Source organism: Desmodus rotundus, chromosome 1 (genome assembly GCF_022682495.2).
Source record: "Desmodus rotundus isolate HL8 chromosome 1, HLdesRot8A.1, whole genome shotgun sequence".
NCBI lineage: Eukaryota > Metazoa > Chordata > Mammalia > Chiroptera > Phyllostomidae > Desmodus > Desmodus rotundus.
Window position 1 is genome coordinate 106,610,654 of NC_071387.1, and position 129,235 is coordinate 106,739,888.

The 129,235-nt window shown below is 38.5% G+C and overlaps 1 protein-coding gene and 1 non-coding gene across 2 annotated transcripts; both read left to right on the forward strand.

The window, feature by feature from the left end:
- The first annotated feature begins 6,430 nt into the window (after positions 1–6,430).
- On the forward strand, positions 6,431–102,640 carry ATF7IP2 (activating transcription factor 7 interacting protein 2). The gene is made up of 12 exons (XM_053922020.1): positions 6,431–6,501; positions 56,103–56,941; positions 58,106–58,230; positions 61,900–62,034; positions 63,031–63,129; positions 69,403–69,563; positions 80,735–80,737; positions 89,606–89,676; positions 91,764–91,819; positions 92,266–92,335; positions 100,918–101,003; positions 102,170–102,640. Exons 2-12 carry the CDS (start codon positions 56,113–56,115, stop codon positions 102,581–102,583), a joined length of 2,049 nt encoding a protein of 682 aa, XP_053777995.1. The 5' UTR covers positions 6,431–6,501; positions 56,103–56,112; the 3' UTR covers positions 102,584–102,640.
- LOC112315080 (U6 spliceosomal RNA) lies at positions 21,031–21,137 on the forward strand. Its single transcript, XR_002975847.2, has one exon. It is a non-coding gene; the product is annotated as a U6 spliceosomal RNA (small nuclear RNA).
- Positions 102,641–129,235: the final 26,595 nt, after the last annotated feature.

Consider the following 129,235-nt stretch of genomic DNA (forward strand, 5'->3'; position numbering starts at 1 on the left):
ACTCCACTGACTTTCATTTTTTGGACTTTTATTGAGCACCTATTTTATATCAGGTAATGGAAATGAGAATATATAATGATAATGAGAGGGTGGCAGTGATGATTTTATTAAAAATAGTACTTATAAACTCTTACTAAGCAATTACTCTGAATCAGGGACACCTTATTTCACATAATATAGAAAAGATAAGTCACTGCTCTCAAGATGTTCATAATCAGTGGGAAGAGACAAATGAGAAAAAAATAACATGGTATAATATAATAAGCGTTATGCTATGGGTAAAGGTGAAACCACTTGACTTAAAATGTGAATAAACATTAGCCAGGTGAAAAAGAGGGGAAAAGGCTTTTCCACATAGTTGGAGCAACAAATGCAAATACCAAAATTTTGATATAATGTCAATAATAATATAGCCTCTGGAGAGGTTGGAGATGGAGGGGCTACAAGGGAGAGTGGTAAGCTAGGCAGCGGTTACTTTTCCAGAAAGTTATCAAAAAAGTGTTTTTGTTCTCTATATTTGCTGTATTTCCAAATTTCTCATATGACTTCTGAAAAAGACCCAGTAACAAATGGTATGAAATAAACATATTAAATTGAATTCTTATGTGTAATACAGGAGGTTGAGCCTGGGAATCTCAACTGCTCATTCAGATAAACTGAGAAAACCACAAGGAAGACCTGATGGAGCAGACATAGCCTTTATTACTCACATTATAGGGAGCATCAATTGTGGCAGATTGGCAAAGCAGGAACACATCACCTCCAGTCCGAGGTTCCTTGTAAGGAGTCCCAGATGAAGGTGGCATGAGTCCAAGTTACACAAACTTACATGTGGCCCGAAGCTATATCACATCAGTGTGTATGTGCAAAAGGAAAGAGTCAAGAAGCAGTCACCAGACAAGAAACGGATCCCCAGGGGAAACAAGGAGGGAACCATATTTCATTCCCAGGACAATACACATTCTTTCTGGCCAGTGGCCATTTGGCCAGCCTTCTGGCATGGGTGGTAGAAGGGCCATGTCCAGCATTAACCCCACATTGTGTTATAAAACACTCTGTGGCTGCTAAAATTCCCCAATTAACAGTGACAATGTGTACATTTTCCTTTTTTAAAAAAATTATTTTACTGTTGTTCAAATGTGTACATTTTCAAGGTACAACAAATGTTGATTATAGGTTAGGGTAAGGCAGCATAAAATGGCCTTTTGGTAATCGTATGAATAGCTCTATAGAAAAAAACAGTAACAAACATTTATTGACCACTTACTGTATGTTACTTAGTCTACAATGCACTTTACATAGATTTTACCCCTATAATTTAATCCACGCAATAATTCGAAGAGATTACTTTTTACTATATGTTATACCAAACTAAATTTGAAAAAGTCACTAAATGTTCTGTTAACTGCTCTGTCAGCATATTTTTCAGTAAAAAATTGGGCCCCTAGACAACCCCTGCAGAAACCACTAAAGGAAGCCAAAAAGAAAACTGGCTCAAACTGGTTGAGGCAGCCATTATGAACTTAAGGTGGCTGAGAGTTCATTATAATAGTAAAATCCTTGCCTCTGGGAAAAATGTGGATGCTATTTGCTGAACATGTGACACATGAAGAAGCATGACTTTCTTCTGAACCTGCACCAACTCAGCACCACCCCTTACATACTATACATGCTTTGACAAAAATTTCCATTATGAATATGTATTAATTTGACAGGATAAAAGCACAGAGGCATCCCAGTTTGGGAGATCCATGGCTTTGGAAATTATTACCCGTGGGCTCCTTATTTGCTTCAAACAAATCTTACTTTGTGTGGTGTAGACCCTGAGAAAGAAGATACCTACCAAAAAAGGCCCCTGGTGGCTAACTGGCCTCAAATTGAAAAAGAGACCCTAGCAGCCATTTCTAACCAGGGGCCTCTCACCCAAGCTGTGCTTCAGGGAGAAGTGTGCACTAAGCTGCCTGGTCCTGCACTGTGTTTCTGCCATCTGAGCCAGCCCTTATAAAGGAGTTCCTGGAATTGTATTTCAACCAATAGAACTGAGGCTTTCTCCATCCAATTGGAGCTGTGCAGCTATATCCCCCATCAGCATCTCACCAACCGATCAGAGTAACTATACAGAAATGTGAGGGTGTGGAGTCCTCAATTGCATGAAGACCGACCAATCAGGGACTAGGGGCAGGGACTTCTGTCTATATACATGGCAGTTTCCCCCTGGTTTGTAGAATGTGCTTTTCCACTGAAGGATGCCTGACTGGAACTGAAAAACCCAAAGGTGTCTTGCAAGAGCAGAGCAGTCTAGCATGCTGCACTGCTTATTCTTAAGATTTTATTTATTTGAGAAACATTGGTTGCCTCTTCCCCATCCCCAACCAGGAACCTGGCCCACAACCCAGGCATGTGTTCTGACCAAGAATCAAACCAGTGACATTTTGGTTCCCAAGCCAGCACTCAATTCCCTGAGCCACACCAGCCAGGGCTGTGCTGCTTCTTGATTGAGCTGTAACACTATTGAGTTGTTCTGCAGCTGTGTTGTATTACAATTGAGCTGTTTGCACTGAATAAAGTTTCCTTCTTGACTGCACCCAAAATTGAGAATTCCTACTGATGTTGGATTGGCACCAATGATCTCTCTTGACAGTAGTAACTACCTTTGGTGTACCCTCCAATTCTTTTTTTTTTTAAGTTTTTATTGTATTAATTGAGAGAGAGGAAGAGAGGGAGAAAGAGAGGGAGAGAAACATTGATAGGTTGCCTCTGTCATGCCCCCAAACTGGGACTGGACCCACACCCCAGGCACATGCCCCGAACTGGGAATCGAACCAGCAACCTTCTGCTTTGCTGGACAACACTCCACCAACTGAGCCATGCCTGTGAAGGCTATACTGTCCCATTCTTGACTCAACAAGAGGTTAACCCATTCTAGGTTCGGTAACATGTATCACTCATTATTGGTAATTTTACTTTACAAATGGGGAAACTGAAACACAGACATCTACCACTTAGGGTGCAATCATGAAAATAGAAACCACTCCAGATATTTCAAGCATTAATATTTAGTACAGAGAATTGGGTGTTTAAAAGTCTTAGGAAAAACTGGAGGAGCTACTATCACATTACTTTTCATTTGTACCACTGCTTCTGTGCTCCAGAGAATAAGAAATTGCTGTTGCTGCTGCTACTACTGACATTCAGAGGCTAGAAAAGTTCAGAAATCCACTGATGATTGTCACAGCTGTCTTATACTACTGAGGCAGAGACTAGTAGGAAAGCGAGCCAAAACTCAAACAAAAACAAAACAAAACAGAACAAAACACAGAACAATAATTAATGTCTTTCTTCCACTTTTCAAATCTTAGGATATACATCCCATTTGGTAAAATGTAAATGAATCCAGAACACTGGCCATAAAGGCCTCTGGGAAATGTAGTTCCCTGGATTCCAGCACTGCCTTAGGGGGAGCTAAGAGTATGAGAAGAATGCTTGTATTAGTTTTCTATTGTTGCAGTAAACACTTACCAACAAAATGACCTAAAACAACACCCACTATTATCTAACAGTAATTCTATTAATCAGAAGCACAGTGGACTCAGCTGGGTCTCACAAAGCTGGAATTAAGGTGTTGGCCAGCAAAAACACTGGGTAAGAATCTGCTTCCAGGCTTGCTCAGGTTGTGGGCTGAATTCATTTCACTGGGTGGTTTCTATGTTGGTACTTCTGTCCTTAAGCCAGCACCCATGGGTTGAGTCTTTCTCATGCTTCAAATCTCTATGAAGTTCCTTTCTGCTGCATCTCTATGACTTATATTTTACCTTTAGGGGTTCATGTGATTATATTGAATTCACCTGGAAAATCCAGACTAATCCCTCTATCTTAAAGTCAGCTACTTAGTGACCTTAATTACATCTGCGAAGTCTTTTTGCCATGTAATGCAACATAGCAGTAAGAGGAATACCAGGGGACAAATCATGGGAGTCAAAATTCTACCTAGCATAATCCTCATTTGAAGAAAACAATAAACAAGAAATATTCTAGCATAAAAGACTAGATTTGCTCAAGATCATTCATGTTATTTAGCTTTATCAATTTTAATAATAATAGTGTCTACTATAAGCTTGAAAACATGTATATAAGATATTATCTCTGTTAGCCATGTATGTCTTTAAGAAAAATCAAATAGCAAATTGACTTTGTGGTACTTCGTGTAGTGTGTTACAAAATTCCTTTAAATGAAGTGCGTAGTGCAATGCTAAGAACTCAATAAATCACATATTGTTGTTATTCCCATTTTCAAGATAAGGCACTGTGGCTCTCAGGGGTGACCTAATTTGCCCAAGACTACATGGCTTAGTGACCTAGCATGGCTTCCATAAATATTGTTCAACTTCAAATGTAGGAATAAATTAAAAATATTGCATGCAATGAACTTGGTTAACACAATGCCTGGTAAATTTTAATTATTATTATTATTAAAACAACACACAAGATATCCTATTACCCTAAATAGACATGAGATTTCTAAAAGCTACTTACTATTGAATTAATTTAGTTCAAATTCCTGACTCCAATTTACAGTTGACCCTTGAACAACTCAGGGTTTGGGGCACCTACCTCATGTGCAGTAGAAAATATGCATATAACTATAATTAGCCCTCAGCACATGTGGATTCTCAACAAGGGAGTTTACCCTTGAACAACTCCAGTTTGAACTGTGTGGGTCAAATGAACTATAGTCAATTGAAAACCCCTGTTGCTCAAGGGTCAAATTGTAGTAGGGAATAAAAACTTTATACTACTCTTAAATGGAAGACTTACCATAAAATAGAATTAAAATAAGATGTACTAACAAACTGATAAAAAAGAACTCACATACTGACAGTTTCTTTGTAAGCATATTGCAAACGCCAGCAATTCCAGTTCTTGCCTGTACAAGAAATGGCCCTGACCACAACTTCAGGTGACACAGATTGCCCAACTGCAGGAATTTGGCTGACACTAACCAGTTCCAGGATGCTGACATTAAAGATCCATGTCCAGACCACCAAGGACACTGCCAGCATGTCCACAGCTTCTCCCCCTGAACTCTTTGTTCTCCTTGTTCCTCTCCCTTCTTATAAAACCCCTGCCTGCACTGAGATGTTAAGATGGGCTTTGAGATGAGAGTCCCTCATCTTCCATGTGACCAGCACCTGTATAAAACCACTTTCCTTTACATCAGCATCTGCCTCTCCAGTATTCGCTTTCAAAGCGGCAAGTAACAGGACCTTGGTTTCTGTTAAAAAACTTAGTTGCCTCCTTCTTCCTCCCACAACGCCCTTCTCTCTCAGCAACCCTATGTATCCTCTTCAAATATATTCAAGATTGTTATTTTTCTAAACAAACAAAAAAAATTGTGTGAAGACTGGCATTGTCTTACATTTTCGCCAATTTCCTCAGTGTTTGATTATGAAACACCTAGGTTCTCACATTCTGGAAAGTTCTATTGAACAAGCCTGAGACTCTGAGAATGAAAAAGGCAAGTATCTTCCTACATTTATGAAAATAGTATTGAGCTTGCAGACCCCCAGACCATATTTTGGCAACCCATTGGGTTAGAGTATGTTATTTTCTTCATGATCAAGACTTCTAGATTGCCTGGTCCTATCTCATTTTTCTCTAGCCAGCAATTACTAGTTCAATGCCGGTAGCTCTACCTTCCAAAAGGGCTTTATCCAACTAGTTGACAGTTATAATTCCTGTACCTACTTGGAGCGCAATAACCACCAAGAGAGTGATGAACCTGGCAGCGGGGTGGGTCTCACAAAATCTGATGCGGCCTAGGGTGCCCGGGGGCAACCGAGGACACTGAAGAAAACACAAGTAGGCCAGGACCACTCGACTGAGTCGCAAAGTTTAATACGTTATCTAAAAACTCTTCAGTCAAGATAAATGATATTCAAAGGCGATACTTTAAAAATTTGAAAATTCGAATTGGTAAGATTCAGCCTGCTGGCGGTTTTGTAAATAAAATTTTACGAATGACTTTCGGAAAACTACAAATCGTCGCTCAAATCACTCAAAGGGCTGGCTGTAGCACTGGCTCGCGCTACCCGGCAGTTACGACCGAAGACTGACGGGAAAAATCGCTCAGGTACCAGAACCCTCCTAAGCCCTCAGCCAACTTTCACCTTGCAGTAGCCATTCTCTCCACCCACTCCACCCGGTCGTCTCTGATTGGCGGAGCTGTCTCACGTTCTTGCTGCCATTGGCCTTGAGCCCATAGGGGTGGAGTCAGGGAGACTTCCCTCGGCCCAGCCCCCTCGGGAGCTTTACAGTGCGCGGCGTTGGAACTTCTGAGTAGTTTTGAGGAGGCGTCTGGCGCGGTGTGGCACCGCTGTAGGTACGTTGGGGGCGGACGCGAGCCCTGCGGGAGCGGCGTTTAGACGGCTCAGCTGTTTCTCCGGGGCCGGGAGCATCGCTGAGGCCCCGCCAAGGACCCCTTGGCGCGCCGCGCCAGCTGAGGTAGTTTGTGGCGGGGCTGGCTGAAAGGCGTCTGTGGAGGTGCTGGGGCTACGAGCTGGTCGGGAAGACGCCCGCGAAAGGCGAAAGGATGCGTCTATCTAGCTTTCCGGGAGGGTCGCGGGTTATGTGGTAGTGGTACGTGTCTCCGGTGTGTGTAGCGGTCCGTCGTGGGAGTGGGGGCCGCGTAGGAACATCGCCCTAGGTTTTTCTACTCGCCGAGTCAGTGAAGCTGCGGGCTGCACCGGCATATTACCGGACTACACCGGACTACTTTCTCGCGCTAATGGATGAAATGTAGTCCCCAGCCCCAGTTTTTGTAATCGCTTACCCAATTTACTTGAAGTGTTTTAAGCAGTCAACTGAATGATCTGTTGCCGGAACAGTTGAGTGGACTTCATCAGGTAGCAAGGAGGCATTCCTTGATATGTGTTGTTAGGAACTAGGGAGTAGAATATCAGGAGTAATATAAAACTATGAGCAATATGCCAAAATGCCTTTGTTAATGAAGGAACTTGGAGCACAACCATGTAATGTGCACCTGTTGAGTCGCCTAGTGTAGGGATGCTATAATTTAACGATGAAAGCTGAGTACAAAGATGATCTTTATCATAGAAGTTCATATTTGTAAATTAGGGGGGGGGGAAATCAGAGACTGTTTCCTTAGCGTCCCTTCCCCACCTACTTTCCCCAATTTTGGCAAGTTCAAGAATGTGTCCAGTACAAAGGAAGCCATTCTTTTGCTTTGTCGAAAACCTTGCTATACGTGGAAAACCGACTTCCACTTTCTTACGTTAGTATGTTGAGGATGAAGTTTCTAATGTAAGCCCGCACAGTTGGCTTGTTTTAGAACAAGCTAGTTTTTTGTTACTGTTGTTTGGTTGGGTTTCTTTTTGGGGGGTGAGGGGAGCTTATACACAACAAATCTCTCCTCATTCTGGAGGCTGCCAAGTCCAAGGTAAGGCACCAGCAGATTGGGTGCCTGGTGAGAGCCTGTATTCTATCTAGTTCCTGACCAGCTAGTTTTCACTGCTGAAAATTAGATGTGATCAAGATACAGAAAAAGATCATTGTACTGAAAGATTCGTAGAAGATTTACATCATATGCACATAAACAGACTGATTTTTCTATATTGGGATTTAATACTCTTCGTTGTGATTCTGCATATATTCACTTGTAGCCAATAAATGACCTGCAGTGTAACTATTTGCAAAACAAATGGGGAAGAACATTCAAAATAGATAATTTATATCACAGGAAAGCTATTGAAATGCAAAAATTAAGCATGTGAATGAAGGACCGATTACACTGAATTCAGCTTTTTGTGATTTATGCTGCCTTAGTTTATCCTTCAATTCATTTTTTACAAATGCTGAATCCGACCCTAATCAAACTACTTAACACTCAGTCTTACCTTATTGATCGCTGTACTAAACCTCAGCCTTCAATTCCACTGTACTTCCCTGCTATTTAATATGTTTAATTCTGGTATGAAAATATTGCACCATCCCTGCACCTTTGCCTGTTCATATCAGGGGGTTCTCTTACAGTGGGTATGTACAGATGTATTTCATTTGATGTAAACAAATTTTATGTAATATATTGGATAGTTGTTAAAAATAAAAATAAATTTTGTAACTTTAAATGCACAAGAGTATTAGTTCTTATTAAATTGAGATTATATTGGGTTGGCCAAAATTCGTTACGTTTTCTCTGTACAATGGCTGTAGTAGTGCTTAGTTGTCTTTAGCTTCATTTGGAGCAATTTTGTTAGATTGTATAGTGACAGCTGTACATTATCATATCAGTGTACATTTAAAAAAAAATCAAAATTGGTGAATTTTTGTACAATCATTTTAATATTGAAGATGGAAGAAAATACACAATATTTTTGGTGTATTTATTATTTTAAGAAAGGTAAAAATGCAACTGAAATGCAAAAAAGATTTGTGCAGTGTATGGAGGTGGTGCTATGACTTATCAACCGTGTCAAAAATTGTTTGTTAATTTTCTTGGTACTATTGACATTTTGGCCAAATAATTCTTTGCTGTGGGGCTGTCTTATACATTGGAAGATGTTTAGCAGCATACCTAGACTCTACCCACTAGAAGCCAATGACAGGAGAGAGCTGACCTACTCAAAACATCCAAATCAATAAAGCTACTGGTGAAAATGAAAAATGTGTCTTTATTTTATGGAAAAAAACCGTAACGGACTTTTGACCAACCCAAAATTAAATATAAAATACAAAGCCCATGTCCTGGCTGCTGTGGCTCAGTTGGTTGGAGCATCATCCTGTCACAGGTTTGATTCCTGGACAAGGCACATGCCCAGGTTGCAGGCAGCCAACAGTCTCACTCTCTCTTCCCCTCTCTCTAAAATCGGTGAAAAAATGTCCTCAGGTGAGGAGGAAAAAAATACAAAGGGCTATGTAGTTCTAATTCTGTCTCACATTCTTAAATCATTTAAATACTTATTCTGTTCTCTTTTTAAAGAAAGATTTATTTATTTATTTATTTATTTATTTGAGAGGTCGAGGGGGGGAGATGGGGAGAGAAATATCAGTGTGTGATCGCCTTTTGCATACCCCCAACACCTGGCCCCTGACTGGCCCACAACCCAGGCATGTGCCCTAACTGGGAATCGAACTGGTGACCCTTTGGTTCACAGGCCAGCACTCAATCCACTGAGCCACACCAACCAGGGCTGTTCTTGAGTCTCTATTAAACTTTAACTCCTACCTTTAAAATACATCACTGTAGACTCAGGTAACTTCTTATTCCTCTTTAGCTTTACCAATTTGAGTAGGACAGAAAGATTGTAGCCAGGCAATAGTTAGGAGTAATAACCAGCATTCTCTGGGTAGGGCAGATAATTGCATATAATTTGAATTTTTGAAACATTTTGAAATTTGAATTTTTAAATTTGTAAGGATTATGGGATGCTTATATGCAGATCTTTTTAAACTTAATAATTAATTATGAGGTATGTCCAGAAAAAGCCCAGCCATTGTTAATATGACAACAGTTGGTATGACATCGATGTAACCTGGCAGCCAAGGACAGTGCCCTGGAATGTGTATGCATGAACAATGACAACTTCATTGTACTAGTTGATGGGGGTGGTAGACACCATTGAGGGAGCATGTGTACTGTGTGGCTGTTTCAGTCAAAATAACTGAGCAAGTAGAGCAACGAATCTGCATCAAACTTTGTGTTAAGCTTGAACATGCCTCCATGGAAACTATTTGGATGATTCAGAAGCCTTCCGGGGATGATGCAATGAGTGCAGCATAAATAAAAGTGTGGCTCAAATTCTTCAAAGATGGTCAAGAAGCTGTTGAAAGTGATCCACATTCTGGAAGGTCTGCAACAAGCAAAACACCTGAGAATGTTGAAAGTGTACAGGCTGCAATCAACAAAGATTGGCAATTAACAGTACGATAACTAGAAACTGGGCTGGGGATTCCAAAAACTATTGTGTCCTAGATTTTGATGCAGTTCTTGGCATGAAACATGTCATGGCAAAGTTCGTTCAGTGTCTTCTGCTACCAGAGCAGAAGGAACATCGTGCTGCAGTTGCTAATGATGCTGGAAGAATTGTGTGAGGTCCCAAGGTGCCTACTTTGAAGGGGACTGAGGCATCAGCCTATGCACAGCGTTTCTTATATCTTCTTTAAAATGTCTCTCTTTTTCATATTATAGGGCTGGATGCTTTATGGGTAGACTTCATATGTAGAGACACTATATGTATCTACTAAATGTGGTATAAGTATACCTTTGAGTTTCTACTGTGTATAGTGCAGCTGATATCAAATAGCTTATGGGAGGGCTACAGCAAAAGTTGCTGAGACCTTTTTTTGGTACTCTTTAATAAGGAAAGAATAACCCTTGGATGGCTTTCCAGAGGTTCATTTTTTATGTTGAGCATTGGTTTAAGCAACATTCAATAAAGTTATAGGAAAGGCATTTCACTTAGTATGTAAAAGTAAGCACATTTCTTTTTTCAAAGCTCATGACTAAAATATATATATATATACTTGTGATGGGAAATTCAGAGAAGGAAGTAGTTCTCTTGGATGAAGCCTTTCTTGAAGAAATGATCTTTAAACCTGATGTTGAAGGTTGGGGAAAATGGGCAGATGTTGATATATGGCAGTTCTGATGAATTTGAAAAAAAGTGAATAGATTTGTAGGAAATTAGGAGATAAATGTTGATAGCTTCAAGACAAAGTATCTTTTTAGGAAAGATAATGCAATCATGATAATTTGGTTATATACAGAATTTTTGCCAATAACAACTTAAGTATTTATTTAACTACACAAATGTGAAAAGGAGCACAGGGTGTAGAAAAGAGATAACGTATTTTTCGGACTATAAGATGCATCAGACCATAAGACGCATCTAGGTTTTAGAGAAGGAAATAGGAAAAAAAACCCAACCCCGCTCCACTGCCCCGCCCCGGGAGCCAGGTAAGCTACATTCAGACTATAAGACATACCCCCGTTTTCCTCCCAAATTTTGGGTGGAAAGTGCATCTTACAGTCTGAAAAATATGGTAAATCCTCAGCTCTGTAGGAATTTGATAATAGCTAAAATTTCTAACTCAAATATTAAGTATGAAGATAATTAAAACAAATTATTTTAATTATTTAAATGTGATTGCAACTAGGCATTAAGGAGTGCTGACATGCAACTACTTTATTTCATTATGAGCATTTTATACTGCTTTATTTTATGCTATTGATAAAAAATTTTAAAGGCAATAGTCCACTGCTTTATAGACCACTCTAAGGATAAGACTGTGTTCATTATGAGATTGTCTACTGGCTCAAATTGGTCAAGTTTTGTCACTTTGTTGACCACTATATACCCCTTAAGGTAAACCTTTTCTCAGTACCTTATCTGATTTGAACTTGTGTTAGGAGATTTGAAAGTTAAGATCATGGGTTCAAATACTGGCTCTGAGCTATTTCCTTGAAGATGTTAATATAATCTACCTTAGATTCAAGATTTCTTCTGTTAAGTTTTTACTTTTTAGAAAAAGTAATGGTAAAAAAATGGGTTCAGTGGATTTTTTTAAAAATCTAACAAGAATTGCCCTTTATTGTGTTTATAATTAGAGATACAGACATTTCATAATGAGGGAAACCCATCCACCACCAATCATGTATCAATAATAAGAAAAAAATCTTCAAAAGTCTGTTATTCTCCAAAAAGTACTTATTCCATTTTGCTGGCATAGCAGTTTTACAATTCAGTGGGGCATCTTGCAAGAGGAGCTGGGTCACCCATAACTTCTTACTGCTCCTGTCACACCCTGGCAGTATGTGCTTACTGATAGCCCAAAGGCCTGGGATTCTCACTGCAGTGCATAAAGGGTTTAAATTTATAGCATGCATCATTGCCCACAGGCAAAACTATTTTTCTGGTCCTTAAAAGCCTTGAAATTTGACATTGAGTTGGCCTCCTTATGGATGACAATCTTTTCAGGCATCCATTTCCAGAATAGGGAGATTTCATCTATATTGAATATTTGCTGTGGCAAGTAATTTTCCTTCATAATCAGCTTATCTAAAGTTTCCAAATTTTTTCAGCTGCATTCACATCAGCATTTACAAACTTGGTACTCACTTACACATAATGTAATGAATAATGATTCTTCAATTGCTTAAACCACACAGAGATAGCAGTAAATTCAGCATCATAGATGAGTCCAGCCTTTTCTCGCAACATTGCAGACTTTTTGCTTTAGCCATGATTGTCGTGGCACTAAGAGTGGTGTACTCCTGTGTCTCATCTTCAATTCAGGTCACTAGAAGTTTCTCCATGTCTTACATAGGCCCTTCTGAAATTTTTGTTTCATTGCCTTCAATGAAGCAGATCCTTTAATAGCTTCCATCACTGTTCTTATTGTTCAAGATCATATCTTTGGTGGAATGGGACCTACCTGAAGGACAAGCAATAACCATGACTGATTTTTCCACCTTGTTAGTCCTTACTTTAAATTTTGTTTCCAGGCCAGACACTGGATGTAGCTTCCTACTGGCAACCTTAGGAGCGGATTTTGTATGCTTTTAGGGATGAACGAAACAACATAAGATTAAATCAAGCACAAGAGAAATGATGCAATGAAGAGATGCAGTAACCACTAGATACATGAGGCTTCTGCCAGTGTAGCACACCATACTATTTTATATCAAACCTTTTTTTTAATAAGTAGAAAGAGAAAACTCTAAAATAATGTTTAAAAGTATAGTATAGTAAACACATAAAGTGCTAACATAGTCATTTAGTAGCATTATCAAGTACTATATGTTGTACATAATTGTATGTGTTATACTTTTATATGACTGGCAGCACAGAAGGGTTGTTTACATCAGCATCACCACAGACACGAGTAATGTCTGGTGCTTTCAGGTTATGACGACTACATTTTCATTAAGTGATAGAAATTTTTCAGCTCCATTATAATCTTATGGGACCAGCATCATAGTTGCAGTCTGCTATCCAAAACGTCATTACGCAGAGCATAACTACATATGATAGTCAAAATATATGAGGTCTGCCCTGAAAAAGTCCAGCCATTGTTAATATGAGAACAATTTGTGCCATATCGATGTAACCTGATAGCCAAGGAGAGTGAACTGGAATGTGTGTGCATGAACAATGATGACTTAACTGTACTAGTCAGTGAGAGTAGTAGACACCATTGAGTGAGCCTGTGTACTATGTGGCCATCACATTTCAAATGACTGAACGAGTACAGCAACAGATCTGCATCAAATTTTGTGTTAAGCTTGTACATTCCTCCATGGGAACTATTTGGATGATTCAGAAGGCCATAGCTATGGGCAACTGACAATTGGCAGCTTCATCACGACAACTCAGGCATCACATCTCGTGCAGTTTTTTTGTGAAGCATCAAATCACCCAGGTGACTCAGCACCCCTGTAGCCCAGATTTGGCGCCCTGAAACTTTTGGCCTTTCCCAAAACTAAAATCACCTTTGAAAGGAAAGAGATTTCAGACCATCAGTGAGATTCAGGAAAACACAGTGGGGCAACTGATGACTGGGAGAACTGTGTGAGGTCCCAAAGTACCTACTTTGAAAGGGACTGAGACATCATTGTCCTATGCACAATGTTTCTTAACCTTGTATCTTCTTCAATAAATATCTGTATATTTTATATTATGTGGCTGGGTACCTTTTGGACAGACCTTGTATATGAAAAGGTATTTGATAAAATTGAAAACAGATTCATGATAAAATCTTAGCTAGGAGTAGAAGAGTATTAATTCAATAAAGAGTACTATTTATTTTTTAGAGAGAGGGGAAGAAAGGGAGAAAGAAAGATAAACATCAATGTGAGAGAGAAACATTAATTGTCTGCCTTCTAAACACACCGTGACTGAGAATCAAACCTGTAACTCAGGCATGTGCCTCAATCAGGAATTGAACCAGCCATCTTTTGGTTTGTGGGACAATGCCCAACCAACTGAGCCACACCAGCTGGGCCAAGAGTGTCTATTTAAAAAGTGTATCAAAATCATATTTAGTGGCGGAGCAGTGAAACTCCACACCCTACCCAGGATTGGTGGTGAGAGAAGGATTCCCACTAACAGCATACCTATGTATATCAACTGGAGGTTCTAACCAATGCAATAAGACAAGAAAAAGGAATAAGGATTAGTGAGAGAAAAAATCATGGCATCTATATAGAAAGATCAAAAGAATCTGTATTTGATTTAATAAGTGAATTTAATGAAGTGGTTTAGATGTGATCAATAAAAAAGCACTGACCATATACCTATATGATAGAAAAACCCTAAATTTTAAAATGATAGAATTTACAAAGCATTCAAAGAAACAAATAGAGAACGAAGATGGCAGCGTAGGTAGACACACTGCGCCTCCTCACACAACAGGAACTGACAGGAAATCAAATGGCAAGGAAGTCCGACACCAAGGAAATAAAAAAATGAACGTTCATCCAGACCGGTAGGAGGGGTGGAGATGGGCAGCCGGGGCAGAGAGGACTTGCGATGCCGTGGCGGGACCGAGACTGGCGGAGTGTAGGACAAACGGGGCAGGCAGTCTGACCACTGGCGGCCCCTGCGGCCCCACATTTGCGCAGATAGGCTGAGAGGGCCGGACTCAGAGTGGCGAGAGCAGGGCGGGCAGAGCAGCGGGCAGCACCCTGCGGCCCCACATTCGCGCACAGATAAACGGGGACGAATGGCGGGGAGTGAAGCAGACCACGCAACCCAGGGCTCCAGTGCAGGGGAAATAAAGCCTCAAACCTCTGATTGAAAGCGCCCCTGGGGGTTGGGGCGGCAGCAGGAGAGACTCCCAGCCTCACAGGAGAGGTCGTTGGAGAGACCCACAGGGGCCTAGGGCGTGCACAAGCCCACCCACTCGGGAACCAGCACCAGAGGGGCCCAGTTTGATTGTGGGTAGCGGAGTGAAAGGTTGGAGTCTGGCGGAGAGTGGAGCAGGCGTCATTGCTCCCTCTTGGCCCCTCCCCCACATACAGTCTCACAGCACAGCGACCAGTGTTACCCTGCCCCGGTGAACACCTAAGGCTCTGCCCCTTAAAGTAACAGACCCGCCAAGACAAAAAAAAAAAAAAAAAAAATGGCCCAAATGACAGAACACTTCAAAGCTCCAGAAAAAATACAACTAAGCGACGAAGAGATAGCCAACCTATTGGATGCACAGTTCAAAACACTGGTTATCAAGACGCTCACGGAATTGGTTGAATCTGTTCGAAAAACAGATGAAAAAATGAAGCCTATGCTAAGAGAAACAAAGGAAAATGTACAGGGAACCAATAATGATGCGAAGGAAACTGGGACTCAAATCAATGGTGTGGACCAGAAGGAAGAAAGAAACATCCAACCAGAAAAGAATGAAGAAACAAGAACTCGGAAAAATGAGGAGAGGCTTAGGAACCTCCAGGACAACTTTAAACGTTCCAACATCCGAATTATAGGGGTGCCAGAAGGAGAAGAGGAAGAACACAAAATTGAAAACTTCTTTGAACAAATAATGAAGGAGAACTTCCCTAATCTGGCAAAGGAAATAGACTTCCGGGAAGTCCAGGAAGCTCAGAGAGTCCCAAAGAAGCTGGACCCAAGGAGTAACACACCAAGGCACATCATAGTTACATTACCCAAGATTAAGCAGAAGGAGAGAATCTTAGAAGCAGCAAGAGAAAAGGAGACAGTTACCTACAAAGGACTTCCCATAATACTGTCAGCTGATTTCTCCAAAGAGACCTTACAGGCAAGAAGGACTGGCAAGAAGTATTCCAAGTTGCGAAAGGCAAGGGCCTACACCCAAGATTACTGTATCCAGCAAAGCTATCATTCGGAATGGAAGGGAAGATAAAGTGCTTCTCAGATAAGGTCAAGTTAAAGAAGTTCATCATCACCAAGCCCTTATTATATGAAATACTAAAGGGAGTTACCTAAGAAAAAGAAGATCAAAAATAGGAACAGTAAAAATGACAGCAAACTCACAGTTATTAACGACCACACATAAAACAAAAACAAGAGCAAACTAGGCAAACAACTAGAACAGGAACAGAACCATAGAGATGGAGATCACATGGAGGGTTGTCAATAGGGGAGTGGGAGGGGGAGAGGGGGGAAAGGTACAGAGAATAAGTAGCATAGATGATAGGTGGAAAATAGACAGGAGGAGGGTAAGAATAGTGTAGGAAATGTAGAAGCCAAAGAACTTATGAGTATGACCCATGGACATGAACTATAGGGCGGGGAATGTGGGAGGAAGGGGGTGGGCAGGATGGAGTGTGGGGGGGGGAATGGGACAGCTGTAATACCATAATCAATAAATATATTAAAAAAGAAACTAATACATAAGGCAAGAACGGAATAGTGGTGCAAAAGACGTGAGACATAAAACAAAAACTGAAAGCCCAACAATTACACTGTGTCGATATGAATGTCAAATGTGAGCGGAATAAACAATCTAGTCACATAGGAGACATTGTCAGACTAGAAGTAAAACAACCTCCAAATATATGCTGTCTACAGGAGCTATACATTAGCTTGAAAGATATAAATATGTTGAAAGTAAAAGGATTGAAAAAGATATATCATGAAAATAACAATCATATGAAGCTAGGGTGGCTTTACTGATTTCAAGCAAAATAAGCAAAACAAAAATATTCCAAGAAGTAAGAGGGATGTTTCATAATAAAAGGGTCAGTTCTTTGGTAAGTTATAACAATTATAAACATAGTTTCACCTATTGACAGTACCAGTATATATGAAGCAAATTGTATTGACAAAAATTGAAGGGAGAACTAGAAATGTCAAAAATAATAGTTGGAGACTTCAATACAGCTTCACTCATTTACAAAAATTTTATATTCTTACATGTTTTTACACTTCAGTCCCCTTCAAAGTAATTGCCATTTGATGCTATACACCTATCAAGACATTTTTCCACTGCTCAAAAGGATTTTGAACTGGCCAATTTTTATACCTTTTAGTGTCTCTGCTGTTTTTTTGTTTGCCTGTTTGTTTCACCTTTTCCACATCAGCAAAACTTTTCCCTTTGAGGACTTTTTTCATTTGGAGGGAAAAAAAGTCACTCAGGTCAAGATTAGGTGAATATAATGAGGGTGGAGCATAAGAGTCATACTAATTTTAGTCAAAAACTGCTGAACACGCAGCATGGTCTGGGCAGGTGTGTTCATAAATCACCAATCATGAAAGGGGCAAATGCATTGAGAGAATGTTAAAAAAATCACTGAACCCAACACAGCCTCTCACAACACCAGCTCATACATTGATCCAGATGGGTTCCTAGAACAATCACCTAGCAGGGTAAGCCTTTACTACAAGGGGCCCGCTCTCCAGAAGATAATTCTGGGGTTTTGGGGGTCCCCCCTTGTAGATAGCAAATTAGGCAAAAGATCACTAAGAAAAGACTTGAGTAACACTATTAACAACATAGACCTAAGAAAACAAACAGCACAATACAATGTTCTTTTCAAATGTACCTAGAACGCTCTGTAATATAGACCTTGTGCTAAGCTGTAAAACAAACCAACATATCTAAAAGGATTGAAATCATAACAGAGTACATTCTTTGGCTACAATGGAATGAAATTAGAATTCAATACCAGGATAAATTGGAGAAACTCACAGCTATGTGGAAATTAACATGATCTTAACCAATCATTCAAAGAAGAAATCAAAAGGGAAGTTACAGAATACTTTCAGATGAACGAAAATAGGGTGTAACAAAATTTCATGATGCATTAAACAGTTTTTAGAAGGAAATTGTAGCCATCAGTCCTATATTTAAAAATATCTCAAATCAATAACCAAGCTTTTAACCTTATACAAAAAGAAGAAAAAGCTAAACCAAAGTCAGAATTGCGGAAATAATAAAGGTTAGAGTGGAAATTAATAAAATTAAGAAAGAAAAAATAGTCAAACTAAAATGTTTTTTAAAAGGATAAACAAAATTGAGAAACCTTTACTTAGACTGACCATTAAAACACTGGTATTAGTCAGATCAGGAATGAAGGAGGGGGCATTACTACTGACCTTCCAGAAGTTAAAAAGATTGTGAGCGAATACTGTAGAACAACTGTAGAACAGTTCACTTGTATAATAAGTTAAATAGAGGATATAAACAAATCCCTAAAGACCCAAATGCAGAAAAGTGAACAAGAAACAAAATCTGAAGTCCCATGACAAGTAAAGAGACTGGATTAGAACACAAAGAAAAGCCCCATATCAGATGACTTTATTGTTGAATGCTACCATACATTTAACAGTATCAGCTCCACAAATTCTCCCAAGAAAATGAAGAATAGGAAGGAGTACTTCTCTAATCATTTTGAGGCCAGTATTACAATGATAAAATCAGGCAATGACATAACAAGGAAAGAAGACTAGAGAATAATACCTAATCAAAGTAGATAAAAAATCATCAACAAAATATTAGCAAATCCAATCCAGCAACATAAAGAATTATACATTATGACCAAGTGGGATTTATCCCAGGAATGCAAGGTTGGTTTTACATCCCAAAATACTTTACTATAATGTACCATATCAATACAACAGAGAACAAAGCCATATGGTCATGTTAGTAGATGGTGAAAAAGCATTTTCTGTTAAAATTCGGTGTTCCTTCATAATACAAACATTCAAGAAAGCACGTATAATTTGGAAATTTATTAAGCTGGTAAAGGGCATTTGTAAAAATTTCACAGCTAATACCATACATAATAGTTTAAGACTGAAAATCCCTAAACCAAGAATAAGACAAGGATGAACTACTCTTACCATTTAAATTCTACATTGAAAAAGACAATTATTTCAAGCATTTCAAATAGCACACCAAGATTGGAAAGGAAACAATAAGACTATTGACAGATGACATGATTTTGTATGTAGAAAATCCTAGGGAATCTACAAAAAAACCCTATTTACAGGTTAGAAACAAGGTTAACAATGTTGCAGGACACAAGATCAATATTCAGCATCCTACTGTATTTTCATATAGTTGTGATGAACAGGCCAAAAGATGAAATTAACAAAGTTTTATTTACAAAATCATCAAAGTTCAGAATTTAAATTCTAAAAACTACAAAATATTATTAAAAGAACATAAAGATCTCAATAAATGGAAAGACATCCCATATTCATGGATCAGAATGCTTGGTTCAATTAAGGTAGCAATGTTCCTTAAATTGATTTACAAATTCAGCACAATCCCTTTCAAAGTTCCATCTGGCTTTTTTGAAGAAATTGTTAATCTGATCTTAAAGTTTACATAGATATTCAAGAAACTCAGAATAGCAAAACAGTCCTCAAAAAGAACAAAGCTGGAGAATTTATACATCCTGAGTTCAAAACTTACCAGAAAGCTACAGTAATCAAGAATGTGGTACTGTAACCAGGCAGCATGGGGTCCAGTTGCTTATTGCCACGTATATGCATAACATGAAGATTTTTGCAGAAGGAAAATGGTTTTTATTAATAGGGTTTTTAATTTGAGGCATCTGAGAGTATTTCTGCTTCATGTCAACTGAGCTGACCTTTTTTGCAAAAGCACAGGAAAAAAGTTATCCCCAGGAAGATTAATGTCCAAATCCATGTTTAGAAGTTTCCCGTTATTTATGTGTAGTCCAAGGTTGTTATTTAAATGGGTCTACATTTCTTTAGCTTTAGGCCCTCTCTCTCTCTGGTGTCAGAGTTGCCATTGCCTCACAGCAGTTCTTACTCTATCAGGGTCTGGGGTGTGCTGCCAGATCACTACTATGGTCATGTAAGGGGAGCTTCATTTGTGAGGAACTTCTCAGCTAATGTCTTCGTGTGCTATTTTTAGGGCAAGAGAGTGGAAGTCATCTCTGACCCATGTGCCGGGCTGCAGTGGGTTGTAGTGTTCTGAGGTCTGGAGCCTGTCGGGGCACACATCCCAGCGTGGGACCCTGCCTCTGGGGTTTGGCTTTAAACCATGCAGGGCCTAAGACCCAAGCATTCCCTGCCATCTGCCACTCCCGCCCATGCAAAGCAATATAAGAAAAAACCCAAGAAACCAAAAGGCCAAGAGTCCAAGAGAGTGAGCTCTATCTTGTTTAAAAGTCCTCTCCCAGAATCCCATGTGCTCCAGAAGCCAATGGGAATGTCTAGCATTTAACTGAGGGCTAGTGTTGGCCATGTTTGCCCTTGCCTCTTCTGTTCATCCTGTTCTATAAGGAGGCAAAGTCTCCAGTCATGCATGCTTTGTACAAGCTCCCTTCTGCAGAGTCACAAGCTTCCCTGCTGCCCTGGGCAATTTCTCTCCTTTGGTGGCTCCTCCCTTCATAGGGAGGGCAAGCCGCTTTTAATTTTCAACTCCACCTTGGGGTTTTCTCCCTGCTCCCTACCTTAAAGCAATTTGGCCTGACCACTCTGTTACAGTACTGGTGTAAGAACAGACCTATGTATCAGTGGGATGAAATTGAGAGCACAGAAATAAACCTTCACGTTTATAGTGGTTTTTAACAAGGTTTCCAAAAACAGTGGGAGGGAAGGAATGTCCTTTTTAAATGGTGCTGGGAAAACTGAATGTCCACATGCAAAATAGTACCATCAAGAAATCGAAAGACACCCACCAAATTGGATTAAAAATGTACAAATTATACCAGATTAGGGACTTAAATCCAGAATATACTCTAATCTTGGCTCTCAAACATCTCAGTTCCGGAATGATTCAATTTTCAACCAAGTGCTTATGGAAAAAATGTCTTGGTTGTCTAACAAAACTTCAGTTTTTGATTCTCCACCCAACGCTCCTTTCATGTTGAAACTTGTGTAACCAGGCACACTTCTCTCAGGTGACAAAGGAAATTAGGTTTTTGAACAAATTGCTCCTCCAACAATTTTTTTTAGAAAACTTAAGTTAGAAAACTGAGGTCCCACTGTATATATATACTTTTAAAACCCTTACAAATCAATTTTTAAAAAACAACCCAATTTTAAACTGGGCAAATGAGTGCTCACTTAGGCAGCACATACACTAAAATTGGAATGGTACAGAGAAGATTAGCACGGCCCCTATGCAAGGTTGACACGAAAATTCATGAAGTGTTCCATATTTAAATAAGTGAGTAAATAAATAAAATGGGAAAATGATTTGTGTAGACGTTTCTCCAAAGAAGATATACAAGTGGCCAATAAGCACATGTAAAGATACTCAACATTGTTAGCCATGAGGTACCACATTACTTGCACCAAGATGGTGATACTAAAGAAGATAATGAGTGTTGATGAAGAGGTGTTAAGAATGGATTCCTTATATACTCCTAGTGTGAGTGTAAATTGGTGACCCTTCAGAAAACAATCTGTTCCTCCAAAGGTTAAATATTGGGTTACCATATGACTCAGCAATTCCACACTTGGTCATATACTCAAGGGAAATGAAAACATAGGTCCACTTGAAAATATATAGATAGATGTTAATAGCATTATTCATAGTAGCTATATTTGGTTTTATAGCAGAGTATATTATAAATACCCAAAGTTGTTCTTGAAAGTAAATATAATGTAAAAGTAAGCTAAAATGTGGGATACAAAATTCGAAATTCAGTGAAAAAATACACTAAAACGGGTAATGATGAGAGGAAGGAAAATTTTTTTAGATAAGGAATACTCATATACTCATAATATTTTCACTCTTGACCTTAATGGTTAATGAAATGTTGGCTGCAGAATGCTTTTAGGAAATCTTTAAAACACTAGAATCCATGGAATTGTAAAGCATATGTAGACCTTATAAAATAAAAGGATGTTTTAATATTAAAGTAATTATGAGATAACATAAGTAACAAAAAATAAAGCAAAAAGCAACAAGTTGTAAAAGTTAGAAGGCATAAAACCAAATGTAAATTAAAGCTTTAATATGCCATTCACAATAAATGTAATTGGCTTGAATTCTGTTAAAAGACAGACTCCTTAAGTTGTTTTCAAGAAGTTTTAAAAGAGACATCAAACAAAATTTTGGGATGGACAGTAATATATTCAGCAAGAGTTATATCATCAAACAAAATACAATGAAAAGGACAAATTAGATTATACTTTAATATTAACAGGATACTATCAATTATACATCTGAGGGAAAATGAAATTAGATTCCTTTCAGTATATGGTAAAATCATTTCTAGATGAATTAAGTACTTCAATTATAAATGGCAAATCTTTAAACTTTGAGAAAATATAGATAGCTTATCCTTCCAACCTTGTGTTACAGGACAGTACTATGATTTATACAATTTCTGTGAAATATGGTTTACTTGACAGCAAAGGATTCATGCTGGTTGAAGAGGAGTTCTGATGATGCCAAGGATCCCACAATAGACTAAGTTGTTGCTTTGTTTTCCTCCTACTAACTAATTACATTTTACTTAGTCTCTCTCCAACATGTAAACTATTCCTTTATCTTTTAGGCAGTTACCAATAACTTCTGAGAGACTTTCACTGGTAATTTTACTTGTTTTCCCCAAATATTTTAATACAGAGATTTTCCAGGTGAAGTGCCTCTCCTCAGCATGCTTTTATCAACGAGAAAGTTGTAAACTGTTCTGACCAATTACCTCATGCTGTTTATAACCTTTAGGAATAATTCACTCTGAGCAAGTATTCCTAATACAGGCATTCCTCAATTCGTTGTGCTGCTTTGTTGTGAAGGTTTGTAGAAATCCTCATCAAAGAATTCTATCAGCACCATTTTCCAACAACATTTGCTTACTTTGTGTTTGTCATATTTTGGTAATTCTCATCATATTTCAAACTTTTTCATTATTATATTTGTTATAGTGATCTGTGACCTTTGATGTTGCTATTATAATTGTTTTGGGCACCATGAAATGCACCCATGTAAGATGGCAAACTTAATTAATAAATGTGTGTCCTTACAGTGAGTAATTGCAATCCATCCCACCATTCTTCTGACATTGTTTCTCTAAATACTGACTCTGACTAATGTAGTTTGTAGATAAACAGCATGTTTGAAAGAATCCTGGCAACTAACTTAAAAAGATACAGACTCTGACCTTCAGTCATCCCAGCTCTGGAAGATTAGCTGACCTTCAACCATAAAACCAGGATGACAAAAACCGCACCATTGCTTGACCAATTTTGAGATCCTTATCAAAATGGACTGTGCTAATCTGCATGTGGAGAAGTTTTCAACCCCTCCCCTTTGATCTCTTTGTTCTGCTTCCCCACCCCCTTCTTATAAAAATCTCTGCTTATACTGAGATGTTGAGATGTACTTTGAGACATGAATCCCCCCCAGATTCTCAGATTGCTTGTATCTGAAAAATGACTTTCCTTTTCACCAGCACCTGTCTCATGAATTCGGCTTTCATTCTGGCAGGCAGTTGGACCTGTGTTCAGTTACATTATGATTTCTCCACTGACTAGCTATTCTCCTGTCTCTCTCCCTCTGTTCAGTCTTCCCTATTTCCTGAGACACAACAATACTGAAATTGGGCCAGTTAACAACACGGCAAAGGCCTCAACATGCTCTAGTGAAAGAAAAGTTGTGTGACTCTCACTTTAAATCAAAACCTAGAAATGATTAAGCTTAGTGAAGAAGGCATATCAAAAGCCGAGATATGCTGAAAGCCAGGTCTTTGCTTGAAGGAAAATAAGTGCTACTCCAGTGAACACATGAAGATAAGAAAGCAGAACAGTATTATTGGTGATACAGAGAAAGTTTTAGTGGTCTGGATAGAAGATTGAACCAGCCACAACATTCCCTCAAGCCAAAGAGAAATTTAGAGCAAGACTCTTAACTCTCTGCAATTCTGTGAAAGCTGAGAGAGGTGAGGAGGCTGCAGAAGAAAAGTTTGAAGCTAGCAGAGGGTTGTTTTGAAGTATAAGGAAAGAAGCCATCTCCATAACATAAAAGTACAAGGTGGAACAGCAGGTACTGATGTTGAAGGGTACAGCAAGCTATCCAGAAGATCTACCTATGATAATTAAGGAAAGTCAGTACACTAAACAACAGATTTTCAGTGTAGGTGTAACTGTGTTATATTGGAAGAAGATGCCGTCTGAGACTTTCATAGCTAGAGAAAAGTCAATGCCTGGATTTCAAGGCTGTAAAGGACAAGTTTACTCTCTTGTTAGGGGCTAATGCTGCTGGTGAATTTTAAGTTGAAGGCAATGCTTACTTACCATTTTGAAAATCCTAGGGCCCTTATGAATTATGCTAAATATACCTTGCCTCTGCTTTATATGTGGAACAACAAAGCCTGGATGACAACATATCTGATTACAACATGGTTTATTATGTATTTTAAGCCCACTGTTGAGACCCACTAAGAAAAAAAGATTCCTTTAAAAATATTACTGCTTATTGATAATGCACTCGGTCAGCCAAGAGCTCTGATAGACATGTTCAGCAAGATTAATGTTGTTTTCATGCTGCCAGTACAGTATTCTTTAGCCCACAGATTAAGAATAATTTAAATTTTCAGGCCTTGTTATTTAAGAAACATATTTCATAAGACTGTAACTGCCATAGGTAATGATTCCTCTAATGGATCTGGACAAAGTAAATTGAAAACCTTCTGGGAAGTATTTACCATTTAGGATGCCATTATGAACATTTATAATTCATGGGAAGATATCAAATTATAAACATTAACAGGAGTTTGGAAGAGTTTATTCTAACCCTCATGGATGACTTTGAGGGGCTCAAGACTTCAGTTGAAGAAGTAACTATAGATGTGGTGGAAATAGAAGGGAACTAGGATTACAAATGGAGCAGCCTGAACATATGACTGGATTGCTACAATCTCATGATAAAATCTTAATGGATAAGGAGTTGTTTATTTTGGATTAGCAAAGAAAGTGGTTTCTTGAGATAGAATCTATTCCTTATAACTATACTGTGAAGATTGTTGAAGTCACAATAAAGGATTTAGAATAGTACATAAACTTAGTTAATAAAGCAGCAGTGGGGTTTCAGAGGATTGACTCCAGTTTTGAAAGAACTACTGTGGGTAAAATGCTATGAAACAGCATCACATAGAACAGAGACATAAGAAAGGAAGAGTCAATCAAGGCAGCATACTCAATTGTCCTATTTTAAGAAATTGGTATGGTCATGTCACCCTTCAGCAACCACCACCCTGGTAATTCTGCAGCCATCAATATTGAGGCAAGATCCTCAATGCAAAAGGATATGACTTGCTGAAGGCTCAAAGGATGGTTAGCATTTTTCCATAACAAAGTGTTTGTTAATTAAGATACATACTTTTTAAAAGATGATAATGCTATCACACACTTAATAGATTGCATTATAGAGTAAACATAACTTTTATATGCACTAGGAAACCAAAGAATTCATGTCACTCACTTTATTGTGATACTCGCTTTATTGTGGGTGTCCAGAACCAAACCTTAAGTATCTCCACGGTAAGCCTACATATATTCTCTCTGGGATCTGCATTCCTATTAGACATTTTTATCACTGTGCTGCTGTGGTACAGCTCTATGACCTCAGAGAGCCTGGACCAGAAGGTTTCTTTACCACTAGTAGGCCTCACTATTTCAGACCTTACTATGGGGTTGGGAAGGATTTCTCAAAGAAGAGGGATTAAGCTTTAGGTATAAAAGAAGGGGGAAAAAAAAGGATAAATTTGTTTATATTAAAATTAGGCCCTGGCCAGGTGGCTAAGTTAGGTGGAGCATTGTCTGTTACTAAATTACTGTGGATTCGATCTCCAGTCAGAGCACATACCTAGGTTGAGGATTCAATCCCCAAGTCAGGGCACATAAGGGAGGCAACTGATCAATGTTTTTCCCGTCAGTGTCTCCCTCCCTCCCTCCCCCCCCCTTTTCTGTCTCACTTGCTCTAAAATCAAACATATCCTCAGGTGAGGAATTTTTTTTTAAATGTATGCATTTCACCCTGGCCGAGTGGTCCGTTTGCTTGGAGAATCATCCCATACACTAAAAGGTTATGGGCTTGATTCCCAGTTGGGGTGCATACAGGAGCCAACTGGTCAATGTTCCTCTCTCACATCCATGTTTTTTCCTCTCTACCTCTTCCTCTCTCTAAAATCAATAAAGATATCCTTGACTGAGGATTTTAAAATAATGCGAAGCAAAGTCAAACCACATAACCAAAGAAGGTACTTTTAACTCATATAACAAAGGATTGACCAAGGCTAGTTAAATACAATATATTAAGTCCCATAAAAACTAAATGAGAAAATACCACCCAATAGAAAAAAATGAGCAAGATAAAACGAGGAATTTTTCAGACAAGGAAACCTGTATAGCCAGTAAATTTTAAAAGATGGTAGTAATTAGGGAAATTCAAATTATAACAGTGAGATAAACATCTATATCCAAGTAGATTGTCAAAAATTAACTCTGATAATACTAAGGACTAAGGAGGATGTAGCTAGGATAGTGGTCTCTCTTACACATTGTTAATAGGTATGTAAATTGGTACAACTGTTTTGGAAAATAATTTGGCTATCTTGGAAATTTGAACATTTGTATACCTTTTTGCTACACAACAAATTCACTCAAGAAATGCTTACAATCAGGATCAAGACTAGTGCCTACTCTCAGCACTATTATTCACCATAGTAATGAATGTCCCAGCCGGAGTAATCAGGCAATAAAAATAACAGGCATCCATACTGGAAATGAAGAAGAAAAAATATTTGTAGGTGATATGATTCTATTTATAGAAAACCTACAGACTCCATTAAAAGACTTAGAAATAATAAACAGAAATGTTAAAGTTTCAGGATACAAAATCAATGTACAAAACTCCATTGTTTTCCTAATAAACAATGGAATACCAGAAAGTGAAATGAAAAAAATCCCATTTATAATTTCAACAAAAAGGAGGAAATGCCTAGAAATAAACTCAACAAATAGGTGAAGCCCTATACTTTGAATACTACATGACATTATTGAAATAAATTAAAGATACGAAGAAATGGAAAGATACTTGTGGATTAAAGAATTCATATTGTTAAATGGCCATATTACCTAAAACTATACAGATATAATACACTTCGCATCAAAATCCCAATGGCATATTCCACAGAAATAGAGCAAAGAAATATCCAAATTTCAGTGGGATGACAAAGATCCCAAATAGCCAAGACAATCTTGAGGAAAAAGAACAAAGCCAGAAATACCACATCCCTAACTTCAAGCCATGTTACAAAGCTACAATAATCAAAACACTGTGGTATTGTCAAAAAAACACACCAGTGGAACAGAATTTAGAGCCCCATACATGGGCAACTAATTTTCAACAAAGGAGCCAAAAATACATGGAGAAAAAATAATATCTTCAATAAATGGTGTTGGGAAATCTGGAAAACTACATGCAAAAGAATGAAATAAGACTGGTGTCCGATACCATGCAAAAAATAACTCAAAATGGAGTAAAGACTTGGATACAAGGTGTGAAACAATAAAATACATGGAAGAAAACATAGGCACTAAATTTATGGAGTTTGGTCTCATAGGGGTTTTTGTGAACTTGACCCCAACAGCAAGGGAAATAAAAGAAAAAGTAAATGAATGGGACTTCATCAAACTAAAAAGCTTCTACACAGAAAAAGAAACCATGAACAAAAGAAAAAGGCAACTAATATAGTGGGAGAAGATATTTACAAATGATAACTCTAAGAAGGGGTTAATATCCAAAATATATAAAGAGCACATATAATACAACAAAAATACAAACAATCTGATTAAAAAATAGAGTCCTTGAATAGACATTTTTCCAAAGAAGACTTACAGACCAACAGGTATATAAGAAGATGTTCAACATCAGTAGTTAGTTGTAAGGGAATTGCAAATCAAAACCAGTTGTGATACCACTACACACCAGTTAGAATGGCTATTATCAATAAGACAGGAAATAACAAGCATTGGAGAGGATGTGGAGAAGAGGGAACCCTTGCACACCACTGGTGTGAATATAAATTGGTGCAGCCACTATGGAAAATAGTTGGAGATTCCTCAAAAAATTAACAATAGAGCTACCATATGACCCAGTAGCCCCTCTTCGGAGTATCTGCCCCTAAAACTTGAAAACACTTAATATCTTAAAGATATAAGTAGCCCTATGTTAATTGCAGCATTATTCAAAATATCCAAGAGAGGGAAACAACCTAAGTGTCTTTTGACAGATGATTGGATTACAAATATGCGATGAAATATTACTCGGCCACCAAAAAGATGAAATAGTGCCGTTTGCAACAACATAGGTGGCTCTTGAGAGTATAACCTTGGTTATCCAATGCCTCCCATCTTGAACAATTCGGTTCTCAACCTGATAACCCATTTCATGCTGATACAGTGGAACCTTGGTTCTCAAACTTAATTTGTTTGATTTACAATTGAAGAGGTAGAAAAAGAGGGTAGGGAGGCTATTCCTATTTCATTAATCAAGGAGATTTCTTGGGAAATGGAAGAAATGCAAAGCCTTATTGAAAAATATCACCTTGACAAAGCAGCGACAAACCATGTGATTACTCGTTCAATGACAGTGCAGTTTCACTTCAGGCAAGTGTTAAAACAGACAAAAACAAATATGATTGGACAGGTTGGTAGTGAGACAGAGGCCCAATGATCCTGAAGCAAATTCTAAAGGAGCAAAGAGACAAAAGAGAGAAAGAATCCCAAAACAACTCCCTGATGTTTTTTATGGATGGGGACTCCCTTTCCAAACAGTAACATCTTCTCTCCTCCATATTCACTTAATAATATTCAGAATCAAAGGAAAGTTCTAGTATATACACAAATTTCTAATTTTTACTGTATGTTTCATTTACTTTTTATTAAATTCTTATTTACATTTCATTTTTTAAAGTGTTTATACATTAAACAATAAATTAAACTGGTACCGTATATAAGAAAGGTTAAAGCAGGGAACAGATTTATTCAATTTACATTATTTCAAATGAAAAAAGAAAGATTGGGTTTGCAAACAAATCTCTTCTCACAAACAGCACTCCCGAATGAGTTAAGTTGAGAACTGAGGTTCTACTGTCTTACTATACCATGAAAGTAAAAGAATTTTTGCTGTACTCAATGAAGTGAATGAATTCTGTATGAGTGACAAAACAAGTATTGAAAAACTATAGTTTGCTGAAAAACAAGTTAAGCTGTGTATAATTTACCTGACATTTACAGTTAAACTCTAATTTACAAACAGCAATGAAAGTAAACTCAATTTAAAAATACAATTATGACAGTACCCATTTTTGATAAAAACACTCAGCAAAGTGGGAATAAAGGGAGCAGTCCTCAACATAATAAAGGCCATATATGAGAGACCTACAGCCAACATCACACTCAATGGACAAAAACTTAGAGCTTTCCCACTAAGATCAGGAACAAGACAAGGATGCCCGCTCTCACCACTCCTATTCAACATAGTATTGGAAGTCCTAGCCACAGCAATCAGACAAGAAAAAGCAATAAAAGGCATCCAAATTGGAAAGCAGGAAATGAAACTGTCACTGTTTGCAGATGACATGATAGTGTACATGGAAAATCCTTAAGACTCCACCAAAAAACTACTTGACCTAATAAATGAATTTGGCAAAACAGCTGGATACAGAGTCAATACCCAGAAATCAAAGGCATTCCTGTACACCAGCAACGAAACTGCAGAAACAGAAATCAGGAAAAAAATCCCATTCGATATAGCAACAAGAAAAATAAAGTACCTAGGAATAAACCTAACCAAGGAGGTAAAAGACCTGTACTCAGAAAACTACACAACACTGAAGAAAGAAATTAAGGAAGATACAAATGGAAGCATGTACCATGCTCATGGATTGGAAGAATTAACATCATCAAAATGGCCATACTACCCAAAGCAATTTATAGATTCAATGCAATCCCTATTAGAGTACCCATGACATATTTCACAGATATAGAACAAACATTGCAGAAATTCATATGGAACCATAAACAACCCCGAATAGCTGCAGCAATTTTGAGAAAGAACAGAGCAGGAGGGATCACAATACCTGATATCAAACTGTATTACAAGGCCACGGTAATCAAAACAGCCTGGTACTGGCATAAAAACAGGCACATAGACCAATGGAACAGAACAGAGAGCCCAGAAATAAACTCAAGATTTACGTTCAATTAATATTTGACAAAGGAGGCAGGAGCATAACATGGAGCAAAAACAGCCTCTTCAACAGATGGTGTTGGGAGATCTGGACAGCTACGTGCAAAAAAATGAAACTTGATCACCAACTTATGCCATACACGAAAATAAACTCAAGATGGATAAAAGACTTAAATATAAGCCGTAACACCATAAAAGTCCTTGAGGAAAACATTGGCAGGAAAATCTCAGACATTCCACGCAGCAACATCCTCACAGACACATCCCCTAAAGCAAGGGACATAAAGGAAAGAATAAACAAATGGGACCTCATCAAAATAAAAAGCTTCTGCATGGCTAAAGAAAACAGCACCAAATTACAAAGAGAACCAACAGTATGGGAAAACATATTTGCCAATGATACCTCAGACAAGGGCCTGATCTCCAAAATATATAAAGAACTCACAGGACTCCACTCCAGGAAGACAAACAACCCAATTAAAAAATGGGCAAAGGACTTGAACAGACACTTCTCCAAGGAAGACAGACAGAGGGCCCAGAGACATATGAAAAGATGCTCAGCATCACTAGCCATCAGAGAGATGCAAATTAAAACCACAATGAGTATCATCTCACACCAGTCAGAATGGCCAACATAAACAAATCCACAAACAAATGTTGGAGAGGATGTGGAGAAAAGGGAACCCTAGTGCACTGTTGGTGGGAATGCAGACTGGTGAGGCCACTGTGGAAAACAGTATGGAATTTCCGCAGAAAACTAAAAATGGAACTGCCCTTTGACCCAGCAATTCCGCTGCTGGGATTATACCCTAAGAACACTGAAACACCAATCCAAAAGAATCTGTGCACCCCAATGTTCACAGCAGCACAATTTACAATAGCCAAGTACTGGAAGCAACCGAAGTGCCCATCAGCAAACGAGTGGATCCAAAAACTATGGTATATTTACACAATGGAATTCTATGCAGCAGAGAGAAAGAAGGAGCTTATACCCTTTGCAACAGCATGGATGAAACTGGAGAGCATTATGCTAAGTGAAATAAGCCAGGAAGTGAGGGACAAATACCATATGATCTCACCTTTAACTGGAACATAAGCAATAGAAGAAAAAAGCAAACAAAATATAACCAGAGACATTGAAGTTAAGAACAATCTAACAATAGCCAGGGTGGGGGTGAGTGGTGGGGGCGGGGACAGTGGGTAGAGGGGATTACAGGAACTACTATAAAGGACACATGAACAAAACCAAGGGGAGGGTGGAGGGGGGGAGGGAGGTGGGTTCACCTGGGGTGGGGTGGAGGGATGGGGAGAAAAGGCATACAACTGTAATTGAATAACAATAAAAAAAAATACAATTATGATGGTGAAGAGAGGGGATGGGGACATGAAGAAGGGAAACAGGCATACATGGGGGGACCCAAGAAAGCTCGGAATTTTTTATTAAAAATAGTGTGTTTATTCTTACACATTTAAATGAGTCACCTTCAAAGTACTTGCAGTTTGATGCAATACACCCATTGAGACTTTTTTCCACTGCTCAAAACAGTTTTTCAACTTGTTTTTGATGCATTTTAGTGCTTCTGCTGTTTTTTGGTTCACCTCTTCCACATTAGAAAAACATTTCCCTTTGATGACTTTTTTCATTTGGGGAAACAAAAGTCTCTTTGGGTGAGATTAGGTGAATAGGGAGAATGGGGCACAAAAGTCATGTCGTTTTTGGTCAAAAACTGCTGAACACTCAGTATAATGTGGTCAGGTACACTCATAAATCACCCATCATGGAACAGACAAATGTGTTGTCTTCAAAAACAACTGAACTTGAAAGCAGCTTCTCTCACAACAATGTCAGCTGGTATACTGAACCAGATGGGTTCCTAGAACACTCGTCTAGCAGCCTAAGCCTGTACCAAAAGGTCCCTGTCTCCCAGGAGATACTTTGGGCGGGGGGGGGGGGTTGAGTCCCCACCTCATAAATGCAAATTACTGTGGTATTTGATTGAATGGTAGGTGGTTCAAAAATACTCAGTATTTTCTTAAGATATACTTTGACTAATGGATTTTGCATGCTTTTACATGCATCAAATGTAAAGACATATTTACCTCAATGTTTTAGGATTTTTCAGTAGTTCAGGCCTTTTTTCCCAAAAGGCCTGAGAAAGGACCATAGCAATGTGTTCATATGGTTAGTTGTTTCTGTAAGATTTTGAAAAGTAAGATATTTTACTTTAGTTAATTTAAGACTGTTCTTTCTTCATCTTGGTTTTTTCTTTACTTGTCACTTGGCAGCATAGTGGCTTCAGGCATTTTTCGATTGGAGGTCTACTTAGTACAGGTTAAATAGGATACATTCATGGTCATAGTCACAGGTAATATTTACCTATTAGCTTGATTATGACAGGAACATAGTCTACAGTGCCTGGCACCTGAAATATATGAATAGTGAAGAAGTCAAGGATTGGCTTCCGACCAAGATGGAGGTGTAGGTAGACACACTGTGCCTCCTTGCACAACCAAAAGAAGGACAACAACAATTTAAAAACAAAAAAACAACCAGAACTGACAGAAAATCGAACTGTATGGAAGTCCGACAACCAAGGAGATAAAGAAGAAACATTCATCCAGACCAGTAGGAGGGGCGGAGATGGGCAGCCAGGCAGAGAGGGCTTGCAGCAAGGTGGCAGCTGGCAGACCCAGCGAGGTGGTGGATTGTGGAACGGGGCAGGCCAGGCTGCAGCCAGCAGACCCCACGGCCCCACATTCGAGCATAGATAAACCAGGAGGAACGACAGGTGAGCAAAGCAGACCCCGCAACCCAGGGCTCCAGTGCGGGGGAAATAAAGCCTCAAACCTCTGATTGAAAACACCTGTGTGGGTTGAGGCGGCAGCAGGAGAAACTCCCAGCCTCACAGGAGAGTTCATGGAGAGACCCACAGGGGCCTAGAGTGTGCACAAGCCCACCCACTTGGGAATCAGCACCTGAGGGGCCCAATTTGATTGTGGGTAGCAGAGTGAAAGGTTGGAGTCCGGTGGAGAGTGGAGCGGGCGCCATTGCTCCCTCTTGGCCCCTCCCCCACATACAGCATCACAGCATAGCAACTAGCATTACCCCACCCTGGTGAACACCTAAGGCTCCACCCACTTTACATAACAGGTGCGCCAAGACCAACAAAATGGCCCAAATGAAAGAACAGATCAAAACCCCAGAAAAAATACAACTAAGCAACGAAAATATAGCCAACCTATCAGATGCACAGTTCAAAACACAGAATCAGGAAGCTCACAGAATTGGTTGAATTTGGTCACAAATTAGATTAAAAAATGAAGGCTATGCTAAGAGAAACAAAGGAAAATGTACAGGGAACCAATAGTGATGCAAAGGAAACTGGGACTCAAATCAATGGTGTGGACCAGAAGGAAGAAAGAAACATCCAAGCAGAAAAGAATGAAGAAACAAGAATTCCAAAAAATGAGGAGAGGATGAGGAACCTCCAGGACATCTTTAAACGTTACAACATCCGAATTATAGGGTTGCCAGGAGGAGAAGAGGAAGAGCAAAAAATTAGAGACTTATTTGAACAAATAATGAAGGAGAACTTCCCTATTCTGGCAAAGGAAATAGACTTCCAGGAAGTCCGGGAAGGTCAGAGAGTCCCAAAGAGGCTGGACCTAAGGAGGAACACACCAAGGCACATCATAACTACATTACCCAAGATTAAGCAGAAGGAGAGAATCTTAGAAGCAGCAAGAGAAAAAGACACAGTTACCTACAAAGGACTTCCCATAAGACTGTCAGCTGATTTCTCAAAACAGACCTTACAGGCAAGAAGGGGCTGGAAAGAAGCATTCCAAGTCATGAAAGGCAAGGACCTACATCCAAGATTTACTCTATCCAACAAAGCTTTCATTTAGAATAGAAGGGCAGATAAAGTGCTTCTCAGATAAGGTCAAGTTAAAGGAATTCATCATCACCAAGCCCTTATTATATGAAATGTTAAAGGGATTTATCTAAGAAAAAGAAAATAAAAAATAAGAACAGTAAAAATGACAGCAAACTAACAGTTATTAACAACCACACCTAAAACCAAAACAAAAGCAAACTAAGCCAACAACTGCAACAGGAACAGAACCACAGAAATGGAGATCACATGGAGGGTTGTCAATAGGGGAGTGGGAGGGGGAGAGGGAGGAAAAGGTACAGAGAATAAGTAGCATAAATGGTAGGTAGAAAATAGACAAGGGGAGGGTAAGAATAGTATAGGAAATGTAGAAGCCAAAAAACTTACATGCATGACCCATGGACATGAACTATAGAGGGGGAATGCGGGAGGGAGGGGGTGGGCAGGATGGAATGGAGTGAAGGGGGGAAATGGGACAACTCTAGCATAATCAATCAATATATTTTTAAAAAAAGAAGTCATGGGTTGACGTTAATGACACCAGAAAATAGGGGGGAAATCCAATTACCCGATCGTTAAAATTAAAGGATTTAGTGCCCATAGATTTCCAGTGAAAAGAGAATTTTCCTCTTGTTAGAAATATATTCAATAACATATTGAATTGGAAATTCACCATATTTGTTTTCTTTTTGTTAGGAATTCTGCCTTTAAAATAATTTTTATGTTTATAGGGCACAGAGCTGTAGCATTATATCCTTATGTGAAGCCAATTTTTTTTACATCTTGATTATCAATTTTAAAAAATTAACCATACTAAAGGAAAGAGTTTATTCAGTTTTTTCTTGTGGCAAATAGTACAAAAGTTGTAATCATGGAGAGGCCATCAAATATGCAGTCATATAAGAAAAAAATAGAATTCTGTACTGGATTTGTGATGTTTATGTATACCTGACATTTTTAAATTTTGAATTTGTTGTAATTTCTTGTTCTGAAATAGTCACCTCAACATTCAGGTCTCAAAATCCTGAAACTGTTCCCCATCAAATGATATATTAAATAAAAAGAACATAGTAAATAAAAACTTGAAGTAACAAAATTCATAATGATAAATGAAAAATATTTATGTAGTTTTGATTGTATTATTTGTGTCTTAAAAGATCCTAGATGCCATCTTTGACTTTGAGTTTAATAAGTTTTCTTTGTTAGATAACTGATCTGTCATGTTTCATTATACTTTTTTGTTTTGTTTATGTAATTCCTTTGATTGCCTTGTAATTTGGTGGTACAACTTTGTTTTCTTAATTTTTATTTTTCAATGACAGTGGAACAATATTATATTTGTGTCAGGCGTACAGCATAGTGATTAAACAGTTATGTAACTTAACAAAGTGATCACCTGATAAGTCCAGTACCCAACTGACTTTATATAGTGTTATTAAAATGTTGACTCTATTTCCCGTGCCTCTTTTTATAACTGGCAATTTGTACTTTTTAATACTTTCTCCTTTTTTACCTAACCTCCCAAGCCCTACCATCTGCCAACCATTAATTTGTTCTCTGTATCTATGAGTTTGTTTCTGTTTTGTTTGTTCGTATATTTTTTTAGATTTCCACATATGAGTGAAATTATACAGTATTTATCTTTGATTTATTTCACTTAGCAAAGTACCCTCTAGGTTCATCTGTGTTGTCAGAAATGGGAAGACATTCTTTTTTTTTGGTTGAGTAATATTCTGTTATATACATGTACCACATCTTTATCCATTTGCAGTGGGCACCTAGATTGCTTCTATATCTTGGCTATTGTAATAGCTTCAGTGAAAATAGGGGTGCATATATATTTTAGAATTAGTCCTCTCGAATTAATGAAGTTGAGCATTTTTCATATGTCTATTTGACAATATGTATGTCCTTGTTGGAAAAACCTCTACTTAGGTGCTCTGCCAAAATTTAATCAGAGTGTTTGATTTTTTTTTTTTTTTTTTTTTGGTGTTAGGTTGGTTGAGTTTGGTATACATTTTGGATATAGCACCTTATTGAATACATCACGAGCAGATATCTTCTACTTTTAGTAGGTTGTCTTTCAGTTTTGTTGATAGTTTCATTCACTGTGTAACACCTCTTTGATGTAGTCCTGTTGGTTTTTCTTCGTTTATTTTGCCCAAGGAGACATACTGAAAAGCATGTTACTAAGAGCAATGTCAAAGAGTTTTCTGCTTATGTTTTCTTCTAGGAGTTTTATGTATTCATGTCTTACATTTAAGTTTTTAATCCATTTTGTGTTTATTCTTTGTATATGGTATAAAAAGGTGGTTCAGTTTCATTCTTTTGTATGTGTCCAGTTTTTCTAACATTATTTATTGAAGAAACTGTCTTTACCCCATTATATATTTTGCCTCCTTTTGTCATAGACTAATTGGTCATAGAGGTGTGGGTTTATTTCTGAACTCTATTTTGTTGCATTAATCTCTTTGTCTGCCTTTATGCTAGTACCATGCTGTTTTGATTTCTGTAGTCTTATAGTGGTAGTATGATACCTCTAACTTTGTTGTTCTTTCTCAAGATTGCTTTGGCTATTCAAGGTCTTCTGTGGTTTCTTACAGATGTTAGGATTATATGTTCTAGTTCTGTGAAAAAGGACCACTGGAATTTTGATAGGGATTGCAATGACCCTGTAGATTTCTTTGGGTAATATGGACATTTTAATTTTGCTAATTTTTCCTAGCCATGAGCATGGCATAGCCTTCCATTTTTTTATTGTCTTTAGTTTTTTTTCTTCAGTGTCTTACAGTTTTTGAAGTACAGTTCTTTACTTCCTTGGTTAAATATATCCTTAGGTATTTTATTCTTTTTGATGCAGTTGTAAATGGGATTACTTTTCTTAATTTTTGTTTCTGATGGTTCTTTATCGGTATACAAAAGTGTAAGTGATTTATGAATATTAATTTTGTATCTTTCTACTTTACTGAATTCAGTTATTAGTTTTTTGGGTGGAGTGTTTAGGGTTCTAGCTATATAGTATCATGGTAATCTGCAAATTACAGTATACTTTTCTTTCCAATTTGGATGCCTTTTCTTGTCTGATTGCTGTGACAAGAAGTTCCAAGACCATGTTAAATAAAAGTGAACATCTTTTGTGGTTTCTGTTGATAAAGAAAAAGGTTTTAGCTTTTCACTGATGAGTATGATGTTTGCTGTGGTTTGCCATGTATGGCCTTTATTATATTAAGGTATATTTTCTCTTTGCTGAGAGTTTTTATCATAAATGAATGCTAGACTTTGTCAAATGCTTTTTCTGCATCTGTTGATATGATCATATGATTTTTATCCTTCATTTTGCTTATTTGGTATATTACATTAGTTGATTTGTAGACATTGGACCAGCTTTGCATCCCAGAAATAAATCCCACTTGATCATGGTGTATGATCCTGTTAATGTGCATATTGCTGAATTCAGTTTGCTAATATTCTGTATAGGATTTTTGCATCTATCTTCATCAGGGATATTAGCCTGTAATTTTTTTTAGTAATATTGCTGTCTGGTTTTGGAATCAGGGAAATGCTTACATCATAAAATAAGTTTGAGAGCCTTTCCTCCTCTATAGTTTTTTGATATAGTTTGAGAAGGATAGGTATTAATTCTTTGAATGTTTGGTAAAATTCACCTATGAAGCCATCAGGTTCAGGACTTTTGTTTGTGGCGGATTTTTTAGATTGCTGATTTAGTTTCTTGAATAGTTATCAATTTCAGAGTTTCTCTTGATTCAGTCTTAGAAGACTGTATTTTTCTAGGAATTTACCCATTTCTTTCATTTTGTGTATTTTTGTTGGCATATAATTGGTCATAGTATTTTCTTATAATCCTTTGTATTTTTGTAGTGGCAGTTATCACCTCCTTCTTGTTTCTGATTTTATTTATTAGGTCCTCTCTTTTTTTGATGAGTCTGGTTAAAGATTATGTATTTTGTTTACTTTTCAGAGAATCAGCTCTTGGGATCATTGAACTTTTGTTGTTTTCTTACACCTTATTTTATCAGTTTCACTCTCATCTTTGTTATTTCCTTCCTTTCTAATTCCTTTAGATCTAAGATTAGGTTGTTTATTTGATATTTTTATTGTTTTATGAGGTAGGCCTGTATTATTATGAATTTTCCTCTAGTACCTTTTGCTGTTTCCCATAGATTTTTGGGTTGTTGTGTTTTCATTATCATTTGTCTCAAGGATCTTTTGATTTCTTTCTTGATCTTGTTATTAACCCATTTATTGCTTAAAATCAAGTTATTTAGCTTCCATGTGTTTGTGTGTTTTTCGATTTTTTTCATGTAATTGATTTCTAGTTTCGTAACATTGTGATCAGAGGAGATGCTTGATACAATTTTAGCCTTAAATTTATGGAGACTTGTTTTGTAGCCTGATGTGGTTTATCCTAGAAAATCTTTTGTGTGCACTTGAAAACAATGTATATTCTGCTGCTTTGTGATGAGTGGCCCTAATAATATCAATTAAGTCCATTTGGTGTAATGTGTCATTTAAGGCTGCTGTTTCCTTGCTGAATTTTCTGTCTGTGTCATCTATCCATTGATGGCAATCTCTTTTTTTAAAATACTTTATTTATTTATTTTTAGAGAGAAAGGAAAGGAGGGAGAAGGGGAGAGAGACATGTGCGAGAAAAACATCGATCAATTGCCTTTTACACATCCCCAGTTCGATTCCCAGTCAGGGCACATGCCTGGGTTGTGGGGACCTGGTCATTTGCAGGCTGGCACTCAGTCCACAGAACCATACCAGCCAGGGTGGCAGTCTCTTTTAATGTCCGTCAATATTTGCATTATTTATTTAGGTGCTCCTGTGTTGGATATACAGATGTTTATGAGAGTTGTGTCCTTTTCTTGGATTGATCACTTTCTCGTTATGAAATGCCCTCCTTTGACTCTTATTACAGCCTTTGTTTTAATAGTCTATCTTATCTAAGTATTGCCACCCAATTTTTTTGTTCTTTTTTTCATTTGCACGAAATACCATTTTTCACCCCTTTATTTTTAGTCTGTGTCTTTTGATATAAAGTGGGCCTATTGTAGATAGCATATGTGCAAGTCTTGTGTTTTTATCCATATAGACACTGTATGTTTCTTAACTGGAACATTTAGTCCATTTACATTTGAAGTAATTATTTATAGGTCTGTAGTTATTGCCATTTTTAATAATTGTCTCTGTTTTTATAGTTCTCAGTTTTTTTGCTCATTCTCTTGTATATTAATAACTTTAAGGGTGCTGCATTTGGATTCTTCTCTCTTTATTACTTGTATATCCCTTGTAGATTTTTGGTTTGTGGCTACCATATAGTTTGTATATAGCAAGCTGTTAATAGCCGTTTATTTTAAGCTGCTTGTCACTTCAGTTTGAACACATTCTAAAATCACTATAATTTTTACTCAACCCTTCCATTTGTGTGTTTTAATCATTTTTTACTTCTTTTGTACAATTCTTTGTGTGTAGCTCTTAATTTATTATAATTTGCATGAGCCTCCTACTTTTTTTTGTCTTTTAAACTTTGTATTAGCTTTATAGTTGGGTGATCCACTGCATTTACTGTTTGTCAGTGAGAACTCTTTCTTTGCTATATTTTCTTATTCATACTTTTGATCCTTCTTTGTTTATTTAAAGAAATCCCTTTAACATTTCTTGTAATAGTTCTTTATTGGTGATGAACTTCTTTAGCTTATTCTTGTTTGGGCAACTTTATCTATTCTTCATTTTTAAATGATAGTTTTCTGGGTAGAGTTATATTGGTGGTAGGTCTTTGTTTTTATCACTGTTAATGTATTGTGCCATTCCCTTCTTGCCTACATAGTTTCTTTTGAAAAATTAGCTGATTGTATTATGGTAGCTCTACTGTATGTAACTACTTTATTTTCTCTTGCTACTTTTATGATTATCATTTTGTACTCTTATTTTTTAAATGTTATTGACTATGTTACTATAGGTGTCCCCATTTTTTCTCCCTTTCCCCCTTCCACTGGGTACCCTCCTGTTCCATCCAGCAATCCACTCCAGCAGTCCACCCCTTAATATCCGTGGGGCATGCATATAAGTTCCTTGGCTACTCCATTTCCTATACTGTTTTTAACATCCCCCGTCTATTCTGTACCTACCGATTTGTACTTAATAATCCCTGCAGCTTTTACCAAAAACTCACCCTTCCCACTCCCAACTGATGACCTTCCAAAATATCTCTATATCAGTTATTCTGTTTCTGTTCTGATGGTTTGCTTAGTTTGTTTTTTAGATTCAATTGTTGATAGTTGTGAATTTATTACCATTTTAATGTTCATAGTTTTGACCTTCTTTTTCTTAAATAAGTCCCTTTAACATTATATATAATAATGGCTTGGTGATAATGAACTCCTTTAGTTTTACCTTGTCTGGGAAGCACTTTATCAGCCCTTCAATGCTTAATGATAGCTTTGCTGGGTAGACTAATTTAGGATACAGGTCCTTGCTTTTCATAACTTTTAATACTTCTTGCCAGTCCATTCTAGGCTGCAAAGTTTCTTTTGAGAAATCAGCTGACAGTCTTATGAGGTCTTCCTGTAGGTAACTATCTGGTTTTCTCTAGCTGCTTTTAAGGTTCTCTCTTTATTATCTTGAACCTTTGACATTTTAATTATGTTGTGTCTTGGAGTGGGCCTCTTTGCATCCATCATAATTGAGACTCTCTTCCATACATGTGCTTCCTGGACATGTATGTCTATTTCCTTCACCAAATTGGGGGAGTTTTCTTTCATTGTTTTTTCAAATGTTCAATTTCTTGCTCTTTTCTCTTCCCCTAACACCCCTATGATTTGAGTGTTGGTATGTTTGAAGTTGTCCCAGAGGCTTCTTAGCCTGTCCTTGGATTTTTTTTGGATTCTTTTTCTTCTTGCTATTCTGGTTAAATGTTTGTTTTTTTCTTCATTGTGTTCCATGTCATTGATTTGATTTTGACTTCATCCACTCCACTGTTGGTTCCCTGTAAGTTTTTCTTTATCTCATTTACTGTAACCTTCATTTCTGCCTTGTTCTTTTTTTATGCTGTTGAGGTCCTCACTAAGTTCCTTGAGCATCCTAATAACCAGTGTTTTGAACTCTGCATCAGATATATTGCTCATCTCCATTTTGTTTAGTTCTTTTTCTGGATTTTTGTTCTGTTCTTTCATTTGGCCCATATTTCTCTGTCTTCTCATTTTTGTAGTCTTCCTGTGTTTGTTTCTATATATTAGGTAGAGCTGCTTTGACTCCCTGTCTTAGTAGCTTGGACTATTGTAAAATAGTGCACCGGTAAGTTAGATGGAGCAGAGCCATAAGTAATCACCAGGACATGGTAACCCTTGTAATCCAGGTTGATGGAGTCTCCAATATGTCATCACTGCATGCTGTGGCTCTATTTGGGGGAGGGCTTAGAAAGGGAACAGTGCCATTGCTTGGCCTTTGGAGTTTGGTCAGTGAGGATGCTATCCACTGGCACTCGCCCTGATGCCAGAAACTTCAATTTCTTCCCATATATTGCTGGTACTCTTCCAGTTGCTGTCCTGGTGCTGAGCCCAGAGGGAGTGAGTTTACGTAAGTCTTAAGGTCCTTCCAGGCCCTTTAAGAGGAGACTCCTTAGAATCTCGCAGTTTCTTTCATTACCACAATGCCCACTGGTTTTTACAGCCAGAAGGTATGGGAACTTATCTTCCTGGCAGTGAGTGGTACCCAGGGCTGGGTGTTCTGGTGTGAGACTGGGATCCCTTTCTCCCTAAGTGTACCTCCTGATTTTTATCCACCACACATGGGTGTGGGACTGCCAGTTCTGGGGCTCCAGGTCTCAACATCTCTGCCCCTTCTACCAGTATGGATGAATGTGGCTTCTTTAATACCTTAGATGTCAGACTTCCATATAGCTCGATTTTCTGACGATTCTGGGTGATACTTGTTTTGTAGTCTAGTAGTAATTTTCACTGTGGGAGCACAAGGAAGCAAGCTGTGTTTACCTATGCCTCCATCTTGATGGGACGTCTCTTAGTATTTCTTGCAAATCCCTTCTAGCCTGCAATATTTCTTTTGAGAAATCACCTGACAGTCTTATGGGAATTCCCCTGTAGGTAACTAACTGCTTTTCTCTTGCTGCTTTTAAGATTCTCTTTTTAATGTTTAGCATTTTAATTATGATGTGTCTTGGAGTGGGCCTCTTTGCATCCATCTTGTTTTGGACTCTGTGCTTCCTGGACTTATATGTCTAATTCCTTCACCAAATCAGGGAAATTTTCTTTCATTATTTTTTCAAATAGAGTCCCAATTCCTTGCTCTTTCTCTTCTTCTGGGACCTCTGTGTTGTTAGTGTTGGAATGCTTGAAGTTGTCCCAGAGGCTGCTTACCCTGTCCTCATTTTTTTGGATTCTTTCTTCTTCTTCTTATTCTGTATGGTGTTTTTTTGCTTCCTTATGTTCCAAATCATTGATATGATTCTTAGCTTCATCCACTCTACTGTTGTTTCCCTGTAAATTGTTCTTTATTTTAATTAGTGTATCCTTTGTTTCTGACTGGATTTAAAGATTTTATTTTCAGGGAAGGGGAAAGATAGAGAAAAATTGATATTGAGAGAAACATCAATTGCTTGCCTCTCACAGGTCCCCAACTTGGGACCTGGTCCACAACACAGCCATATGCCTTCAAGAATAGATTCAAACCAGTGACCTTTTGGTTCACAGGCCAGTGCTCAATCCACTGAGCCACACCAACCAGAGCTGACTGGATGTTTTTTAGGCTCTCGAGGTCCTTACTATGTTTCTTCCACATCCTTATAACCAAGTGTTTAGAACTCTGCATCTGATAGATTAGTTGTGTCCATTTCATTTATTTGGGTTTGTTTATTTATTATTGCTCAGTTACAGTTGTCCCGCCTTTTTCCCCTTTGCTCACCCCAACCCCATCTCCCACTCCACTCATACAGTCAATCCTCCCACATTTTCTATGTATATGAGTCCTCTATTCATGTTCATTTGCTTGCCCCTTCCACTTACTTCTGCCATTATCCCTCTCCCCTGTCTCCTCTGGTCACTGTCAGTTTGTCCTTTATTTCCAAGTCTCTGGTTCTGTTTTGCTCATTTGTTTGTTTTGTTGATTAGGTTCCACTTATAGTTGAGACCATACACTATTTGTCTTTCACCACCTTATTTCACTTAGCATAATGCTCTGCAGTTCCATCCATGCTGTCATGAAAGGTAGGAGTTTCTTCTTTCTGCTGTGCAGTATTCCATTGTGTAAATGTACCAGTTTTTTGATCCACTCATTTACTGATGGACACTTAGGCTGTTTCCAGCACTTGGCTATTGTAAATAATGCTGCTATGAACATAGGGGTGCATAGGTTCTTTTGAATTAGCGTTTCAGGATTCTTAGGGTATAATCCCAACAGTGGTATCGCTGGGTCAAAAGGCAGTTCCATCTTTAGTTTCCTGAGGAAATTCCTTACTGTTTTCCACAGGGGCTCACCAGTCTGTGTTCTACCAACAGTGTACTAGGATTCTCTTTTCTCCACACCTCACTAGCACTTGTTGTTTGTTGATTTATTAATGATGGCCATTCTGACCAGTGTGAAGTGGTATCTCATTGTGGTTTTAATTTGCATCTCTCTAATGGCTAGTGATGTTGAGCATTTTTTCATTTGTCTCTGGGCCCTCTGTATGTCTTCCATGGAGAAGTGTGTGCTCAGGCCCTTTGCCTATTTTTTTAATTAGATTGTCTTCCTGGAGTGGAGTTGTGTACATTCTTTATATATTTTGGAGATCAAACTTTTGTTCAAGGTATCATTGGAAAATACGTTTTCCCATATGGTTGGTTCCCTTTCCATTCTGTTGATGTTTTACTTAGCTGTGCAGAAGCTTTTTAGTGATGTAGCCCCATTTGTTTATTCTTTTTCTTATATCCCTTGCCCTAGGGGATGTATAGGTGAAAATATTGCTACATGGGATATCTGAAATTCTCCTGCCTATGTTTTCCTCTAAGATTTTTGCGGTGTCATGCCATATATTTAAGTCTTTCATCCATTTTGAGTTTATTTTTGTGTATTGTGTAAGTTGGTGGTTTAGTTTCATTTTTTGGCATGTATTTGTCCAGATCTCCCAACACCATTTATTGAAGAGGCTAATTTTTACTCCATATTGTTCCTGCCCCCTTTGTCAAATATTAACTGATTGTATTGACATGAATTTATTACTGGGCTCTCTATGCTGTTCCAGTGGTCTACGTGTCTGTTCTATGTTAGTACCAGACTGTTTCGATTACAGTAGCCTTGCAATATAGTTTGATATCAGGTATTGCGATCTCTCATACTCTTAGTTCTTCTTTGTCAAAATTGCCGAGGCTAGTAGCCTGTAGTGTTCTTTCTTTGTTGTGTCTTTATCTGGTTTTAGAATTAGGGTAATACTGGCCTCATAAAAAGAATGTGGGAGTCTTCCCTCTTCTTGAATTTTTTGGAATATTTTGAGAAGAATCAGGGTTAGCTCTTCTCTAAATGTTTGGTAAAATTCTCCTGTGAATTGTCCAACCCAGGACTTTTGTGTGCTGGGAATTTTTTTATTACTGCTTGAATTTCACTAGCTGGTACTGGTCTATTCAAACTTTCTGCTTCTTCTTGACTTCCTGAGGATCATATGTTTCTAGAAACTTGGTCATTTCACCCAGATTGTCAAATTTCTTGGCGTATAGTTGTTCAGAGTAACTTCTTATGATCCTTTATATTTCTGTGGTATTGGTTTTAATTTTGCCTCTTTTGTCTGATTTTATTTATTTGTGTCATCTCTTTTTTTCTTTATGAGTGTGGTTAAAGGCTTGTTGATTTTGTTTATCTTTTCAAAGAAGCAGCTCCTGGATTTATTGATCTTTTGGATTGCTTTTTAGTTACTCTGTCATTTAATTCTGCTCTGATCTTGATTATTTCCTTTTTTTCTACTCATTCTGTGTTTTGTTTGTTGTTGTTGTTCTAGATTTTGTAGATGTAGGGTTAGGTCATTTATTTGAAATATTTCTATTTTTTGTGGGTAGGCCTGTATTGCTATGAACCTCCCTCTCAAGACTGCCTCTGTTTTGTGTTCATTTTTATTTGTTTCCAGAAACTATTTGAGTTCCTCCTTTATCTCATTGTTTACCCATTCGTTATTTAATAACATGTTACTCAGTTTCCATGGATTTGTCTGTTTTTGAGTTTTTTCCTTGAGGTTGGTTTCTAGTTCTGTTTCTAGTTTCAAGCCATCGTGATCCGAGAAAATGCTTGATGTGATTTAAATTTTCTTGAATTTTTTGAGGCTTGTCTTTGGTCCTATCATGTGGTCTATCTTTGAAAATGTTCTTGTGTGTTTTGTAATGTGTATAAAAGAATGTGTATTTTGCTTCTTTGGAGTGAAAGGTCCTATTAAGCCCATTTGGTCTAGTGTATCATTAAGTGCCACAATGGCCTTGTTGGTTCTTTGTTTGGAAGATCTGTCCATTGTTGTGACAGTGTGGTGTTAAAATCTCCTACTATAAGTGTGTTGCTATCTATATCTTTCTTGAAGTTTTCCAAGATTTTCCTTATGTATTTGGTTGCTCCTATATTCAGTGTTATACGTTTACAATGTTTATAGCTTCCTGATGGATGCTTCCCTTTAGAATTATGAAATGGACTTCTTTGTCTCTTTTTACGGCCTTTGTTTTGAAATCTGTGTTGTCTGATATAAGTATTGCTACCCTGGGTTTTTTTTTCTCTGTCCATTTGCTTGGAATATTTTTTTCCAACCTTCACTTTCAGTCTGTGTAGGTCTTTTGTTCTGAGGTGGGTGTCTTATAGACAGCATATATGCAGGTCATGCTTTTTTATCCATTCAGCTACCCTGTGTCTTTTGATTGGAACATTTAATCCAGTTACATTTAATGTTACTACTGAAAGGTACTTCTTCATTACAATTTTTCATATTGTATCTGTGTTCCCCTCTCTCACGCTATACCTTTATCTTAAAGCAGTCCCTTTAGCATGTCTTGCAATGCTGGTTTGGAGGTGCATTCTTTTAACCATCTCTTATTTGGAAAACTCCTTATTTCACCTTCCACCTTGCTGGGTAGAGTAGTCTTGATTGCAGACCTTTGTTTTTCATTACTTGGAATATTTCTTGCCATTCCCTTCTGACTTGCAGTGTTTGTGTTGAGAAGTCAGCTGATAGCCTTATCAGAGCTGCTTTGTATGTTACTATCTGTTTCTCCCTTGCAGCTTTTAAGATTCTCTCTTTGTCTTTAAAATTTGGCATTTTAATTATGATGTGTGTTGGAGTGGGCCTCTTTGGGTTCATTGATTGAGACCCTCTGTACTTCCTGAACTTGCATGGCTTTTCCACTCTACAGGTAAGGGAAGTTTTCTGTCATTATTTTTTTCAAACAGGTTTTCTATCACTTGCTCCTTTTCTTCTCTTTCTGGTATTCCTATGATTCAAATGTTGTTTCGTTTCAGGTTGTCCTAGAGTTCCCTTAAGCTATCCTCATACTGCTTGAGTCTTTTTTTCATGCTGTTGCTCTACCTGGGTATTTCTTTCTACCTTGTCTTTCAGCTTACTAATTTAGTCCCCTGCTTCATCCAGCCTGCTTGTAATTCCTGCTAGTGTATTTTTTATTTCAGATATTGTATTCTTCACTTCTTCATGGTTTTTGTTTATAGTTTCTATTTCCTTTTTCATGCTGTTGTAGTTCCCACTCAGTTCCTTGTAGTTGTCACTGAGTTCCTTGAACATCCTTATAAGCATTTTTTTGAAGTCTGTCTGATAGATTGCTTGCCTCAATTTTATTTATCTCTTTTACTGGAGATTATTCCATTCCTCTCCAGTGCAGTTTCTTTCTTTGTCTCCCCATTTTAGGTGATTCTTTTTGTTTGTTTCTGTATCTCAAGGTGCTCTGTTTTGCTGCCTGTCTTTGTGGGGTGGGCTTATGTAGTAGAAGTTCTGTTGTACTGAGTAGTGCAGTCTCTTTGATCTCCTTGTCTAAATACTCTAGGTTGCACTTCTGTTTGTGTGGGCTGTCTTGTTGTACTTGAGTTTAATTGTTGGGGCTTCTTTGTTGGTGGGTTATGTGTACAGATGTTGGTTAACAAAGCAGTATTACCAGACAACCAATCCTATGCCAGCAAAAAGAACGCCTCTACCACATCAGCAATCTCAACCACAATTGAGCAGAGATTAATTAAGGTGAAGAGAGATTACATATGTTACAAGCTATGAAAAAGGGAATATGAGATGACTAAAAGAGGCAAAAATATTATTGAGTGGTAAGAGGGAGGAGAATTGATAAGAATAGCTATAGAACCAAGGTGAAGAAAGGGAGAGAACAAAACTTAAAACATAAGTAAAACACAAAAGGATGATGGGAACAATGGGTTAAGAAAAGGGAAGAGTATAGTATGAGGTTTGAAGTAAAATTGAAAAGTTAATAGACCAACAAAATCAAAATCGCAGAAAAACCACAGCAGGGTCAATAGCAACGACCACTTAATGAAGTTTAATAGAGGTGGAATGGGAATAAGAATATTGCGCAAAAACAAAAAGTGAATATGAGATGTCTACTGTAAAAAAAAATGATTTTGAGAGGATGGGGGAAGCAAACTAATAAGAGTAAGGAATAAAGCCCAGGTTGAAAGAGGGGGAAAAAATGAAATTAAATTCCTCCCTCAACTGATCAGCGGCAGGGGAAGGCGAAATGGTATAAAACAGAGGGGGAGTAAGCTATAGGATTCCAAGTACAAACAAACACTGAACAAATAGGAGTTCTGTTGGATCAGTACAGCAATAACCATGGTATTTTGTCCAACTAGCCACTGTTTATAAAAGGTGGAAAAGAAATAAGACTCTTATAACAGGGGAAAAAGGAATGTGAGCTCACTTTTAAGAAGGAAGAGCGCTTATGGGAGGTTAGATGGAGGAGAAATAGTGTAAGGGATAGGAACATAGCATTTAATGAGAGAAAATAAAGTTTACAACAACTGTAACAAAGTTCATGAAGATGGCAAAATGGATTAAGACGAGGGAAAGATGTTGTGTGTTATTTGAAATAACAATAATATGATAAAATACATATAATATGAATGAAAAGAATAAAAAGTAAAAGACCCAAGAGTAGTGAGTTATTTGGAATGAGTGAAGTGAAAGGAGAAAAGTTAAAATCAATATGAAAGGGAAAAAAACAAACAAAAATAACTAAAAAGAAGAGAAATTTTAAAAAATGCACGTTCTTATGAAAAGCAAGGTGAAATCTGTCTCAGCTGTTGGTAGTCACCTTCTGACTTCTTTCTGGAGCTGTCTCTGGTTTTTTTCTCAATTCCAGTTCTTATTGTCTTACTCTTGCAAAAAAACGAAAAGAAAAGAAAAAGCCCCCAGTTGGTTAAGCCTTCCCAGCCAGTTTTGCAGATCTTCCTGGCTCCTGGGAAGTTAGGCTCTGTTGCTGGGAAATTGGGGGATGGGCTCTGTTTTCCCTCTAGGGTGGTTTGGCAGGGATGGGGGTACTCAGTCTGGGCTACAACAATTATAGGTACCCAGTTTGCAGCCCACACCCTCCTAGCACTGTTTGGCCCACACTGTCTACCCAGTTGCACAATGCTGGCATTGATAAACCATCTCACTTTGCACCCCACTGATAATCTGTGAGGGGCACTGAGTGGGAGCAAATCTCACCCATGATCCTCCTTCTTTGTTGGCCCGGCAGCTGTGCATGCAAGATCCCTGCCCAGTGCACGTCAGTTCCCATTTGGAAAAAAAATCTCTGTTGGTGATGCTGCCGCTCTGTGCCACTGCCTGGCTTTCCACATTCTCCAACTCACTGACAAGTGCAGAGTGTATCTCAGTCTCAGCCAGTCACAGCTCACCTCTTCCCCCAGCTCCAGGTGCCACCAGGATCCCCCCCGCCACCCTCTGGCACCAGCCAGCCTGCGACCTCTGTTCCAGTTTGGGTACAGTCAGCAGTGGGTGTGCTTACTGTCTTTCTATTACTCCCCCCTACCCCCCAGCGACTTTACCCGTTTAAGTCTCTCCTGGTGTGGTTCTGGGGATTCACTGCCCTGGGAGGGGAGGGAGCTGCTACACTGCTGTCACTGGCCAGGCTCTCCTCCAAGGTTTCTGGTGCCATGCCCCAAGACCTTTCCTGTTTTCCTATAAAACCTCCTTACCGCCCATTTGGAAGTGTCATCTGCACATTTTGGATTCCAAACTTCATATCAGCTAAGACTATGTTGGCTATTCACTTTGTTTTTCAGAAGATCAGCCAAATGTCCCAGTCAGGAGCACAAGCAAGTGGGCTCAGTTCCCCACTTCACCACCATCTTCTCTGTTTATTTCTTTTTCTGGAGCTTTTACCTGTTCTTTCATTTAGGCCATGTTTCTTTGTCTCATTTTGGCAGCCTCCTTGTGTTTGTTTCCATGTATTCAGTAGAGCTGCTATGACTCCGTGTTTTGGTAATGTGGCCTAATGTAGTAGGTGTCCTGTAGGGTCCAGTGGCACAGCCTCCCCTATCACCCAAGCTAGTTAGTTGAAGTGTGCGCTTCATCTGGGTTGAGGACATCTTCCTCTAGTAGTTGAGCCTTGATTGCTGTTGGCAGGTCAATGGGAGGGATTTACCCAGGCAAGGACTGGCTATGACCACTGACCATCAACCTTTGCTCTCCGTGGAGGATCAGCTGTGCAGGGGCAGGGTAGTGGTACTCTGACATGGTCTGTAACTGTCCACTGGATGTGCAGGCTCTAGGGTTTCCCAGGTGGTACAGGCCAAGGTTAGCCCCCACTGTGTTTTGCCTGGGGCCACCCTGCCTATAAAGTAATCTGAGACAGCTGCTACTTTTGCAGTGTTTAGAGATTCCCAGGGGAAGTCAAGCTATGAAACTCATCTGGTTGCTACTAGTGCTGGGCCTGGGACCCCTTAGCAAGAGGTATGGTGGGCGTGGTCTCACTGAGGACTACTGTTGCATGTTTGGTAGGATTTAAAAAATTGTGAAGCATGAGCTAAGACCAACCATTCATATAAAAAGTAGGTTGGGTGGAATGGAGTCTCTGAGGATCTTCAGGGTAGGGTGAACAGTTTTAGCCATTGATGGAGTCTAAGATATGGCACCAGCCTGCCAGCTCTGTTGTTCTTTTGGGGGTGGCGGGAGTCAGAAATCGACAGCAGCCTCTGCTCACCTTTCTGTCTGGAGAAAGCTGTCCCTCAGCTGTCACCTTGATGCCAGGCACTTCAGTTTCTCCCTTTATGCCACAGTACCTTTCAAGCTGCTACCCAGGTGCTAGAGCTCAGACGGAATTATTCTGATTAAGTCCATGTGTGGGTTCTTTAAGAGTAATTGCTTGGGACTCTAGAAGTTTCTTCCCCTGACTCAATCTCCACTGGTTTTTGCAGCCAGAGGTTATGGGGACTTATCTTCCTACCACTAGAACCCTCGTCTAGGGGCTCTGGTGTGGGGCTGGGACTCCTCACTCCTGAGATACCCCTCCCAAATTTTTGTCGACCACATGTGGATGTGGAACCAGCCTGTTCCATGTCTCCACCTTTCAGTCTGGATGGATTTGGTTTCCTTAATTCCATAGTTGTCAGACTTCCATTCAACTTGATATCTGACAGTTCTGAGTGATCATTGTTCTGTATTTTAGTTGTAAAATTTTAGTTGATGTGGCTGTGCAAGGAGGCGAGCTGTGTTTACCTATGCCACCATCTTGACCCCATTTTGTCCATAACCTTTAACATTTTAATTATGATCTGTCTTTGCATGTGCCTCTTTGGGTTCATATTGTTTGGGACTCCGCACTTTTAGAACTTGTGTGTCTGTTTCCTTTACCAAGTTAGAGTTGTTATTTCTTAAAATTGGTTTTCAATGCCTTGCTTGCCCTCTCTTTTCGTTAGGCACCCTTATAAGGTGAATGTGGGTAAGCTCATGTTGTCCCAAAAAATCCCTTAAACAATCTTAATTTTTTAAATTATTTTTTCTTTTAGTTGTTCAGATTAGGTGGTTTCCACTACCATGTCTTCTAGATTGCTTATTCAGTCCTGTGCTTCATCCTTTGTTGTTGATTCCCTATAATATATTCTGCATTTCAGTTACTGTAGTCTTTATTTCTGACTCTCCCTGTGGAAGTTCTTGCTCAGTTCTCTATTTTTCCTCTAAGTTTATTAAGCATCTTTATAATGAGTGTTTTGAATTCTGTATCTGGCATATTTCCTGTCTTCATTTCATTTACATCTTTTTCTGGAATTTTGACTTTTTCTTTCATTTGGGACATGTTTCTTTGTCTCCTCATTTTGGTTGACTAACTTTCATGTTTCTGTATATATTGGGTAGGTCTGCTACATCTCCTGGACTTCGCAGAATGCCCTTACTTTTTTTTTTAAGATTTTGTTTATTTATTTTTAGAGAGAGGAGAAGGGAGGGAGAAAGAGAGGGAGAGAAACACCGGGCCCACAACCCAGGCATGTGCCCTGACCGGGACTCGAACCAGCAACCTTTTTGTTCACAGGCTGGTGCTCAATTCACTGAGCCAGGACCAGAATGGCCTTATATAGTAGATGACGTATGAAGCCCACTGATATGGTCTCCCTCTTCACCTTAAGTGGGTACTCTTGTTTGGCTTCTGTGTGTGTCTTCCTGTGGTAGTTGTCTTGATTGCTATTGGTAAATCAGTGGGTTTGATTGACCCTTGGGCTATCTGGCTTTGAGGACTGGTTGTGACTATAGCAGCCAAATTATTTTGTGTGGGCTGACTCCTCAGGAGAGTCGAGTTAGTAGGGCCCTAGAGTTAGCTGAGTCCTCCCTTTGGATGTGTCACTTTTGGAGCTAGCTGGATGGTGCTCTGGTGTGATTGGAAGCTGGCAACTGGTTCTGTTGTTTCTGGGGTCTCTTGGGAGGGCTTCAATGCAGTCCAGGTTAGCCATCATTTGTGCCCAGGTAGGGCCACCTGGTGGGAGCTACAAAGTGATCTGCAGTTAGTTGCTGCTTGTGCTGGGCTTGGAAGCTCTTGGCTCAAGAGTCAAGGCTATTCTGAAAACTGAGGCTGACTTTTACTAATTGCAGGCTTCAGATGCTTTGGTGTGGGCACCACAATGTGAGCTGAGGCCACCTGCCACTTGTATCGGGTTCTGGCCCCTTAAGTGAAGCTATGTTGCAAGGCAACCTGGTCTCAGCTTTTTAATAGGCTTGGAGCCACCTGATGAGAGTCACAATGCAAGTTGAGACCAGTCACCACTTGTGCCAGCTTTGGGGCCAATTAGCAAGAGATACAGGGTACAATGACTCAAACTGCTGTTTGCAGTTTGTAGGCCTTTCAGGAAAGTCCACAACCCAATGCCACTTATGTGGAAAAGCCTTTGGAAGCAGCTCGGGCCAGGTAGGTGAGTTAGGTGGAACAGAGTCTCAAGGAATGACCATGGCTGGGAAAACATTATTAGATAGACAGGTTAAGGGAGATCTCAGATTTGGCACTTGTCTGCACCTGCCAACTGGGTGAGACTAAGGCTGAACAAAGGAATAGTGGTACTTGCCAGCACTTTCACTCCCAGAAAGAGCTTCCGTTGCCCCTGACCCTCAAGCCTTTGCCTGAAACCGGTCAGTTCAGCTTTTCTCTGAATGTTTCTGGTGCTCTTTGAGCTGCCACCCCTGCACTGGAGCACAGAGCATGTGAGTTTGTGAGTGAGCAAGTTGGTGTGGGAAGAGGTGATATTACTTGAGAAACTCCTAGGACTCCAGCAACTGTCCATCTCAAATGCAGTCCCTGCTGGTTTTTACAGCCACATGTTATGAGCTCTCCTCTTCCCATCACTTTCGCTCTGGGCTTTTGAGCCAGGTGTGGGGCTGGCACCCTGTGCTTCTTGGAGATTCTCTGCAGCTGAGATATGTTTCTTTTTTTTTTTTAATACTCAACCGAGGGTATGCTTTTATTGATATTTAGAGAGAGAGAGAGAAACATAAATGTCAGAGAAAAACATTGATTGGTTGCCTCTTGTACATGTCTGACTGGGGATCAGACCTGAAACCTGGGTTTGTATCCTGACCAGGAACTGAACCTACAACTGAATCTGCAACACTCCAGATGATGCTCCAACCAAATGAGCCACCTGGCCAGAATAGATATCTCTCTGATTCTTAATTTCCACACCATGACTGTGGTTCCTGCCCATACCCTTTTATTCTTGTCCCTTTTATCAGTCTCTTTGTGGCTTCTTTATATTTTTAGTTATAGGACTTCTGTTAAGGTAGTCTTCAGGTGGTTCTCAGTGATAGTTGTTGAATAAGTTAATTACAATTTTGATGCGGTCATGGGAGTAGGCAAATATGTCATTTAGTTATTTTGTCATATTAACTGGAAGTATTGAAGTAGTCCTTTTTTTCTAGCTAAACAATGATTTTTATTGCATGAGTACACAGACAAATTTAACCAACTAGGGCAGAGTCTATGGATAACTCTGTCCAATTTTCCCAATACTATTTATTGAATAAACTATCTTTAACCCATTATATGTTTTTGCCTCCTCTGTTAAATATTAATTGGCTTTACAGTTGTGTGTTTATTTCTGGGTTCTCTGTTCTGTTCCATTGATCTATGTGTCTTTTTTTTAAATTATATTTTATTGATTATGCAATTACCATTGTCCCAATTTTTCTCCACTTTGTCCCTCCTCCACCTTGCACCCCCCACCCTCCAGCATTCCTCACCCCCCTTAGTTCATGTCCATGGAATGTACCTATATGTTCTTTGGCTTCTGTATTTCCTGTACTGTTCTAAAACTCTCCTGTCTATTTTATGCCTACCAATTATGCCTATTACTCCCTGTACCTTTCCCTCCCCCATTTTCCCTTCTCCCTCCCCACTGATAACCCTCCATGTGATCTCCATTTCTGTGATACTGTTCCTGTTCTACTTGTTTTCGTTGTTTTTGTTTTTAGGTTCCGTTGTTGATAGTTATGAGTTTGTTGTCATTTTACTGTTCATAGTTTTTATCTCTTTCTATTTCTTACATAATCCCTTTAACATTCATATAATAAGGGCTTAGTAATGATCAACTTCTTTAACTTTACCTCGTCCAGAAAGCACTTTTATCTGCCCTTCCATGCTAGATGATAGCTTTGCTGGATACAATAATCTTGGATGTAGGTCCTTGCCTTTCATGACTTCGAATACTTCTTTCCATCTCCTTGCCTGCAAGGTTTCTTTTGAGAAATCAGCTGATAGTCCTATGGGCACTCCTTCATAGATAATTGTGTCCTTGCTGCTTTTAAAATTCCTTATCTTTAATCTTGAGTAATATAATGATGATGTGCCTTGGTGTGTTCCTCTTTGGGTCCAACTTCTTTGGGACTCTCTGAGCTTCCTGGACTTCCTGGAAGTCTACTTCATTTGCCAGATTGGGGAAGTTCTCCTTTATTATTTTTTCAAATAAGTTTTCAATTTCTTGCTCTTCCTCTTTTCCTTCTGGCACCCCTATGATTTGGATGATGGAACATTCAAAGTTGTCCCAGAGGTTGCTCATCCTCTCCTCATTTTTTTTGAATTCTTATTCCTTCATTCTGTTTCAGTTGGATGTTTATTTCTTCCTTTTGTTCTAAATCATTAATTTGAGTCTCAGTTTCCTTCCCTTCACTCTTGGTTTCTTGTATATTTTCCTTTATTTCCTTTGTGTAGCCTTCATTTCTTCCTTCATTTTGTGACTGAGCTCAATTAATTCTGTGAGTATCCTGATTACTAGTGTTTTGAATTCTGTATCAGATAGGTTAGCTATCTCCTTGTCACTTAGTTGTTTTTCTGGAGTTTTGACCTGTTCTTTCATTTAGGTGATATTTCTTTGTCTCTGCACACCTGTTATGTTTTAAGGAGGCAGAGTCTTAGATATTCACCAGGGTGGGGCAACTCTCTTTGCTGCATTGTGGCACTGTCTGTGGGGGAGGCATCAGAGAGGAAACAATGCTGCTGGCTCGCTCCACTCTAGCCCCACTTTCCAACAAACTCTCGTGTTGAGACTGGGAGTTTCTCCCGCCTTCACAACCCTCACAGTATTCTACAGTTAGAGGTTTTGAGTCTTTAGTTTCCCAGTCAGCCAGCCCTACCTAGCACACGTGGTCCACTGCCTTATCGGGGATCCTCTCCTTCCCGCTACCATCTCCACCCCTCCTACCAGTCTGGATGAATGTTTATTTAACTCCTTGGTTGTTGGAGTTCCATGTAGTTTGATTTCTGTCAGTTGTGGTTTCTTATTGTTTTTTTTTTAAAGATTTTATTTATTTATTTTTAGAGAGAGGAAAAGGGAGGGAGAGAAATATCAGTGTGTGGTTGCTTCTTGCATGCCCCCCACTGGGGACCTGGCCTGCAAGCTAGGTACGTTCCCGACTGGGAATTGAACTGGCAACCCTTTGGTTCACAGGCCTGTGGTCAGTCCACTGAGCTACATCTGCCAGGGCTGTTTATTGTTTTTAAATTGGTTATCCTTCTTTTGGTTGTGCACGGAAGCGAAGTGTTTCTGCTGATGCCTCCATCTTGGCTGGAACTTTGTTGTTTTTATGTCAGTATCCTGTTGTTTTGATTACTGTAGCTTATAGTATAGTTTGATATTAGATAGCATGATTCCTCCAACTTTGTTCTCCTTTCTCAAGATCGCTATTGGTACTCAGGGTCTTTTGTAGTTCCATATAAATTTTAGCAATATTTGTTCCGTTTCTGTGAAATGTGTCATTGGTATTTTGATAGAATTTGCACTGAGTATGTAGATCTCTGGGTACTCTGGACATTTTAATGATGTCAATTCTTCCTATCCATGAACGTTGTATATGCTTCCACTTATTTGTATCTTCTTCGATTTCTTTCTTTGGTGTAATTTTTTCTTTCTATAATTTTCCAAGTACAGGTTTTGGTTAAATTTATTCCTACGTATTTTATTCTATTTTAAGTCAACATTGTTTTAATATTATAAATAAATGTTAGCTTTAGTCTTCTGGAGAAATGCATTTAAATATGCTATCTTAAATTCTAGGATATGAAAGATGGCAAGTCCAGATAGAAGTAAACGGAAGATATTAAAAGCAAAAAAAACAATGCCTGCCAGTTGCCGGAAGCAAATAGAGATCCTCAATAAGTCAAAGAATGTTGAAGCACTGAAAACAGCAGCAATTGGGAATAATGTGTCAAGTGATAATCAGAATTCAAGTATTGGTGTCATAAATAACAAGTGTAGACATTCTGAAAATGATGCTCCCTTATTGGGCTCTACCAAAAATTCAATATGCTCACAAAAAAGTAATGTTGTTTCTCTGAATGTAATAAAACCACTAGAATTTGGTTTGGAAACAAGATTGCAGTACATTGAAGAACAAGTTTTATGCCTTTACCAAAAGCCAAGTAAACCAATAGAATCTTCCAGGAAACTGTCTACACAAAATGCAAAAGACTCACAAAACACTTCTGAAAACCATTTTGAATATCAGGCAAATGTAACAAGATCCTTTTTTGAACAACACAAAGTGGATTATAATCTGAAATCCATTAGTGATCCACACAGTGTATTGAGTGGTATAGTTCAAATGCCAGAGTCCACAGTAATCAATACCTTGGATGATAAGAGAATTGATAAGATGGTTTCCCAATTAGAAACACATTATCAAAGGCAAAAAGACATTTTGACTTTAAGTTCAGAAACCCATTTTGTCCCTGTTGATAAAACACCTATGGTGGTGAATTCAATCATTTCTAGTAACTGTGCTGCTGACAGTTTGAAAGGTGAAGAATCCTGTAGAGCCTGTCATTCCAGCATTTCAGATTGTGAAAATACAGACTCAACATGGCTGTCGTCACTTGACACAGATAGGAGTAACAGTAAGTGTATACTTGTACACCTTTTGTGCAAATCAAAGTAATCACTCTTTGGGGGGATTTTATAGTCTCAAATGTAGAAACAGTGCATTCAGGGAGGGGAAAAAGTAGGTTTATAGTTTTTCCCATAGGAAATAATACAACAATCAATAATTGTACAGGAGTAAACTGTGTTTTGCATACTCACAACTGTAAATGTACTTTTTCTCCACCCTATATAGGGAAAAAAGTAGACAATGACGATAATTATTTGAGTATCTTATTTCTGAACCATTCTTGGTGGGGTGGGGAAATGGTATCTTCTATGTCCAAAGGGAAGTAAATTCTGTCAAAGAAGAAATCAGTCACTTTTCCATGAGAGTGCAAAAAAATCAAAAGGTAGTTCATGGCATTTGTTTGGCACCTATATCCTTTTTTATTTTGAAGTTTTATTTATTAGATTAATAGGTTAGTTGAAAGAGAGTGTGGGTTTTTTTTTAATTGTTGGTGAACCCATTTTATTTTTCATAGAATTGACCTGTAAATCACATGCCAAGTTTGTCCTGATATATAGTGAGAATATATACACATGTACATACGTGTGTGTGTAGAGTGAAACACATCAAATAATTAACCAGTGAAGCTTTAGGGTTATGAAATCATTAAAATACCTAAAGTATATTTCATTAGAAGTAGGGTGTTTTTGTAATTTAATGAAATATAAGAAAAAAATGACTTTTTAGGATAAATCTTGTGTTTTTGTCTAGGATACAGAATGATCATTGAACAAGATGAATTTAAAATTGCTTAAAAATAGGATCACCTGTTAAAATATGTAGGACTGCCTAAGTAACTGTTTATAAAAATATTGTGACCACTTAAGTAACTATAAATATATTGAGGATTAAATGATACAATTTATTTGGTTTTTGTCAGTGTTAAGTAGATGTTACATGTGTATTAAATAAGGTTGGAGGGAACGTGTATCTGAGACCAGAACCCTACCTAGGATATTCATTAAAAAAAAAAGATCGTCACAATTTTTTATACAATTGCATTTTCTAAAAACTGCTGCCATAATCACATGTTAGTTTTTTCATTTTCTTAGAGGGTTCCTAAATTAGAAAATTTCCCTGTTTCCTTCATTAGAAGGAATATTTTTATCTCTGATCTCTCCATCTCCCCAAGGCCATAATCAAAAGAAGAGGATGTTTTCAGAAAACAAAGAAAATGTTAAGCGCATGAAAACTTCAGAGCAAATTAATGAAAATATTTGTGTAGGTCTGGAAAAGCAAACAGCATTGGTGGAACAGGTAAAATATTGGTACTTAAATATTTGCGTCAGAAACTTTTACATTTGATTAAAGATGGTAAAATTTAATTAATCTCCATAATGACTTAGTACAGATGACTTTCACTTGATGCAAAACTGGTATATTAAAACTGAATTAGCAGATGGAGTTATTAGGGGAAGAAAATTACTTACATTTCCAAAATATTGCTAGTTTCTTGAGAATGATCCAATGTAGAGTAACCAAGGTAGAGTGCTGTGGTAGAAAGAGAAGGGGCTTAAATCTCTTTTTGAGTCAGATACTGCATGACCTTGAGCTTTGCTGAAAAATCTATTTTGTACTGGTGATGGTGTTCTTTGGTCTGCATCTATAGCTGTTTGTAGACATTATCACAATTGATCACAATTTCCTAGACTCAAGACAAACCAAAAGTTCATTGCAAAGTCCTGTTATATTCAGGTTTGCGTGCCCTAATTTCCAAGTTTACACAGATATGCTGTTATTAGCTGACATTTTGCTTTCTAGTATCATTAAATGCATCTTTTGCTTTTCATTCTTGCCCCATATCATCTCATTGTATTAGAATTTCCATACATGTCTGATCAATTCTGAGTTTAAGTGTAATGAGATTCAATTTTAGTAGGTCCTGTTTTAATCACCATGTTTTCCTATTTTACTGTGCGTATTTACCACTAGAATGCCACAACTAAAAGTCATTAGGTAGTAAATTAATGCCTTGATGGCTGTAATGGAACAAAAAAAGGTCCCAATTCAAACTATCCTGTTAACTTAATGAGAAACGAAAGCACTACTGTTTTTTAAAACAGACCATTACAATTACATAGTTATATGTTGTGAAAATATGTATTCGCATAATACCTGGAAAGTCTTTTGAAATACTCATACAGAACCAGCTTAACAGATGAGTCAACAGTTTTCCCTTTCTACTTCCTACTCTCTTCCAGGAAGACCAAAAGAGACACTAATAAAAAATATGTAAATATTCTGTTGTTTACAGGGAAGAGGTAGCATAATTATGGTAAGCATTGGATGTAGTTTAAGCAAAAGGTTGGTGATTATCACTGTGGCTTATTCCCAGTGATTGGTGACTGAATTCAGAAATATGGACACATAAATACAAAGTAATCCTTGAAAGTGTTCACTTCAATGGCATGGAAAAATGAGGGTTTTCATTCACTGTTATCTGCCTCACAAAATACTTGGTCCAAGTTGACACAGAAAATAGTCCTTCCCAGTGATGTTTAAGGAATGTAATTTATCTTCGCACTCTACCTCCATCCATCCCCTACTTGGAAGTTTCTTGCACAATCTCCAGAGACAACTTGAGTTTTAGCTAATTCCTATCTTTCTACCTATCTCTAAATTACTAGGCTAGCCTACCCTCATTTGATGTTTTGATTCCTGTCCAAACAGTAAACTTTCTAAACTGCATCTAAATTACATAAACTTCATGTTTTTTTCTTTATTGAATCCCAGTAGAATAGGGTCTCCCATTCTGACATTGTTCTTCCCTACTGAGAGAGTCCTGGAGCTGGTGACTCTTCTTTTGAGATTTCTTAAGAATCTTTGCCTAGTTGGTTCCGATTAAATTACTGAAGTAGAGGGGTTTTTATTCTAATACCCAAGTTTGTTACTCTTCCCACCATCTTAGAAAGTTGAGGCATATTGGGGATATATAATTGCCAGTCTTAGTCCATTCTTTAGGCCACTTTGTCATCTCCAAATTGGACCTAGGACTTCCATCCGATTTTATAATTTGGACATATTACTATTGGTAGAAGACATTCAGGAGGTATTTGGTGGAGGTTATCCTTCTGTCTGCCTTCTGTATGAGGAACACCACCACTAAATGAGAACAAATGTCAACCTAAGCAAGAATAGTTACCCCTTGGTGGCATTCAATCCAAAATAATCAAGTTATCAGAGTCTGCCTCAATGTGAATTACCAGGAGTACTTGTTTAAATTGTGGTTTCTTGGGCTCACTCAAGAAATAGTTGAAGACTGTTGTTTTAGGCTGCTCTTTTGTCAAACCTAACTGATAAGAAACAAGTGGTACTTGTCAATTATATAATTTTTCAGTCCCCTTTCTAGGAAAATCTGTTTGGTGAATACAGGAGAGGGCCTAGGAATTTGTGATTATAACAAGTATCCATGTGGTTCTTCCTCACCAGGGAAGTTTGACAAACACTATGTGGCTTTTGCTTGTCATCAAAACAGTATTAGCATATTCAAAACAGATCTTTCTCCAAGGTTCATCTGTGTATGAACTTCACATACTGACCCCAGCTAGTGAACCTGCAAGCATGTGATAATCCTTAAAAACCACACATGGGTGACAGACAATGGCTGTCAGTGAAAATAGTATGTGTTTTAAGTATTTATTTACATAACATATTTTAAGCACTTACTAATTTAATCAAGTATTTAAGAGTTGTGAAAGTAATGACAATCATGTCTAATGTTGAGAAACTGTTGAAGAAATGTTAATGAAGCATTACAGAAGAAATCAAGTAGAAATAGTGTCGAAGAGCAAGAGCAATTGAAAATGAGAAGGAAAATCCTTGAGAATAATCAAAATTGCCGAATATGTGACTAAATCATCTAGGTGATATCAGTATAAAAGAGTTTAAGGTGGAAACTTTGTGTTTCAGTTTTGAGCACCAAGAAGCAAGTAATAGGATAAAGTTGTAAATATAGCTATTAAATACTTTAAATGTATTATGACAGATTTTGTTATGATAGACTACCTTCTCTGTTACAAAAGTTGCTTACAAAACCATACACATTGACCAAATAACTACAGTAGATGTTTCTGAATGTATCTCTAATCAGAGCTGTTCATATCATTGGGCACTGAGATTAAATATGCTTCTTGAAAATAGGCCAGTCTGTTTTCTAAAAAACACCCGGATAATGAAATGCATCAGTATTTCATGTTACAGCTATCACGATCTCTTAGAATGGCATGCATTATGCCAGATAACATAACACCACATAATTGTCCCTGCAATTTTAACAATAAGTCACCCTCTATAAAACTGCATTTATAAAGATTATCTTGTATGTTTAGTTCCTTTCATATCAATTCTGTGTTTTTTATCTTTTGGAGCTCTTCCGCATGTTCTTATAAAAATCCTATGAGCATCTCTTGTTCAATATTGTATCACCTACCCATTTGTGAACAAGGAAAATGAAGCTCAGAGATGTTGTGACTACCCAAAGGTCATATAACTGATAATGGCAGAGTCAAAGGTCAAACTTTCATGATTTGCTAGATCTCTACTAGGGACCAATTAACCATTTTCATTGGGTTGTTTTTCAGATAAGTGGAGTTCATTTCAATGGAACAGTAGGTTAAAGTTATGGTCATTAAAAAATATAAATGGGATATAGGCTTTTATTGCCCTTTAATATGTGTTGTGGAATTCAACTGAAACTATAGGAAACTAAAATATGCTCTAGGAGAGTAAATTTATTAGGTGTGTTTTGCTGAATTTGATATTCAAGTTTTATAAAACTTACTGGTGTAATAATATAAATATAAATATATAAGTATATTGGTTACAGAAAATCCAGAAGAGAGCAAAACTATTTTTTAAGCAGTAGAGAATAAAATTGCTTTTAAATTTGAAACGTGGGGTGTTTTGGTTTTTATTTTAAAATTCTAGGTCAGACATTTGATTCAACAGGAGATCTATAGTATAAATTACAAACTATTTGATAACAAACTGAGAGAATTGACCGAACGCATTGGGAAGATACAGTGCAGGAATAAACATGAAGCAATAGCTGATGAACTCATCGTAAGTTTCTAATTTCATTTGATTTCACGTGAGTCCTTTTAAAAAGTAAAATTTGGTGATATTTTATATGTTAGGAAAGGAAAACAATAAAGCAGACCCAAATATCCCTGGCCACAAGCCTGATTTACCAGATTTCTATAGGTAAAGAATTGATTATATCACAGCAATATTGGCCCTTGACAAATACTTTTAGAAATGTCAGCTATTCTGTGTCAATTGACAGGCTTAATACACAGGTAGTTTCTTTTAATTCAAAATATATTCTGTATTAGAGCATATACAAGCAGTTTCAAGGGCTGGGGGGGTTTGTGTGTGTGTGTGTATGTGTTTTAGGGTTATTTGCTGATTGGTGTTTCTACCAACATTAATTTTATTATGGACCATTTAGAAGTTTTGTGTTTTTATTTTCCATTCTAGAATGTCATACTAGCATCAAACATGATTTTTTTTATTGAGTTAACATTGGTTTATAACATTATATAAAGTTTCAGATGTACAGCATTGTAATTCAGTATCTGTATATGTTTTAGTTCACTTACCGTCAAAAGTCTAGTTTCTATCCATCTCCATACTTTGCACCCATTTACCCATTTTACCCTCCTCTGACCCACCCTTCCCTTCTCGTAACCACTAATCTGTTGCCCCTAGCTAAGAGTTTGTTTTTGTTTTGTTTGGTTTTTGTCTGCGTGAAATTAATACAATTTTGGCATTTTCTGTCTGACATATTTCACTTAGCTTTGACACCCTGAAGGTTCATCCATGTTGTCACAAATAACAGTATTTTGTCTTTTTTAATGGCTGATAGTATTCCACTGTATATATACCACATCTTTATCCACTCATCAGTAGGATTTAGCTCTTTGGCTTATGTAAGAATTTCTGATTTATTTGGGTGTATGCTCAAGTCTCTCAAAACTGCTTTGGAAATTAGTTTTCTCTCCATCTCTCTATATTTTTAGTACTCTGGTTACATATTTACTTGTTTTTCTCTTCTAGGCAAGAGTAGCAAAACTTCAAAGGCGCATGAAAAAAGTATTGTTATCTGAAAGGAATTGTTTGGATCCAAACATGTCACCCAGTAATACAGACAGTAAGGTTAGTATAAGCACATAGGAGTTTTACTAACTTTTTTGGCCCACATTATAGTTGTTGGATTATAAGGAATGAATGTGTTTCCAAACTCAGAGGTATTAAAAGATAATAAATTGATACTTGGAATGTTCCTGTAACTTTATCTCTGGGGAAGATACCCTTAGGTAACCAAAAGTAAATGCCACATGTATTACTTTAATAAAGTAAGTAGAGAGGGGATTTCTGATTGCCTAGGCTGCCCCCCCCCATTTTATCATGGTGATACATATACAGCAAAGTTGAAATAATTTTACAGTGAACCCTTGTATACTCAGCACCTAAATTCTATCTTTGCTATTTTAATATATTTATTTTTCTCATTATCTGTCAATCTAGTCATCCGTTAAGCCATCTTTATATATGATACATTAAGTACAAATATATTTTGTATCAAAATACACTTTTGCAATGTACACATAAAACATGTTAACATAGGTGTCATTAAGTAGAGTTTAGTGTCTGTTTATATTTTTATATAAAGTTCAAATGTAATCTTCAGTATATATTCACTGGATTTATTTTTTCTTGTAGTGTCCTTATTCATTTTGGTATCATATTTATGCTGTCCTCAATAAATGAATTGAGAAGTATTCCTTCCCCTGTTTTTTGAAAGTGTGTAAGATTTTTATTACTTCCTTAAATGTTTGATACTATCCACCTCTGAGCTTTCTTTATAGGAAAACTTTCTCTTCAAAATTCAATGAATAGGTGTAAGGCAATTCAGATTTTTTAAATTTCATTTTGTATCAGTTTTGTAAGCTATTTTTTGGAAGGAATTTGTTCATTTTATCTAAGTTGTTGAATATTTTAGCATAAAACTTGATAAAATTAAATTCCCTTGTCTTTAATATTTGTAGGTCTGTAGTGATATACTCTATTTCATTTCTGATACTTATAAGCTGTTTTTCCCTTAATCAGTCTTGCTTGGAATTTTAAGATCTTATTAACTCTCTACCACTTGTATCTTTTCTATTTTTTATTAGTATCTTTCTCTTACATTGGATATAATTTTTTTCTTTTTCCAGCTTCTTAAGAGAGAAAGAGCATTAATTTTTTACCGGAAAATATTTAAAGCTATAAATTTCCTTCTAAGCACTGCTTTTTCTTGTATCTTAGCACCTTCTCAGTGCAGAAGATGATATATTTGATAAATTGTATTTTTGTTTTCTATCAGTTCAAATAATTTCTGATTTCCCTCATGGTATTGTTCTTTGACTCACGTTCTTTGACTATTTTGAAGTGTGTGTTTAGTTTCCAAACATTTGGTGCTTCTCTAGGTATACCCAATTTCATTTTGGTCTGAGAACATACTATGTAAAATTTCAAACTTGAAAGTTAATTGTTGCTTATTTTTGTAGTCCAAGGTACAGTTTTGTTTGGTGAATGTTTCATGTATACTTGAAAAGAATGCTAGGTGTAATGTTCTGTAAATGTCACTTTCGAGTTAATTGTGCCAAGGTGATTGAGAGTGGTGAATAAAGGCCATGAAAAGATGTCCATGACCTAATCCTCAGAATGTGTGAGTATCATACTTTACATGATAAAAGGACCTTATAGGTGGGGAGATTATTCTGGGGGCTTGGTATTCATAAGAGTACTTATAAACAGGAGTCAAGGTCACAGCAAAAGAAAGAGATGGGACAATGGAAGCAGAGGTTGGAATGGTTGCATTGAAAATGGAGGAAGGGACTGTGTGTCAGAGAATGCTGGCAGCTTCTAGAACCTGGGAAAAAGAAACAGGTTCTCCCCTGAAGTCTCCAGAAGGGATGCAGCCCTACAAACAACTTGATCTTGGCTTAGTGAAACAGATTTCAAATGTCCAGCCTCCAGAACTATGATGGAATACATTTCTGTTTTAAACTACGCAGTATGTGATAATTTGTTACAGTGGCCTCAGGAAACTGATACAGAATGTGGTAGCAGGACATGTGGGATGCTGCCATAACAAATAGTTAAAAATGTGGAAGTGGATTTGGAATGGGGTGATGGGTTGAGGCTGGAACAATATTGAGGAGAATGATTTTTGAAAATTCTGGATTTCCTTGAGCAGACTCTTAGTAGAATGTTAGATGTTCAACACTGCAAGTGAGAGCTCAGAAAGGAAATGAGGAGCACATTAGAGAAAACCTATATAGTCAAAGAGAATATCTAAATCTTCATAAAAAGACTTGGTAAAATATGGACTTTTAAAAGCACAGTTGGTAAGGACTCAAAAGGAAATGGGGAAAGGGGATTCTTGCTACATAGTGGCAGGAAGCATAGCTGAATTGTCCTACAGTGATACGGAAACAGGACTTACAAGTGATGAACTTTGATTTTTATTAAGCTAACACATTTTTGAGCAAAGTATGGAAGGTTTGGCTTGGTTTCTTGCTGCTTATAGTAAAATTTGAGAGGGAAGAAGTAAATTGAAGGATGAACTGTTTAACCAAAATGATCCAGGAGGACTTGATTTGGAAAATTCTGAGCTTATTCAGACTGCAGAAGACCCTAAAACATGATCTGGAGAGAAAGCCAGTGGTGTATGAGGACAAACTTTTGCCTAGTGCCTTAGAAAAATCGAAAGGTCAGAGCATTCAGTTACACAGAGAGCTCTTTGAAGAGATTAGGCATTTGACTCTCTTTCAGCACGCTGTTATCCTGTTTAGATTTAGAGTGTACGTCCTGGACTCCTTATGTGAGTTATAGTTTAATGACAGTTTACTTTTCTAAATCCTTGCAGTGCTATTCTGATTGGCTTTATTCTGCTGGCTCCACTGGCTCTCCTGTACAATCCCTGCAAGTCCTGCCTGCGTTCCCCGGTGATGTTGGATAGGAAGTTTAGGAAGTGTTGGCCTATGGTTGCTGCCACGACAGTAGATTAGGCCTGCAGCTGTCCCAGGTGTGGAGCAGGGACACTGCCGATGCCTCGGTAGTCCATGCCCACTGTTATTCCAAGTATGGGAAAATGGCCCTACAGACATTGCTGTGGATTTAGCCACTGCTCTTCCAGGTGTGAAGTTCTGGGGATTGGTTCCTGGCTAGCTTTTGATAACATTGCTACTGCCGCCAATTAGAGCCTCTGCTACTGCATGTGTCAGGTAGGAACCCAGCTGACACTACTGCTGCTGTGAATCTGGCTGCTGATTCTGCAAGTATGCAGCGGGAGTCTAGCCAACACTGCTCTGGGTTTAGGGAGTAGGACAGGTCCCTGGCCTTTCTGGCACATATTGCAGGATATATAGATAATAAAAAGAAAACTCAGGTAATTCTGTGTTGTTATTCCTCAATCTTGAGGTCCCTAGGCAGTCTACCCTTTTCTTTCCACTTTTCAGAGGCATTTTATCATTATCCATTTAATTATTTCTAAGGCATTTAGTTGTGCTTTACAGGGAGGAGTAGGGTCAAGTGAGTCTGTTCCATGTTGTCCTGGAATTAATAGAATACCAGTGCTTTTTGCAGTTACTTTCCATTGTCTGAACCTATTTCTACATATAAAATCTGCACATGTAATCAGTGTTTCAGAATTCTGCCTTTGTGTATCTGCATTTTTGTTCATGTTACCCATCAGAAAAGCCCATGAGTTGGGCAATCAATTGATCCTTTTGTATTGGGTAATATATACATATTTTAAACACTGCAAGTTCTCAACCAAAGCATGTGCTAAAAGTTTCGGCTCCAAGTTTTGAACAAAACTTATTGACTAGAAGAGCAAGTTGAAATTTTCTTTATGTACGGTCTTCACTCATTATTAAAAGTGAACAAAAGTTTAAAAGTTTCTTTGTTAAATTCTAGTGTTTATTCTTAAAACTTAGTTCAATAGGAATAAAATGTGTCTAAATACTTAGATCAGTGATTTTCAACCTTTTTCACCTCATGGCATACATAGACTAGTCATTTTGCAACACACCAAAAAAACCAGTTTTTACCTGGCAAAAAATGCTATAATTTTGATTCATTCACACCAGATGGCCATTTTGTGTGGACTGTTGTCATTTTTTTGTCAACCTGAAGGAAAAGAGGTCAGTGCCCCTGACTAGTCAGTTATTGCATCTTTTTTCCCTTTATTTATTTTTTAATGTTTTATTTTATTTTTAAGTATATTTTATTGATTATGCTATTACAGTTGTCCCATTCTTTTTTCTCCCCATAATTCCCCTCCACCAGGTACCCCCATTCCTTCCAGCATTCCCTGCCTTTTAGTTCATGTTCAGGGTCTTACATACAAGTTCTTTGGCTTCTCCATTTCCTATACTATTCTTTATCTCCTCCTGTCTGTTTTGTACCTACTATTATGCTTCTTATTCCCTGTACCTTTCCCCCATTCTCCCCCTTCCTCCAGCTTGCGGATATCTTCCATGTGATCTCCATTTCTGTGATTCTCTTCCTTTTCTAGTTGTTAGCTTAGTTTGTTTTTGTTTTTGTTTTCAGTTCAGTTAATAACTGTGAACTTGTTGTCATGTTACTGTTCATATTTTTTTAATCTTTTTCTTAGAAGAGTCCCTTAACATTTCATATATTAAGGACTTGGTGATGATGAACTCCTTTAACTTGACCTTATCTGTGAAGCACTTTATCTGCCCTTCTATTCTAAATGATAGCTTTGCTGGATAGAGTAATCTTGGATGTAGATCCTTGCCTTCCATGACTTGGAATTCTTCTTTCCAGCCCCTTCTTGCCTGCAAGGTTTCTTTTGAGAAATTAGCTGATAGCCTTATGGGAACTCCTTTGTAGGTAACTCTCTTATCTTGCTGCTTTTAAGATTCTCTCCTTATTTATAATCTTGGGTAATATAATTATGATATATCTTTCTTAGTGTTTCTTCTTGGATCCAACTTCTTTGGGACTCCCTGAGTGTCCTGGACTGAGTGCCATGGACTTGCATGTCTAGTTTTTTCACCAGAGTGGGGAAGTTCTCCTTCGTTATTTTTCAAATAAGTTTTCCATTTCTTGCTCTTCCTCTTCTCCTTCTGGCACCCCTATGATTTGGATGTTGGAGCATTTAAAGTTGTCCCAGAGGTTCCTAAGCCTCTCTTCATTTTTTTTGAATTCTTCTTTCTTCTGTTATGGTTGAATGTTTATTTCTTCCTTTTGTTCCAAATCGTTGATTTGAATCCCAGTTTCTTCCCTTCACTGTTGGTTCCCTGTATATTTTTCTTTATTTCACTTTTTGTAGCCTTCACTCTTCCTTTATTTTGCAGCTATACTCAGTCATTTCTGTGATTACCAGTGTTTTGAACTCTGCATCTGATAGGTTGGCTATCTCTGTGTCACTTAGTTCTTTTTCTGGAGTTTTGATCTGTTCTTTCTTTTGGGCCATATTTCTTTGTTTCTTCAATTTTTCGATGCACCTGTTACATTGTAAGGGGCAGAGCCTTACGTATTCGCCAAGGCAGGACAACACACTTTGCTGCATTATGGCACTGTATGTGGGTGAGGGTCAGAGAGGGAACAATGCCACTTGCTTAGCTCTCGCCCTGTTTTCAAGAGATTGGCAGTTTCTCCCACTGCCACAACTCGCACAGGTTTTACAGTCAGAGGTTCTGAGGCTGTATTTTGTCCGAGCTGGAACCCTGGGTTGCGTAGTCTGTCTCACTCCCAAGTTGTTCCTCCTGGTTTATCTGCATGCAAATGTGGGACTGCCCAATGTGCCAACAGCAGCCTTGCCACGCATCCTCTCCACCCTGGCTGCCTGTCTCTGTCCCTCCTACCAGTCTGGATGAATGCTTCTTCTCTAAGTCCCTGGTTGTCAGACTTCCATACAATTCAGTTTTCTGGCAATTCTGGTTGTTTTTTGTTGTACATTGGTGGTTTCCTTCTTTTGGTTGTGCAAGAAGGCTAAGTGTATCTACCTACTCCTCCATCTTTGCCTGAACTCTTAATGTTTTATTGTTTGTACTATTACGGTTGTCACATTCTTTTCCCCTTTGACCCCCTCCACTCATGTTACATCTTTTAAATTTTCTTGTGGCACACTGGTTGAAAATCACTGACCTAGGTGTGTGTTTTTCCTTCCTTTCATTCAGGGTGGGAAGTTATTTGTACTATCATTATTTTTATTTCTCTGAAGTATTTTTTAAAAGCAGTCATGGTCATCAGCTATTGAAATACATATAATTTAATACATGTTTTGCCATCTGCATGCAAGACTATTTTAAGAACATTTTCTAAGTTAAATTTTACATATCATTAATTTCATGTAGAAGAACAAAATTAGTAACCCTTTCCTCAAATGCTTTTACCTCACCCAATTAACAGGTTGAAAATTCAGAGACTCTAAATTTGAATAAGAACCCAGAGTCCATTAATAGTCCAGATGAAAGAAAGACTTCTATGAACTCTGCACCTTCTAACCCTTCAGAGAAAGCAAGTAAAAAGATTGATTTGTCACAGGATTATGATGAGGCTGTTTCTGAAAGGTAAGCATTTCCACAAAAATGCATAAACTTATTTATCTAAATATTTGCTTATAAACACATACCCTTTTGTTAGTTAAGTATAAAATAGCTTAAAGCCTAATATTTATAAGAACACTATTTTATTATGAAGGACTAGAGTTGGTTCTTCACAGCTTTTATTTTGGTTTCCACAGTACTAAATAAAATTTTGAATTGGTTAGGTGTCAGGTTTTTATTATGATGCTTCCCACCTTTGGTACAGCGACTGGAGTGATCAACTGGAGCACTCCCCTCCTTTCCAGTTCTGCACATGGGAAAGTCAAGGCTGAATGAAACAGTGATTTTAAGAAATTACACAAAGGAGGAAGACTAGGGGGAAAGTACATAAGTAGTATCATAACTTCAAATTATAGGAAGCAGTTTAAATTATTTGCATTATTGAGTCACAAAGCAGCTGAGACACTTTATCTCTGATGTAGTTTGAAAGATTTTGGGCTTACAGGGAAAAAGTAGTTTAGTTTAACAAAGGAACATGATTGGTGGCCCTGGCCTGGATTAATTTTCAAGGAGGTGGGGGTGCACTTTAATAAATTATTTTCTCTTCACTAGTGATTCTCAACAGTTTGAAGCTTTATAGTATTATTTACTTACTCTTAAAATTTATTTCCTAAAATGTCCTGTGGTGGTGTTTTTATATGTCAATTTATACTTCACCTTTAAAAAAAAGGAAAATATATAACCAAATTAAGTGAATTAAATGATGGTCATTGTTTGAGGAACATACCCTTTCCTCTGAATTAACTATGCTTGCTCAAGGATTAATAAAACAAAGGAGAAGCTGTATTAATCTACACCAGGGGTGTCCAACCCTTGGCCTGAGGCCACATGTGGCCCAGGATGGCTATGGATGTGGCCTAACACAAAATCATAAATTTACGTAAAACATTTTGAGGTTTTTTTGTATTTAAATGTTGCAATGTCATGTAAAATACACGGACATATGCTCTTGCTATTTGTATGCATGAGTGGCTTCAGTTTTATGCCAGTGTTCAGCTTCCAGTGTGTTATCTTCTAAGCACAGACAGAATTGACATCATCAGACATTACACATGTGCTCGTGGTGACTTAGCAAGGCAGCAATTATCAGTAATATTTCCACCTCCTGTTGCAATATCAGGCATACAATGTTATTTAGAAGTCAGGTAAGCATTCTTACTTGATTATTAAAGGTACTTCCACACCTCAGCTGCACCTCACACATCACCTGCCACACTTTATGAGCAGCCCTCCACCTCACCCTGCATCAGCAGTGGAGAGGGCTGTGGAAGAGCCCAAACCTTGCTTTTCATTTTCCTGTCAACTAATTTTCATAATAAAAGTAAATAAAGTCCCTTACCTATTATTATTTTTTTAATCCCAGCCTAACGTCTCAAAAGATAAAGGAACCCCCCAAAAGAATTACAAATGACTACTTCTTTGTTGAGGCAAATAGTAAGGCACTCTGCTTAATTTGTGGGGAATTTGGTGCAAGTTTTCAAAGACTATAATTGGAAAAGGCATTATATGCAAAAACATGCTGCCAAATTCAATGCATATGGTTTGTGTTGTAAGGACGAAATGGTGGAACTGAAGAAAGTCTGTCTTAACAAAAATTTCTTAAGAAGTTACAACTCAGGCGGATTCCATTGTAAAACTAGTTATGTGGTAGCATATTTAATAGCAAAAAAAATCAAAACCACTTACTGATAATAAGTTTATTAAGCAATGTATAGAAAATGTGGGAGATATAATTTGCCCTGAAAAAAGAGTGGGTATTTCTAAAATCAGTTTGTCTCACCAGATTATAGACAGGCAAATTTGAAGAAATTAGAAAATCTGTCAAAAGAAGTTTGGAGAGTAAAGCTGCTAATTTTAAATCTTATGCTTTGGCGATGGATGATAGCACTGATGCTACAGATACAACTTGACCTACCATTTTTATTAGAGGTATTGATAATGATATAATGTCACTGAAGAAATGGGGCTTCTTTAATGCCATTAAAAGATACAACTAAATCAAGAGATTTATATGAAGCAGTGAAAAAATAAGTTAAAGTGATTTTCTTTGTCCATTGTCAACATATCTGGTAGAGTTACTGATGGTGGCCCAGCCATGTAGGTAAAAGAGAGGGACTTGTAAAATTAATAGAAGACAATGCAATTGCCACCCAAAATTCACATGTGATGAAGTATCATTACATAGCACATCAAGAAAATTTATGCACAAAATTTTAAAAATGGATAACGTCATGCAAATCATCATCAAGACTGAATTTCATAAGAACCAAAGGACTGAATCATCACCACTTCAGGAATTCCTTTAAAGTATTGATGCTGACTATGGTGACATCATTTACTTTGCAGAAGTAAGATGGCTAAGTCGAGGCCAGATGTTGAAAAGGTTTTATGGTTTGCTACATGTTATCAAGTCGTTTGTGTTATCAAAAAACAAATTGTGCCAGAACTTGACAATGAAAACTGGCTTACAGATTTAGCATTTTTAGTGGATTTAAGTGCTCATTTAAATGAGTTAAACATGCATTTTCAAGGTGAAAACCAACTTATCAGTACCATGTTTCAAACCATAACACTGTTCCAAATGAAACTGAAATTATGGCTAACAGTTTTATGCATTTCTTTGACTAAACATTGGCTAAACACAGTCCTGTGAACAGTGAAAAATACGCAGCCTTGCTTTTCGATTTGATACAAGAATTTGAAAACAGACTTCAAGATTTCTGGGAAAATAATATTTTGCTATATTTGCGACTCCCTTTTCAGTCGACATAAATATGTTACCTGCCAGTTTTCAAATGGAATGCACAGAGCTGCAATCTGACATTCAACATAAAAATTTGATGATGTCTCTTTACTGGACTTTTATAGGTCCTGTCTTCCCAGAGACAAATATCCCTTGCTTCACAATCACGCCTTATTCATGTCATCACTATTTGGCAGCACCTACATTTGCCAGCAACTATTTTCAAGAATGGAAGACATTAAGAGTAAAATTAGAACCAAAATATCTGATGACACCTTGAGAACTCACTGAGAATTGCAACTACTTCTAACTAACCAGATACTGATGCACTGGTTTCTCAAATACAATGTCAAACATCCTACTAGTTTTATGTCACCCTCTTTTACTTTTATAATAAAAAAAGTTTTTTAAATCAATAACATTTAATTACTTAGGTATGTATATTTTCTATATTAGTGATCACAAACTTGGGACCTGCTTGACAATTTTAAAATTTTATCAAAACGACTGCTGCATAATTAGGATTATTATGTGAGGACTTTTTTGCTTATCTGTGGTGGCAGATATCGTGAAAATTATGCACGGACCCTTTTTTTTTGCTCATTAATTTTTGTTAGTGTTTGTATTTAATGTGTGGCCCAAGACAACTCTTCTTCTAGTGTGGCCCAGAGACACCAAAAGACTGGACATCCCTGATCTACACAATTTGCAGTAGATTTTGATGTTGGGGAATATATATGCAGTTTTGACTCTTTGGGGGGGAAAGCTTAATATTTCATGATATTGAGTCCCATATTTTAGTTTTAATCCAGGAAGCTGCTGTAAAGAAGGCATTTATTTATTTGGTGAAGACGAGTCACATTTCATTGAGTCTCATTTCCAGTTGTTGATGCATGTGCTAAAACTCATAAGGAGACAAAAATGAAAAATACTGATGACAGAAGTGAAAACGTGAAGACAACACCATTAAAGTAGCATCTATTGACTAATACATCAAAATTAGCAATGGCTTATATCTGTGATGTGATCTATCCACCTTAGCTCCACCAAAGTGAATAAAGAACCTGCAATTTATGAAACTGTTTCAGGCAGCACTCTCAGCCCATGGTGAGTGTGAGGATAGGTGTCACAAGTGTGTAACATGACTCTGATCAAGAGTTCAGTGGTGAGTATTATAAAATAGGGAAGAAAGACCTGCAGTTTTAAACAAACTGTAGCAGGTCCTTGAATAATGTCATTTTGTTTAACCTTGTTTCCTTCTAATGTCAGTGAGATGCTGTAAGAATTTAATTCTTGTTTATATCAATTAGCCTGTGGTAAAATTGATTTTCTTTTAGTTTCTTCCCTTAAAATCACTTAAATTCTCTTAAAATCAATGTTATGTGAGAACTTAATGTATTCTAAAGAATAAAAAGAGAGGGAATGTTCTTCAGTTCATTTTATGAAATTAGATCCTAAAATCTAGTATAACTGTGATACACCAATATGAGAATTTTAAAATTTTACAGAAATGGAAAACTACAGTCTACTCTCAGTCCACTTTTATTCATAAAATAAATGCAGGTGTCCTAAATAAGATACTAGTGAACCAAGATCAGCAATCCACAAAAATCGAGTTTGTCCCAGGAATGCTGCAAGATTGGTTCACCAACAAAAAATAATTTGCCAGGAGAAGAATCATCAGCTTACAATAAAATGTAGGATAAACACCATGCCCTGGTTGGTGTGGCACAGTGGATTGAGTACCAGCCTGTATAAACCAAAAGGTCACAGGTTTGAGTCCCAGTCAGGGCACATGCCTGGGTTGTGGGTCCTGTACCTATTCTGGTGTGTGTGAGAGGCAACCAATAGATGTTTCTTTTCTTCTCTTTTTTTCTCCCTTCCCCAGTCTCTATAAATAAATAAATAAATAAAATCTTTAAAAAAACAAAACAAAACAAACGACCGCCTATAGCTCCGTGGTGGATGACTCCTGGCTCCAGTGGTCCCTTTAGGTCTCTGCTCTGGCTCTGGTCTGGCTCAGCAGCCCAGCACAGATGCTGCTGGCCCACTTTTCGGGCCATGGCCAACATGGAGCAAATGGTGCAGCCTGGTGGGTGAAATCAAGTGCTTCGAGCAGAATCCACCTTGTGGCCATGAAGTTCCTTTGGCTTCTGAGGAGCTCCTGAGGCAGCACTACATTGATCTGAAAGACCGCCCATTCTATCCCAGGCTGGTGAAGTACATGAACTCAGGGCCTGTGGTAGTGATGATCAGGGGCTGAATGTGATAAAGACAGGGAGAATGATACTTGGGGAGACCAATCCAGCAGATTTTAAGCCAGACATCATTTGCAGAGACTTCTGCATTCAAGTAGGCAGCAACGTCATTCATGGCAGTGATTGAGTAAAAAGTGCCTATGGTTTAAGCCCAGGAATTGGTTGACTACAAGTCTTGTGCTTTTGACTGGATCTATGAATAAGACGTAGACAAACCATCAGTCCCCTTTGGCTCCACTTGGATGTGTCCCTGGACACAGCTCTTCATTCCATTGACTTGGAAGCAATAGGATCGATCTTTTCTAAAGCATAAAGCCTTTAGAAACTAGAGGAGTGGGGTGGTAAGACCATCTACAAAAACCCTAAAGCAAATCTGATATTGAAATATTGGAAATATTCCCTTTAGGATGCAAAATAAAAGGATGCCTGCTGTCACCACTTTAACATCATACTATTATACTGGATATCTTGCCTAATGCAAAAAGAAAAAAAATTACAGAAAACTAAATATATAAAGGATTCAAAAAGAAAGAACAGTTAATATTTCTACTATTCTTAAGTGATTAGGGATCTGCACATTGGGATCTACCTGATGTTTTTTAAAGGCCATAGTGTTCCATTGTGTGAATGTCAAACCCTCTATTTTGGACACCTAAATTGTTTCCATTCTTTTCTTATTTTTTTAAAGATTTTATTTATTTATTTTTAGAGAGAGGGGAAGGGAAGGAGAAAGAGAGGGAGAGAAATAGCAATGTGTGGATGCCTCTCACATGCCCCCTAGTAGGGACCTGGCCCGCAACCCATGCATGTGCACTGACTGGGAATTGAACCAGTGACCCTTTGGTTTTCAGGCCAGCTATCAATACACTGAGCCATACCAGCCAAGGCTGCTTTTGTTTAATTTATAGAGTACCATTTCAGTCAGTTTTTCGGTGTGTAGTTTGATGGAACTTGACAAGCTGATTTGATTTTTAAGTGTATATGTAAATGTAATAGTTTAAGAGGCCAAGATACTCTTTAAGTAGAGGAAGAAAATGGAAGGGATTTGCCATCAGAGGTCAGAACGTTACAAAACCACAGTAATTAGGATAATGTTATATTGGCAAGTATAGGATAATGTGATATTTCAAGTAGAGCAGCATAGCAGAGTCCAGAAACCTATACATGTATGTATGTATTTGTGATATGTGATAGAGAATGTTTGACAGATCATTTAGGAAATAATTGACTTTCAGTAAATGGTGGTGTTAATTTGCTATTCATTTTGGGTGAAATATGAAAGAAATTGGATCCCAATGCCAGGTTATACATAAAAATCAGTCTCATGGATTAAAGAATCCTCTAAAGGAAAATTCTGAAGCTTTTAGACAGTAATATAAAATATTGTCATGAACTTCAGATAAAGAAAGATTTCTTGAGAGACAAATACCCTTGTAATAAAAGAAAAAAATGATCAGTTTTACCACATTAAAATTAGAAACTTCTTTTCTCAAAAGGCACAATAAAGATAGTGAGAAGACAGGCCATCGAGTGGGAGAAGATAATCACAGCACACATAACCTGTAGTGGACTAGTCCCAGAATGTTTATAAAGAACTTCAAGTGTCAATGAGTAAAACCAGATAATAAAAAAGAAAAATGGGCAAAAGACTTGTACATCTACTTCACAAAAGAGGAAGTCAAATGGGCAATAAATACATGAAAAGGTGCTCATCTTCATTAGTAATCAGGGAAATGCAAATTAAAACCACAGCGAGATTACTATTTCATAACAGGTAAGGAAAACTAAAACATCTTAAAATAAAACCTCACCAGGTATTGGTGTGGTTTTGAAATAAAAAGAATTGGTTTTATTTAATATTTTGTTGTTGGGTGAGTAAATTGGTATAGTACTTTAGAAAAAAATATGGTTTTATCTAGAAATTTTGAAGATCTGAATATCCTTTTACCTAGTAGCCCCATCCCTTGATATATACCCTTGCTAGATAAGTACACATGCGCAATAAGATATATGTATAGGAATGTTTATTAGGAGCATTTTCCGTAAAGCCAAACACTGGAAGGAACAAGTGTCTGTCTACAATTGAAAAGAAAAATTGCAGCAGGTCCATATAGTGGGATTCTGTGTATTAATGAAAGTGGGGGACGTGCAGTCGCATACAACAGATGAGGAGTAACTCCCACAAAGCATTGAAAAGCAAACATGAAAGAATAGTATGATTTCATTCCAATGAAGTTCAAAAATAGCCAAGAAAAAAGGAAAAAATATATATCTGTATATAAAACTTAGGAATTCAGAGAGGAAACAAGAAAATTAATACCAAAAATGCTAATTTTGAAGGAGATTTATGATACAGGATAAGGCACACCGATTTCTAAAGTGCCGATAATTTAAAATGTGTGGTGGCTATGTGGGTGCTAGTTTTATTATTAAACTGAACATGTATTTTTAATTCAATTTGAAAATAATTATCTGTAAACTAGAAAATTTAAATTATGTGTGTTTTATATAATCTTACTGATATATGTGAGTTCATAACTAGTCTTACTTACTTGTTTTCTGTTTGTCCCATCTATTTTTGTGGTCCTTTGTCCTTATATATGTCTGTCTGTCTGTCTATTTTAGAATTCTTGTGGATCTTCTTTTTTCCTTTCCCCCTTACCTTGTTAAGTAAACATCTTTCATTGTTCCTTTAGAAGTTATTTTAAAGATTATGATATGGATTCTTTATTCTAATATTAGAGTATAGTATTAATTTTCTGCTTTTACCATTTTGTAGGTAGTGCTTGACCTTAGAACTCCGTTTACCTCCCCCTACATCTTTTGTATTTTCATGCATTTTAATTTTACATTATTTTAAATCTCACAAAATAATACCACTTTTTTTGTATAATCATTAGTCACTTAGAGTTACCCAAATATTTACCCTTTCCATTCTTTTTCATTTCTTCCTGTATTTTCATCTTTCCATCTAGGATAATTTTGCTTCTACCTTAGAACTCCATTTATTGTTTCGTTTTTTAGGTCTTCTAAGGTTAAGTTCTGTTGGTTATTTGTCTGGAAATAACTTCATTTTGTCTTCATTTTCACAGGATATTTTAACATGAGTATCAAATTGTAAATTGACAGTTACTGTTTTTCAGCACTTTTAGTGTCAGTATGTTGTCTTCTGACTTCTATACTTTCTTTTCAAAAGTTGTACATAAGTCTTACATTGCTTCTTTGAGGATCGTGTCTGTATTTCTCTACCTCCTTTTAGGATATTCTTCTTATCTTTGCTTTTTATCAATATGATGCTAGTTAGGGCTGTTTTGTTTTGCTTTTTAATTTATCCTGCTTTGGGCTCATAGCCCTTGATTGTGTGGCTTGACATCTTTCATCGTCTTTGGAAAATTGTTAGCCATTATCTCTTCAGATACTGCTTCAGCACCATTCTAGCTTTTCTCCCCTTTTGATATTTTAATTACAGGCTTTTCTGTACACTCCACCTTTTCTGTTCTCCATGTCATGGTCTGGATATTTTCTACTAATCTCTTTTCTAGTTTATTAATCCTCTCTTTAGCTAGATCCAAGTGGCTGTTAAGCCCATGCATCGAGTTCCATTGGATTCCTTTTTGTAGATTCAAGTTCTCTAGTGAAATTCTTCATTTTGTCATCCCTGTGTTAAACATTTTATCACTTATTTTCTGATCTATTTCTCAGGACTTTGGGTTACTTTGAGCTCTATTTCTATTTGCAGTTTTTCACCTTTGTCCTGTTTCTTACTGCACCTGCTTTTTTAAAAAATTGGAATCTTGGACATTGTGTATTGAAAATTGTAGATGCCCTAAATGATGTTATCTTCCATCACAGTGGGTTCACCCTATACTCTGGCAGGCAGCAAGGGACACAGCCTATCTTGATGGCTTTAAAATATGCTACATATACTTTAATACTCCTTCCTTTAAAAAGGTGTAGACTAATTCTCTTTCCTGGGCTATGCTTAGTGACAGCAGATAGAATATAATAAAAGTGACAGTATGTAATTAGATCATAAAAGACATCATAGCTTCCTTGCTTTCTCTTGGATCAGTTGCTCTGGGGCAAAGTAATTGCCATGATAGCATGGCAAAAACATAGGTTACTTGAGAACATCGAGCAATCTCTGCAGAGTTCCACATGGTGAGGCACCTTGCCAACAGCCATGTGAGAAAGCCATTTTGGAAGCAGAACCTGCTGCCCCAGTCATTCCTTCACATGAGTATAGCCCCTGACTATACTCATTATCCTCAAGTCATTATCCTGACTGCAGCCCATGAAAGATCCTTAGTCAAAACCCTCCAACTATACTGCTTCCTATTTCTTTACCCACAGAAACCTTGAAACAATAAATGTTTATTTCTTTAAGCCATTATGTTTTGGGACAAACTATTGTATAGCAGTAGATATATCATACAACATTTCAATCCAGTAGGAAATTGAGCAGAACTGAGGCTAATTTGCAATCTTTAAAAGATTCAGTCTGTTCTGATTTTTCCCATTTCTATGGTGTCACCCTTTAAGAATTCCACCAAGATGCCTGGGGTGTTTCTTATGGCTCCCCCTCTACTGCTGGTCTTATATTCCAATGTTTATCTCCCCAGTACATTTCACTGTAATTTCAGCCACTTTCTGCTTGACTTCTTAGTATTCCTGAATGGCTTGACAAATGCCTTAAGAGGAGCACTACTGGCAAGTGTCTAGTCTACATCTCTATACCCTCCTCTTCCCTGGGATCTTAGTTCCTTAGGTCCTGCTTCCACTACAGCTTTCTGATCTTTTCATACAGACATTTAATTTTTTCCTTAAAAAAATGTTAATAGAGCTTTTCAAATTTTTTAAGTGGGTGGGGCTACATTGTAGCAATTCTACATAGCAATTTATGTTCTTTTGGAAAATATTTAAGAAATAAAGGAAGATTTTTTTTTACAAAAAAAAAAGAAACTTTGTTCCCATATCATCATAAATCTAGAGAAAGCCAGGTTTAATTGTTTTGTCTGATAGCCCAAGTACTGAAGGAATTAATGTCATTACTAACTTTGTATGTATAATAATGATTGGATTTAGAAGTTCAGGCATTTTTCTTTTTCCAATGTGAAAGGCAATTAACAGCTGAGTTGAAGAAGCTCATAGAAGAGAAAGCTTATGGACCAGAACACGTATTTGATAAAGAAGGAACATGCTTAAATAGGAAGAAAATATTTTTATGTGCTGTCATTTCCAAAGATCAAAAGTAAGCATCAAGGTCTAAGGCACCCAAGAACAGACCACTTCACCTATGTTGATTGATTGAAACATTAATGTTGTCTAAAAAATAAGTGTTGCATTGAATTTCTCGTGAAGAAATGTTTACAGAGATACAAAGGAGAAAAAAGTAGTTACCAGCCACAGTACTTTAAGAGATTTTCTATTTTGCATGTGTTCTTTCCTATTTATTCTTTAATAACATTTATTTAGTCTTAATACTAAACTTACCCCTCTTTTACAGATGAGTAAACCAAGGCAAATTTCTAGCTAGTAAATAAAAGAGCCAGAAATGTAGACACAGGCAATTTTGTGACTAGAACCCATGTTCTTAATCCTCTATACTACTATATTAGCTGGAGAATTTTAATTAGTAATTTTAGACACAGAAGCTTTTCTCCAAGGTAAAATACAAGTAGAAAACATGTTAAGTACATCCAGATGACCATGAAAATCATTAGTGTCCTTAGTTTTCCTCCCAGATATGGTTCATTTAAAAAAGAGCCATTATTGGCACCAGTCAGTGGAACAGTTTCATGAAAGTTACATATTTTTAAATGCTCATGGAATTCTGAATAGATTCCAGATTTATAGGTAGATTCTTCAGGATAAAGAGCTTTATTCACACACACAATTATTTTTTCTTGTTGTTGTTCATTGATTTGAAGGAGAGAGAGAGAGAGATACTGATTTGTTGTTCCACTTACTTATGCACTCATTGGTCGCTTCTTGTATGTGCCCTGAGCAGAGATCCAGTCGGCAACCTTGGTATATTGGGACAACACTAAGTGACTGAGCTACCTGGCTAGGGGACACACAGTTATTATCAAAGTTAATTAACATAGAATACCTACTGAAAACTACACAAACAGTAAGTGTATAACTTGGTGAATTTTGACAAATCCAAATAACTTGTGAACTGTCACCCAGATTAAAAACAATACCACCAGTATCCCGTCTGGCTTATAGCATGCTTGCAGTCACCAATCCCACGCCTACCATACCAACCTAAGTAACCACCATTCTAACTTCTAACACCGTAAGTTGTTTATGTTTGCTCTTCACCTTTATATAAATGGAGTCATACTACGTGAACTCCGCTATCTTGCCTCTTTTGCCCAATATTATATGTTGTGAAATTCGTCCAGGCTGTTGCTCAACAGCAATAATTTGTTCATTATCACTGCTATATCATGTCCATAATATGAATTCACCACAATTTACAACTTTTGATAGGCATCTGGATTTGTTGATGGGGGAAATTATGAATAGCCCTGCTATGAACATTCTTTGACATGTCTTTTGGTGCATGTACTTACATACTACATTTCTCTTGGACAACTGCCCAGAAGTAGAATTGGTAGGCCAATAGGCTCTGTGTATTTTCAGGTTTAATAGATGCTACCAAACACTTTGCCAAAGAAGTCGTACCATGTTATGCTCTCAATGAAAGAACATAAGGTTTTTGTTACTTCATATTTTTGCCAACAGATTTGGTATTATCTGCCTATTTTCATTTTAGCCACACTGGTATATTTATAACATCACACATTGGCTTTAATTTGTATTTCCTTCTAATAATGAAGTTGAGCACATGTTTATGTTTATTAGCCATTGGATATTTTCTTTTATAAAGTTTCTCTGAGACTCGCATTTTTTAAGTGCCTTTCTTTTCCCATTTTTATCAGATATGTTAATTATAAATATCTTTTTCCCAACCCAAATCTTCCCACTTCTGTAAGTGTCTTTATATAAACTGACTCTTCTTAATTTCAGTGTACTCTTTTTGTTTTACTCCATTTTATTTTTGTACTCTATTTGTTTTAACTATGTTCTCTATCCTTCCTCAATATTCTTAAAACTATTAAGCACAATTTAATTTCATTGTATTATAACTTCAGTATCTAGATCATTTATGCATCGGTTTCTATTGGTGTTCTGTCGGTTTCTGGTCATTTGATTTTTGCTGTTGCCGTACTTGATAATTTCTGAAAAATTGGTGAGACAAGAGTTTTCTCTTTTCTGGCAACTAAAGTAGGGCTTGAATACATAAATTCCTCAGGAATTTTAAATTGGTGCTTGTTTTCATTTTGATAATAATTCTTCTATTTCTTGTACATCCTGATTCCTTATTGTTTTTCATTTTCTTTTTATTTTATTGTTTTTCAAGTACATTCGTCTGCCTTACCCTCACCACCCCAGCCATCCCCACCTCCCTCCCCAGATTCCACCCCCCCTTGGTTTTGCCCGTGTGTCCTTTGTAGCCGTTCCTGAAAACCTTTCACCATTTTCCCCTTTATCCCCTCCCACCTCCCCTATGGTTACTGTCAGTTTGTTCTTAATTTCAATGTCTCTGGTTATATTTTGCTTGCTTGTTTGTTTTGTTGATTACGTTCCACTTCAAGGTGACATCATATGGTATCTGTCTTTCACTGCCTGGCTTATTTCACTTAGCATAATGCTCTCCAGTTCCATCCATGCTGTCACAAAGGGTAGGAGATCCTTCTTTCTGCTGCATAACATTCCGTCATGTAAATGTACCATAGTTTTTTGATCCATTCATTTATTTACTGATGGGTACTTAGGTTGCTTCTAGCACTTGGCTATTGTAAATTGTGCTGCTATGAACATTGGAGTGCATAGGTTCTTTTGGATTGGTTTCCGGGTTCTTAGGATATAATCCTAGCAGTGGAATTGCTGGGTCAAAAGGCAGTTCCATTTTTAGTTTTCTGAGGAAATTCCATACTGTTTTCCACTGTGGCAGTACCAGTCTGCAATCCCACTAGGGTTCCCTTTACTCCACATCCTCTCTAACACTTGTTGTTTGTTGATTTGTTTATGATGGCCATTCTCACCAGTGTGAAGTGGTATCTCATTGTGGTTCCACTTTGCATCTCTCTGATGGCTAGGGAAGCTAAGCATATTTTTATTTGTCTCTGGGCCCTCTGTATGTCCTCCTTGAAGAGAAGTGTCTGTTCAAGTCCTTTGCCCATTTTTTAATTGGGTTTTTTGTCGCCCTAGAGTGGAGTCATGTGAGTTCTTTATATATTTTGGAGATCAAACCCTTGTCCAAGGTATCATTGGCAAATATGTTTTCCCAAATAGTTGTTTCTCTTTTCATTTTAAGGCTGTTTTCTTTAGCCATGCAGAAGCTTTTTAATTTGATGAGATCCCATTTGTTTTTTCTTTCCTTTATGTCCCTTGCTTTAGGAGACATATCTGTGAAGGTGTTGCTGCATGGAATGTCTGAGATACTCCTGCCGATGTTTTCCTCTAGGACTTTTATGGTGTTATGACTTATATTTAAGTCTTTTATCCACCTTGAATTTATTTTTGTGTATGGTGTAAATTGGTGATCAAGTTTCATTTTTTTGCATGTAGCTGTCCAGATCTCCCAACACCATTTGTTGAAGAGGCTTTTTGCTCCATTTTATGCTTCTGCCACCTTTGTCAAACATATATTGACCATAGAGACTTGGGTTTATTTCTCGGCTCACTGTTCTGTTCCATTGATCTATGTGTCTGTTTTATGCCAGTACCAGGCTGTTTTGATGAAAGTGGCCTTGTAATACAGTTTGATATCAGGTATTGTGATCCCTCCTACTCTGTTCTTCTTTCTCAAAATTGCTGCAGCTATTTGGGGTCATTTATGGCTCCATAGAAATTTTTGAAACATTTGTTCTATATCCGTGAAGTATGCCATTGGAATTTTAATAGGTATTGCATTGAATCTATAAATTGCTTTGGGTAGTATGGACATTTTGATGATGTTAATTCTTCCAGTGCATGAACATGGTATATGCTTACATTTGTTTGAATCTTCCTTAATTTTTTCTTCACTTTTGTGTAGTTTTCTGAGTACAGGTCATTTACCTCCTTGGTTAAGTTTATTCCTAGGTATTTCATTTTTCTTGTTGTTATATCAAATAGCATTTTTTTCCCCTGATTTCTGTTTCTGATATTTCATTGTTGGTATACAAAAATGCTTTTGATTTCTGAATATTGACTTTGTATCCAGCTCTTTTACCAAATTCATTTATTAGGTTGAGCAGTTTTTTGGTGGAGTCTGTAGGATTTTCTATGTACATTATCATGTCATCTGCAAACATTGATAGTTTTGCTTCCTCCTTTCCAATTTGGATGCCTTTTATTTCTTTTTCTTTTCTGATTGCTGTGGCTAGGACTTCCAATACTATGTTGAATAGAAGTGGTGAAAGTGGACATCCTTGTCTTGTTCCTGATCTTAGTGGGAAAGATTTTAGTTTTTGCCCATTGAATATGATGTTGGCTGTAGGTCTCTCTTATATAGTCTTTATTATGTTGAGGAATGCTCCCTCTATTCCCACTTTGCTGAGCGTTTAATTATAAATGGGTTTTGTACCTCATCAAATGATTTTTCTTGAAACAAAAAGAGGGGGGCTGGGCTTTGCTTTTCTCCTTTCCTGTGGTTTTGCGAGGATGGGGGCCATAATATTCACAGTTGCCCAGCCTGCAGCCCAGGTCCTTCCTGAGATGCCAGGTCCCCACTGTCCATCTGCACCTGGCCTGTGCCTTTAATCTACCAGTTGCACCAATGTTCATGCTGTGTGCTTCCTCCTTGCTCTTGGCAAGCCCACCACTGGGCAAGCAGCTCCAGTCACCCTCAGGGTGAGCAGTGTGAGCCAACTTCTGCTCAAGAATTCCTTACAAAGCAGCTGCGATCCTTTTTTTTGAGTAAAAGCCTCTTGTTTAAGCCCATCATTCTTAACAAGCACTGGGCTTTTCATACAACCCCACTTTCTAAGCAGACTGGAGACTATCCAGGTCTGTGTCCACCATGGCCCAACTCTTCTCCCTCCTCCAGATAATTTCTCTGGTAATGACCTAGCCAGTGTCCACAGTCCTAGCGGGTGTACACAGCCTCTTTGTGTCTCCCACTCCGTCTCTATTCCTCCCAGCGACTTTAAGCATCCAGGTCCCTCCTGATGCTGGGCTGCCCTACCTGCTCTGGTAGGGGAGGGAGCTGGTGATCTAACTTTCCTCCAAGTATCCTGCAGCAGGCGCCAGATTGGGGGTCACAGCAGCCTAGGTCCCTGCACAGATCCCAGGGACCTTAGCGTCCCAACACAATCTCCTCACTGTCTGTTTTTCAATGTCCTCTACAATTTTTGGCCTCCGAACTTCATATAAACTGGGATTCCATTGGTGTTCACTCCATTCCTCAGATGATCAGCTAGGTGTTCCAGCTGGGCACAGGGAGAACTGGGCTCCACTCCCAACCACCTCGCTGCCACCATCCATCTTACATTCTGGTTCTTAAGACATAGCCTCCATGGATTCCAGGCAAATATGAAGCTACAAGAGGCTGGAGAAAGAACCGTTGAAAAGAAAAAGGCCAAACATTTCTTGGCAGTTTTACAAGGTCAAGTGTTTTACTTTCCCACTGGCTGTGATGTTCTAAGTAATGTCATGGAACAGCGGGTGGAGTCTTTAAATGGGTATAGCTATAATGGGGCTAAATTAGTCCTGGACTAAAGACAACAGTGGACTTATGCAAGGAATCACACAAATTCTGAATAATTCATCTGCATGCCGAAACAAAGTCCAACACTCTTTGAATGGATGAAACATTATCCAACAGTGTAAATATTACAGGGCTAGGCATCTAATCAAAAAACAGGTGTGCAAAGTAGCAAATAACCCATAACGAGAAAATGGAAATGATTAAAACAAATACAGAAACTTAGCAGACAACAACCTGAAGCAGCTGTCGTCAGTATGTTCTTTGTGTTCATTAATATAGTGGACAATGTTAACATGATGAAAGAAATAGGTATGCAGGAGAAAAGACCTAAATTGAACTTCAGAGTTGAAAAGACAATAAAGTGAAAAGTACATTGGATAAGACCAACAACAGAACAACTGACTTTTTTTAAATCAGTGAAATAGCAATGGAAACTATTCAAACAAAAGCATGAGGAGAAGAAGACTAACAAAAAAATGAACATAGCATCAGAGACCTATGAAACACTATCAAACAGTCTAATATATATATAATTGGAGTATCATTAGGCAGGAGGCAAAAGGATCAGAAAAATGTTTACAATTTTTCCAAATTTGGTGAAAATTCTAGATCCATAAATATAAAAAGAAATTAGCAAATTTAAGCAGAAGTATAAAGAAAAACCACATCATAATCATATTGCTGAAAGTCAGTGCTAACAAGAAAGTCTTAAAAGCAGCCGGAGAGAAAAGACACATTATGCAGAAAGGATAAAAAAAAATAAGAACATCAGAAGACCTCGCTATAAACTATGCAAACTAGAAGATACCTGTAAAGCATTGAAAGAAAACTCTTCAAATTTCTACACTTGGTGAAAATATATTTCAGACATATAGAGGAACAAAGGATTTTTCACGCTAAAAAGAAAAGTGAAAAGAATACATCAGTAGCAGAAGTGCACTACAAGCAGTGTTAAAGGAGCCCTAGCTGGTGTGGCTCAGTGGATTGAGCATCAGCTTCCAAACCAAAAGGTCACAGTTCAATTTCTGGTCAGGGCACCAGCTGGGGAGAGGGAGGAGGCGTGCAAGAGGCAACCAATAGATGTTTCTCATCTCTCACATCAATGATTTTCTCATCACTTTCTCCCTCCTTTCCACTCTTAAAATAAATAAAATTTAAAAATATATTATTTTAAAATTTATTTTAAATTCCATTTTAAATGAAATGTTAAAGGAAGTTCTTCAGGCAGAAGGAAAATTATACCAGATGGAAATTTAGATCTATACAAGTAAAGTAATGAAAGTGCTGGAAATTAAATGTATATGGATGAATATAAAATTTTCTGTTTCTATATAAGAGATATGGGTGTGTGTATTATGCTACCTCTATAATATGTAGTGTGTGTGTGGTGTTATACTGTTTCTCTAGTGTTTCTGTGTACAGGCAACAAGCAGTTGAAATTTCATATTTAAAATCAGTACCATTAACAATAATAACAAAGAGTTATATACATGGGGATAAAGTTGCCAAAATATCTGTAAGACCTAACTTCAAAACTACAAAGTAGGCTTCAGATTTCTGGTCTAGCATGTAAAAAGTCCTAACTATTCTAACAACAATTAAAAAGCTGAACAAACTGAAAATATCAACAACTCATCTTAGCTCCATCAGAGAAGAAGGGTCACAGAGCAAACTATTGCCCCCACAGTTGGAAAGACAAACAGGTGGAAACTGAGAATCACAACCAACTAGAATTGAAGCAGAAACCCACGAGCAAAAACCTCCATGGGAACTAATGTGGAGATATGAAAATCCAAAACTCTGGGGGTGGGAGGACAGTTACAGGGAGACAATCACAGTTTTGTGAGTTTTACTTCCAGAAGCTCCGCCAGGACCTCACTGCATATTGGAGGGAAATCTCATGTTTCCAGCAGGAGGAAGGTAAAAGGAACCTTCTGAAATACACCAGCAGGTATATCTCTCTTAACAAGGCTGCCCTTGGGAGAAACTATTGTCAGAACTTAACCTACTTGAGGGAAAGGAAATACCCAACTCCTGCTCCCTGTAGCTTTCCACATGGAGGAAGGAAAACACCCAACTCTAACCCCCTCTAGCCAAACTGTCTCACCTAAGAAGGGGCTGGGAAGGGAGGGTACGAAGAAGCACTAGTGAAGTTCACATTCCAGGGGCACAGACTAAAAGACCAAGACCTAATTATAGAACTAATAGAATGTGTCCCCTCCACCCACATCTTACCACTGCATTACCAAAGGTCTGTTTCTAAAGCAGTGTAATATTATATATGAAAGTGGACTTGAATTAGTTGTATATGTGGATCACAAAGTCTAAGGCAATCACCAGTAAAAGTAACATATAATTGATATGTTTAAAAAAGGAGAGAAAGTAGAATCCTTTTATTCATAAAATTTTATTCATAATTGCCAAAACTTGGAAGCAACCAAGATGTCCTTAAGTAGGTGAATTAATAAATAACCTGTGGTATGTTCAGACAATGGAATATTAACAGTGCTTAAAAAAAAGAAGAAAAAGAAAAATGAGCTATCAAGCTTTGAAAAGACATGGAGGAAACAAATATATATTACTAAGTGAAAGAAGCCAATTTGAGAAGGTTATATACTGTATAATTCCAGCATAAAACCCTCTAGAAAAGACAAAAGTTATGGAGACAGTAAAAAGATCAGTTGTTGCCAGGCGTTACTGTAGAGAAATGAATAGGCAGATCATGGGATTCTTTAGGGCAGAGAAACTATCCCATATGATACCATAATGGTGGGTGCATCTCAGTATACATTTGTCAAAACACATAGAATGTACATTAAGAGTGAACCTTACTGTAAACTATGGACTTTGGGTGATAATGTGTTAGTGTAGGTTCATCAGTTGTAACAAGCGTACCATTTTGGTAGAGGATTTTGATACTTGGGGAGGTGGAGGAGAGTAGGGAACAGGGTAAAGGGAACTCTCTGTGCTTTCCACTAAATTTATAAACATAAAACTGCTTTAAAAAAAAGTATTACTACTTTTAAAGTACAAAATTTTGCTGAGAGAAGTTAAAGACCCTAAATGTATAGAGATATGCCATATTCACAAATCAAAATTATTAATGTCACTTTTTCCACATTGTTCTGTACATTTAATGCAATCTCATTCAAAATCCTGGCAGCTTTTTTTGTAGAAACTAACAATCTGATTGAAAACTTATGTGAAATGGAAAAGACCTAGAAGATGAAAACAATGTTACGAAAGAAAAACAAAAGTTGGAAGACATAAACTACTTGAGTTTAAGACTTACTTTCAAGCTATAGTAATTAAGACAATGGTGTTGACATAAGAATAGACATATAAATCAATGGACAACTTAGAAAGTATACATAATAGCCCACTGGTTTTCAAGAAAGATGCCAAAGTAATTTAATAATGAAAATAGTCTTTCCAACAAATGTTGAAATAACCAGAGTGGAAAGGTGAATCTCAACTCTTACCTCACACCATATACAAAAATAGCCTGAAATGAATTATAGATTTAAGTATAAAAGCTAAAAATTAAAAACACCTGTAAGGAAATGGTATAGGAAATTCATCTAGCAATTTTATGGGCTTAATGAAATTTGTGTCAAGATTTCTTAACAAAAATTCTGATTTAAATGTCAACTTGTAGAAGTGGTATCAGGGTCAAATGGGAACAGAAGATAAGTCTTCTGACTCAGAATATTCTGTAACTATAAGCATCATTACCATCAATGCCTCAGTCTGGTAAATGTGTGGTAAATGTTGCTACCATAGTGATATAATATAGTTGCAGAATTAATTTTTAATAGCTTTGTTACAGTCCTATATCTGTAAGTCAGAGTATTTTAATAAGTTTTTCTTCACTTAAATGCTGGTTCATTTTCATGAAGGCAAGTAAATGTGCTACAGTGACTTTATATTTCCCACACTATGTATATTGTATACTTATAGATGATGTATTTGGACTCATTGTAAGTGTATCTCTACTGAGTTTTCAAGGTCCATTGTTATTGGATGTCCATGAACTTTTGGTCATATAATTAATTGGTAATACATGGGATTTCTTGGATATTTGGTTTTATCACTCCCATACCCCCCACACATGATTATGAGATTAATATATCAGTTGTAAAAGGTTAAGTTAGAAGAATTCTAACCATTGATTGTATGTTTAAGCCTAATAATGCATGTTTAGTTCATTTTTGTTTTTAATTTTTTTTTGTCATTTTAGTAACGATGATGTTATGTTGATTTCTGTGGAAAGCCCTAGTTTGACAACACCAATTACACCAAACCTAACAGGTATCTTAAGTTGATTAAAATATAATCTGTCAAATTAGAGAGCTTCAAATCAGCATTTGTTTAGATAATTGAATATTATCTTTCAGTAAAATAAAATTCTCTCAAAAATATTTTTAAGTTAATTTGATTTATATTAAGTAAATAAATGATCTCTTAATATAATTGAGGCTTCTTTTTAAACTTGTATTTATCAATTTATGGCCTTTTGTTTCTGTACTGTTTGTTTAATGGCTTTGTAAGTTATAAAACTACTTACTTTTCATATACATTATTTTTACTTGTTTGCTCTGGCCTCTGTTGGTGGTTTGTTTTTCGTCTTGACTATTAAGTTATCTTATAGTCTACCTAAGGTTTACAGTTTGGCTATTCTTCAGTGTCTTTGATTACTTTTTTTAATTTTTGGTGTTTTTATAATACTTTTGTTGCTCTTTACAGTTTCTGTCTTGTTACACTTATGTAAAAAATCTTTAACCTTAAATTTCCAATAAGTTTCCTCTCAAAATAGCTCTTCTTTTTGTTTATTTTTTATTTATTTTGCTTTTCAAGTACAGTAGTCCCCATTTTCCCCCATCCCCTCCCTTGTGCCCTATTCACCCCCACCTCCCCATCTCCCACTCCCCACCTCCAATCCTACCTCCCTTTGGCTTTGTCCATGGGTCCTTTATACATGTTCCTTGATGACCTTTCCCCTTCTTTCCCTCATTATCCCCCTCCCCTCTGGTTACCATAAGTCTGTTCTTTATTTCAGTGTCTTCTTTATATTTTGCTAGCTTATTTGTTTTGTTAATCTGGTTCCACTTATAGGTAAGATCATATGGTATTTGTCTTTCTCCACCTGGCTTATTTCACTTAGCATAATGCTCTCCAGTTCCATCTATGAGATACCACTTCACACCAGTCATGATGTCTATCATAACCAAATCAACAAACAACAAGTGCTGGAGTGGTTGTAGAGAAAGGGGAACCCTAGTGCACTATTGGTGGGAATGCAAACTGGTACAGCCACTGTGGAAAACAGGGAATTTCCTGAAAAAACTAAAAATGGAACTGCCTTTTGACCTGGCAATTCCACTGCTGGGTTTATACCCTAAGAACCCTGAAATACCAGTTTAAAAGAACCTATGCTCCCCAATGTTTATAGCAACACAATTTACAATAGCCAAATGTTGGAAGCAACCTAAGTGCCCATCAGTAAATGAGTGGGTCAAAAAACTAGTACATTTACACAATGGAATACTACGCAGCAGAAAGAAAGAAGGAGTTCCTACCCATCAAAATAACTCTCTCGTTGGCCCGTAATTTCTCATTGAAAATTCTCCATTTCCTTTTCATTTTTATGATATATTAGAGTATTTACACCTTAATTTCAGAAATCTTTGCCTCTGCTTATATAACTAGCTACTTGTCCCTTTGGTATGGGCAGTTAAGATTGTGAATAAAGCCCTGGCCAGTGTGGCTCAGTTGATTGAGTGTTGTCCCACAAACCGAAAGGCTGTGGATTCGATTTCCAGTTACAGTACATGCCCAGGTTGTGGGTTCAATACCTGGTCGGGGCATGTGCAAGAGGCAACCGATTGATGTTTCTTTCTCACATCAATATTTCTCTCCCTCTCTTTTTCCCTTTCTTCCTCTCTCTCTGTAATCAATAAAAGAAAAAAAGTTTAAAGATTGTGAATAAAATAGCTTAAGGAACATTAAACATTTATCTGAGGCTTTCTTAGTGGTTCTATGAAGAATGCTCAGCCATCTCAGATAGTCTAATCTAAAGATACGGAATAGAAAATGTGTACATTTCCAAGTTTATTTTTTCATCCTATTTATAGATAGCTTTTCAAGAGTTAAAAATACAGTTGTAAAGTTACAGAAGGATAACATCTTTTGAACCAAAGTTAGATTTTTTTTTTTTGTATTTGCCCGTCAGTCGTCAGAATAGGTAAAGTCAATTGAGTTACTTTTTATGATTGTATAATAAATTGATAATTAGCATTCCATTATTGTGTTTCAGTATTCCTATATAATGAAGTCCATAAATATTTAATATTTTAATAAACTTTTCAAATGTTCACACTTTAACAATTTTCTTTCAGGTTCTGGAAAAGTTACATCAGCAAATTCTAATAATTCACCTAATGCTGATACTGAAGTTATTATGGTAGGTAATACATACTGTCTTTGAATGTTTATTTGAATATGTTATTTCTAGGAACTTTAGTTTGCTGCATGTTGGATGGTTTAGCTTTGTTATTCATTCTTTGGGAGATTTTTTCTCTGAGATATTAATGTCTGACTAGTTGGTATAACCAGGTTCCAGTCTAGCTTAAACATTAAAAAGCAAACAGCTAATGATAAACATATTTTATAGTCATGCCTACCAAATTAACTTATTTGGATTCTGCCTAGTCTTATTCTCAGAAACTATACAGTATTTCATGAGTTTCTTTGTCACAGGAGAGTTAAGTTAAACCATAAAAACTTAAAAAATGTTCAGTCTATAGCTTCTATATAGTAATTTAAAATGATGAGTTTTATTTTTAAAAATCATTTTTCTTATTGAGGCAAAAATCTCATTTTTTTAATCTAACTTTTCAGGCTGTAGAGAAAAAGAAACTTGATTCTGTGATTGATCTGACAAAAGAAGGCCTATCAAACTGCAATACAGGTAAAGGATTTGTCTTTTAAAGAAGAGGGAATAACAACAACTCAAAAGTGTTTGGCCTGTTTATTAAGTTTGTTTTTGTATGTGTGTCTTCTATAGCTCTGTGCAATTTAATCACACTTACAGATTCATTTATTTGCCAGCACAGTTACACAACTGTGCTCTCACTACAGGATTCCCTCATGCTTCCCTTTTATAAGCACATCTATTTCCTGCCCCCAGTCTCTTAACCAGGACAACCATGAATCTTTTTCTACTTTTATAATTATGTTATTTGATGATGTTATATAAATGTAATGATATAATATGTATCCTTCTGAGATTGGCTTCTTTCACTTAGCATAATTTGCTGTGAGGGTCATCTAAGTTGTTGGGTGTATTAGTAGTAGTATTTTTTATTGCTAAGTAATTTTTATTGCTTTTTATTGCTTTTTATTCCATGATATTGATGTATACTGTTTATGTATAATAGTTTATCCATTCACTCATGGAAAGATATCTGGGTTGTTTAAGGCTATTATGAATCTCTCTTTTTTTTTTTTTACCTGTGACACACAAGTTTATTTCCTTAATTGTAACAATGACGGTTATGAGACAATGCTAGAGTATGTACACAAATCCAACAAAAGGCACTGGAGCAAAAAAGGAAAGACTTTATTCAAATAACAGTTTGCAAACCCGGAACACAAGGCCTCAAGTAGAAACAATGTGTGCTCTCCTGAGACAAAGGAGAGGCCTTTTTTTTTGTGGAAAACTTCCCATCCATAGTTCCCATTTTAATCTGCTTCATGTAAATGAGGCTTCCAAATTGTACAATTTGGATTGTTCGGTATACCTTTTTCTTTCTTTCTTTTTTTTTTTGCATTTTTAAAATTTTATTGTTGTTCAAGTACAGTTATCTGTCTTTTCCTCCCACCCCAGCCACCCCCGTGAGTATGATACACATTTTAGATTTTATACAGTTCTGATTGCTTGGGGCAGGTCATAGTCTATTGGTTAGATGATAACTTGGCAATAACAGAACAAAGAACTTCTCTGAAGTGATTGACTCAGGCAGCAGTGTAAACACACAGGCGAAACGAAGAGTTCAGCCTGTGGTTCTTAGAGGCCCCTGTCAGTAAACAGCTAGATTCTTAATTTTGAAGTTAACACCACTTAACTGTAGGGAGGGAGTCCGAGTCCATCTCAGTAGATGAATTCCTTTTTAGGGTTTACAGGCATATCATGGAAATGTAGAGAGAGTGACAGCAGTGCCCTATTTCTCAGATTTAAACAAGAAGAAATAAAATACAGACTTTGGGGGCTGGTAATCAATTCTACGGTTTCATCTCTTTATAACTATACTTGAATGTTTGTGGTACTTTTTGATGAAATGTTTGAATTCCACTTATTAGCATTAGTAAATTATGTAATGTTTTTTAAATGGAGGTTAATATAGGGAATATATAGTCTAGTTACTTTTCCTTTTTCAACTGTGGATCCAGCAAAAGTTAGAAAAGTTAGAACCATTAGAGTCTCCAGGTATCTCATGATAGAATTTTAAAACCCTTCAATTTCTGGTTTAAAAATGAAGATTTAAAAAATGAATTGGAGAATCTTCATGTCAAGATGGCTGCATAGGTAAACACGGCTCACCTCCTTACATAACCACATTAAAATTACAGCTAAAATATGAAATAACCATTAGAAATTGAGTTGAGCCCTGGCTGGTGTGGCTCAGTGGATTGAGCACTGAACTGTGAAGCCAAAAGTTGCTGGTTCAATTCCCAGTCAGGGCACATGCCTGGGTTGCAGACCAGGTCCCCAGTAGGGGGCGCGTGAGGGGCAGCCACACATTGATGTTTCTCTCCTTCTCTCTCCCTTCTCTTCTCTCTAAAAAAAATAAATAAAATCTGGAAAAGAACCTTAAAAAAGGAATTTTTTTTCTTTTTTTCAGATTTTATTTACCTTAATAAATTTTATTGTTTATTTTTAATAAGTGAGTTTTATTATTAAATAATTTTTTATTATTTCATAAAAGTTGAACAGAAGTCTGACAATTATGGAATTAAACCACATCCATCAAGGGGTGGAGATATAGAACAGGCTGGTCCTACATCCACATGTGGTGGATAAAAATTCAGGAGGGATATTCCAGGAGTGAGGAGTCCCAGCCCACACCAGGCCCCCCAGCCCAGGGTTCCAACGTGAGGAAGATAAGTCCCCATAATTTTTCGCTGCAAAAATAGCGGGGATTGAGTCAGTGGAAGAAACTTCTACTGGAGTCCCAAGCAGTTCCCCTTAAAAAACCCACAAATGAACTTACTCAGACTCACTCCCTTTGAGCTCCAGCACCCATAGCAGCTTGAAAGGAACCAGTGGCATACAGGGAGGAAGCGAAGTGTCTGGTTTCAAAGTGGAGCGGAGAGACAGCTTTCTCCCAGACAGAAGTGTGGGCAGAGGCACTGTCCCTTTTCTGAGCCCTCCCCCAACAAAGCTGCAGAGCCAACAGGCGGTCCTGTATCTGAGACTCCATCAACTTGGCTAACACTATTTGCCCCTCCCTGGAGATCCCCTAAGACTCCATCCCACAAAACTTATGGGCCTACCCAAACTGCTAACTGTGACTTTTTCATATGAATGGCTGGTTTTGGCTCATGCTTTACATCTTCCTAAATGCTCTCAAACAAGCAACAGCCAGCCTCAGTGACACCCCAGCGCCCATACCACATGCTAAGAGGCCACAGGCCTGGCACTAGCAGCAGCCAACCTGGATTCACAGCTTGGCTTCACCTGGGAATCTCCAAGCCCAATACAAGTAGCAGCCATCCCAGATTGCTTTATAGCTCATGCAGGGTGGCTCCAGGCAGAACACAGGTTGGGGCTGATCTTGGCCTCCACGACCTAGATAACCTCAGGGCCAGCACACCCAGTGGACAGCTACAGACTACATCAGAGCACCACTACCCTGCCCCCACACAGGTGATCATCCATGGAGCATAGAGGTTGGTGGTCAGTGGTCATAGCCAGTCCTTGGAGCTGACTAGCCTGCGTAAATCCCTTCCATTGATATGCCAAGAGCAGTCAAGGCTCAACTACAAAAGGTGGGTGTACTCAGCCCACACAAAGGGCGCACCTCAAGTACTCAGCTTGGGTGATAGGAGAGCTTGTGCCCCTGCTCCCTGCAGGACACCTACTACACTACTAGACCATGCTACCAAGACACAGTCATAGGAGCTATACTAAATACATAGAAAAACACACAGAGAGGCTTCCAAAACGAGGAAACAAAGAAACATGGCCCAAATGAAAAAAAAGATCAAAACTCCAGAAAAAGAGCTAAACAAATTAGAGATAAGCAATCAATCAGATTCGGAGTTCAAACCACTGTTTATAAGGATGCTCAAGGAACTTAGGACCTCAACAGCATAAAAAAAGATTCAATCAGAAACAAAGGATTCACTAATAAAAATAATGAACAATTTATAGGGAAACAGTAGAGTGAATGAAGCCAAAAATCAAACCAGTGATTTGGAACATAAGGAACAAAAAAACAACCATGCAGAACAATAAGAAAAAAGAACCCCCTAAAATGAGAATAGTATAAACAACCTCTGGGACAACTTTTAAGAGGACCAACATTCCCATCATAGGGGTTCTAGAAGGAGAAGAGAAAGAGCAAGAAATTGGAAATCTATTTGAAAAAATAGTGGAAGAAAATTTGCCTAAAATGGTGAAGGAAGTAGATATGCAAGTAACAAGATGGATGCAAAGGGGCCCACTCCAAGACACATCATAATTAAATTTCCAAAGGTTAAAGGTAAAGAGAGAATCTTAAAAGCAGGAAGGGAAAAGCAGTTAGTTACATACAGTGTAATTCCCATAAGACTGTCAGCTCATTTCTCAAAATAAACTTTGCAGGCTAGAAAGGATTGGCAAGAAATATTCAAAGTCATGAAAAGCAGGGTCCTACAGCCAAGATTGCTCTACCCAAAAAAAGATATCATTTAGAATTGAAAGGCAGATAAAGAGCTTACCAGACAAGAAAAAACTGAAGGGTTCATCATTACCAAACCATTATTATATGAAATGTTAAAGGGACTTATTCAAGAAAAAGAAGATCAAAACTATGAACAATAAAATGGGAAAAAAATACAAATCTATCAACAATTAAATCTTTAAAAAAATAAGCAAACAACAAGAATTGACACAGAATCTTGGATAAGGAGAGCATTTTGATGGTTGACAGATGGGAGGTGGGGTTGGGAGAATGGGTGAAGTGAGGGGATTGAGAAGTACAAATAGGTAGTTGTAGAATAGCCATGGGGATGTAAAGTACAGTATAGGAAATGGAGTAGCCAAAGAACTTACACACATGTCCCATAGACATGAACAATGTTGTGGGCAGTGCTGGGTGGAGAGGGGCAAAGGGGGAAAAAATTGGAAACACTGTAGTAGCATAATCAATAAAATATAATTAAAAAGAAAAATGAATTGTAGTCCATTATGAAGTAATCAGTTTATTTTTTTAAAAAATTATATTTTATTGATTATGCTGTTACAGTTGTCCTGTTTTTTCCCCCATTGTACCCACTCTCCCTCAGGCAATCCCCCCACCATTGTTCATGTCCATGGGTCACGCATATAAGTTCTGTGGCTACTCCATTTCCTACAGTGTATTTCACATCCCCATGGCTATTCTGTAACTACCTATTTATACTTAATCTCCTTACCTCTTGAGACCCATTCTGCCCCTCTCCACTCCCATCTGGCAACCTTCCAGTAACTAACTTCTTTTCTCTTGCTTTTAAGAGTTTCTCGTTATCTTTAACCTTTGGCAATTTAATTATGACATGTTCTGGAGTGGGCCTCTTTGCATCCATCATAATTGGGATTCTCTGCATTTCCTGGACTTGTATGTCTATTTCTTTCACCAAATGAGGGAAGTTTTCTTTCACTATTTTTTTAGATTGATTTCCAATTTCTTGCTCTTTCTCTTCTTCTGGAACCCCAATGGGGTGAGTGTTGGACCTCTTTTAGTTATCTCAGAGGTTGTTTATATTATCCTCATTTTGGGGGATTCCTTTTTCCCCTTCTTGTTCTGCATGGTTGTTTTGTTGTTCCTTATGTTCCAAATCATTGATCTGATTCTCAGCTACTGTTGTTTCTCTGTAAATTGCTCATTATTTCAATTAGTGTATCCTTTGTTTTATTTAAAAGATTTTATTTATTTATTTTTAGAGGGGAAGGAAGGGACAGAGGGAAAAAAACATTAATGGGTGCTTGCCTTTCACATGCCCCATACTGGCTGGGGACCTGGCCTGCAACCCAGGCATGTGCCCTGACTGGGAATCAAACCAATGACCCTTTGGTTTGCAGGCCAGCACTCAAAACATTGAGCCACAGCACCTAGGGCACAATTAGTGTACCCTTTGTTTCTGACTGGTTCCGTTACATGGGTCTTTGTCTCCTCATTTGGTAGCCTCCCTGTGTTTGTTTCTATGTAGTAGGTAGAGCTGCTTTGCTTCTGTATCTTAGTAATGTGGCTTAATGTAGTAGGTGTCCTGTAGGGTCCAGTGGCACAGCCTCCCCTATCACTGAAATTGGGTACTCAAGGCGCATCCTTCATGTGGGCTGAGTATACCCTCTTATAGTTGAGTCTCAATTGCTGTTGGCAGATCAATGGAAGGGATTTACCCAGGCCAGTCAGCTGCAAGGACTGGCTGTAACCACTGACCACTGATCCTCTGTGGAGGATCAGCTGTGCAGGGTCAGGGTACTGGTGCTCTGACATGGTCTGTAGCCGTCCATTGGGTGCACAGGGTTTTCCCAAGTGGTGCAGCTCAAAGTCAGCCCCCACCTGTGTTTTTCCCAGAGCACCCTGTAAAGTAATCTGGGATGGCTGCTGTTTGTGCTGGGCTTGGAGATTTCCCAGGTGAAGCCAAGCTATTACACTAATCTAGCTGCCTTTGGGGTTCACTGAAACCAGCGTTGCTTGTTTGATAGGATTTAGAAGCCAAGACCAGCTGTTCCTATGGAAAAGCAACTTGGGTGTGCCCATAATTTGGGTGGGGTAGAGCCTCTGTGGATCTCCAAGGGGGGGTCACACAGTGTTAGCCAGGTTGATGGAGTCTCAGATATGGCACTAGCCTACCAGCTCTGTGCGGGGAGGGCTCAGCAAAGGGATAGTGGCCATTAGGCCAAACACTTTCACCTTTCCCAGTCTACTACTGGTGCCCTTCAAGCTGCCACCCCAGTAGTGGAGCTCAGAGGGAGCGAGTCTGAGTAGGTGAGTCCATTTGTGGGTTCCCCAGAAGGAACTGCTTAGGGTTCCAGCAGCCTCCTCCACTGACTCAATCTCCGGTGGTTTTCTCAGCCAGAAGTTGTGGGTACTTATCTTCCTGGCAGTAGAATACTGGGCTGGGGGGCCTGGTATGAGTCTAGGACCCCTCGCTCCCAGGATATCCCTCCTGATTTTTTATCCATGTGGGTGTGGGGCCAACCTATTCTGCGTCCGAGCTCCTCCCTCCAGTCTGGATGGATGTCGTTTCTTCAGTTCCATAGTTGTCAGACTTTTATTCAACTCAATTTCTGACATTCCTGATTGATGGTTATTCTATATTTTATTTGTAATATTGATGTAGTTATGCAAAGAGGGAACCATGTCTGCCTGCATCGCCATTTTGACCAGAATCAGTTACTTTTTAATGATTACTCAGTTGTTTCTAAACTACGTGATATAGGATCTGAGATAGTATAAAATAAAAAGTAAGAATGCAGATTAATTTGCTTAATAAAGTAAGTCATACCTTTCATTTGGGGACCTCAGTTTGGAAAGATAAATCGTGCTAATTCATGATGCTAACTCATGGAGTTGTGAGTCTCTTATAGAGTGTCCAGTTCTGATTAAGAGTCAGGTCACACTTGGACCATTTCCCATATTCCCAGTCTTGATGAATATTATCACCAGCTCACTCAGTCTCCCAAACCAGAAGTGAAAGTCACTTTTGACTCTTAGATCTGCCTCATTCCACTATCTAGTCAGTTTTCAAGCCTGTTGGTTCTGTCTCCTTATTTCAGAATTTTATCAACTTCAGCCTCCTATATTGCCATAACTTAGTAACTAATATTTTTGCCCTGTTTTTAATGAATCTTCCAAGCTGCCACTAACATATTATTTCTCACATATAAATCTAGTTAATGTTTTTACCTTTAGTATAAAAATCTAAACTCCTTAATAATAAGATACAAATCATTAATGACTTAGACCCTGAAAAGTTTTGTAGCTTTATTTCTACAAACTGCTGATAGAAGCAATGTTATGGAAAGTCATATCTGTTAGAATTTTTTTGTATGAAACTGTACACTTGAAATTTTAAAAGTTAGTGTCAGCTCTTATGTGATGTTTAACCTACCAAGTAGTTCTAATTAAATTAAACCAGTTTAGAAAGGCTGGTATAGACTCTTATAATTATAGTCATTACCTCTTCCAAAAATATTTTTTAACACCAGTAAATAAAGTGGTTAATAAATTAAATTTGAATCACACTGCAGACTCTTAATTATCCTTGTCTGTCAAAAGAAAAATACAAATAAAATATTTCATTTGGGGAGATTCATAAAGTATATTAAACAGTTATAACAGATCTAAAATGGTTTTTATTGCTTATTAGAAATGTCCAAATTTCTGAAATGGTTAGAAATTAGCATTCTGTCTAGCCCTACACCTCTCCAACATGAAGCCCCTTTACTTACCATCTCCATAGATACTCTCCCTAGTTGTTTTCAAACCATTCTCTTTTTTTTTAAGATTTTATTTATTTATTTATTTTTACAGAAAGAGGAAGGGAGGGAGAAAGAGGGAGAGAAACATCAATGTGTGGTTGACTCTCACACGCCCCCTACTGGGGACCTGGCCTGCAATCCAGGCATGTGCCCTGACTGGGAATCTGGCGACCCTTTGGTTTGTACGTTCCCACTCAATCCACAGAGCCACACCAATCAGGACTCAAACCATTCTTGCACCTACTAAACCCTCTTTCTCTTCCTCACACACACATTTTCCCCCTTTTCTTTCTTCCTCTCACCATCTCTCTTTCTTCCACTATCCCTTCTGTCCTCCTTCTTCCCCTGTCCACAATTCCCATCAATCTAATTCCCTCAAGACTAACACCTGAACAGCAGAGAGTCCTTCAACCCCAGCCTACATGATTTTTAGCTTAAATTCCCAGGACTGTGTGTGTCACATATTTAAACAGGACTGTAAATAGCTCTGTTTGCAAATGTCCTTGTTGGCCTACAGAGAATCCACGTGTAAGACCACTGAGCAGAGAGAGAGCCCTCTCGCATGTGTAATTTTCCCTGGTTCCAAGTTACATAATGACTTAACTATTTACCTTAAGTAGGAAATTTACCGCATTAAAGGAAAATTCTCTGTATTTGTTAAAACTCTGTATCTTGAACTTTTATCAAAAGTTTATCTTCACAGCTTTATAATTTTAGTTCACATTTTATTAGCACACACAATATAAAGTATTCTTCACTAAAAGGCTAAGGGATTGATTATTGCAGATAAATTTAACTTCCTAAACCTTGTTTCTTCACAGAAAATCCAGTATCCATGCTGGAGTCATCTATGAAATCCATTTCAATCTCAAAAGAGACAACCCCAGTGGCACAAAATGCAGCCAAGGTACTGATAGGAAATGCTCTGTAAGGGATAGTCATTCCAAATGGAGTGAAAGTGGAAGTGCCCATTTTACTCATGAAGAAATACTTGGGCCACATTTTAGCTTAAAAAGCACTTTCATGTGCTTGTTAAAATTGCTATTGTGAGTCTACTCAAACAATTAAAATAACTTAATTGAGTTTTCCAGAAGCTACAGAAATTAAAACAAATACAATTTTTTACTCAACAAATTGGAAAAGATTTTGAGGAGTAATAGCCATTTTGATGAAATGGAGAGAAATGGGCTTTCACTTTTTGTGTAAATTAGCAGTTTTGGGGAACACAGTTTAGAAATGAGATAGAAGATGGAATATTATCCAGAATGTCTGGGTCCTAACCCATTATGGATTAGTGATATTCCAGAATGTAGAAATTAGGCTTCTAAACTCCAAAAGAAGCCTAAACTTGAAAAGACAGGGTTCTGCCTTACATATTCTTGAAACCTCCCTTTATTCTTACTGGGTTGGCCATAAAATCCTTCTAGTTTTTTCTATAAAATAAAAGACACATTTTTCGTCTTCACCAAACACTTTATTGATATGGATATTTTGAGTATATCAGCTATTTCCCGCCTGGTATAATTTTGATTTCTTTCAAGTAATGTCTCGATTTGATCATTATCAACTTCAACTGGTCTACCCAACCATGGAGCACCATCCAGTGAGAAATCTCCAGCATGAAATTTCGCAAACCCCTTTGGACACATTCGATCAGTCACAGCACCTTCTCCATACATTGCATAAATCTTTTTCTGCATTTCAGTCACATTTTTCCCTTTCTGGAAATAATAAAGTGTAATATGCCAAAAATGTTGTGTATTTTCTTCCATCTTCAATGTTAAAATGGCTACACAAAAATTCACCAATTTTGATAAGTGTTTTCTTTTAATGCACACTGATATGACAGCTGTCACAATACAATCTAACAAAAATGTTTCAAATGACATTAAAGATAACTAAGTGCTACTAGAGCCATCTTACAGAAAAAACTAAATGAACTTTTTGACCAACCCAGTATGATTTTGATAAATGGATTGAGGAAATAATATATTGTAGAACTGCAGTTGACTACTTTAAAATAATTAGAGCCCAGCAATTCAGCTTGCTAAACTTTTTATAAATCTGTTTTAGGTTCTTGAGTCTTTTGAGCATCTGCCACCTCTCCCAGCACCACCAGCACCACTGCCTGAACTGATAGAAAAAATTCGAGACACACTTCCTCCCCAGAAGCCTGAGCTCAGAGTGAAACGGGTGCTGAGACCCAAGGGCATTGCCCTGACTTGGAACATCACCAAAATCAATCCCAAGTGTGCTCCAGTGGAAAGCTACCACCTTTTCCTTTGCCATGAGAACCCTACTAAGAAGTTGATTTGGAAGAAAATTGGAGAAATTAAAGCTTTACCACTCCCAATGGCCTGTACTTTATCACAATTTTTAGCTTCTAACAAATACTATTTTACTGTCCAGTCAAAAGACATTTTTGGACGATATGGACCATTTTGTGATATAAAATCCATCCCTGGGTTTTCTGAAACTCTTACCTAAAAGAACAGACGTCAATAATTATATATTGTACTACATTTTGTTTTGTATTTGTTTACAATATTCTAACACTATTTGCTATCTTATAGGCCCAATTAAGATTGTGAACCCTTTGTATAGGGACAGTCATCTTCCCTATGTTGTAGTGGACTCTATTGTCATGAATTTCTTACTCAATAAGTACTTCCCATGGACATACTCCAAAACACGCACTATCTTGGATCCATGTCACTAAGCTGCACTATGTACAATACTTTTTGATGACTGTGGAGCTGCTGCTGCTATCAGAAGCCTTAGGATACAAGCAGCCACCTTTTCTTCTATTAACAGTCAACTTCTGGTGATCTGCTTGTTGTCAGTATAAGTACAGGAAAAAATCAGCTCTTCACTGAGGACGGATCATCCTTGGGGTGCATCTCCACCAAGATTTTATGGAAATAAATGTCTTCCCATTCTGTTGAAATTCTAAGGACCATTTGTGCTCCTACCTCCTTTTTTGTTGTTGTTAATGTCCATCATCTGGAGAAAAGCTTGGAAGTTTTCCCTAAATCCATTTCTATTCTTATTAAAATAAAATTAGTTAAGCATTGTGTGCTTTGTACACAAAGACACAGTCTCTTTTATAGAAAGCATTATCCAACCTGCTATTTCAGTTAGGAAAATGGAATTGTCTGCCTTAGATTTAAGGCTTTAATTTGCTAATTCCCTAATGCTACCCCTTGCTCATTTTCTGGCTGCCATTATTACTTGAAGGAAGAACATAACACTAAATGACTCCAATAGAAGTGTACTATGCATACCCCGAGGTGAAGCTGTGGCTAGCACAAGCAGCCCAGTGAACTCAACAAGTGAAAAAATTTGATAAGTGTAGTAAGTCAGGACCCAATGGGACAAATCTGTGGGATGCTAAATAAACAAAACTGTTAGTGTGAAAGATAGTCTATTCAAAAGAGATATTCTTTCCTTTTACATGGTGAAAGTATAGGCCTCGGAGGTGCTGAGCTTTTTTTTTTTTTTTTAATGAACAGGAAATCATTTTCCTTGGCATTTTGTAAACAGCTTAATATCTTCAGTCATATATAAAGCTGTTTTTAGTCTCTGTGCCTTTTCCTTCTAAAATATTACAACTGAAAGAGCCAGATTCTGAACTGAGTTTGATGAGATGATTTGCCCTTTGGAGGTCCCATTTTGGGCTCAGAGCAGTTGAGGGCATCCTGAAGCACAGGAAAAGGGCTTCACTTGAGAGAGGATTGTACCCTTGGGTTGATGTAGACTTAACATTCACTCACTGAGCCAAAAAACTTAATATCATGAACAAGAATTTGGTGCACATCGCCAAAGTGAAACTACATCCCCAACCAGCAAATCTCTGCAGCGTTGATAGACAACTGTCTTCAGCAAAAGAGCTTTCATGATAATAGGACAAGGAAAGCTGATGGCGAGTGTCTTAGGGCTGGTAGTTCAAAAGGCAGTGTTTCTTGACTTTTGGAAGGGCCAGATTCTCCACTTACCTACCTTACACCAGAAGAGAGAGAACCTAAGGACAAGAAAGATCCAGTACACATAGTACAGAGAGCAAACACCTCACCCCACCCCGTGAAGCACTTTATGTACTTTTGGTGGGAAATCTTTAGGCCTCTTAGGCAACAGGACCAAACTCTGATGAGCAAATTGAATAAATTGAAAAAAGGCTATGGGGTAGTTTATGGAATCACCAGGGAACTGAGAGACTTGGGCTTGGAGAACAGAAAAAAAAAAAAACAACTTTGCAACAAGTCCATAAAGTTTCAAACCTGGAACAGTTTATGCACTTTATATTCTCCCAAATAATATGTTAAGACATTTGTTGATGAGCTTAGATGGCTTGCAGAAATCACAGACCCAGGCCATTCAAACCCAGCACCATGGTCCTGTGTTCCCACTTTATACACCACACTACACTTAACTGCCTTATGGAGACTGGACAAGTAGAACAGGAAGAATTCATCACTGTCGTTATTACTATGTGGCTCAGGATGAAAACAACACACATCTGATTGGCTTCTCCCAGGCAGACATGGAAGCTGAAAAGTGAACAAGAAAGCCAACATCTGGCAATTTTGGTCAATGAGCCGCCTCCCATCTGTCCAAGTACAGGGCACATGTGTATTGCTCTTTGCTTTTCCTACAGTCCCATGATTCCCATGGCTTCAAGGGTGGATGTCGTGATATACAGAAGCACTTCCAATTTGTGTGTACTTGCTGTTACCACATTCATTCTTCTTTACCACTGCCGCCTACCTGACCTCTAGTGATTCCAGGCTCAATATTAGACTCAGAGGGAACAGGTTGCACAGCTAATCGCTCAGCCACATTGGGCCAAGTCTAGCCCTATAATAAATTCCTTGTTCTATAGCTTCGATGGCTCCATCATTGAGACTGTGGTGTCCTCACACTTGAGATTTGAGTAGAGCCCTGGTTTGTCCAACTGACCCACCAAAGTAACATGTTTCATACACTGTTCTCATAGAGTATTAATATAGGGGAGGGGCATGAGAACTAAAAAATAGACCAAAGTAAAGTCATGTTAGAGCCTGCTACATGCCACCAGGTATGGAATTTGGTTAATCAGTCAGATCATATCACAAGGAACTTACAAAACAAAATTCTTGTAAAGATTACTATCAATAGCTTGTTCATACCATAAATGTTTACTAATACCACAAAATAAAATAGACCACAGAATACACCTTTTAAAATTTAAAGTTGCCCTGGTTGGTGTGGCTCAGTTGGAGCATTGTCCCATAAATAAAAGGTTGAGGGTTTGATTCCCAGTCAGGGCTCATACCTAGGTTGTAGGTCCAGTCCCCAGTCCTGGTACATACTGGAGGCAACCAATAGTTTCTCTCTCACATCAATGTTTCTCTCCCTCTCTCTCTCAAAACAATGGATAAAAAAAAAAAAGTTAAGCCCAACATTTTTTTCCACTATCTCCATACCAGTAATATTTTTATAGAAACTACAAACAGATACAAGCTCAATCTCTAGAAAAGGTTGGCATCTCTCCTCTCTCTCTGCTGGTGGAGGGAGACCACGAGTCTGGAGTGGCTTTTCTTACTTGTCCACTTTGCTCAATAAATTTGCTACCTCACTTCACTCTAAGGCTCATAGAGGAGCTGAATGGATAAGAAAACATGACCCACAAATATGCTGCCTACAAGAGACCAACCTCAGAACAAAAGACCTACACAGACTGAAACTGAAGGTTTGAAACAAATATTCCAAGCAAATAGGAAAAAAAAGCCAGGGTAGCAATACTCATATCACACAAAATAGACTTCAAACTAAGGGCCATAAAAAGAGACCCAGAAGGACACGTCATAATACTCAAGGGAAGAATCTATCAAGAAGACATAAACATTATAACCATATATGCACCCAACATAGGAGCACCCAAATACATAAAGAAAATCTTGGAGGACTTCAAGAAAGATATTGACAGCAACACAATTTACAGTAGGAGATTTTAACACCCCATTGTCAAAATGGATAGATCTTCCAAACAAAATATCAACAAAAATATTGTGGCATTAAACAATGCCCTAGATCAAATAGACTTAATTGATATATAGAGAGCCTTTCATCCCAAAGAAGCAAAATACACATTCTTTTCAAATGCACATGGAACATTTTAAGACACCACAAAACAAGCCTCAACAAATTCAAAAAAATTGAAATCATATCAATCATTTTGTCTGACCACAAAAGACAAACTAGAAACCACCCTCAAGGAAAAAAACTCAAAAACACTCAAATTCATGGAGATTGAATAGCATGCTATAAACAATGAATGGGTCAAGAATGAGATCAAGGAAGAAATCAAAAAGTTTCTAGAAAAAATGAAAATGAACTCACAACAAACCAAAACTTATGGGACACAGCGAAGGCAGTCCTGAGAGGGAAGTTCATAATGATACAGGCCTACCTAAAAAAGATAGAAACATTTCAAATAAACAACCTTACCCTACACCTATAAGAACTCGAGGAACAACAACAAAGACAGCCCAGAGCAAGTAGAAGGAAGGAAATAACCAAGATCAGAGCAGAATTAAATGACATAGAGTCTGAAAGCGCAATTCTAAGAATCAGTGACTCCAGGAGCTGGTTCTTTGAAAAGATAAACAAAACCGACAAGCCTTTAAGCAGGCTCATCAAGAAAAAAGAGAGAGGATCCAAATAAACAGAATTAGAAATGAAAGAGGAGAGATTACAACTGATACCACAGAAATACAAAGGATTGTAAGAAATTACTATGAAGAACTGTATGCTAAGAAATTTGAAAACCTAGATGAAATGGACAAATTTCTAGAAAAATATAATCTTCCAAAACTCAATGAAGAAAGAGCAGAAAGCCTGAACAGACCAATAACAGCTGATGAAATTGATGCAGTAATCAAAAAGCTTCCGATACACAAAAGCCCTGGACCAGACGGTTTCACAAGGGAATTTTACAAAACATTTAAGGAAGAGCTAACCCCATCCTTCACAGACTATTCCAAAAAAACCAAGGAGACGGAAGATTCCTAAACTCTTTTTATGAAGTCAGCATCATCCTAATCCCCAAACCAGATAAACACACAACAGAGAAAGAAAACTACAGGCCAATATTGCTGATGAACATAGACGCTAAAATCCTCAACAAAATAGAGGCAAACCACACCCAGCAATATATTAAAAAAAAGATCATACACCATGATCAAGTAGGATTCATCCCAGGGATGCAAGGATGGTACCATATTCACAAATCAATAAATGTAATACATCACATACACAAAAGGAAAGACAAAAATCACATGAGCATATCAACAGATGTGGAAAAAGCATTTGATAAGGTACAAAACCATTTATGATTAAATGCCCAGCAAAGTGGGAATAGAGGGAGCATTCCTCAACATAATAAAGGGCATATACAAGAGACCTACAACCAACATCATACTCAATGGGCAAAAACTAAAATCTTTCCCACTAAGATCAGGAACAAAACCAGGATGTCTGCTTTCACCACTTCTATTCAACATAGTATTGGAAGTCCTAGCCACAGCAATCAGACAAGAAAAAGAAATAAAAAACATCCAAATTGGAAAGAAAGAAGCAAAACTATCATTGTTTGCAGATGACATGATAGTGTATATAGAAAATCCTATAGACTCCACCAAAAAACTACTCAACCTAATAAATCTGGCAAAACAGCTGGATACAAAGTCAATATTCGGAAATCAATGTCATTTTTGTATACCAACAATGAAATATCAGAAACAGAAATCAGGAAAAAATCCCATTTGATATAGCAACAAGAAAAATAAAGTACCTAGGAATAAACCTAACCAAGGAGGTAAAAGACCTGTACTCAGAAAACTACACAAAACTGAAGAAAGAAATTAAGGAAGACACAAACAAATGGAGGCATATACCATGTTCATGGATTAGAAGAATTAACATCATCAAAATATCCGTACTACCCAAAGCAATTTATAGATTCAATGCAATCCCTATTAACATACCAATGGCATACTTCACAGATATAAAACAAACATTTCAAAAATTTATATGGAACCTTAAATGACCCCAAATACCTGCAGCAATTTTGAGAAAGAAGAACAAAGTAGGAGGGATCACAATACCTGATATCAAACTGTATTTACAAGGCCACTGTAATCAAAACAGCCTGGTACTGGCATAAAAACAGGCACATAGACCGTGGAACAGAACAGAGAGCCCAGAAATAAACCCAAGTCTCTATGGTCAATTAATATTTGATAAAGGTGGCAGGAGTATAAAATGGAGTAAAAATAGTCTCTTCAACAAATGGTGTTGGGAGATCTGGACAGCTACATGCAAAAAAAAGAAACTTGATCACCAACTTACACCATACACAAAAATAAATTCAAGGTGGATAAAAGACTTAAATATAGTCATGACATCATAAAAGTCCTTCAGGAGAACGTAGGCAGGAAAATCTCAGATATTCCACTCAGCAATATTTTCACCAATATGTCCCCCAGAGCAAGTGACATAAAGAAGAGAATAAACAAATGGGATCTCATCAAATTAAAAAGCTTCTGCATGGCTAAAGAAAACAGCATTAAAGTGAAAAGAGAACCAACCGTATGGGAAAACACATTTGCCAATGATACCTGAGACAAAGGTTTGATCTCCAAAATATATAAAGAACTCACATGACTCCACTCCAGAAAGACAAACAATCCAATTTAAAAAATGGGCAAAGGGCCTGAACAGACATTTCTCCAAGGAGGACATACAGAGGGCCCAGAGACATATGAAAAGATGCTCAGCATCACTAGCCATCAGAGAGATGCAACTTAAAACCACAATGAGATACCACCTCACACCAGTGAGAATGGCCATCAGAAACAAATCAACAAACAAGTGTTGGAGAGGATGTGGAGAAAAGGGAACCCTAGTGCAGTGTTGGTGGGAATGCAAAGTGATGCCACCACAGTGGAAAATAGGATGGAATTTCCTCAGAAAACAAAAAATGGAACTGCCTTTTGACCCGGCTATTCCACTGCTGGGATTATACCCTAAGAACCCTGAAACACCAGTCTAAAAGAACCTATGCACCTCAATGTTCATAGCAGCACAAGTTACAATAGTCAAGTGCTGGAAGCAATCTAAGTGTGCATCAATAAATGAATGGATCAAAAAGCTACGGTACATTTACATGATGGAATGTTATGCAGCAGAAAGAAAAAAGGAGCTCCTACCCTTTGGAATGGCTGAGATGGATCTGGAGAGCATTATGCTAAGTGAAATAAGCCAGGCAGTGAAAGACAAATACCATATGATCTTACCTATAAGTGGAACCTAATCAACAAAACAAACAAGCAAGCAAAATATAATCAGAGACATTGAAATTAAGAACAAACTGACAGTAACCAGAGGGGAGGTAGGAGGGGATAATGGGGGGAAAAGGGATAAGGGTTTTCAGGAACATGTATAAAGGACACATGGACAAAACTAAAGGTGGGTAGGATCAAGGGTGGGGAATAGGGATGGCTGGGGTAGGGGGAATGTTGGGGAGAAAATGGAGACAACTATATTTGAACAACAATAAAAAATGACTTTTGAATTATGTTCATAAGAATATGATTTAAAAACATTATAAAACTATATATACCAAAACATTTACAAAACTATAATTGGTAATAATAATAATAACAGTAAAGATAACGTAGTATTTGTAACATGCAGTATCAAAGAAAATATTTTCTGGCATTATTCTGCAAGTGATCCATTACATCTTAGCCCTGTTAAATTTTAATTATGGTGGTTATACTGTACTTACATAAGAGAATCTCTTTCCTTTTTGACCCAAAATATTATGGGATAATGGGCCATTATGTCAACAATTTACTCTCAAATGATTCTGGGTTAAAAAAGTTTCTTGTATTATTTTTTGGACATTCTCTTAAGTTTGAGATTATTTCAAAATAAAAAGTAATTTTAAAATCTTAAAAAAAAATAAAATGGAATTTAAGACGGTCTGTTAGGATACAAACCACCATCTTTTAGTATCACTGGACATCTGAATGAAGCGCCCATAAAGTTTCGATCCCTCTCTCTACTTATTGGGTCTGGTAGGTGACAAGCAGCACGGACACCAGCTTTTCCAGTTTCATATTCTGGTGACTCCACTGGGACACACTTTGGGACTCTCTGGTAAGTCTGGGTATTTGGCGGGTATTCTGTCCCATTGGCTGCCTGGGCTGGAGGGCCCTGGTGTGTGGGTTTGGAGACTCCCTAGCAGCTGCCAAGTGATTTCATTTGGGGACTCTCCTCATCCGACTCTCAGCACTTCCTGTCATCTTCACACTTAATTGAATCATAATGCTTTCTGCTTCAGGTTACAATCCCAGGTCATGACTTACAACATCGGGAATTAAGGTGCCTTCTGGTTTACAGAGCTCTGTCTGGTAAAAAGGTGTCTTCTGGTTTAATTAAAGTGCCTTCTGTTTTTTGTGACATTCAGACCTCTGTCTGGTAGAATTGGGGGGAAAGCCTCCATTCCAGGAAACAGCCCTTGGGGGAAAGTTTTAGCTCATTGGTCAACCAACCTATGCTTATAAATCTATGACTAAAAAGAAAGTGCTTTTATTGTAACTTTTTTTTGCTAGAAACTTTCATGAGGTTACATAATCTGGGTGCGGTATTAAAAGGAAATAGATTAATGGTCCAGAGAAAAGGGGATTTGCCTGTGAAAGATAGCAGAAGCTCAGAGAAAAGGGCCAAAGAAGATTTGGATATTACGACTGCTTCGAGCATGGTCAGAGTTCCCACAGCCCTTCCAGCCCTGGGGGATCTTCCTCCTTACTCAGCTGAGGGAGCTGGGGGAGGTGAGCCTGAACCAGTCTCACCATCTCAAACCCATCAGGGGACCAAATTTGGTGGAGAAAAAGCCCCTACCTGGGAGGGCAATACCCTTTGTGAAGAATTCCAGTGGGAGTAGGGCTAGAAGGGCCAGCCCACTGGATATTATTAGGCACATACTCCATTTTCTACATCAGTTCTGTTAAACTGGAAAAACTCTGAAAAGACCAGAGCGTATCCCTTTAGAATGGACGAAGGAATGCACCCAGACTTTTGAATCCCTGAAGGCACACGTGGCTTCTACACCAGCCCTGGGGCTTCCAAACCTACTAAAGCCCTTCAGTTATAGTTCATGAAAGGCAGGGCATTGCCCCAGGTGTTCTCACCCAAATGCTTAGTGACATTTTACAACCCATCACTTACTTGCCAAGTAAACTAGATCACACTGTCCAGGGGTGGCCAGCCTCTTGAAAGCTGTGGCAGCTCTTACAGGAAGCTGAAAAGTTTTCCTTGGGACGGCCTATCACAATTTATGTACCCCAGCAAGTGCTGAGCCTGCTGGAGTGAAACAGAAATTTGTGGCTCACTGCTGGAAGAAGGGGCAGGTACCAAGCCATCCTTCTCCACAATCCCAACGTCTCCCTCAAAACTGTAAGTAAATTAAATCCTGCCTCTCTTCTCCCAGATACTGACCCTGCTGTGCTAATCATGACTGTGCTAAGATAATTGATGAAGGGTATTCTAGCAGAATTGATTTACAGGACCATCCTCGAGAAGAGGCAGACTGAACTCTGTATGCAGATGGAAGCAGTTATATGGACAAAGGAAACAGAAAGGCTGGGTATGCTGTTGTGATTCTTGATGGAAGGGTAGAGGTCAAGGCCTTGCTGCTGGGAACCTCTGCTCAGAAAGCTGAACTGGTTGCACTGACGAGGGCACTGGAATTGTCACACGAAAAGAATGAATGTGCGTACCGACTCAGGGTATGCTTTCCCAATTTTGCATGCGCGTGGTTCCATCTGGAAGAAAAACAACTGTTAACCTCCAATAAAAAGAATAAGTATGCAAAAGAAATTTAAAAATTATTAGAGGCTGTTCAGGCACCTTTACAGGTAGCAGTTATGCACTGCCTGGGGCATCAGAAAGAAGACACTGAAATGGCTGGAGGAAATAATCTGGCTGATCGAGCAGCAAAAGAGGCTGATAAAGGAACATTTATAATGCCTTTGGTACCTGTTCTAGACTTGTCACAATTTGACCTTGATTATTCGACTGCAGACTTAGAGAAAGCTAATGGTTGGGGTTTTGATGAAGAAGGTCCTGATAGTGGATGGAGAAGGAATAAGAAAGGAGTTATACTGCTTCCTGAACATTTAGTAGAACCAGTCATGAGGCATTTGCATGAGGCCACTCACTATGGAAGAGACTCATTAACCACCTATGTCAAACCGTGGCTCACAGGTCTTGGAATTTCTAAAGCCATATGAAAAGTAATTGCTAGATGTATTGTGTGCCAGAAGAACATCCCCAAGACAGATCCCCACCGAAAGAAAGAAGGGAAACAATACCAAGGACAGTGACCATTTGAAGCCTGGCAAAGAGACTTTACCCAGATGACAAGGGTCCAAGGGTGGAAATATTTGCTAGTCTTTGTTGACACATTTTCAGGATGGGTAGAAGTCTAATCCTACCATAATGGAAAAATCCTCAAGGTAGTGAAAGACTTACTGAAGGAAATAATTCCTCACTTTGGTCCAACCAGCTGTATCCAGAGTGACAATAGACCTGCTTTTGTTTCAGAAATTACACAGAAAGTTAGTAAATTTTTAGGAATCAAGGGGAGACTCCACACAGCATGGAGACCTCAAGCTTCTGGGAAAGTAGAGAAAATGAATCACACCTTGAAGAAAAATATAGCCAAGCTGTGTCAAGAAACTCATCCCCATTGGGATAAAGCTGTACCTATTGTCCTGCTCAGGATGAGGGTGGCTCGTCAAAGTAGGATTCAACTGAGTCCTTATGAAATTGTGTACAGGTGACCATTTCAGGCTATGAATGGAGTGGGAGATATATATATATATATATATATATATATATATATATATATATATATATATATCAAGAAGTGAAGGTAAAGAAAATGTACAACATTTAAGTCAGACCTTAGCTGTAATTAATGACCTTATTTGTATTAGAGACCTCTCCCCTACGGGTTCACTACATCCCTTTGAACCTGCAGATAAGGTGCTACTAAAGCCTTGGATGACAGCATGTCCAGAAAGCCAACTAGAAGAAAAGTGGACTGACCCTTGGGACATACTCCTCACCATCCCCACCATGGTAAAGTTGGCAGAAATAATACCTTGGATTCATCACACTCGAGTAAAGAAAGCACTGGGGGAACAATGGACTGCTGAACCTCAAGAAGACCTGAAAATCATCTTTCAAAAACAATGACTTATATTCTTTTCATTACTTTTTGTTTAAATCCTATGTTATAGAGAACTTGTTCCTTTCAAATGAGATAAAAATATTTAGATATATTTAGGGAAAATGTTCTACACATCGCTGAATTTTATCTTGCAGGAGGAACTTAAGTTGAATAAACTTTCACTACCTGTCTTATAGGTGTTTGTACTCCCCCCAGAAAGCCTTTCAAATTATGCTTTGTTTAAGCATATCAATAAGAAAATAACCTACTCTGATATTTATATTTGGGGATCGGTGGTAGTTCTAAAAGACAGGGAAATATTTTCCTTAAAAAGACACTAACTTAGCCCCAGCTGGCGAATGTGCAACTTTTGTCAATTGTGCTAAAAAACTGTTTTGTGGTTTATCATAGCTTGTTGTTGCATACACCGTGCCCCTCACGTAGACCTGCACTTAAATGTATTCCTAAGCCCCATACCAGATGGTCTAATGCTAAGATACGTGCTCAACAACAAAATGAGTACTTACACATGAAACTGACCTCATAGAAATAAGGCAGTTTAAACTAACAGTGGGGGAATGATGGGGAACTCTAATGTTGGAAAATAATTTAGTTTCAGGTAGTAGCTATTAAGCTTAGTAATCAATGTATGTAAAAAGCTGTTGTTTCAGGACCTGAAGGTAGGACCCACCCTGACTCCAGGAGACCATAAGCAGTTCCACCTTTGTGCCTCAGGAGGACTGCAAGCCATCAAGATGGTACCTGAGCCACTGTGCTCCAGGGTGAAATGTCCACCTCCCAGGACACAGATAAAGACCACTGCCCAGGGCACAGATGAAAGAATGCTGCAGCTTTTTATCTGATTAAATTTTCCCCTGAATTCCAATCCCCTTACCTACACTTTTCTTCTCTTTATAAGAAGGGTCAGTTTAAAATTGAATTTAAGACGATCTGTTAGGGTACATAACCCACCATCTTCTCAGATCACCAGCCATCTGAATAAAGTGCCCATAAAGATTCAATCCCTGCCTCTGCTTACTGGGTCTGGTAGGTGACAGGCAGCACAAACACCAGCTTTTCTGGTTTCAAGGCAACATTCTAAGATTTCCTTTCTGAAGCAGATTTCTCTGTTTGACTCTGTTGGGCAGAAAAGGGGGGAGTGTTGAAGGTTCTTTCTAAGTCTTGCTTATTAACAAACAGTTTAAAATCAATATCCCAAAATGGTAGCCTCAGGGCAGCAAAACTGGTTCCCTTCACCAACAATAAGGAAGATGCAAAGGCCCCCTCAGTCACCTTAAGGGGTCTTCCCTCAGGAAGTTGTGCTAAACACGATGAAATCAGATTGAGGCCTTATTTTGAACTGGCTGATAGCAGCTGAAATGACAAATGCTGGGAGATAGACTAACACTTTTAATTTCCCATTGCCACAAATCCAAAGGAGGGAGAGAATTAAACTTGGGGAAAAAAAGCCCTATAATGTAGACAAATCCACAGTTTCTACCTTTCAGTCTCATGAGAGTGTTGTGTGTGTGTGTGTGTGGCAGGTGCAGCTACTTGGTTTTTCATCGATGTTCGAAGGGGATCAGAATATGCAACCCCAATATATGCCACTTTGACATTAGGATTATGTTGAGCTGAAGGCAATTGAAAAACAAAAGACACAGGAAGAACTCTCCACCTTCCCCATCTCTGCCTAAAATCAGCACATAAACTTGATGTGAATTTGTAAAGGTGACTTAAATTTCTATTTGTAAAAGTGTATCCCTCCCTGGTACCAGGAGGACCTGAGATGACACAGATGAGTCTGCATAACAAACCTACTAAACAACCTTTATTTACTGTGCATTTCCTAGTGCCCTTCCCACAGTGTACTACCTCTAGGACCCCCAGATCTCTTCCCTTTCTCTTGTCACTTTTTCATAATTCATCACCTTTTGTTTAAGCCCTCAAGTCCTACTGAAACCGGAAAAGACACTGGAGTTTGGGCTGCCAGTCAGTACCAAACCCAATAAGCAGAGACAGGGATTGGATCCTTATAGGCGCTTTATTCAGATGGCCTGCAATCTGAGAAGATGGAAGGTTCATACCCTAACAAACCATCTTGTCTTTTCTTTCTATGCCAAGGTTTTTATAGCAGGAAATAAACAAGGTGTGGTGAGGGGTTTTGAAATTCAGGGAAAAGTTAATTGGATTAGAAAAAAACAACTTCAGCATTCTTGTCCTGGGCAGTGGTCTTTAGCTGTGCCCCAGGTGGTGGTCTTTAGCTGTGTCCTGGGCGGTGGTCATCTCACCCCTGAGTACAATGGCTGAGGTATCATCTTGAGTTGCTTGCAGTCCTCCTGAGGAACAAAGGTGGACCTGCTTATGGTCTCCTGGAGTCAGGGTGGGTCAGACCTTCAGTTCCTGGAACAAAAGCTTTTACATGCATTGATTACTAAGCTTATTAGCTATTACATAAACTAAAATTTTCCAACTCTTAAGTCTCCTATCACTACCCCTTCTGTGGGGTTTCACTTATTTATCTTAAACCCCTGAGCTTGTAAAAATAATAAAACTTGTATTCCTTTTCTCCTGTGAATCTGCCTTTTGTAAAATTCACAGGCTCCATTCATTCACAGACCCTAACAGGGAAAAGTTTTTCCTCCTCTTCAGCGGAAACTATGAGTGGTACAGCTATGTGGAGGTGAATAGCCCTACCTGCTGGGATTTAATCATCCAAACTCACAGGCATTACAATAGATGGTAGGAGATTTTAACAGATCTAGCTATTTAGATGGTGAAAAGGACAAAAATTAGTTAAAATTGAAACTCTCACTGAGGCAACTTAGTAAGAAACTAGGAAAATTCCCTAACAAGTGGAATGTGGAAACAGCTGATCAGCTGATACATCACTATCCTCCCTAACCAAATATACCTAAGAACAGATGGTTTAAATCACCTTGGTTAGGAAGACTTACAAACCCTCATCTTCTCCCCATCAAGGAGACAGATTTGAGCTTTCTCCCTGTCTCCTCATTTGGCTGCCTACCAAGATAAACTCTTGTTGCATACTCAGTGCTTCAGGGATTGGTCTTACTGCATATCAGGCATAGGAACTTGGGCTCAGTTATATCACTGGTCAACAAGAGAGACCCTTCTATATAGACAATGAAATATTAATTCATATGAAATTGAACCCAGGTTCAGCTGCCTGCCACAATGAAAGCTGAGCTCATGAGACAGGTGCTGGTGAGAAGGAAAGTGGTTTATTCAAGTGCTAACATCTTGAGAAGATGGGGGGATTCCTGTCCTCAAAAACTCATCTTAACCTCTCTAGTCAAGTCATGATTCTTATAGGGAGTTGGTGGGAATTCAGGAGGGGGAAACTTCCAGGGGGGAATGCTTATGTGCACTTTCTCTTGAGAGAGGAAAGGGGGAGTAAAGGGAGGGGGCTGAAGGGGAGTTGGCAGCTCCTGTTCAAGTTTATTACCTTCTTTCTAATGTTATCTGTAGTTTTACTGCTGGCATTAGCATTCGTCCCCTTCCCTGCACACCTGTGGTTTATTGCTGGTGTCAGCATTTCTTACAATGCAACAACAACTTGGCCAGAGGTGAAAGCACAGAGTTGATTAGATACTTTGATTTATTTCAGAATATATAACTTTGATTACTAGCTGGGAGATACTAAATCATGGTTACAACTTAACATTTTAGTGCAGGCAGAGATTTTTATTAGGAGGGGGAGAGGGAAAGCAGAACAAAGAGATCATGGGGAGGGTTGTGGACAGGCAGGCAGTGTCCTTGCTGGTGCCCACGTGGGTCTTTATGGTCAGTGTCCTTGAGGTGGTCATCTGGTTTTTTCAGCTTAGCGGGATTCCAAGGTCAGAGCGTTTCTTAGGTTTACGTACGAAATGAACCTATTGATTCTAGTAAAGTATACTTAAGAAAAGAAACTTTTAACATGTAAACTCTAGTTTTGAGAGAAAAATCAGGTTAGAGTAACAAGCTAAGTTTAATATTTACTGAGATTAATATGAGTAGCTTTACATAAGTATACTGTATTCATTCCCAGTTACACATACACTAGGAGAGTTTACTCAAATTTCTTTGAAAGGAACAATTTCCCATAATTTTTAAATTTGGGTTGATGGTTTAGGGGGCAGACACTATTTATCAGGGCCAGTGAAGTAAGAGGAATCCATCTCTGAAGCAGATCCTGGGTTTAAACACCCAGCTGCACCCATGTGGAGCAGGCAAACAGCTCAGCTGAGCCCTACCCAAATTCCTGCCCTGCAAAACTGTGAGCAAGATAAAAAGTTACTTAAACCTCTAAGTTTGGGGCTTATTCATAGGCAGCAACAGAATCTGGGACACTACTAGACTGATGTTTATGTTGAGAAGTGCCTCGGCCTGCGAGGCAGTCAACGGGGTCCGCCGATATACCTGCAACGGATGAAAAGGGATGGGACAGGAGGCGCGAAAGAACGGCAGCAAGACAAAGGATTCTGATCAAGCTGCAAATTTATTTCAAAACGGAGGGAGTTATATAGAGGAGGGCAGTAGAGGAAGTGCAGTGGATAGGTGGCTTCAAAGCGTGCTCTAGCCTGCGATTGGCCTGGGGGTGCATGGCGGGCGCGTGATCAAGGCACTGATTGGTGTGCCAGCTGCATGTCCAGGGGGGCGTTTCTATGGCTCCTGACCGCAGCATCCTGTTATTCAGGCGCAACTTTCAGGTCTGATTGTATCAGCCTGTTTCAGGCTTATCCCAGCCCCCAACAGAGAAGTTTGGACTTCCAGCCAAGATGGAGGAATAGGTAGATACACTGTACCTCCTCACACAACCAAAAGAGGGCAACAACAAATTTAAAAACAAAAAAACAACCAGAACTGCCAGAAAATCGAACTGTATGGGAGCCTGACAACCAAGGAGTTAAAGAAGAAACATTCACCCAGACTGGTAAGAGGGGCGGAGGTAGGCAGCTGGTGTGGAGAGAACTCCCGGCAAGGCAGCCGCTGGTGGAGTGGGCAGTTCCACATTTGCGTGCGGATAAATTGGGAGGAATAACTGGGGACAGAGACAGCCCACACAACCCAGTGTTCCAGAGCAGAGAAGTAAAGCCTCAAAACCTCTGACTGAAAAAACCTGTTAGGGGTTAAGGCAACAGGAGAACCTCCCAGACTCACAGGAGTGTTCATTGGAGAGACCCAAAGGGTCCTAGAATCTACACAAACCCACCCCTGCCAGAGTCAGCACTAGAAGAGCCCAATTTGCTTGTGGGTACAGAGGAAGTGACTGAAAGCCAGCGGAGAGTTGAGCAAGCAGCATTGTTCCTTCTTGGAGTCCTCCTCCACATACAGCACCACAACGCAGCAACATGGGTTGCCCCGCCCTGGCTAATAGCTAAGACTCCGCCCCTTACTATGAAACAGGTGCACTGAGAAAAAAAAAATGGCCCAAATTAAAGAATGGATAAAAGCTCCAGAAAAAATACAACTAAGCAATGAAGAGATAGTCAACCTATCAGATGCAGAGTTCAAAACACTGGTAACCAGGATGCTCACAGAACTGGTCACAAAACAGAGAAAAAAGTGAAGGCTATGAAAAGTGAAATAAAGGAAAATGTACAGAGAATCAACAGTGATGGGAAGGAAACCAGGACTCAACTCATTGGTTTGGAGCAGAAGGAAGAAATGAACATTCAACCAGAACAGAATGAAGAAACAAATTTTAAAAAAAGAAAGTTTAGGAACATCTGGGACAACTTTAAATGTTCCAATATCAGAATCATAGGGGTACCAGAAGGAGAAGAGGAAGAGCAAGAAATTGAAAATTTATTTGAAAAAATAATGAAGGAAAACATCCCCAATGTGGTGAAGAAAATACACATCCAGGAAGCTCAGAGAATCCCAATAAATTGGACCCAAAGAGGAACACACCAAGACACATCATAATTACATTACCCAAGATTAAAGATAAGGAGGGAATCTTAAAAGCAGCAAGAGAAAAGGACACAGTTACCTATAAAGGAGTTCCCACAAGACTATCAGCTGATTTCTCCAAAGAAACCTTGCAGGCAAGAAGGGGCTGGAAAGAAATATTCGAAGTTATGAAAAGCAAGGACCTACATCCATGATTACTCTATCCAGCAAAGCTATCATTTAGAATGGAAGGGCAGATAAAGTGCTTCCCAGATAAGGTCAAGTTAAAGGAGTTCATCATCACCAAGCCCTTATTATATGAAATGTTAAAGGGATTTATCTAAGAAAAAGAAGATAAAAAATATGAACAGTAAAATGACAACAAATTCACAATTATTAACAACTAAACCTAAAAAACAAAAACAAAAACAAACTAAGCAAAGAACTACAAAAGGAACAGAATCATAGAAATGTATATCACATGGAGGGTTATCAGTGGGGAAGGGGAGCAGGGGAGGTTGGGGAAAAGATACAGGGAATAAGAAGCATAAATAGTAGGTACAAAATAGACAGGGGGAAGTTAAGAATAGTATAGAAAATGGAGAAGCCAAAGAACTTATATGTACAAGCCATGGACATGAACTAAGGGGGGACCAGAATGCTGGTGGGAGGGCGGGTGCTAGGCGGAGGGAAATAAAGGGGGTGGAAATGGGACAACTGTAGTAGCATAATCAATGAAATATATATTTTTTTTAAAAAAGAAGTTTGGTCATTATCTTGGGAGTAATGGAGAGCCATTGAAGCTTTCAATACCGATGGGAGACAGGACCAGACTGGAGGTTTGAGATCACTCTGGTTGCTTTGTAGAAAACAGACTGGTGAAAGGGGTCCGGGTAATGGGGGAAAGTGGTACCAGGGTGACAAGTTACAAGTCTATTGCAATGGTTAGAGCAACATGACAGCAGCTGGGACTGGGTGGTGGAGATGACATCCAGGGACAGGGAAGAATAAATAACTTCCAGGGAACCTTCAATGCACATATCAAGCCCAGACCCCAGCGTCCAGTTATTCTGCCCCAAGGCCACTAAGGAGAGCAGAATAAATGCACACACCCTTCTTCTCCAGGATAAATAACATAGCAGAAGAAAACGTACACTGACCATAAAAGGGATCACTGGAATAATTTCTCTTCTTTAGGAATATCTGATTTAAAGAAGGAGAAAAACTCGTTTTACCTGACCAAACCAAATTATTTTGGTTTATAATCAAGACTTTAATTGAATGTAGAAATGTATACAGCCCAGGTCAATAGCCAAATGCTGATGGCTTTAGAACGTGTGCATTTCCACCTCCCCCACTCAGTGTTACAGATTCATCCCTTAAAGACCCAAACAAATGATTTGGGCAATGGCCACCAGGTGGCAGTCATGCCTCTTCTTCATTGAAATTGAAATTAAACCTGCTTTTTGTCCTTTTTGGTGTTGAAGCCAATTGATTTTTACAATACTACTAAATGACATGTTTGAAATATGGTGCCAGTGTAGCCAGTCTTTCACTAAAATTTAGGTACAACGTGGTTCCTTCCTCCCAGACCTCCACACTGGTTCTCAGTTGATTTTGATTCTCTCCTTGGTTCACAAATTGTTACTGGAATTGCCTTAGAAGTTAGTTGGCTTTTCTAAATTTAAGAGTCAGAAACTCTTTCCCGACTGTTCCCAATTCCAGAGCATCAGTTTCACCTAGAAACAAAAGCCCTTGCAGGTGGATTTATTTTATCATTTGGCAATCATCCCCTCCTCTCTTCATTGCCCACCCTTTCATCACATTGGAATGGAATGATGTAGACAAAGGCAATTAGTTTGGGCTGGAAATCCAGTGCAAGTGGGAGGGCTCAAAACTCAATGAGACTATGGACACAACTTACTCTATGTTGTCTGTGATGAAATGTAAAGCTTTTCTGATGGGCTAAGCTGAACGTGGCAAAATGAACAGCATAGAAATGACTTACGTTACCATCCCCACCTCAGCTCTTCCCCTCTCCCTTTGACAAATAAACGCAGGATGAAGCTTTCCAGAACATTGTAGCACCATGCAGACATAAAGAAAGAACCTTTAGAGTTGTCGAATGGACCAAAACTTAAACAGCAGGGGAATGTATGGGAGGGACCTAGGATGGCCGCAAGAATTTTGGCACAGACTAATGAAGGCTCAGAACGGGACAGAGGCAATCAAAGGGACAAGGGCTGATGGAGACTTGACAGATGTGGCTGCTCAAGTGCCGCCCATCCTCACTGCCTAGGAGAGAGCCTAGGAGAGAAACACACACTCGCCAAACGGAATTTGGGGTTTCGTTACCAAAGCAAGGGGACTGCATATTAGACGGCCAAAGAAAGCAATAAACATCCATGTCAATGTGATTAATAGGTATTTTGAAAACCTGTGGACCATGTGTAGGAGAAATTTATCAAAATTTATCATTTTTGGTTGAATTAATTGAAGTTAGGTCACTGCATTTTCAAACCACTTCTGAGGTCCACTCTATGACACTCAGTGAGACAAAGATGAGAATCAGCAGTGGAAAGAAAGCTCAAGTGGGTTGGGCCATCACTACCTCAAAATTTGGCTGCCTGGCCTAGTTTACAGGGTTAAGCACCCCATGAAATATTCCCAATTTACATCTACTGACATCCTTCAGTCCAAATTCCTGCAGAGCTTGTGAAAATGGCAGATTCCTGGGCCCCACCCCTGGAGGGTCCCACTCAATGAGTCTGGAATGTGGTCCCGGAATCTGTATTCCCAGCACACTCCCCAGGGAATTCCAAGGCAGCAAATCCAGGATCTGCAGACCACACTTTAGAAAATTTCTTTTCTCCCACCAGCAAATTACAAGACTTTTTCCACATACCAATGCGACAGAAATCTAGGCTAAATTTGGAACCAACTGAGCTGCAGGCAAAATCTGGCAAGTTGATACATTTTACCCCATTTTGCCCACTGGCTCTCTCCACCTCCTTTGCCAGAAAACAAGCCAAGCAAGACTGAGACTGCAACTTGAGGCTGAGTCATCCTCCCTTTAATAGGTACTCTGGTTACTGTGTCAACCCACCCAGAAGCTGGGAGGCTGGCGTAGGCAGGCCGTGCCTCTAACCAGCAGAGGCAACTCTGGGAGTTTCCATGTCTGCAGCTCATGCTGAAGGGAGTAGACCACTGCTTGAACTCCCTGCAGCCTGCCTCTCCCATCTATGCCCTGGGAAACCCCAGGCAGCTGCTCTAGGAGCTGGTTCCACCCTTTCCTGCTCTCCCCATGCGTCTCCTCCCAAAAGCCCATCTTCAGGTGAGCTCAGCCACCACCACTTCCTCCAGGAAGCCCCTTCTGATTTCATCCCACTGTTTATGACTTCTGCCCCCTCTGGAGCCTGCAGCACTTACTTCCCCAAACCACACATTTGACCCTGTCATATTTTTTAAAATTAGAATGGTAAAAATTAAAACGCATAACATGAAATCTCCCCTCCTTACAAAGTTAGTGTTGTTAACTATTGGCACAATGTAGTATAGGAGTTCTCTAGAACTTTCTTATCTTGCATAACTGAAACTCTGTACCCACAGTAGCTCCTCATTATCCCTCCTCCAGCCCCTGGCAGCCACCATCTCCTTTTTGTTGCTATGCCTTTGACTACTCTAGGTACCTTTTGTAAGTGGAATCAAGAGGTGGAAACAATCTAAATGTTCATTGACAGAAGGGCTGAAGAAAATGTGGTATGTGTATGCCATGGAATATTATTCAGACACAGAAAAGGAAACCCTGTCATGTGCTACAACATGGACAAACCTGGAGGACATCATGCTAAGTGAAATAAGCCAGACATGAGGTTAAATACTGAACAATTCTGACTATCATTTGATTGCATCTGAGTCGTAACATGAAAAAGAGCCCAAGCTGCATGTTAGTGTCACCTGGAAAACTTTAACAACTTCCACACCCAGGCTGCTCCCCAGACCAATTAAAGAGCAACCTCTGTGAAATGCAGGCTTCAGAAGCTTCCCAAGCCATTCTATAACTGAACACAGGTTGGGCTATGAAAGCCGACACTCGAGAGGCAGGTGCTGATGTACAGCAGAGTGGTTTATTCAGATGCCGGCCATCTGGAAGATGGGGGACTTTCCCATCTCCTGGGGAAAATGGGGTCTCATGTCTCAAAGACCATCTCCCTATCTCTGTGGAGGCAGAAGTTTTTATAAGGTGGGGAGGGGAACAGAATAAAGAGCTCAAGCGAGGGGCTTGCAAAGTTCTCTTTGTGCGGATGAGGCAAGAGACGGTCTGGTGTGCCTCGTCCTGCTTTAGTCATCCTGGCTTCACTGTTGAAGGTCAGCAAATATCCCAGAGCTGGGATGCCTGAAGGTCGGAGTCTGTATCTTTTGAAGTTAGTTCCCAGGATTCTTACACAAACATGCTGTTCATCTACAAGCTACATATTAGTCAGCACTTACAGAAACAATGTAAAAAGAATGGTGGAGTGGGTTACAATTCCCCATTACAATTTTCCACTGTTACAGTTCCAGCGTGTGGTGAGGTTGAGAACCCAGGATTTGGAGTCAGAAAATCTAATCTCAAGCTCTGCATCTGCCACATACTTGGTAGGTGGCCCTGGCCCAGTGACTTGACAATAATAACGGAGTAATAGTGCCATTGCCTTGCCATTTCTGCTATGGCTCTTCTCATTTTCCAGGAAGCAGAGGCCCAGAGACATCAAGCAATTTGCCCAAAATCACACAGCAGGGAACTGCTGGGACCAGATTTGAATGTAGGTGACCAGCTCAGCAGAGTCAATGTTTCCTCACCATCTGGATACCACAGCTTATTCTGAGAAGGTCTGAGGGGCTTTCAGGGTCCTTCTTATCAGGACAAAAAGCTTTTCTGTAAGATGACAAAGAGGAAAAACAAGCTCCAGGAAAACACAAACCCAAACACAACTAAGAGGACAGAGGTGTGGTGGTGGTCTTGTGTGTTGTTTTTTTTTTTTAAAGAGGGAGATAGAAAGAGAAACATCAATTTGTTTTTCCACTTATGTATGCATTCATCATTATGTATGCAGTCAGGGGAATTTGAACCCTAAACCTTGGCGCATCAGGACAACACCCCACCCAACTAAGCTACGTTCCCCATCACCAACTCCAGGGGCAACTAGGGATGTGAATGCTCCTCTGGCTGGGCTCTCGTCTCTCCATCAGCATGCTTCCTCACTGCCATTCCTTTCTGCACAAGGTGATGACATGTCACAGCAGTTTAACTTCCCTCCTGATTAAAAAAAAAAAAACATTTTGTATGTTTAAGGTTACCCTGTGCCAGGGTCACATTGTCACAGGTGGGCACAGGTAACCAGGTTCTTGGTGATCAGGACAAAGAATTGAACCGAGCCCCCAGAGTTTATAGCAGAGAACGTGGGAGCAGGCCAGCTCCAAGCAGAGATTGACCTCATGGGCTGGAGGGACGCTATTCTTATAGGGTGATCCTTCCTGGCTAGTTGTGGCGGGCTTTTATTGTGCATGTACAAGTAGTTGTATTACTTCACAGCTACTGTGCCTGTGATCTCCTATGATTTTCCCTGATTGGCCACCGGAGAAGGGGTCGCACAATGTTACCAAATGAATTCCCCCTTCTCCAGGGGTCCCCCTGTTCTAGGTTCACCTTGCCCACCACCAGGGAATTAGCTCTCCATGTTAGAGATTGGTGAAAAGGAAAGGAATTATTTATTCAAAAGTTATACAGACTTAAGAGTAAATGACTTAATGCCTTCATTAAAATCCCAAAGTCCCTTAAAACACCCACAAACACACACAGTCCTTCCTTCCCCCCTCTGCCCAGTCTTGGGTACCATATCTCAGGACAAGAAATAGAAGTCTGTGGCTCAGATAGCCAGTCCCTGGTTCTTCCCAGTAATCCATGCTTGGCTGGCCTTCCTCCCTTGGTTCCAGCACCATCAGCTGTGTCACTGGGATCTCCAGTTCTTAATCCAAACCCATGTGGCACCTTCTCCTGGCCCAGCAGCAAGAGTCCTTTCACCCATTCCCTTCCCTCAGTGTCTCTCCTGCATTCTTCTGAACTGCTAGGAGAGAGCTCTGCATCGCTGCTACTTCATGCTTTCTGGCTTCCTAAGCTGCGTGGCAAAGGGAGACCCAAAGCCTTGTTGTTCCAACCCTCATGGCTGCCATGCTTGGGTTTAAATCCCAGTGCCAGCCCTGCTTGGTATAGCTTAGTGGGTTGAGTGCGGGCTGCAAACCAAAGGGTCGCTAGCTTGATTCCCAGTCGGGGCATATGCCTAGGCTGCAGGCCAGGTCCCCAGTGGGGGCATGTGAGAGGCAACCACACACTGAAGTTTCTCTCCCTCTCTTTCTCCTTCCCTTCCTCTCTCTCTAAAAATAAATAAATAAAATCTTTAAAATTTAAATAAACATATCCCAATGCCAATCTTCCCCTGCAGCCCCATTTCCGACTCCTCCCACCATCAGCTACATCTGCCAGCATTCCCATATTTTTCCAGCTTTTCTGGGCTGCCATAAGAAGTCCGGGCAGGCGTGGTCCCGTGGTGTGGAGCCAATCATCTCCAAGCTCTTACTCGGGTGCTGTAACCAGTGGGAGTTGCCTCCCAGTTACATCCTGGGTGGAAGCCACTCCCATTTCCCTGTCTCAAGGCTTGGCCACAGCTATTTAACATATCTATGAAACCAGCTAAAGGTTATAGATATGTTAAATGACCATTCCTGAGGTTAGTTGCAAAACTGTTGCTATGCAGAACAACTTTCAATGGCCCTGCTCCATGTATCCCATCCCCCAGCTCGGACTTGTGGGAGTGAGGACATCCTATATTTTTAATATTTCCTGGACACCGTGAGTTCTGGACCCCATTACAAATCCCTCTTTGGGGGGCCCCTGGCTGCACCTTGTTACAACATCATACCTCCCTTTCCTCTCATGTGTCCAAGCCCCTGGCGAAATTACACTATTGTCCTTCTACAAGGGAAGAATTTCTTTTTGGTTGCTCAGGTCTCACTTTTTTTTTGATAACAAATATTGAGCAAATATTGAGCAAATTGGGACCAGGAACATCCAGCTCTGGTCTCCTGAGAGTTCAGAGATATGCAGGGCCCCAGTCGGGTAGGCTGTCACTGGCTTGGCCCCATTTCCCTCCCAAAAGCATCAGATGTTTTGGGCCAGCCACCTTCACTAGCAATTTCCAACAGAACCCTCGCAGACCCCTGATGGTTGCCAGTCATGCTTCCTGGTCTGTAAAACTCTCCAGCAGTGGTGCCCAAATGAAGGCAATTTGCCTTTCCTCCCCAGGGGACACTTAGCAACGTCTGGAGATATTTTTGGTTGTCAAAATTCAGGGGGGGTGTGTGCTACTGGCATCTCCTGGGCGAAGGCCAGAAATGCTGCTAATTGTCTGACATGCACAGGAGAGCCCCACGACAGAGAATTATCTAGCCCCAAATGTCAACTGGGCCAAAATTTAGAAACTTGGTACATAATATGGAGCTCTTACAAGAAAGAAAAAACTGAAAGAAACATTCACAAGCACTTTTCATAATACAGTTATTTAAAATGACTTCAAAGTGCTTTTTGCACTGAAAATATGTTCTTTTTCTCAGGTAAGAATAGTAAATTCTACTCTGACATCCAGTTGCAAACTGTAAATCTGTCTCAATGTAGTAGTAATATAGTATTACAATAACTGAAAGCACTATTACAAAAACCACATGGCTAAAAACTAATAAATTGAGCACAATAAAAATAGGTACCTAGAAATGTTTTGGTTGTAATAAATTTAAAGATAATGAGGAACAACTCACATTAGCTTTTGTCAGCTGTGGTTGAATTTGGCTAAATTGGATGTGACAGGATGGTAATCTTTGCTGTTTTATATTGTTTTGCTGCATGGCTACATACCACCACTAGGAGGCAGTAGCATTGCTTGCTCATTCACTGACCACTTGGCCTTATGATCTCACCTTTAACTGGAACATAAGCAATAGAAGAAAAAAGCAAACAAAATATAACCAGAGACATTGAAGTTAAGAACAATCTAACAATAGCCAGGGCGGGGGTGGGGGGTGGGGGCGGGGATAGTGGGAAGAGGGTATTACAGGAACTACTATAAAGGACACATGGACAAAACCAAGGGGGAGGGTGGAGAGGGGGGAGGGAGGTGGGTTCACCTGGGGTGGGGTAGAGGGATGGGGAGAAAAGGCATACAACTGTAATTGCATAACAATAAAAAAAAAAAAAAAAAAAAAAAAAAAGCAAGTACATTAGAAAGAGGATAATTTTTGAATACATATTTTTTGGCAGGTGGGAGTAGAGATCCATATACATGTCTGGATTCTAAATACTTCTTGTTCCAGGTTTACCACCAAAGGTAAAATGAAAATCCATCTGACTTACGTACTTAAGTCTGGTCCCTTGAAATGATGGTTTGCAAACTTTCGTGATCATTAAAATAAACTGAAAGGCTTATAAAATTCAGATTCCAGGTCATACCCTTAGAGATTTAACAGTTCCAGAATCTGCATTTTCACAAATATTCCACCTGTGCCCTAAATGGTTCAATTCACACACACAAACGCACTCCCTTCTCTATTTTATGGCCCTAAATGGGAATCTGCAGTAATTGATTACATTCATGACCTCAGTCCTCTGCTCCCTCCCTCACCTCTCCACCCCCATCCTGTTGATATTGGGTAAATGGAAGACTGAATGGACTAGCTTCAGAGCTAAGCATTATCCCTGTTTTGCAGATTAGGACACCAATTTTAGGGATTCTATGAGGTATAAGGAGCTTGCCCAAGCCTCTTGGCTCCTAATTCCAGAGTCAGATTGGAGCTGAGGCCTATCTGGTTCTGAGGCCCACGCACTTTACATCATACAGCGGCCCGCTTCCCAGGGAGAGTTTGGCTGGTCCCAGAAGTACTGGGCTGTGGCCTTGGGTGGGAGATAGAAAAGCAGTGATCAGAACAGAAGAAGACCAGTCAAAGCTCCTGCCCCACAGGCGATGAGTCAGAAACCTCAGTTCCTTAAAGCAGACACGCTCTATAATTATTGCACTCCAGACACCTGTCAGAGACGTTGCTCCTGCAGCCATTGGTGCGAGCTTGCACAAGCCCTCCTCCAGCTCTTCCAGTCCTGGGCCCCTGCAGTTCCAGAAGTGCCAATGGGAATTGTGATCAGGAAGAGGTGAGAGTATGAGGCGTGTTGGGCTTTCTTGAAGGCTGGGATGTATTACAAAGCCAACTTGAGAGAGGAAACCCAATACAGAAAGAGGAAATACAGGGGAAATCTGACAAGGAAGGAACAAAACATACATCTGAATTCCTTTACACCAGTGAGGACAGTACAGTTTAATTTTTAACTATTACTTATATCCTCCCCAAATGGACCCATATAAGGAAGACAAGATTGGAGGTGGGGGGAGTGGACTCATGGCACCCCAAAGATGTCTACAAACTAAACCCCAGAAGCTGTGAATATGTTCCCTTATGTGGCAGATGTGATTAAGGATCTTGAGATGGGAAGATTATCCTGGATTATCAGGGTGGGCCCCTTGTAATCACAGGGTCCTTCTCACAGGCAGGCAGGAGGTCAGAAAGGAGAGAAGTTGCTGAGCTGCCAGCTTTGAGGATGGAGCAAGGGGCTGTTCACCAAGGAGTGGAAGTGGTCTCTGAAAGTTGGGAAAGGCATATACTCTCCAGTGGAGGAAGAAATGGACTTTTCCCCTAGAGCCTCCAGAAAGAACCAGCCCTGTTGACACCTAGTGAAACTGATTTGAGACTTCTGACTTGTGAGATAATAAATTCACAGTGTTACCCAACTGACTTAGGTGGCACCTAAAGTCATGTCACATAGGAGGAAGTGACTGTCTACTCTCTTCTCTTACTAGCTTTCTGATTACATCCAGCAGGTA

Bases quoted from the DNA above. Each gene is read 5' to 3' on its own strand.
- ATF7IP2 (XM_053922020.1), top strand. From the start codon at position 56,113: ATGGCAAGTCCAGATAGAAGTAAACGGAAGATATTAAAAGCAAAAAAA. The intron at 62,035-63,030 runs GTAAGTTTCTAA...TTTCTCTTCTAG, and splicing joins CAATAGCTGATGAACTCATC to GCAAGAGTAGCAAAACTTCA. The intron at 101,004-102,169 runs GTACTGATAGGA...AATCTGTTTTAG, and splicing joins TGGCACAAAATGCAGCCAAG to GTTCTTGAGTCTTTTGAGCA.